The sequence below is a fragment of the Hyla sarda genome, chromosome 4 (genome assembly GCF_029499605.1).
Source record: "Hyla sarda isolate aHylSar1 chromosome 4, aHylSar1.hap1, whole genome shotgun sequence".
Taxonomy (NCBI): Eukaryota; Metazoa; Chordata; class Amphibia; order Anura; family Hylidae; genus Hyla; species Hyla sarda.
In genome coordinates, this window is record NC_079192.1 from 389,686,710 (window position 1) to 389,830,888 (window position 144,179).

Sequence of the window (144,179 nt, forward strand, 5' to 3'; positions counted from 1 at the left end):
AAAAAACAAAGCTGTGGCTGCGGAAGGGTGCGTGTAGGCAGCTACTTTATATGTCTATGTGGTGCGCTGGGCCTGCTTAAAAGCGGAACAGAAGGGGGCTGTTCCGGTACAGAGGGACATGACCCGAAAAGGGACTGTCCTGCTCAATCCGGGACAGTTGGCGGGCCCCCAGTGGTCAGTGAGTGACACACACAAAGAAAAGTCTGGGGCCAGCCGGGCCCCCTGTAGATCCGGGACCCTTACCCGAGTATGGGTTGTACCCCCCCTGACGGCAGCCCTGATTGAAGCCAATGGTTCTGTTAAACACCGGAGGAGGGGAAGGTTGACATGTACTCGGCTCTAATGGTGCAACTCAATGAAGCAGTCCTTTGTAAACTATACGTATCCTGAAAGAGAAAATGAAATTAGTGCACTCACCCTCCAAGCTCTTCTTAAGTGATGCTTTAGTAAAAAAGAGCTTGGGGGGGGGTGAGTGCGCTCATTTCATTTTCTCTTTTAACAAAACGTATAGTTCCGACCAGTACAAATGTTGCAGCCTTTTCTTTATCCTGATGTCCATACGGCACCATTCCAATTCTGCTTGTGAGGTGAGGAACTTCTTATTATTGGAGATAAAAACTTCCCGGACACTCATGCCCCCAGGACTACAAATGGCACTGGATAACCAGGGTTTGGTGATTAATATATCATACCGGTCTTAAAGGTTTTTTTTCTTGATGGCCTGTGCCGTTGGCAGACAACTCTATGTATTGCGTAGTAGCCATGTTGGGTTTCTGTAGCTCGGGTCCCATTCTCTTCAATGGAAACTGAACTGCAATAACCCAGCAACTATATAGTGTACAGGGTTGTCTCCTTCTGGCTTTTTTCACTGTAAGTGAGGCCATTGCAACTCTGACAAACAGCTGACTGGATGCTTGGTGTTGTCACTCAACTAATCAGATTAAATGTCTAACCTGAAAATTCTGGAAAACCCCACCATCAACTTCTTCAAGGAGGTGTAACCATGCTCAGACATACACACAAGTGTACCCCCCCCCCACCACCACCACCACCATTTCAATTTAAAGAGGTACTCCGGTGAAAAACTTTTTTTTCTTTTTTTAAAGGAACTGATGCCAGAAAGTTAAACAGATTTGTAAATTATTTCTGTAAAAATATCTTTACCTTTCCAGTACTTATAAGCAGCTGTATGCTACAGAGGAAATTATTTTCTTTTTGAATTTCTGTTTTATCTTGTCCACAGGGCTCTTTGCTGACATCTCTGTCCATGAAAGGAGCTGTCTAGAGCAGCATAGGTTGCTATGGGGATTTTCTGCTGGTCTGGTCAGTTCCTGATATGGGCATCAGGTGTCAGCAGAGAGCACTGTGGACAAAAAATAAATTCAAAAAGTAAAGAATTCCCTCTGTAGCATACAGCTGCTAATAAGTACTGGAAGGGTAAAGATTTTTTAATAGAAGTAATTTACAAATCTGTTTAACTTTCTGGCACCAGTTGATTTAAAAATAAATGTTTTCCACTGGAGTACTCCTTTAAGACATAATAATGATATCATGATATCACATTTGGGTAGAAGTTTCAGGAAAGGAAAATGATACAGCAAAAGTATGGAGCTGAGGGCAATATCAGAGGATCCAAGAAAGGTTCCAGGAATAATTCAATAAGAGCAAGGTCAGCGGACATTGCAAAGTTTAAAACCAGGACCAGGAAAATTCAGTACCAAGGAGTTAACTAATAAGTGTAAGGAAACAATGAACCTGATGTTTGGGTGAGGTTTGTTGGTATAGGATGGATATAAATAGCCATGCTAAAAAAGTCATTGGCCCTTTGTCTTTGTATCTGGACATTGGTCTCTTGGTATCTCCAGGAGCAGAGAGTAAGGTCGGGTTAGCACTACAGAATTTCTGACGGATTTCCACTCAGGAATTTAGGTCGGAAATTCTGCTGCTTGAAGGTAACATGTAGGTAAATGGGTTTTCTGTTGACCCTTTAAGACTGCAGAATTTTCTGGATGGAATTTTCCTTAAAAATAAAATATGATCTAAAAATTCCACCAGAAAATTGAACCTGCTCAATGTTCTGGCAGAATCCGTGCCACAGACATTGCCGTCTATTGGGACAGCAATGTCCTTGCATTCCTAGCGCCGACTGATTTAGTTGGTGCTGGCTGCACTCGGAATCCTCGGCCAGATTTTGGAAATTTTAAAGTATGGACCCGGCCTAAAGAGCAGTAGAACAGCACTGGATACCAGAAAGGTAGATAACATCAACATTGTCTTATGTTCTTAGTATTGATTTACTTGGTTGACCAGTATCACAGAGCTCTGTTCCCTTCTGTTCCACGCTTCCGGGTTCAGGGACATGACATCACAAGCCTGCTCAGCCAATCAGTGGCCACAGTAATGTCCCACCTTTTCCATTGATTGGCTGAGCAATCCTGTGATGTCACATCCCTGAACCCAAAAGCACTGCATAGCAGGGCCCATAGCTCCCTGATACCTGTGGCAGCAATGGAGTGAGGAAGGTAAGTGTGTGTTATTTTTTATGACCATCTCTCTGATCAAATATACAGTATTAAAAAGCAATGCTGCTTGGACGACTATTTAAAGCCATTTTTATGTGTATCCTCTCTGAATGGCCAGACCCATCTCAGCTCTAGTGTTGCTCGCGAATATTCGCAATTCGAATATTATTCGCGAATATCGCATATTCGCGAATTCGCGAATTTCGCGAATATAGCGCTATATATTCGTAATTATGAATATTCGTTTTTTTTTCTTCACAGTACACATCCCAGTGATCACCCCTCTCTGCTTCCAGCTTGTGTGGTGTAAAGAAGGCTGTAATACTACTGTGTGAGACTGGCGTGCGAAAATTCGCATATACGAAAATTAGCATATGCTAGTTTTTGCATATGCAAATTTCCGTGTATGCTAATTTTGTATATGCTAATATTCACATATGTGAATTTTCGCATACGCAAATTTTCGCATATGCGAAAATAAAACGAGAATATAATATAACGAATATGCGAATATTCGCGAATATAAGACGAATATTCGTCCATATATTCGCGAATATTATATCAACACTACTCAGCTCTAAAGTTTCCAGTACCAGCAAACACAAGACCAATATGTCATTGAAATCCAAACCTTTTGTGTCTTCATACAGACATTAAAATGAGAAAATCAATTTAAAAAAACTAAGGATCCATTTATTTACCTAGGGAGAGTCATATCTTTGGCCCGAGTCCCTTTTGTGGGTCTTCCTGAATGAACCCTCTGAGATGGTTAAATGACATAGCAATTAAACATGGAGCCAAAAAAAAAAAAACACAATTAACACCCACCCGAAATAAGTCCACAAAATGTTATTAATCGTCTCAGATTCCGACACAATGTTGTCAACAAACATATTACAGATCATTCTGTCTTTCAAGATGATAAATTAGCAAAATCCTGGATTAAATATTTATATTTTTAAAACTTCTCCACACTTGTCCAGTGCTCTCTCCGGTGCTCAGTTTGTTCTAAGTATTGTTCTTTATTATACACAATCATTGATTTAGCTGGGATTCATGTAATCATCTTGTTGGGGGATCCCGGGGGGGTGTCAGATCTTTAATCACGTTTGGTGAAGGTATTAGTTTCAAATGACATTCAGGTGCAGAAAATTGTCTTCTTGGAACAATGTTATGAGATCTCATTTCTGAGGGTACACAGCTTGTACTGAGGTTTCTAAATTACACTGTAGGAATGAAAGGTCTCATATCGTATTACTACTTAGGATGTACAGGAATGGATTGGAAAACAGATTGTTATTTATGAAATTCCACTCTGGCAGTCTATGGTTCAAACGTACAGTATAAACAATATGGGAACTTTCCTTAGTTCTGGGCCTTTTTACGCGAGACTGGTAAATAAGGAATACTGAGATCTATGCTATATCAGAATATGATTAAAAAATAAAAAGTCTTTATATCTGAAAGATTAATAGAAGTCTGACCCTCTATGGCAAAGATGACTCAAATTTAAACCCTTTACCCATCCTGAGGGACTTCTAATAGGATGAATCAGTAACTCATAGTGGAGGTTCCTACCTGGAATCTTAGTTCAGGAGCAAGATACAAACTTCAAATTTCAACTTGTGCTCAATGTGCTTGAAAAAAAAAAAAAAAAAAAAAAAAACAGAAAAAAATACATACTTACCTTCCTTGCTCCCACAGTTCTCTTGTAGTGCTTCCTTTTTTTTTCTTGTTGTGCCCACTCAGCCAATTAAAGTCTGCAGTGGAAAGTGGGGGACTAAGTGTTGGAAAGTGTAACCTGTTGTTTTAAATTATTTTATATGACCCCAGAATGTATCTATCTATCTATCGATCTATCTATCTATCTAATGTTATCCCCTATCCAAAAATGATGGATAGTTATCTGACTGGTGGGGGTTTAACTAATGGGACCCCCCAACTGATAGGCAGAACAGAGGTAATTTGTTCCCTCAAGATAATCGAGTGGATCCATACATGCTTTTCCACTGCTACCTTCACTGTCTGTGGAATATGTAAACATAGCTGAGTTCAGGACTTAGCACCCATAGAGAATTAATATTTGCTGCCCTTGAGCATGGACCCTGCCACTCCTTTTACTCAGGGGACAATTGTCCACCATCCTCAGGATCCTGGGATTAGGAGTATTTTTTTTTTATATTGGGATAACCCCTTGATCTGTCCACCTTATGACAAATATATTTCAACAAGCTGAAGATCAACCCTCCATTCTCTCTTGGAATTTCCAAGAGAAAATGGAGGGTTGATCTTCAGCTGGTTGAAAGTGAATTTTTCTGCATAGGAACCTTAGATTTTAATAGAGCCCTAGTTAGGAAACACTTCTCTCTGGCTTTTTAAAGACTTAAAGGGTTTATCCGGGGAAAAAACTTTTTTTTATATATCAACTGGCTTGAGAAAGTTAAACAGATTTGTAAATTACTTCTATTAAAACATCTTAATCCTTTCAGTTCTTATGAGCTGCTGAAGTTGAGTTGTTCTTTTCTGTCTAAGTGCTCTCTGATGACAACTGTCTCTGGAACTGTCCAGAATAGAAGCAAATCCCCATAGCAACCCTCTTCCACTCTGTGCAGTTCCTGAGACAAGCAGAGATGTCAGCAGAGAGCACTGTCGCCAGAAAGAAAAGAACAACTCAACTTCCACAGCTGATAATTATTGTAAGGATTAAGATTTTTTAATAAAGGTTATTTACAAATCTGATTAACTTTCTGGAGCCAGCTGATGTATGTATATATATATATATATATATATATATATATATATATATATATATATATATACATATATATATAAGTTTTTTTCATGGAATACCCCTTTAAATGTTCCAAATATAAAAGTTTTTAGCAGTCATGTTCATGTTTGCCCATGAGAGTCATAGAAACTTCTAAACATGCTTGGTTGACTTTTTCTGTCACTCTTATAGAAGTTAATAAATAGTACAACCCGAACCACTTCTCTGTTAATTATTTGCCTGTAAGTGATGGCAGCTCACCAGTCATGTGGGGACCCCAGTTCTGAAATGTTTTGAGTGGGACTATCCCTTATAATGTTTTCTCTTTTGCACCACCCACTGATTCTGAGACTAAAGGAGTCACAGCGCTACTTAAAGGGCCTGTTCAGAATCAGAAGGCTGCTTTCTGTCAAACACAGCACCACACCTGAATGCAGGTTGTGTGTGGTACTGCAGATCAGCCTATACACTATATTGAAACTCTTTTACCATACCAGACACGACTACAGACAAGAATTGCCTTGTTTTTTTTTTTTATTCACGTCTACTACTTTATGTCGTGTAGCATTACTCCTTTGTATGGAAATACTCCTTTAAATACACATCAGCAAGTTCCAAATCCCTTGCCATAGAGTTCATTACTCCATAATATTCTTCATACTTACAAAAAGTGGGGTCCTTTTTCATACTCGCACCTGGCCTACATAATCATCTCATTTGCCAAATGAATCCATGGGGGCGTGCGCTGCTGTTCTCCACCAGATGGTTACCATTGTATTAGCAACAACATTTTTCCAACATACTCATCAGATCCAGAAAAATTTGCATACATTTAGCATGTTAAGAACATATTTATACCGCAGAACATTCCATGATATACCGTGCTGTTTGTACGTCCAAGAGTTAAAACAAATAGATACGGAAAAGAAACGGCAGATGCGGGGATGCTACATTGTCTACGAGAGCCACACATTTCATAAATCTCCTCCACACTGATGAGATCAGAGACTGATGGGAAAATGTCACCATAATTAAAAAGGAAAATGTAAAAAGCCAGAGGAAAGCTATGAGCTCACTGTAATTGTTTTAAGTGTCATATACTTTGGCATTAATCCATAAAGCTTTTCTCTCCTCCTCTCATTTTCTTTTCTTTCTCTCTAAACAATAAACCCAGGCTACAGCTTTACAATCTCAATTGGCTCTGAACCAAACCAGACCTGTCCTCTACAGCTAAGCAGCTTCCTGAAGGGGTTCAGCAGGGTTTTATACAATCGTGAGTTTGCATGGATCGTGTCCATCTACACAATGTGAGAACCTCTTCTTTTTACCCTGGAACAATACTTACATACCTACTAGAAGCAAAGTGCTGTAATGTATTCACTCTTAAATGAAATATTTTCATATCAAGGTTTCAAAGCTGATGAAAGACTATTGATATTTTCAAACTGCCAAATGTCTAACTAGCTGCCAAATAAAAGACATCTGAGTTAATTGTTAGTACGAACACCTAATTGCATTTCATAGGTATCGCAAATTTACCTGACCTGGTTTCAGCCTTGTTTCTAGACTCTGTTCAGTGTAGATTGTTGTCCTGACTAGTCCAGTCAACTAGAAAGTGGGATGCCAGGCCAATAAGCTGCGGGGCTGGGGCTTACCCTCTCCAGCTGCAGGAGATTTATACTCTTTATGCCTTTGCCCTTCACAAGTGTTTTGTGCCTACATCTTGTGATTTGACTTCAGTATCCTGCCTTCTACCTGTTTCCTGACAATCCTCCCTGCCAAATGATTTTGTACTTTGCTATTCTTCTGGTTTGATCCTTGTTTGCTGTGACTTACTTTTTTATCCTGATTGTGTACTGTGCTACCCACTAGGTTTGGATTTTGGCTTGTTTCTAGGTTTGCTACTTTTGTACTTGTTCTGCCCATATGTTGCTAACCTGGTTTGTCTGAATTTCCTGATGCTCCTGTGCTTTTAGTCCAATGTAAGGACCATCGCCCAGTTGGGGGCTGCCTTTTTGGGTAGATCATTCAAGTAGGTATGAACAGTGGTTTGAGGGAACTTCGGGTCTGCACTGCTCTCTACCAGACTAGACAATAGGTTTAATACCTAATGTACTGTACCAAAAGAAAAAGACAAGGTCGACACTACCAACATTTAGAGTGTTAAAATTGCAAGAAATGTGGCCCAGCAGCAAGATACCTTCCAACTGAAGGAGGCCAGTTATCTTCAATATCTGTTGAATGAATATGATTGGTAAATGTTCTGGTATTGAGAATTAGAAGACAGTTCTGGTGACGACTTATCGCTCATAAACAAAAGGTGGAATTCCAACATTATTTGTCGAGGGAGAGTCAAAAGGCCCCCAAACAGATTAGAGAGTCCTGCCAAAATCAGATTCTGGTGATTTTTAAGTAAAGAATATGGCGAGCTTGCCACTTGTTCTAGTAATCAGTAGGGCTCTTAGTACCCAGACGTCTACATTTTAAATATTTTCATTTACTTTTTTTTTGCCTTTAATGTGTTTCCAAAGGATCATAAAATACACAAACACAAACCTTCCTTAGACCATTAAGCCCCCATGTATTATGCTAATATTTTCGTTAAATATACCATCTGGCAATATTCTGCAAGCTGTACAAAAATCAAAACACCCGCCAGAAAAGTCATAGAAAAATTAGTTAATTAGGGAAATCTTGATATGACATGCACAGCTTCCTTTATTTATCGCCGGTGGCTACATGCACACATCATTACATTAATAGTTAATTCCTCATGTTTATTATCCACTGGGTTTTTGATGATGAAAATCAGTGGTGTATTTATTCTACACCGGAAGGATAACTGCATGAAGTCATTATTTTTGCTTTCTTTGTGTTTTTTTCCTATTGAATTGTATGTGCAGTCTATAACAATTCCCCAAAATTCTGTTCTGAACATATCTAAGGACACTGTACATTCCCTAAAAGTGAGAAAAATATTAAGAAGGCAATTAATAAGGCCAATGATGTCCCCATTTTATATATCTATTTATAAGTATAAATATTTAAATGTTTAATACACCGTAGCTACAAAGCAAATTGTATAGATTGAGTTAATACTCAGCATAATACCCAACATAACACCCAGCTTTTTTCCCATATGGAAATATTGGTCTCATTAAATAGTAATAATGGAAATAATAAAATAGCATATCCTACAAAGACTAGAGACACCTGTTGATATAAAAGTTGAAGGACTTGGAAGATTATTATGCAGGAATCAATATAATTATACACAATGGGGGAGATAATAAAAGACTGTCTAACTCTTAGAGTCAAACTTAGACTAGACAGAATGTACCATGTTTTAAACACAACTCATACTGCTGATGCCTTTTTAGACTTGAAGAACAGAATAACCTCACAGTTCCAAATAAAGTTAAAATCTAACATCATGTTGGCCATTTTTTTAAAGGGGTACTCCGGTGCTTAAACATCTTATCCCCTATCCAAAGGATAGGGGATAAGATGCCTGATCGCGGGAGTCCCGCTGCTGGGGACCCCCGGATCATTCACGCGGCACCCCGTTTGTAATCAGTGCCCGAAGCGTGTTCACTCCGGGACTGATTACCGGCGACCGCAGGGCCGGCGGCGTGTGACGTCACGCCTCCGCCCCCGTGTGACGTCACGCTCCGCCCCTCAATGCAGGCCTACGGGAGGGGGCGTGATAGCTATCACGCCCCTTCCCGTAGGCTTGCATTGAGGGGCGGAGCGTGACGTCACACGGGGGCAGAGGCGTGACGTCACACGCTGCCCGCCCTGCGGTTGACCATAATCAGACCCGGAGCGAACACTCTCCGGGTCTGATTATAAATGGGGTGCCGCGTGCATGATCCCGGGGGTCCCCAGCTGCGGGACTCCCGCGATCAGGCATCTTATCCCCTATCCTTTGGATAGGGATAAAATGTTTAAGCACCGGAGTACCCCTTTAAGCCAATTTAACCAGTTTTGATTATTTCCCCCCATAGTGTTGTCTTAAAGGGGTTATCCAGGAAATAACTTTTTTTTTACATATCAACTGGCTCCAGAAAGTTAAACAGATTTGTAAATTACTTCTATTAAAAAATCTTAATACTTTCAGTACTTATGAGCTTCTGAATTTAAGGTTGTTCTTTTCTGTGAAAGTGCTCCCTGATGACACGTGTCTCGGGAACCGCCAAGTTTAGAAGAGGTTTGCTATGGGGATTTGCTTCTAAACTGGGCTGTTCCCAAGACACGTGTCATTAGAGATTACTTAGTCAGAAAAGAACAACCTTAACTTCAGAAACTCATAAGTACTGAAACGATTAAGATTTTTTAATAGAAGTAATTTACAAATCTGTTTAACTTTCTGGAGCCAGTTGATAAATAAAAATTTTTTTTTCTGGATAATCCCTTTAAAGGGATTTTTTTTATAATCAACTGTGCCAGAAAGTTAAACAGATTTGTAAGTTACTTCTATTAAAAACCTCTGTCTATGTTAGGAACTGTCCAGAGCAGGATAGGTTTTCTATGGGAATTTTCTCCTTCTCTGGACAGTTCCTAAAATGGACAGAGGTGTCAGCAGAGAGCACTGTGGTCAGGCAGAAAGGAAATTCTAAATGAAAAGAACTTCCTGTGGATCATACAGCAGTTGATAAGTACTGAAAGGGTTAATATTTTTTTTTTTATAGAAGTAATTTACAAATCTGTTTTACTTCCTGGCACCAGTTGATTTAAAAAAAATAATTAAAAATGTTTTCCAGTGGAGTACCGTTTTAAGTGGGAGAGATGGTGAACAAAATGATCAAGGTGTTCCACTCATTACCCCCCACCCCTCCCCACCCCTCATGTTTAGCATATAAAATACACACTAAAGTAAACACTAAACATCTCTATAGGAGTCCATGGTCAGAAGAAGGCCAAAAGAGAGTCATTTGGGCCCAACATTCTGTGGTTGAGCATTGTTGTTCTGGTTGTTTTCTAGTGTTCATTGTGAAGGTATGCAATTCTGATCCTGTGTGTTCTGACTCAAGCTGCTTCCTGAATTATAATTCTGCTTAACCCCTTCTATACTATACTGTCTTTTCTATTGCAAACCCAGATTGCTGACTAGAACTTGTGTGCCCTGCTTCAACCATCTACCTCTGCTTCATCCCTGGATACATTCTATCTCTCCGGTGTACAATAGGTGATTATGTTTACCTACCTGACCCCCTGGTGTCACACACTGGGAACTTCTGGTCCACTGGGTCGGCTGCTACCCATGCCATGACCAGACTTTAGGAGCAACCTGGTGAAGACCTACAAAGTACTAAGACTTATGGATGTGGGACAAAGCCAAACTGGTAAAGTAGCACAGGAAGTCCACTTATTGGGGGAGATTTATCAAAACCTGTGCAGAGGAAGAGTGGTGCAGTTGCCCATAGCAACCAATCAGATTGCTTCTTTCATTTTCCACAGGCCTCTAAAGAGGCCTGTGGAAAATGAAAGAAGCAATCTGATTGGTTGCTATGGGCAACTACGCCTCTCTTCCTCTGCACAGGTTTTGATAAATCTCCCCTATTGTCCGTAATTGGAATAGAACAAGTACAGTCTGAAGTGGGTCCCAAGTCCCAAATTATGAACATGGGACCAAAAGACTTCACCTACGTTAAATTGTGGAGTCTTCTGCAAAAATACCAGGATGGCAATAGGAGTATTGGGCTCCTTATAGCAATTCCATCAGCATGGCCCTGATAGAAAGCAAATGCAATTTGCAACAGTCATATCCTTTATAGGAAAAAGACAGAACTAAAGACTCGGTGGCTTTTTTTTTTTTTTTCATTTGCAACCCTTTCCACTGCTGCCTGTTATAGAATCATGCCAGCTGATGTATGAAGGGAAACTGCAAGGTAGCTTTTATTAGGGATATACAGGAAGGTAGCTAATGTCAGTGCCACGTACTAATTGACAAAGACAAATGCTTTGCTGGGATAAGAAAGAAATTGTGTTAACTAGAACCGGAAAGACTCATGGGTTCTTAAGTGCATTTAACTTTCCGAATCCATCCATTATAATAATCTTAGCATATCATTGTTCATGTCCCCTCTGCACAAATAACATTATTATATTATTTTATGAGAAGTTCCAAATGTGAAGAGACGAAGAAGAGAAAGTCTGTGCCCTGCCTAGCAGTATGCTTTCATATTCTATCCTCATTCCATAGTGACTTAACCCCTTAAGGACGCAGGACGTAAATGTACGTCCTGGTGAGGTGGTACTTAACGCACCAGGACGTACATTTACGTCCTAAGCATAACCGCGGGCATCGGAGCGATGCTCGTGTCATGCGCGGCTGATCCCGGCTGCTGATCGCAGCCAAGGACCCGCCGGCAAAGGCCGATGCCCGCGATCCCTCAGGTGCCGGGATCAATACAGATCCCGGCATCTGCGGCAGTTCGTGATTTAAATGAATGATCGGATCGCCCGCAGCGCTGCTGCGGGGATCCGATCATTCATAACGCCACACGGAGGTCCCCTCTCCTTCCTCCGTGCGGCTCCCGGCGTCTCCTGCTCTGGTCTGTGATCGAGCAGACCAGAGCAGAAGATCGCCGATAACACTGATCTGTTCTATGTCCTATACATAGAACAGATCAGTATTAGCAATCATGGTATTGCTATGAATAGTCCCCTATGGGGACTATTCAAGTGTAAAAAAAAATGTAAAAAAATGTAAAAGTAAAAAAAAAGTGAAAAATCCCCTCCCCCAATAAAAAAGTAAAACGTCAGTTTTTTCCTATTTTACCCCCAAAAAGCGTAAAAAACATTTTTTATAGACATATTTGTTATCGCCGCGTGTAATGTCCGAACTATTAAAATAAAATGTTAATGATCCCGTACGGTGAATGGCGTGAACGAAAAAAAATAAAAAAAAGTCCAAAATTCCTACTTTTTTAATACATTTTATTAAAAAAAAATTATAAAAAATGTATTAAAAGTTTTTTATATGCAAATGTGGTATAAAAAAAAAGTACAGATCATGGCGCAAAAAATGAGCCCCCATACCGCCACTTATATGGAAAAATAAAAAAGTTAGAGGTCATCAAAATAAAGGGATTATAAACGTACTAATTTGGTTAAAAAGTTTGTGATTTTTTTTAAGCGCAACAATAATATAAAAGTATATAATAATGGGTATCATTTTAATCGTATTGACCCTCAGAATAAAGAACACATGTCATTTTTACCATAAATTGTACGGCGTGAAAACGAAACCTACCAAAATTAGCAAAATTGCGTTTTTCGTTTTAATTTCCCCACAAAAATAGTGTTTTTTGGTTGCGCCATACATTTTATGATATAATGAGTGATGTCATTACAAAGGACAACTGGTCACGCAAAAAACAAGCCCTCATACTAGTCTGTGGATGAAAATATAAAAGAGTTATGATTTTTAGAAGGCGAGGAGGAAAAAATGAAAACGTAAAAATTAAATTGTCTGAGTCCTTAAGGCCAAAATGGGCTGAGTCCTTAAGGGGTTAAAGGGGTACTCCTGTGAGTGTAAAACTTTTTTTTTTTTCAAATCAACTGGCGCTAGAAAGTTAAACAGATTTGTAAATTACTTCTATTAAAAAAATCTTATTCCTTTCAGTATTTATTAGCTGCTGTATAGTACAAAGGAAGTTGAGTAGTTATTTTCGGTCTGACCACAGTGCTCTCTGCTGACACCACAGTCCATGTCAGGAACTGTCAGGGGCAGGAGAGGTTTGCTATGGGGATTTGCTCCTTCTCTGGACAGTTCCTGACACGGACAGAGGTGTCAGCAGAGAGCACTGTGGTCAGATAGAAAAGAACAACTCAACGCCTCTGTAGTATGCAGCAGCTGATAAGTACTGGAAAGATTAAGATAATTTAATAGAAGTGATTTACAAATCTGTTTAACTTTCTGGAGACAGATGATTTTGCCGGAGTATTAATTTAAATGGTTGCTTTTGTTTTAAACAACTTTTCATGCCTAATATTTTTGTGTGTCACTTAAAGGGGTATTCCAGGCCAAAACTTTTTTTTATATATCAACTGGAAAGTTAAACAGATTTGTAAATTACTTCTATTAAAAAATCTTAATCCTTCCAATAGTTATTAGCTTCTGAAGTTGAATTGTTGTTTTTGTCTAACTGTTCTCTGATGACTCACGTCCCGGGAGCTGTGCAGTTCCTATGGGGATATTCTCCCATCATGCACAGCTCCCGGGACGTGACATCATCATTGAGCAGTTAGACAGAAAACTTCAGAAGCTAATAACTATTGGAAGGATTAAGATTTTTTAATAGAAGTAATTTACAAATCTGTTTAATTTTCCGGAGCCAGTTGATATATAAAAAAAAATTTTGGCCTGGAATACCCCTTTAATTTACCAGAAAAACTGCTCAAAATTTTTGGCCACTAGGTGTCTCCTTCCCTGCAATCTGCTGTCCACTGCCTGTTGTTAGGTTCCAAAATGTCTATAACAGTCACAGTGAGATGGAATAAAGGAAGTGAGTGGGGTTTAGCCGCTGCTACGTGCAGGATTAAGGGAGAGACTATGTGCAATCTTTGCTGTTCTCCAGAGGGTCTGCAGTATCAACGCAAGGACCATTTGTGTTTGCAAAAAATTGTACCTGTCCTGCAAAAGGTCATAACAATATTAACTACAATGGTCCCCCGACATACAATGGCCCCGACATACGATCGTTTCAACATACAATGGACTCTCAGTGTGTGGAAGGCAGCAGCAGCTGCTGCCGGATAGCCGTTTATTATGCCCCGCTCAATGATACATGTCCCTGCCACTCCGGCCCGTCAGTTCCCCGCTCCTCTGCTGCCGCTGCCCTGCGCTGTTGCTCTCCATCGCTGTCGTCCAATAGGGGCTGCATGAGTGGCGACGTGATGACGGCGATGGAGAGCGATGGCGCAGGGCAGTGGCAACCTAGTGAGACGGCAGCAGAGGAGCGGCGAACTGGCGGGCTGGAGCGGTGAACTGACGGGCTGGAGCGGCAAACTTATGGGCCAGAGCGGCAGGCACATGTAAGTATTATTGAGCATCTGTCTGTGTACCTCCATGTATAGTGTCAGTGTTCCCATACTATGGTCCGCCTGGAACCAATTACCATCGTATGTTGAGGGACCACTGTATTATAGGCTTGTTTTTTTTCAAAGATCAACAGAATGACTCTCTACAAAATGGTCTACGTTCATTAGAATCATTCATCCCTTTTAAGCCAGTGGTCAGTATAAAGCATCTTTTTTTCCCCAGCCTTTAAAGGGGTACTCTGGCGGAAAACTTTTCTTTTTTTTTATAAATAGGTGCCAGAAAGTTAAATAGATTTGTAGATTACTTTTATTTAAAAATCTTAATCCTTCCAGTACTTATCAGCTGCTGTATACTACAGAGGAAGTTCTTTTCTTTTTGAATTTGTTTTCTGTCTGACCACAGTGCTCTCTGCTGACACCTCTGTCCATGTCGGGAGCAGGAACAAATCCCCATAGCAAATCTATCCTGCTTTGAACAGTTCCTGACACGGACAGAGGTGCCAGACAGAAAACAAATTCAAAAATAAAAGAACCTCTGTAGTATACAGCAGCTAATAAGTACTGGAAGGATTAAAAAGATTTTTAAATAGAAGTAATTTACAAATCTGTTTAACTTGCTGGCAACAGTTAATTAAAAAAAAAATTGTTTTCCACCAGAGTGCCCCTTTAACCGGATGCCGTCTAAGGACGAACCGGATCATCCTGAGACAGCAACCGTTGTATGTCTCGAGTCGAGAGCCCGCGCCATACCGGCCAGCCCCCAGCTGATTCCTGTAGCTGGGGGCTGGCGTTAATAGCCGACATGCGACGATTGCCACAGCCGGCTATGAACCCTTTAACGGTGTCCAAAGGGACATTTAAACCATCCATGATGGTCCAGTGGGGTGGATCACCCTCCCCCCGCAGCGCGATCGTGGGGGGCAATCCACTTCTGAGGTAGCCGTAGGGCTTACCTCATGTCCTATGTTGGCTGCTGCGCTGTGAATGATAAAGCCTGGCATGACCAGGCTTTATCAGTCGAGCGCAGAGCACACAGATCAATGTGGTTCTATGGAACCACATTGATCTATATGAGGAATCTAATGATTCCTAATAAAAGTCACCTAAGGGGACTAATAAAGTGTAAAAAAAAGTTGAATAAAAAGTTTTAAAAAACACCCATTAACCCCTTCCTTATTAAAAGTTTAAATCACGCCCCTTTCCCAAAATTCCATATAAAAAATATGTAACCATAATAAAAAATAAACATATGTGGTTACACCGTGTGTGTAAATGTCCAAACTATAAAAATATATTGTTAAACTACACGGTCAATGGCTTACACGCAAAAAGATTCCAAAGTCCAAAATAGCGTATTTTTGGTCACTTTTTATATCATGAAAAAATTACTAAAAAGTGATCAAAAAGTCCGAACAATGCAAAAATTATACCGCTAAAAACTTAAGATCACGGCACAAAAAAATGAGCCCTCATACCGCCCCGTACATGGAAAAATAAAAAAGTTATAATGGTCAGAAGATGACAATTTTAAACGTATACATTTTCCTGCATGTAGTTATGATTTTTTCCAGAAGTACGGCAAAATCAAACCTATATAAGTAGGATATCATTTTAATCGTATGGACCTACAGAATAAAGATAAGGTGTAATTTTTACCCAAAAATTTACTGCATAGAAATGGAAGCCCCCAAAAGTTACAAAATGGCGTTTTTTCTTCAATTTTGTCGCACAATAATTTTTTTTTTCATTTTGCAGTAGATTTTTGGGTAAAATGACTAATGTCATTACAAAGTAGAATTGTTGTCGCAAAAAATAAGCCATCATATTGAATTTTTAGGTGCAAAATTGAAAGAATTATGATTTTTTTAAAGGTAAGAAGGAAAAAAACGAAAGTGCAAAAATGGAAAAACCCCGGGTCCTTAACCCCTTAAGGACCCAGGACGTACTAGAACGTCCTGGCACCCTGGGCTTTAAGGACCCAGGACGTACTAGTACGTCCTGGTGTTTCTCCGGTCTCTGCCGCGCCCCGGGCAGAGATCGGAAGCGGATGCCTGCTGAAATGCTTCAGCAGGCATCCAGGGCAAATGCCGAGGGGGGAAATCGCCCTTGCGATTTGCGGCAATACCGGGCTGATCGGGTCTCTGGGACCCGACCGCCCGGTAATTTTGCATGATCCCGGCTGCCACAGACAGCCAGGACCATGCTAACGTATAGGAGCAAGGTGGAATGCCTGCCACCTCCTCCGATCCCCTGCGATTCTTCGGTTAGTTAACCAACCAATCGCAGGGGGGGGGGGGGGGGGCGGTTACTTCCTCCCGCCCTGCCTGGCCCCTTGAAGTCCGGAGAGGACGGGAGGAAGACCGGAGGACGCGGCGGGGGACGGGGGAGTGCTGGGGACCAGACCCGGTACTTACCTCGTCCCTGAAGACCCGGATCCCTGTGATGAAGACAGCGGCGGCGGCGACAGGTGAGTTGATCTTCAGCCGCGGTCGGGCCCTTTACAGCAATGCACGTCGCCGTAATGCGACATACATTGCTGCAATGGGACCCTGTAAACTACAACTCCCAGCATGCCCAGACAGCCCTTGGCGTCTGGGCATGCTGGGAGTTGCAGTTTTGCAACATCTGGAGGTCCACAGTTTTGGGACCACTGTGCCCTTCCAGATGTTGCAAAACTACACATCCTCAGCATGACCTTACTGTCCAGGCATTCTGGGAGTTGTAGTTCTGTAACATCTAGCCCTTCAGATGTTGCAGAACTACAACTCTCAGCATGCCTGGACAGTTTTGGCATACTGGGAGTTGTAGTTTTGGAACATCTGGAGGGCTGCAGCTTGGACACCACTACACAGTGGTCCCCAAACTGTTCTCCTCCAGCTGTTGCGTAACCACTACTCCCAATATGCCCTTCGGCTGCCTGGGCATGCTGGGAGTTGTGGTTTTGCAACAACTGGAGGCACACTGGTTGGGAAACATTGTCTGTTTCCTAACTTAGTGCTTCCCAACCCGTGTGCCTCCAGCTGTTGCAAAACTATAACTACCAGCATGCACTGATAGACCGTGCATGCTGGGAGTTGTAGTTTTGCAACAGCTGGAGGTTCCCCCCCCCCCCCCCTGTGAATGTACAGGGTACATTCACATGGGCAGGGGGCTTACAGTGAGTATCAGGCTGCAAGTTTGCGATGCAGCAAATTTTGCGCAGCAGCTCAAACTCGCAGCAGGAAACTCGCTGTAATCCCCCGCCCGTGTGATTGTACCCTAAAAACACTACACTAACACAAAATAAAATAAAATGTAAAAAACACTACATATACAAATACCCCTACACAGCCCCCCTCCCCAATAAAAATGAAAAACTTCTGGTATGCCACTGTTTCCAAAATGGAGCCTCCAGCTGTTGCAAAACAACAACTCCCAGTATTGCCGGACAGCCGTTGACTGTCCAAGCATGCTGGGAATTTTGCAACAGCTGGAGGCACCCTGTTTGGGAATCGCTGGCATAGAATACCCCTATGTCCACCCCTATGCAAATCCCTAATTCAGGCCTCAAATGCCATGGCGCTCTCACTTCGGAGCCCTGTCGTATTTCAAGGCAACAGTTTAGGGTCACATATGGGGTATCTCCGTACTCGGGAGAAATTGCCTAACAAATTTTGGGGGGCTTTTTCTCCTTTCACCCCTTATGAAAAGGGGAAGTTGGGGTCTACACCAGCATGTTGGTGTAAAAAAAAAAATTTTTACACTAACATGCTGGTGTTGCCCTATACTTTTCATTTTGACAAGAGGTAAGAGGGAAAAAAGCCCCCCAAAATGTGTAATGCAATTTCTCCCGACTACGGAGATACCCCATATGTGGGCGCAAAGTGCTCTGGGGGTGCACAACAAGGCCCAGAGGGGAGAGTGCACCATGTACATTTGAGGTGATTTGCACAGGGGTGGCTGATTGTTACAGCGGTTTTGACAAACACAAAAAAAACAAAACCCCACATGTGACCCCATTTCGGAAACTACACCCCTCACGGAATGTAATGAGGGGTGCAGTGAGAATTTACACCCCACTGGTGTCTGACAGATCTTTGGAACAATGGGCTGTGCAAATAAAAAATTTTGTACAGCCCACTGTTCCAAAGATCTGACAGACACCAGTGGGGGGTAAATGCTCACTGTACCCCTTGTTACGTTCCTCAAGGGGTCTAGTTTCCAAAATGGTATGCCATGTGGGGGTTATTTTGCTGTCCTGGCACCATAGGGGCTTCCTAAATGCGACATGCCCCCGAGCAAAATTTGCTCTCAAAAAGCCAAATATGACTCCTTCTCTTCTGAGCATTGTAGTTCGCCCGTAGTGCACTTCAGGTCAACTTTTGGGGTACCTCCATACTCAGAAGAGATGGGGTTACAAATTTTGGGGGTATTTTCTGCTATTAACCCTTGCAAAAATTTGAAATTTTGGGGGAAACACACATTTTAGTGAAAATTTTTTTTTTTTTTTTTTTACATATGAAAAGTCGTGAAACACCTGTGGGGTATTAAGGCTCACTTAATTCCTTGTTACGTTCCTCAAGGGGTCTAGTTTTCAAAATGGTATGGCATGTGTTTTTTTGTTTTTTTTTGCTGTTCTGGCACCATAGGGGCTTCCTAAATGCAACATGCCCCCCAAAAACCATTTCTTAAAAACGTACTCTCCAAAATCCCCTTGTCGCTCCTTCCCTTCTGAGCCCTCTACTGCGCCCGCCGAACACTTTACATAGACATATAAGGTATGTGCTTACTCGAGAGAAATTGGGCTACAAAAAAATTATACATTTTCTCCTTTTATCCCTTGTTAAAATTCTAAAATTGTGTCTACAAGAAAATGCGAGTGTAAAAAATGAAGATTGGGAATTTTCTCCTTCACTTTGCTGCTATTCCTGTGAAACACCTAAAGGGTTAAAACGCTGACTGAATGTCATTTTGAATACTTTGGGGGGTGCAGTTTTTATAATGGGGTCATTTGTGGGGTATTTCTAATATGAAGACCCTTCAAATCCACTTCAAACCTGAACTGGTCCCTGAAAAATAGTGAGTTTGAAAATTTTGTGAAGAATTGGAAAATTGCTGCTGAACTTTGAAGCCCTCTGGTGTCTTCCAAAAGTAAAAACTCATAAATTGTATGATGCAAACATAAAGTAGACATATTGTATATGTGAATAAAATAAAATAAATATTTGGAATATCCATTTTCCTTACAAGCAGAGAGCTTCAAAGTTAGAAAAATGCTAAATTTTCAAATTTTTCATCAAATTTTGGGATTTTTCACCAAGAAAGGATGCAAGTTACCACAAAATGTTATGACTACGTTAAAGTAGAATATGTCACGAAAAAACTGTCTCGGAATCAGAATGATAACTAAAAGCATTCCAGAGTTATTTATGTTTAAAGTGACAGTGGTCAGATGTTCAAAAAATGGCCGGGTCCTAAGGTGTAAAATGGTTGGGTCCTTAAGGGGTTAAAGGGGTACTTCTGTTGAAAACTTTTTTTTTCTTGTATCAACTGGCTCTTGAAAGTTAAACAGATTTGTAAATTACTTCTATTAAAAAATCTTAATCATTCCAGTAGTTATCAGCTGCTGTATACTACAGAGGAAATAGAATTGATCTTTTCTGTCTGACCACAGTGCTCTCTGCTGCCACCTCTGTCCATGTCAGGAACTGTCCAGAGCAGGAGCAAATCCTCATAGCAAACCTCTCCTGCTCTGGACAGTTCCTGACATGGACAGAGGTGTCAGCAGAGAGCACTGTGGTCAGACAGAAAAGAACAACTCAACTTCCTCTGGAGTTTTACAGCAGCTGAAGTGTTGGAAGGATTAAGATTTTTTAAATAAAAGTAATTTGCAAATCGGTTTCACTGTGGAGAGCCAGTTGATATGATTTTTTTTTTCCACTGGAGTACCCCTTTAATCTATGTTGATAGGATAGGATGAATGCATCGAATAGAAAATTACACATCCCTATGGACTGTCAGATATGAGTGTTTTCATGCACACTTACTATGGTTTGCCTGGTATGACATTTCATGTACTTGTATGTTGTCAGATCCTGGCACTTGGGGTGATAGTCATAAGATTGTTGGAAAAACAACATTCACCAGAGTGTAGATGATAAGCTCCAGCGAACACGCGAATGAGAGACGGCAATAATAAAATATATGAAATATATTCTCTCCTGTGCTTTCTTCGACGTCTCTTTTCTGCCATGTGTTTTGCTTGTTTTTTTTTGTGCTTTAGCAAACATAAACTTCATGTAGAGAACTAAAAATTTCTGTAATAGCAGCAGATTCGGTCCCGTACATTGCGTCCCCGCATTGCTTCGTCCACGTCAGATCTTACAAGTAAACAGACAGATTGCACACGCAGCAGCTTTGGCTTGACAATTATTTCTCTCCTGTTGTATTAAGGGTGAACTCCGCCATCCATTATTTATTATCAGTGCTCCATATTTATTAATTTATTGGATACTGCACGGGTGGCTAGTACTATCCAGCTGTTGTACCCAACTGTCTGTGTGATCTTACATTCAGCGCCATTCAGTTGCTTACAGCAGTTCTCCTTCAAGGACATGCAATGAATGCAGACAAAGCTGCAAAAGGAGAATAAAAAGGAAAAGTTACGGAAAACTACTAGAAAAGGGGGAACACAAAGGGGGAAATCTAACAAGGGCACAATTGTAAATAATTGATCGAAAAATATTCTTATTAATGGTCTAAATGGTTTGTGTTGACTTTGTTATACCTATTAGCTAGCAAATGTTGTTTTTGCGCTTTGTGTGCCACAGTCGAATATTTTTTTCCTCTTGGGGGGCGTAGTTTTTCATTAGCACCTGCAAATTTTTTAAGCATTGCCCAATAATATTCATGTAGATCAGTGGTCTCACACCGTGGCCCTCCAGACGGTGCAAAACTTCAACCCCCAGCATGCCCGGACAGCCGTTGGCTGTCCGGGCATGCTGGGAGTTTAAGTTATTTTTTTTCAAATTCAAGTTTTATTGAAATATTTTAAACAAGAAATAAAGTATAACAAACATTGTCTGGTAAGGAAATGCAACAATAAAGGCAACTGCATAAGACAACAAAGAAATCACTCGACTGAGGGGAAGTATATGCGCACATGTACTCCCAGGTTGGTAGGGTCAGACTTGGGTTGGGAACCAAATCGGTATGGGAGGTAGATTGAATGAGGTGTCTTCAATAAGTATTCAGCCGTCGTGTAATCTCATAACAAAGTAACTCAAAACAAAGCATCCTAAAGAGGCATAGTAGTAAAGAAGACAGGGTGGAAGAGGAGAAATAGAGGAGAGGATAGAAAGGGAGAGTGTAGTAGGGCCTAAGAGGGAAGACCAGCTTACCTCACACGCAGGTGAGACTCCAGGTTGCTATGACATCTAGAGAGAACCCTAGGTCAATGATAGAAATAGGTAAGTCAGTAGGGAGTTGAAGTTTTGCACCGACTGGAGGGCCACAGCTTGAGACCACTGATGTAGATGAATATTCACTCAAGCCAAAAGTAAAGGGGTGAATTTTTGGAGCAAAAGAAGCTTGCACTTCTTTTTCATTTGCTTGTGCAAAGACTGTATGTACAACAACCCAAAAACAACAGTAAAAAAAATGCAAATTTTACATTTGCCACGAAGTATATACACATGTTACAATGTCAAGGTTAAAAAATAATAAGAAAAAAAATTTCAAGTGTCATAGTGACGTCATCATGAATATGGATTACTGGGGTCAGGGCAATGAAATCCCAACCAGTCTCTAACGGCCTTTTTTTAATGGACCGAGCAAGCCCTGTGAATGAGAACTTATCTCGTTGATGGGGTGCTTGTTTTTGAGCCCTCGTGGCTCAAAAGAGTGCAGACCGGGCCACAGAGGGCAATGACAATGATTCGAATGGCTGCAAAAAAGATCAGCCGATAAACTAGCATTTTCTCATTTTTCAGCTGATCAATGGCCCTTTTAGGCAAATGTTCACTTAGCTGATACATCTCAAATATTTAAAAGTGGAGAGATTGCGAATCGTCATAAAGGTCCCTAAGCATCAATATACGCCTACCCTTCCGTGTCGACAGGTCTAAGTCCGTAACTATGCTCTCCAAAATGCCTAAAGGCATCAGGCGAGTGGGGCAGGGGATGTTGTCAGTTAAGGTTAGTTGGAGTTGGCGCCAGGCCCAATCTGACATCTCAACCACCGACAAGTAAGGGTTCTGTGGAGGGAGACACTCCTTAGGGACCAGCAGTCTATTTCTGAGAATGTGGTTCAGCTGAGAACCACCTCAATGTCAATCCAATACTTGTTAGGGGGGTTGATGCCAACAATAGGAGATCTGATCTAGTAGGCAGGCATGGTAGTAGTTTCTCTGATCTGATCTAGGAGGCAGGCATGGTAGTAGATCAGGTATCCCTAATCCTCCCGCCTTCCTGTGGCAGCGCAACACACCATGGGAAGTCCTGGGTCATTTATTTTGCAAAATTAGGCGTAAAAGTACTGATTGAACTCGTTGAAGGAAAGAAACAAGCACCTTCATAGGGAGCATGCTGAAGAGGTAGAGCAGTTTGGGAAGGAGTAACATTTTCAAAAGGGCGATACGGCCTAACCCTGAGGTAGAGAGTTTATAGAGGTGAAGAGAACCTGTCTGAATGGATTCCAATAGTGGCAGAAAGTTAAGGGCGTAGAGTTTAGAGGTTGGAAGTGTTAGGTGGATTCCTCAAGATGTCATTTTAGAGTCCTGCCAGTCCAGGGGGAAAGTAAACTTCAATTGGGCAATGGTATGTGGGGAAGGAGGGGTAGAATCTGTGACTTTGTTGTGCTTAATTTATAAAATGAGACATCAGAGAACCTATTCAACAGTGACCATTAGAATTAAGTCATCCGCAAATAACGCCAGAGTTTATGGTGTTGCCTATCCTAATCCCTTCGATATGTGGGTTAGAGTGGATAGCTTCAGCTAACAGTTCCATCGCCAATAAAAAAAAAAAATATTGGGAACAGAGGGCATCCCTGTCATTCGACAGGGCCAACTGTTAGGACAAAGTGCCATTAGAGAACTCTGTCACAACAGGGTTAGAGTATAAGGCTCTGATAGCAGAGTGGATTGGTCCTGAGAACCCAAACTTAGACAGCATGGAGAAGGCATAGTCCCAGTTCACCCTGTAAAATGCTTTTTCCGCAGCCAGAGTCAGGAATGCCGAAGGAGTTTTAGAGTACTCACAATACTGCATGATGAATATTACTCTAAAATATTCCAGTTTTTGAGCAAAAATTTGCAACTTTTGAGGACTTGCGCCACTGGTGCAGCTTAGTTAATGTCCCCCAATATTCTTCATGGGAGAACAGCTCATTCTGAACAGTAGGCAACCCATGCCAGACTGCTTGTCTTACCATAAAGCATCAATATTTCCGTATGTTTTCAGCAAAACAACATAAAATCAATATTGCAGTTGTAATAAACAGTAATAAGAAAATTATATCCTGTATAAGGGCTGGAAATCAGTTATGAATATCACACATCTAACATTTGTTACAACTACAATTTTCCGGAAGAAAATGCTTTCTGTACTTATGAGTAGGATCAGCACAAACTAATAAATCCCACAGAGACTTATTATGTGAACACACATTGAAAAGATCCTTCACGGCGTCACCTGATGAATTAGTATTATATCTAATGATATTCTACTATGGTGAAGTGACATTTACCATCTCAGATTAATTATTGTACCAACAAGATACAAAGCTGTGTACATTCCCATTGATGTTTTGATCTCCAATGTCTAAACATGTTTTCTTTATTACAGATTTGGATATCAGGAGACAGGTGGAGTAAAGTGGTTGTCTGCCTTATGTATAACGTAAACAAATACATTTGAACTAAGATACCAGGTAACTTACTAGAATACAATTTTTTTCTCTAATCATGAAGCCATAGCACCTTGTTAGCAGGCTTGGACTGGACCACAGGAGAGCTGGTGAATCCCCCAGTGGGCCCTTGAGCCAGAATGGCCCCCTCTTGTATCAGAGTGGCTGTGAGCTGGTCATTTCCCTCCATGGCAGCCTCCCCTCCTCCCAAACTCATATTGACACTGTGTGATATTAGGACCCAATACATCCATCAGCCTCCTCTACTAAAACTCATTGGTGCCTGGTCATTGCCCCTCCATATCTGCCCATTTAATGGACATAAGTAATATGAGGGCATGCTGAGGGTAGGAGGACTCACAGTAGCATTAAGGATGATTGATTTTAGCTGACAGCCATTCCAAGCACAACTCGAACCTTGGTGGACCAATGGAGTATCACAAGGTGAAGAACACTCAGAGGAGAACTCCAAAGTAAAGTTTGGAATTGGTCAAGTACTAGGCTGTTGAAGGGAACTTGACATTGATTGATGGTTTGTCTGGGCAGGAGGTGTTATCCACAGTGTTGCATTGAAAATAACAGAGCAATATACTTTCCTGGCCTGATCTCCTGCCATTGCCGGTTTCCTTAGTACCCAGTTTTCACCATAGGCCTTTTCTTTACGACTTCTGGTGATGTGCGGTGTGGTCAGAAAATGGCAATTCAGGGGCTCATCTCTATGCTGTCTATGCTGACCAGGCATTTCCTTTCTGCATGGCACATCACCGGAAGTAGTAAAGAAGAGAACTGCGGCTGAAAGAGCAACAGACTCCTTTATTACAATTGTTTTTATATTTTATTTTGAAGGCTAAATCACTTCAGAGACATCATAATCTAGAGACTAGACTGCCCAGGGGACTTGTCAACGTTTACTATGACTAGTTTATGAACTATGCTGCAACATTTCCACGTAGATCATAGAAAGTTGTTATAATGGAATCTGGAACATGGTGAATTCAAGTAGAAAAAACAGGCATGGTCGCATATCTACATTTTGTATTTTGATCTAATTGCTTCTCAGCATAAATTCAAAAACTAACAGGTTGTTAGTAAACATTTTGATCAAAAGGTACAAGCCCACTTGCCACGTCCATGCCACTTATTTAGAGTGGGTCCCTAACGTCCCTAGGGACTGGTTTGAGTGGCATTGGGGCCGCTCTGCCAGTGGGTCATTTCCCCTGTGGGCACTGGTGTTGCGGCGGTGGTGGTCGCCACCCAGTGCTATGCCATTTTATGATAGGGACATTAGGGACCCACTCTAAATTGGTGGCCTTGACATGGCAAGTGGGCTTGTACCTTTTGATCAAAATGTATACTAACAACCTGTTAGTTTTTTAATTTATGCTGAGAAGCAATTAGATCAAAATACAAAATGTAGATGTGTGACCATGTCTTTCTCTACTTGAATGAACCTGGAACATGGCTTGAGCAGAAACAAAAATTTAGAGAGTTTTGCTTTAAGGGTATGTTCACACTAGGTAATTAGCGTGGAATTCAGCGCGCTGAATTGCCTGTGGGAATTCCACAGTGTGAACTCCTAACATTAGTGTGATGGGTCTTCAGCAGACCCGTTTACACTGCGGAATTTCAGCAGCGGACAATTCTGTCGCTGAAATCGATCCACTCAAAGAAAAAACATGTTCATTCTTTGTGCAGAAGTCCGCGAGCATTGCCTAGCCATCAATGGTGACGGCACAGTACTGCGCGGTCCTACTGCTAAAGTATTTTGGCTGCGGCCGCCAGATGGAATCTCCACTTGCGGAATTCTGCGAACAGAGATCCCGTTCCAAATACATAGTGTGAACATACCTGCAACCATAAAGTTGGCTGTACAACCCTGTAGGATTCCAACCATCAAGCATTTGTGCTTCTTTGTAAAGAAACAAGGATTTCTGTTAACTGCAAACATTCTTTAGGGGCTCTCTATAAGCCTTACATTCTTATTTTCCCCCCGTAATTTGCATTTCGTGATACCTGAAGGAATAAGTCATTGGGGCACTTCGTGGTAGGTTCTCTCCTTTCTACCAGCCTTGATTTATTCATCTCTCCCTGTTCGGGTATAGGAGGAGACCTATCAATCAAGATCGGTGAGGCAGGCATAAGCCACAAGGGAGCGTCCCGATGACTTATGGTTTAGCCAGCATGAAAGTGATGACAGGTTTTCTTTAAATCAGGGGTCTCAAACTGTGGCTCTCTAGATGTTGCATAACTTCAACTAGGGTGAAAACACGTTGCATGGGCGGAATGCAGCGGCCAATCAGTGTACAGCATTCTGGCTGCATGTGGGCAAGATCCAGTATGTTTTCACCCTAAAGGTTACACTAAGTAGTGTTTAAAGGGGTTGTACAGTAAAAGGCAACTTTTACAGGATTGGGGATAAGTGTCCGATCGAGGAGGGTTCGATAGCAAGGATCCCCTGAAATCGCATGAACGGGACCCCCGACTCAGCTCTAGTCATTACTACAAGAGGGCCAACAAAACTAGAGTGCTGTATTTGGGCATCTCCAGTGCTTCCAAAGAAATGAATGGAGCACATGCTTCTCTCAGAGAGTCCAGGTACTGTTCAGAAGATTGCAGGGGGGGGTCCCCGTGATCAGACTTAAGGAAAATTAAGAATTACACGTTGACCATTGAAATGAATTAGTTGTCTACAGTATGTAATACACAAATATATTGGGTCTCTCAGTGTGAGAGGGGCTTTTTTGTAGACCTCACCATTTTGACTGATAACATGGATTCCCCTTACTATTTATACCTCTTTAACAATGAACTATCATGGTACACAAAATAAAAGACTCTATTATCACTTTGGCACCAAACGATGAAATGGATAATGTTTTAACCTTAAAGGGGTACTCCGACACTAGACATGTTATCCCCTTTCTAAAAGATAGGGGATAATATGTCTGATCGTGGGGGTCCAGCTGCTGGGGACTCCCCCTTCAATAGACATAAATGGAGGGGGTGTGGCGTGACATTACGAACACGGAAGCCCCAGGCTTTTGTGTTCATGAAGACCGCATCACCGGCCCAGAGATCGTGGAGGATCCCAATGGCCGGACCCCCGCGATCAGACATGTCTACATGTTTAGGGGAGGAGTACCCCTTTATTTTAATTTTCTGATGCCAAAAAAGGCAATATATACCAATGCCCTGCCATGTAACATGTATGACTGTACTCAATTATCGTATATTAAATGCCTTTAGCACCACCATCTGACCACATAGTGGTGGACCTATTTCTTTGCCAAACAATGCCCGGTCATGTAGACACCACTGGAGGCATCTTAATTCCGGATTTAGGAATGTGAACTCTTAATGGACATTTGCCAGTACATCTTGTAATTATTGTAATTTATTTTATTAATGTACAAAGGGGAATTATCTAGAATGTCAAAGCAATGCCTGCTGTGCTTTATTTAAAGATTGATATCATGGAAATCTACTGAATGCTTGAAGACACCAATGTATTTTATCTTAGAGATACCAGTTATGTACATTAACATAGCACAGTCGCAAGAAGCCTTACATATCTTTCAGTCTTAATTGCTGAAACTCAAGGCACAGAATTAAAAAGTCTTATCTTGTTTTGGGGACTGTATTCAATCTTCTAATCAGCTACAAAACAACATTTACATGGCTAATAAGAAATGTCCTATAGAAGCCTTTGGGAAATTACTAAAAGGGACAGAGACAAAACTAATAAATATGTACTAGTAGAACAAAGAAGACACGGCAACTCACCAATCCAATATAGCGGCTGGACTCCAGGCTGTTTTATTGTGGAAACTCACGTAGAGACATCACATTCATCAGACAATAGAACACTGACCAAGGTGCAGGGGGGAGGGTGGACAGGTGCAGGGAACAAGCTAGGCTACGTCCGTTTCACGTTATATGACGCTTCTTCCGGCCTCAGCATCATACAATCCTATGTGTAAATAAATACCTGCGTGAAGGAGGTGCAAGGGGGAGGGGCTACAGACACCAACCTATCATTACCTGATAGTTTGGTGTCTGTAGCCCCTCCCCCTTTCACCTCCGTCACGCAGGTATTTATTTACACATAGGATTGTATGATGCTGAGGCCGGAAGAAGCGTCATATGATGTGAAACGGACGTAGCCTAGCTTGTTCCCTGCACCTGTCCACCCTCCCCCCCTGCACCTTGGTCAGCTTTCTATTGTCTGATGAATGTGATGTCTCTACGTGAGTTTCCACAATAAAACAGCCTGGACTTCAGCCGCTATATTGGATTGGTGAGTTGCCATGATTTCTTTGTTCTACTAGTACATATTCTGGATTTGTTTCTTCACATGACACTGAGCACCGCCCGATACGGCGAATTCAGCCACTGACCATACTTTCTATGGAAGAGTTTTAGAGCAACTAGTATGCTAGTTTTCCCTAAAGGCCTGCAGTACGTGTTTTTTTCTGCTTCTTGTGACAAAACTAATAAAACTAATAAAACGGAACAACCTATATTTTTTGTAAATACTTTCCAACTATAACTATATTTCAATTGATCAAATGATACCAGGTACTAAATCAACCTATTCATCCTGCTATATGAAGGTAGCAGTGTAGGAGGTTCAAAGGTGTCAGAGCATCTAGGTCCTGTGTCTTATAAGAAGACAGGAGTACAATGGATGGCATCTGGTAGGTAGGGAATACAGTTAAAGAGCTTAAAGGACATCTGCAGTGATATAACACGTGTTATTTTGCGGGGGGTCCGACCGCTGTTTGATCTGGGCGGGGGGTCCTACCTCACTGAGGTCGACGGTACGTCTTCTCCCCATACAGCTCTATGTGAGAGGTGGGAAGGCACGAACTCTGCTTCCCACCTCTCCCATAGAACTACAAGGAGGAGGTGTGTCTGCCTCGGCGTCATGCTGTGGCCGACACACCTCCTGCATGGGAGAGCCCCGGAGAGTGAACTTCGCTCTATGCCTGAGGCTCATGACGTCATGGCCCGCCCCCCTATGATGCCACCACGCCCCCTCCCATAGACTTGCATTGAGGGGGCGTGGCATGACATCACAAGGGGGCATGAGTGTGACGTCACAAGCCTTTGGCGCTGCAGCATTCTAAAGGATTGCCAGGTGCTGCAGGGAGATTGCAGGGGGTTCCAGCAGCGGGACCCCCGCGATCAGACGTCTTATCCCATATACTTTGGCTAGGGGATAAGATGTTTAGGGGCAGAGTACCCATTTAAAGGGGTTGTAAGCAAAAAAAAAAAAAAAACAACAACCTGTGTATGGTGTCAAAAAAGTATAACAAGTAACTTACAAATATAATGTTATTGGCCATAGTGCACATATCTTCCATATAAGCTGAGCAGTCTGGCTTGTAGCCAAGACATCACGTCACTCTCAGAATGCAGAGCTCCCATTCCTGCTCCTTCTGCTCCTGACATGACCATTGATGTGAAGGCGGAGCTCATACTACTGCTCGTTAGACTTATGATTCATCAGAAGCCTTTGTCAGTCACAGTAGTTTCCTCCAAAACAAAAAATGATACATGTTGTGATTTTCTTCCTGTTAAAGGGGTTATTCGTGGTATACACCGGTTTTAGGTCTGGTCAGAAAACCGCATACGGGGCAAAACTGAGCCAACCGGAGTCAGCCTGTGACTCCGGTCGGCTCATTGAAATAAATGGGGTTCTGGACGGATGGGATATGGGAGTGCCTGGTTTTTCGCTCCTCCCAACCGGATCCAGCACCCGTACACCCTAACTGATCAATGCTATGCCTATGAAAAGCACTGAACAGTAATAGCAATAATTAGATTGTCCCCTATAGGGAATAAAAAAATTTACAAAAAAGAAAAAAAAAGGGTTTAATACATGTTAATAAGCCATTCCCCAAATAGAAATGAAATCACCCCCTTCTCCTATTATTTATTCAACCCCCCCCCCCCACTCCCACTGCCGTGTGTGGCAATGATACTTGGCAGTGTCCTCAAGGCCAGAAGAGACTATGTCCTTGTATTTTGTATTTGTGTTTGTAGTTGGTTTGTTTATAATTTAGCTAGTATGATTCATAACTTTTGTTAACAAGGAAGAATGATGTATATCTAAGGCCAATGACAACTATCTTCCATTCATGGGAACATACAGGAAACAACTTGTTTGTGGTTGTAGCATGAACAAGCAAAAAGTGGTGGGGTGGAAAGCTTTTGTTATAGGAACCTCTTTTACCGTGAGTGATGTTTTAATACTGATGTCCTATAGCTTAGAATAAAAGCTGATATGAGCTTTAAAATTTAGTTTTAAAGCCTATGGAGCCTGTCCAACCACCAGTCAGAACATAGAATTAAGGGAAAAAGGGGGGGAATTTATCAAGACCTATGTAGAGGAAAAGTGAAGCATTTGCCCATAGTAACCAATCAGATTTCTTCTTTAACTTTTAACATCTTCAAAACATCAGGAGTACCGGTACACCCTAGTTCCAATCCCGTTTTATGAAGCTGAGCGTGTTTCCTACTTGGTGGGTCCCAGTTGCTATGAGCAGCAAGGACCCAAAGCCGGCATTAACCCTTTAGACGCCACAATCAAAGTTGAGCCTAAAACAGAAAAAAACTGATAGGTTGCTTGGGACCCCCGCAGAAAAATTGCAGGGTCCCAATCAGCTGAGAGGACAGTGGGAGGGCCCTTACCTTCCTCTCCGCTGCCTGATCGGCGCTTCTATGCTCAAAGAAGCCATGGCAGTCTGGCAATGGAGCTCCAATAACATTGATCAATGTTGTACTGTTAAGCAGCATAGAGCAGAAAAAAATGGGCAGTCTTATATGCCCAGGCCTATTTTTGGTCCCAGTCCGGCCCTGTTTCCCAGCATGCCAAAGGCTGTCGGGGCATGCTGGGTGTTGTAGCTTTGCAACAACTGGGGATACATTGGTTTGGAAACAAACACTGCTCTAACCAAACTAAACATATTTTCCGCAATGGACAAAGATGTTTTAAAGTTTTGCATTTGGGTCCTATAATTTCGGTAAAATGACTTATTTCTTTCATTGTACGCTCCATTAGGGCGGCCTATGTGTTTATTAAGACTATACTTTTCAATGTATTATTTCTTCATTGTCCAAAAATGTTTGTGTTTCCATAGTTACAACTAACCCGTTATCTTCTTCCCCCCATGGCTATTACGATTAACATTAGTTATCAACTGTTCAACAGTATCCCTAACAACAAAGCTCTATTGTAACAGCAAAACTCTATTCCACGCATCCAAGTAACCACTCTGTGTATTTGGAACAAAAGCAAAATACTATTTAATTTCCAGTCTCTTGTTATATTGTAATTACCTGAGTCAGCTCCCATCAGTTACACTGTAATCAAATGTTCCTTCTTCTGCGAAAAATGCATTCCAATTGCATAAGCAACAGTATAATTGGGCATCTTTGTAATAAACAAGAAGGGTTGGATCATACTTTATCTTCTCGAAAGATGGAATTTGTAACTCTTGTTGATGTTTTTTTTTTCTCCTGACGAATCCAAGGAGGCTGTGTTATTTTCAATCAATAGGGCCCATTTGTAGGCAATTACGCAAGAAAACTGGTTAACTGGAAGTTACGGGAAAGTTTTTTTTCGAGAAAGTTTGGATTCTTTATTGCCGTGCTTGGAAACATACTACATTGGCACAGATTAATAAAAATGGTCTAGCTGAGACTGGACCAGGGCTTTCCAAACTTTTCATCTTGGTGACAGTATAGTTTGGTGACACACTCCACGCTGTACCGCCGATTGCACGTATTGCGTTGTGCGTCCAACGATGCACAATGTAATACCAGTTTTGAGTATCAGCATTACGAATATGGCAGTTACCCCCCTGTGCCAATTCATTCCTCCTCACCCTTGATCCCCTCCTGTGCCATTTAATTTCCCTCTTGATCACCCCTGTGCCATTTCATCACCCCCTTCACCCTCTGTGCCACTTTATTACCCCCTTCATAACCCCCTGTGCCATTTCCTTAACCCTCTGGATCACCCAGTGTCACTTAATTCTCCCCCTTAATCCCCATCTGTGCCACTTCATCCCCCCATGATCCCCTGTGCCATTTCCTTACCCCCACCCCCTTGAACACCCAGTGTCACTTTATTCTCCTCCTTAAGCCCTCCTTTCATTTATAAATGAATGGGATATATGTCTGGCGCCCACAGCACTTCTATATATCTTCCCCCCTGCTACGCTATATACGTCTTGCCCCCCCCCCCCCCGCAGCACATTTATATAGGAATTGTCCTCTGCACCACTTATATATAAATATGTATATATATATACATCCCCCCCGCAGTGCATATACATTTTGTCCCCCGCAGCACATATATAATATATATAGCAACAGGAGAATACAGCAGCACACTGCTAGCACAAAGATATAGATGAAACATGAGTATATAGATAAAACATGAGTATATAGATAGAACATGAAAAGCTATACAGCTGTAATGCAATAAATGAAGATATGAAACTATGAAATTATGAGGTACTTAGCTTGCAAATTTGGTGCCAAATAGCATGGACCGTCCCACCACGGTAAGGTGACCTCATTCTGGGATGGACCCTACACTGTGAATATGCCTCTGTGTGAACTTGGATGTTTCAGACCTTGCATGCCTGCTGTACTGTTCACACAGAGGCATATTCACAGTGTAGGGTCCGTCCCAGAATGAGGTCACCTTACCGTGGTGGGACGGTCCACGCTATTTGGCGCCAAATTTGCAAGCTAAGTACCTCATAATTTCATAGTTTCATATCTTCATTTATTGCATTATAGCTGTATAGCTTTTCATGTTCTATCTATATACTTATGTTTTATCTATATACTCATGTTTCATCTATATCTTTGTGCTATCAGTGTGCTGCTGTATTCTCCAAGTTGCTGTATATTTAGCCCAGCAGCCTGCACCTGCAAGCCAGGTTTTTACAATAGTTTGGATCAATAGTGCTGGCCAATTTATTCTTTGGTTTTATATATATATATATATATATATATTCCCCCTGCAGCGCTATTATAAGCCCCCGGCAGCGTTATGAATGAAAAGTTTTCTATTAGCAGCGCATCGGGCCGGTAAGCCGGCCGGCCCAATGAGCTGCAGAGAGAATACTTGTCTTTCATAGCGCCGCGGCGGCATATGTACATAGAAGCACTGTGGGGGCCAGATAACATAATAAGTCTGGCCCCCACATTGCTTCTATAATCATATGCCACCGCAGCGCTATGAATGACAAGTATTCCCGGCCAGGTGCGCTGCTGTTGAATACTTTTCATTCATAGCGCTGCAAAGGCACATGATTATATAAGCACTGTGGGGCCAGACATATGGATATATGTCTGACCCCCGCAGCGCATCTATATACAGATGCTACTGCAGCGCTATGAATGAAAAGTATTCTAACAGCAGCGCATCTGGCTGGGAATTTGCTGATGAAAGAATACTTGTCATTCATAGCGCTGTAGCGGCATCTGTATATTGGTGCGCTGCGGGGGTCAGACATATATCCATATGTCTGGCCCCACAGTGCTTATATAATCATATGCCTTCGCAGCACTATGAATGAAAAGTATTCTAACAGCAGCGCATCTGGCCAGGAAGCCGGCCATCGCGATGCGCTGCTGATAGAATACTTGTCATTCATAGCGCTGCAGGGAGTACTAGTAGTCCTGGCTGTGGGAGTCTGTAGGCAGAGGTGTTAAAACGGCCATACATGACGGATTTTATAACGCGTCTTAACGGATGAATATGCCCTTTATTTTAACGGAAGTTATTCAGCCAATAGCACCCATTATTTTATCCGTTCTTATACATCCGTTTTTAAACAGAAAACAGATGTTTAATAACGGATACATACTCATAGTGTGAAAGGAGCCTAAGAATGTGCTTAGGCTGTTCAAAAAGTTGGCCCATCTTTACACTATCTAGTCTAATTTTTCTATCAAAAATATGCTTCAAAATTTGGCACATTTTTGGCATACGGCTTCACAGCCAGGCCATGCTCTCTTTTTCAATAAAGCCATGTCTACAGTGAGTTAACACATGGCTCTTGACAAGTATCCAGGTGATATTAACAATAATAATGTATTGTTGATGTCATAGGAGATTGAGCAGACTGGTTCGAGATGACTGCAAGGCAACAGTAACCCAAATAACCACTGGTTATGCATATTATCATCTCTAAACAAACAACACCATGAACTTTGCGTATATGGTCTACAGCAGCAGAAGACCTAATCAGGTGCCATTTCTGTAAGCTAAGGACATATTTAGACCATCTAGTCTAAGTTTTTCTATCAAAAACATTAGAGATGAGTGAATCAAAGGTGACGAACCTGAATTTGTTACGAATTTCAGGAAAAATTTGATTCACAATGAATGCGAATATCGCCGTGATTCTTTTGCGCGAATTGCTTCATTAAACTCCATTTACTGCGGTCCGGGCTCCAGGTCATCTAAAATGGCAGATCCACATGTCAGTACATGAGGCAAGGGATGCTGGGAAGGCAAGGCGGGAAGGCAGGTAGGCGGGATGACCCTGAATCACATGCAGGAGGCAGTCTATGAGCAGCCAGTCACCCCTGTGATGTCACAGCCCTATATATTGGCAGCCATTTTGTGGCTCGTCATATCATTAATTTCACTGCAGAGGGATAGGACGGACATCTCTGTGTGTGTGTTACACAGAAAAGCTTGTTGCAGCAGCGTTTCACCTCTTAGACACCTCAGCCTTCTGTAGGACACAGAGCACAGCATTTTTGCACAGAAAGTAATTCTTACTACAGCGATTAACCCCTCAGTCACTGTGAACAGCATTGTATTACAGAGAGGGGCAGAGAGCTGATCGTTGCCTCAGCTGCAAAAACGTTTTCAGAGGAGGGAGAAATAATTTAATCTGTGTCTGGGTAAATCTGTGTCTTTGTTCCACAACAACTGGTCTGCTGGTTAGACTAGCCTGTAGACGGTATAATCCGTACCCAGCAGTCCATTCGTAATAGTATTTGAGAGAGAGTCTTTTTGCAATTTTGGGTTTAGTACACAGTGACTGTGTGCTCCAGCATTATTGTGTGTACTGCTAGTGTTGTGAGCAATTTTTTTTAGAGTACTTTAGCGCATTTTTATGCCCTCATAAGTGCATACCACATACCTACATCTAAGTAGTGTACTATTTTGTACATGTTAAACTCTCAATGGCCTAGATACTGTGAAAGGCCAGGGAAAAGTAATAACTGTCTGGTGTTTTACTAAAATATGTATTTTTAAGCGTACTGTATCACATTTTTCTGCCCTCATAATTGCATACCACATACGTACATCTAAGTAGTGTACTATGTTGTACCTGTTAATCTGTCAAGGGCCTACATACTGTGAAAGTCCAGGCAAAAATACGCAGTGGCTGGTGATACTTTTTTAAGTGTATTGTGGCACATTTTTCTGCCGTCATAAGTGCAAACCACATACCTACATCTAAGTAGTGTACTATTTTGAACCTGTTAAGCTGTCAAGGGCCTATATACTGTGAAAGGACAGCCAATAGTACACACCTGCTGCTGTACTAGACAAATACTGTTTTAAGCAAAGTGAAGTGTTTTGTACTCCCCTCATATACTCATATTGGAGTGGCAGAGGCATAAATTCATCAGGCGCAGGCTGAGGTCCCAGCAGAGTAGGGGCGTGTGGCAGCCGGAGTCGCATTGAGAGGTCTGAGCTCCCGGTGTCAGCTAGCAGTCGTGTCGCAATTGATTGGTTCACTCGGTCATCCACTTCATCCCACGTGACATCCGACACCCCCAGTCAACAGTCGGTGGGTTCCTAAGACTCAACCCTCAGTTACAATGAACAAAAAAGGGTATAGTGTGTAAAGCAAAATTGCTCACCGAAAGGAGTTGTACTACGACCAAGTACAACTATGGTGTAGACATTAAATAAACCCTCAATGGGCGAAGCTCGGCAGCCGCTCCTGGCACCACAAGTGAAGCACTCGACGGATCCCTCCAAGGAACAGCACAGGATAGAGCCGGCGCACACAACTCCAGGTAAAAACGGTTTATTTCCCGGAATGCAACGCGTTTCGCTGGATAACCAGCTTCATCAGGCATCCAATCCATTCAATCCCATCCTGATGAAGCTGGTTATCCAGCGAAACACGTTGCATGCCGGGAAATAAACAGTTTTTACCTGGAGTTGTGTGCGCCGGCTCTATCCTGTGCTGTTCCTTGGAGGGATCCGTCATGAGTTCTTCAACCCTCAGTTGGCATGGCCCTCATGCTGCCACCTCAAGGCTTTGTCATTGTGCTGCTCTATGGTCTGCTCATGCTAATGCTACCACCTCCACACTCTGTCATTGTGCAACCATATGGTCTCCTTATGCTGATTTTGCCACCTCCAAGCTCTCTAATTGTGCTGCTCTATGGTCTCCTCCTGCTGATGCTGCCACCTCCAAGCTCTCTCATTGTGCCACCATATGGTCTCCTCATGCTGAAGCTACCACCTCCAGTCACTGTCATTGTGCCGCCATGTGGTCTCCTCATGTTGATGCTGCCACCTCCAGGCTCTCTAATTTTGCTGCTCTATGGTCTCTTCATACTGATTCTGCCACCTCCAGATTCTCTCATTGTGCTGCCATGGATACTGCAAAACATAATTAAGGTGCTGGTCCCCAGTTTCAGAAACTCCTCTGCATTAGGGTCACTTTCAGGACTCCTGATGCTGCTGCTGCCACCTCCAGGCTGTCTCATTCTGCCACTATATGGTATCCTCATGCTTCAGCCAACTCCAGGCTGTGCCATTCTGCCACTATATGGTATCATCATGCTGCCTCAAACTCCAGGCTGTGCCATTCAGACACTATATGGTCTATTCATGCTTCAGCCATCTCCAGGCTGTGCCATTCTGCCACTATATGGTATCCTCATACTGCCTCAAACTACAGGCTGTGCCATTCAGACACTATATGGTCTCCTCATGCTGCTACAAACTCCAGGCAGTCATTCAGCCAATATATGGTCTCTCCTCATGCTTCAGCCACCTCCAGGCTGTGCCATTCAGACACTATATGGTGTACTGATGCTGCTGGGCCTGGGCTTAAATTTTTTTATGGTAGCACTAGCTACCCTAAATATTCAATTTAAATTTCAAAATTAATCTTTTAATCTTAGGGATTGTGAAGCCATTGTGTCTACTCATGCTGCTGCCAGCTCCAGACTGTGTAATTCAGCAACTATATGGTCTCCTCATGCTGTGAACACCTCCACGCTGTGTCATTCAGCCACTATATCAGGGATAGGCAACCCTTTTGTAATGCTTCAAAAAAAAAAATTGCAGTCACTTGGTGTGCCGGAAATATGGGTGTGGCTTTATTGTGGGAGTGGCTTACTGTGAGTGGGGTTTGTGGGGATGTGGGGATCAAACCAGTATCCAGTGAGCAGCAGTTGTGTGAATGAAAATAAATTATTGATGTCAGAGGAGAATGGGCAAACTGGGTTAAAATGACAGAATAGCAACAATAACACAAAATATTTGTCAAAACTAAGGTATGCAGAATACCATCTCTGAATGCACAACTTTGAAGTATATAGATGTCGAACTTCAAAGTATATGGACTACTGCAGTGGAAGACCACACCTCCTGTCAGCTAAGAATATATTTAGATAGTCTAGACTAAGTTTTTCAATCAAACATATTCTCCACAATTTGGTAAATTTTTGGCATACAGCGTCACAGCTTTGCCATGCTCACTTTTTCAATGAAGCGAAGTCCGCTTTCACTTGTAATTCTGGTCAGGGGTAACATATAAAACAAAATTGGTATGTGGCATAAACCGCTATGCATGCTAAATGTTTTAGGGTAATACTCTATCTGCATACAAAGGTTAGTGTGAGACCCGCACCTCTGTGATAATACTAGAGCGGCATCCATCCGGTGGCTCAGGTAGTCTGTACTTAGGAATTCAGCTCTTACATCTGTTTCCAATCAAGCCGTAATTTAGATCAATTCTGCGAGGACACTTTGCTATTATTCCACCAAATGTTATTGTTTTTTCAATGTGCACTCACACAGCAAATGCCTCTGAGTCGGCTGCACTCTCCATGTAGATCTCACAAGAAAATTCAGGCTTCTGCTAAAGGAGAGAAAACAAACACGATAACACATGCGAAAAGAAAATAGAGAAAGAAAAACAACTAAACAACTCATTTTCTTCAGCTGAATAAAGTTCATTAAGTAGAAAATTATAGCTGCATAAGCAACTCTGATTCTCATTGACTGGAATGACAGCTTGCAAGCATTTAAGAATAGTTGCATATAGTGCAAAAAATCAAGACGGTGATGTATTGTTCCATTTGTGTTGTATTGTGTCCAACAGCGTCACCGCTCTCTGCCGAGGACAATGGAGCATCATCAGATTAATAGAGAAGAAAGTTGTATGTGGAATAAATTTGTCAATCTCTATACAGATGTTGGGCAAAAAAAAATTGTGACCTAGATAATCTATTACAGATAGTCATCTATATGCTTAGTTCAGAAAATGTTGTATATTTATTTATTTATTATGATTACATTTATTTATTTATTGAAGGGATATAAGTTCAAAATTATGAATCGGGGGAACTTGCCTTGATACCAGAAACCTACATCCTGTATTTTAGAAATCTGTTGTTTGATTGACATTATTGTTGTTGTATTACATCATGGTCTAATATCTTAAAGGGGTATTTCCATAATTAAACCCTTTAAATGGGTACTGTCAAAATCAAAAACTTATTTTTATATGTTGGACATCTTGAAAATATATCTTCATATATCAATATACTTCATAAAAATAATTTATCTCCTTTTTATAGAAATCATGGTTTATGAAAACAGACCACTAGGGGTTCCCATACCATACAGAACATAACCCTGTCTGGCTGCAGCATCATCTTTGTCTCAGCTGAAGCAGGATTGTTAAAGGGGTACTCCACTGCCCAGCATTCGGAACGTTTAGTTCAGCTACGGGGGTCGACTGCCCAACCTCCCATAGACTTGCATTCAGGAGGCGGGGTGTGACGTCATGAGGAAGCATGGCTGAGCCCTGCAGCGTGCTCACAATGTTAAGAACTAAATGTTCAGAGTGCTGGCCAGTGGAATACCCCTTTAACACTGTTTAATGCTATGCTTTAGGCATAGCATTGATCAGTGTTATCAGTGCTCCACTTATACAGGTTGCTGAGGCTGTCTGTATTCCTATACATTCCTGCCTGCATTCCTGAGATCCTCTAGCTGTGATCCCAGCTAAACTGGACTCCACGATTACCTTACAGTGATTCCAATTGGATCCAGTAATTTTGACTTTTAGATCCTTTGAACGTGGGATCCAAAGGGTTACTGTTGGGTAGAGGCAGGATTGCCACTGCCCAGTTTGCTTTATAGGTTTTAACAATAAATTACGTAAATATACATAATTTTGCATTAATGTATTTCTGCCCATAAGGTTACTATAACTTATAGGAAAGGAAAGGGCTAACATTATTTCCTATCTATAACTAGGATAAGTAGGTGATTGCTGGGGATACGACTACTTGGACCCCTGTCAATTGCCAGTGAAAGAAGTGGACTGTGCATGTGCTGACAGCTCTTTATTCATTGTCTATAGAGCGGGACTCTTTTTAAAGTCTGCAAGTGCCCCATAGAGCTCTGACCATACATACCCAGTCCGCATCTTACATTTCAGAGCACATTTCTTCTCCATTCTGGTAATCAGAGGTCTGGAGGTCCCAAAGTTTACACCCCACCTTTCACCTAGTTCTCCCCATGCCTATGGATAGGGTATAACTTAAAATTGTGGAAATATCAGATGCTATTGATGTGCTCGACATAAAAAAAATAGAAATAACTCCATGGGGCTCAAGAATAGGGAAAATAAAAAAATAGGTGGAAATGTTTTTAAGAAAGTCCACATTATTGCCAATTACCAACTGCTGTACAGTCTTCCACCAGTGATACCATATGAATTTCCTGTAATTCTCTTAATAAAGTATATGCAAAACATACTGAACCACTAGAGTGTTGTTCCATTCCTTTTTCTGGATTGATGTTTTGATGGGTCATAGCCATCCCATTTGGAACATTACTTGAGTTGAGTTGGATAGAGAGGGATTGGGAACCAAATGGTCATTGGTGGAGGGTGGTGGCAGTAAGCTACTCTTGTGTGCCAGGGCTTTTTTTTAGTTCCAAGCTGTCCCTGACTGCAGGATCAGACTACACAAGGTGCGCTTGTTGTCTGTTACCATGGAGACACAAAGGCCAGTATAGGAGATGCAAACACAAAAAAAAAACCTACAGGCGATTTTTAACTAAGAACAATTGTAAAGGTGCATTATTTTACTTTTTTTAGATACATTTTGTCACATTGTTTTTACTAGGGCAAAAGAAACCCATAATAGATGCACTGACTGTCTGGATTCACTGATGCAGTCAAGCAAATTTTCAAAGTTTTACTCAACTGTGTCCTAAACTTCATCCTCTCCAGTAATACGTTCTTGTTTCCTCAACCTTATTCCTTCGTTTTTTAAGTTATAAGTAACCCGTGTCTCAATCTTTGGCAGCTGATCCAGCAAGGAATGATATATGTGGCCACTAACTCCATGTCTTTTCATGCATGTGGAATGACTGCTATTTTTAGGGACCGATGTATCAAGGCAATTTTGACTGATTCAGAATCCCAACACTCAGAGCAATAAGTGAAGGGCTATTTCACAGCACTGTCACGGGATGACAGTCATCTCCTCGCCTTTCTGCTATGTACACACATGAAGCAAGAAAACAGAAATCATATTTTATTCTCCTTTGACAGTATCCATGTCAAGACGATGATAGAAACTATTTATCAGGATTGGAGCATTTATTTTATTTATTTTTTTACAAGGCGTTTTATGTGAGAACTCAGCAATAAAAAAAAAAAAGTAGTGCTTTAAAGGAATTCCGGTGTAAAGAAGAAATTATTTAACTGTGAGGGAGTTCATGTTAATCTGGCATTTTTGCAATAACTTGTTTTATGTGAAAAATTGATGTATAAAGAAGACTGTGTCATTGCTGTTGCACCCAGTGTCCATAAAGAAATTTGGTTGCTAAGAAGATCATAATTATTCTAAATAGTACATAAAATTAAAGGCGTACTCAAGTTTTGAAAAATGTATCCCATATGCACACAACAGGGGATAAGTGTCTGATTGCGGTTGGGCGAGTGGGGAAGGATTAAACGGTCTTACTGCTGGGATCCCTCATGATCTATTGAACGGGACCTGGCTCTTACTGCTCAACTCACCAGTCTCGCTGTTTCTCACCTGAACGCTCTGGGACCTCGTCTCAGCCAGTTGTTGTCTCCGAAGGTGGGCCCAGAGTCCTCAGGGATGAAGTAGCCAGACCGGTGAGTTGAGCGGTAAAAGCCAGGCCCCTATTCGAGATATCAGGGAGTGGAGAGATGTCACAGTAGTCAGACCCTGTGCAATCAGACAGTTAGGATAGGCAGTGGCAGACTGTAATAGAGGAGTGACGATCCTGTGAAATGGAAGTGAGTAGGAGAACTCCGGCAACCATTTTAGCCTATCGGACCTCCATGATCACACTGCAGCGTCCGATGAGCACCCAAAATCTACTGTAATTTCACAGCTTTATATTCTGTGATTGGCATTGATCAAAGCGTCTAAAGCGTTAATGGCAGATACTGATGTTTGCTATTGATTGTGAGTCCTGGCTGCTGATGGCATCTGTAACTCATGTTCTATGAAGCAAGTGCTCTCTTCACAGACTCACTGTACAGTGCCATGAACAGGGCCGGCTCTGCCTATAGGCAAAATAGGCTGCTGCCTAGAGCGCCCTTTTGATGGGGGTGCCGCTCTGTCTACTGCAATAAAGTTAGACAGCATCTGAAGCACCTGCCCATACAAAGCACCTGTCCATCAAGAAAAACCAAGCTACGCTACCCCCATCCCATCCGTACTATAATAATCTGCATTTTTCAGCCTACTGGAGGAGCGCAGCGCCATCACTAAAGTCAGGTCCGTCCAACATCCTGACATCACGCACGCCACCATACATCGGGAGGAGCCAGGCCTGGCCATGTATATGTATGTTGCTGTGTGCCAATGCCTAGGTGACAGTGCAGTACATGTACGTCACATGTTTTCTTCGATGTGCTCTGCCACCCTGCTACAGACTGCCCACTCCTTGGATTTCTGCATCAGGTATAACAAGATGTGTCAGTGTGCTTTTCATTGTTGTATTGAAATTTCCACTGATAAAGTATAAAGTGTATTGCCTTATTGAATGTACAAAAGCTAAATCACAGATCAATTAATATAACAAGATAGATAAAAAGAAAGATGGATACATAGATAGATACTGTAGATAGATAGATAATCTGACTGTAAAGATTAATATTTGACCCCCCTCCCGTCCGCAGACTTACATTAAATGAAATTGAACCAATATATATCAGTGGAAGAAGATACATTGTTGCAGTTTAGAATCTTAGAGACTCCTTGATAAATGGACGCTACTGACAAATATGATGAATATGTTACACATAGAATGGAAGACATTTTTTAATGGAATGGAAAATAAAGTAATTGAGCAAAGTGAACAACTTGTTATCACTGAAAGAAATGTATATCCTGTCCATCATTACAGATTGCTTTAATTTTATGACACAGTGTAAGTAAACTTTTCAAGGTCTGATAGCAAAGCTCCAAAAGAAAATGTATCCAAAATCTACTAAAGATACTCAGAAGAATCCAAAATTAATATTGAGGACTGAACATAGAAGCACCAAAACTGCCAAAATCGTTCTCATTGATTGATGGTTGTGGGCAACAAGGGCACTTTCTCTCTGAGATGGGTTTGATGCACGAGGTCTACTAAAATGAACATGTAAGAATAGCTAACATGTTCTTTAAATGGATATCCTTTTTAGAAAGAGAATGCTGGGGCGGTCAAATAGAAAAAGGAAGCATACTCACCTTGTTGAGTCCCCCACAGATGTTGCGATCAGCCCTAGTCACTCTGTTTACTTCCCCAATGACATCCTCTCCCTGCTCTGCTGAGGACATGCCAAAAACATTGCAGCCAATCACTGAGGTCAATTTGTGAGACTGCAGTAAGTCTCCAGCAAGGAGAGCATGTCGTAAGGGAATTACACAGAAGGACTAGGGTGGATCATAGCGAGGTAAGGAATGTCAAATTGTTACATTGGGATGCCATTATAATGAGACTGTGGTGTAAAGGACTGCAATGGGATTGGCATCCCACGAGCGGATGGGAACTTGCATCAGCGGGCGGTCACTGAACATAGAGTAGGCCCCGCAAACCTCTGAAATGACACAGGGGGCGGATGAAATGGCACAAGGGGTAATGAAATTGCACAGAGGGGCAATGTCTAAAAGCTGTGACAAAATGATTGCGGAAGCGGGCGGGATTGGACACACATCTTGCGGGAGCAGGCAGGAGTGGTCAGAAATCCAGCAGGAGTGGAATTAAAAAAGCAGTCAACTGAACGCTCATTCAGCTAAAAGCAATCCTCCCTATAAACCTGCATGCTTGGCTCATACAGGTCATCTCACGTCCTCTGTTTAGTACTTTAAGCAGTGTTGAGGACTTGTTTAACCCCTGAAGGACTGAGCCCTTTTCACCTTAAGGACTGAGCCCTTTTTTGCAATTCTGACTGCTGTTACTTTATGCATTAATAACTCTGGAATGCTTTTAACATTTATTCTGATTCCAAGATAGTTTTTTGTGACATATTCTACATTAACATAGTGTTAAATTTTTGCCGTTACTTGCATCCTTTCTTGGTGAAAAATGTCAAAATTTCATGAAAATTTTGAAAGTTTTGCATTTTTCTAACTTTGAAGCTCTCTGCTTGTAAGGAAAAAGGAATCAGAGGGCTTCAAAGTTCAGAAGCAATTTTCCAATTTTTCACGAAAATATCAAAATCTGAATTTTTCAGGGACCAGTTCAATTTTGAAGTGAATTTGAGGGGCTTTCATGTTAGAAATACCCCATAAATGACCCAATTATAAAAACTGCACCCCTCAAAGTATTCAAAATGACATTGAGAAAGTTTGTTAACCCTTTAGGTGTTTCACAGGAGAAAATTCAAAATCTTCATTTTTTACACTCGCATGTTCCCCCCAAAATTTGTAACCCCATTTCTCTTGAGTAAGGAAATACCTCATATGTGCATGTAAAGTACTCCATGGGTGCACTAGAGGGCTCAGAAGGGAAGGAGCGACAATGGGATTTTGGAGAGTTAATTTTGCTGAAATGGTTTTTGGCAGGCATGTCGCATTTAGGAAGCCCCTATAGTGCCAGAACAGAAAAAAATAACACATGGCATACTATTTTGGAAGCTACACCCCTCAAAGAATGTAACAAGGGGTACAGTGAACCTTAACACCCCACAGGTGTTTGACGACTTTTCGTTAAAGTCAGATGTGTAAATGAAATAATTTTTTTATTTCACTAAAATGCAGTTTTTTCCCCAAAATTTCAAATTTTTACAAGGGGTAATAGGAGAAAATCCCCCCCAAAATTTGTAACCCCATTTCTTCTGAGTATGGAAATACCCTATGTGTGGACGTAAAGTGCACTGCGGGCGAACTACATTGCACAGAAGAGAAAGAGCCACATTTGGCTTTTGGAAAGCAAATTTTGCTGAAATGGTTTTTGGGGGTCTTGTCGCATTTAGGAAATAACATATAGTGCCAGAACAGAAAAAAAAAAAACACATGGTACAATATTTTGGAAACTACACCCTTCTGAGTATGGAAATACCCCATATGGGGACGTCAAGTGCTCTGCTGCCCCCACTACAATGCTCAGAATGGAAGGAGTGCCATTGGGCTTTTCGAGAGACAATTTGTTTGGAATGGAAGTCAGGGACCATGAGCATATACAAAGCCCTCCGTGGTGCCAGAACAGTGGACCCCCCACATGTGACCCCATTTTGGAAACTACACCCCTCACAGAATTTAATAAAGGGTGCAGTGAGCATTTACACCCCACTGGCATTTGACAGACCTTTGGAACAGTGGGCTGTGCTAATGAAAAATTTATTTTTCATTTTCACGGACCACTGTTCCAAAAATCTGTCAGACACATGTGTGGCGTAAATGCTCACTGCACCCTTTATTACATTCTGTGAGGGGTGTAGTTTCCAAAATGGGGTCACATGTGGGGGGGGGGTCCATTGTTCTGGCACTATCGGGCTTTGTAAACACACATGGCCTTCAATTCTGGACACATTTTCTATCCAAAATCCCAATGGCGCTCCTTCTCTTCTGAGCATTGTAGTTCGCCCGCAGAGCACTTTACGTCCACATATGGGATATGTCCTTACTCAGAAGAAATGGGGTTACAAATTTTGGGGGGCTTTTTTTTCCTATTTTCCCTTGAAAATGAAAAATTTTGGGTAACACCAGCATTTTAGTTAAAAACATTTTTTTTATTATCCCATCCAACTTTAACAAAAATTCGTCAATCACCTGTGAGGTTTTAAGACTCACTATAAACCTTGTTACGTTCCGTGAGGGGTGTAGTTTCCAAAATGGGGTCACACGTGGGTATTTATTGTTTTGCGTTTATGTCAGAACCTTTGTAAAATCAGCCACCCCTGTGCATATCACCAATATAGGCCTCAAATGTACATGGTGTACACTCCTGAGCCTTGTTGTGCGTCCGAAGAGCATTTTACGCTCACATATGGGGTATTTCCGTACTCAGGAGAAATTGCGTTACAAATTTTTTTCCTTTTACCTCTTATGAAAATAAAAAGTATGAGGCACACAATGTTGGAGGTTGGAGCCTGTAGGCTCCCTCCCACATATCTTTTGGGACTGCCCGCTTCTGATCACCTGCTGGTCCGCGTTTAAGGACCTTGTTAGACAGTTCCTTATAATCATTCTCCCCCTTGATCCTTCTACATATGTTCTAAACTTGTTCTCTAGAGATATGCCTAAAACTAAGACTAAACTTCTACTACATACTGCAGCCGAATGCATGATTGCCACTTGGTGGAGAGAGACTAAGCCCCCACCCTTTAATGCGCTTTTAGATAGAATCCGTGAGGTGCGTAGAATGGAATACATTACAGCTTCAATTGAAGATAGCCTGGTTAAGTTCTATAAAGTATGGCGAGACTGGGACATATATGATGACTGCTAATCATCCTGACCTGCGATGGAGGAGTGATATAGAGGACCGTGCTGACTTGACCCTTTACAACTGTCACTTTGTTTTCTATATTTGTTCATGTTTTCCTCTCTCCTCTCCCACTCTCTAACTATTTCCCCCTATCTTCTTTACACCTAAGTAGTCATGAAGGGAAGATAATTGTTAACGTGTGTACTTTCTCCATAATAGCTATGCTTGAAATATGGTTTATTGAAGCAATCTTGCAAACTGGACCATACTTCATAACGTCAGTTAAGAAATTGCTATATAACTTTAGCGTTAAATTGTAACTCTGTATACATGTTTTTGTATGGATCAGATTTGTGGACTTCTTGTTCATACGACTTTATCCTACCTATTGTTTCTTTTATTTCTTTTGTATTATTTCTTTATTTTTTCCTTGTTCTTATTCTTTATTTGTTATGGCTTTGTTTTTGAAAAATTTGAAAACAATAAATAAACAGTTATATATAAAAAGAAAAGTATCGGGCAACACCAGCATGTTAGTTTACATTTTTTACAACAGGCTGGTGTAGACCCCAACTTTTCCTTTTCATAAGGGGTAAAAGGAGAAAAAGCCCCCCAAAATGTGTAGCACACTTGCTCCCGAGTACGAAAATACCCCATATGTTGCCCTAAACTGTTTCCTTGAAATACGACAGGGCTCCGAAGTGAGAGAGCGCCATGCGCATTTGAGGACTAACTTAGGGATTGCATAGAGGTGGACATAGGGGTATTCTCCACCAGTGAATACCAAACAGGGTACCTCCAGCTGTTGCTAAACTCCCAGCATGCCTGGACAGTCAGTGGCTGTCTGGAAATGCTGGGAGTTGTTGTTTTGCAACAGCTGGAGGCTCTGTTTTGGAAACACTGCCGTACGATACGTTTTTCATTTTTATTGGGGGGGGGGCAGCGTAAGGGGGTATATATGTAGTGTTTACCCTCCCTTAATTATGTGTTAGTTTAGTGTAGTGTAGTGTTTTTAGGGTACATTCACACTGGCGGGGGTTTACTGTAAGTTTACCACTAGGAGTTTGAGCTGCAGTGGAAAATTTGCGGCAGCTCAGACTTGAAGCAGGAAACTCACTGTAAACCCATCCATGTGAATGTACCCTGTACATTCAAATGGGGAGCAAACTTCTGGCTGTTGCAAAACTACAACTCCCAGCATGCACTGACAGACTGTGCATGCTGGGAGTTGTACTTTTGCAACAGCTGAAGGCACACTGGTTGGAAAACCTTCAGTTAGGTTCTGTTACCTAACTCAGTATTTTCCAACTAGTGTGCCTCCAGCTATTGCAAAACTACAACTCCCAGCATGTACTGATCGCAGAAGGGCATGCTGGGAGATGTAGTTATACAACAACTGGAGGTACGCAACTACAACTCCCAGCATGCCGAGACAGCCATTTGTGGTACGTGCATGCTGGGAGTTGTAGTTTTGCAAGATTTAGAGAGCCACCATTTAGAAACCACCCCCCAGTGATCTCCAAACTGTAGTCCTCCAGCTGTTGCAAAACTACAAATCCCAGTATGCCCAAACAGCAAACAGCTGTCTGGGCATGCTGGGAGTTGTAGTTTTGCAAGATCTGGAGGGCTACAGTTTAGAGACCACTGTATAGTTGTCTCAAACTGTGGCCCTCCAAATGTTCGGATGTTGCTAGGCAACTCACCGGCTTCCGTAGTCTGCAGCCGGGAGCCAGCCGCACGTCATTGCCGCCCGCCAATCGTTGCCCGATGCCGCTGCCAATGGTAAGTGACCTCCAGCGCCAATCACAGGACAGTTCCCCCATTCTGCCTGAACTACAGTGGGTGGGCAGAACGGGGGAACCGAACTCTAACCCTCCTGCCCCCCGATCTGCTATTGGTTGGTCGCTTCTCACCCCTGCCACCTAACTCCTATCCCTTCGGGGGGATCGGGGGTGTTCCCTTTATTTTCTGGGTCACCGTGTCACCGGAGACCCGTATGACCCGGAATCACTGCAGATCACCGGTCTGAATTGACAGGACAGGAATTGATTGTCTCAGGACCCCCCTGGGCGATGTGCCGGGATGCCTGCTGAATTATTTCAGCTGACATCCCTGTCTGGTCCCCAGCCGACTAGAGGCGGGGACCGAAATTCCCATTGGTGTACCCATACGCCCTCAGTCCTTAAGGACTTTATAAGGGGTTAAAGGGATATTCCAGCTAAATTTTTTTTTTCATATCACCTGGCTCCAGAGAGTTAAACAGATTTGTAAATGACTTCTATTAAAAAATCTTAATCCCACCAGTACTTATCAGCTGCAGAAGTTGAGTTGTTCTTTTCTATCTGACAACAGTGCTCTCTGCTGACACTTCTGTTGGTCTCAGGAACTGTCCAGAGCAGAAGAGGTTTGCTATGGGGATTTTCTCCTAATCTGGACAATTCCTAAGACAGACAGAGGTGTCAGCAGAGAGCACTGTGGTCAGACAGAAAAGAACAACTCAACTTCAGCAGCTGATCAGCACTGGTAGGATTAAGATTTTTTTAATAGAAGTAATTTACAAATCTTTTTTACTCTTTGGAGCCAGTTGATTAAAAAAAAAAAAAAAAATATATATATATATATATATATATATATATATATATATATATATATATATAGTTTTTCACCGGAATACCCCTTTAAACAATCTAGGGGGCCAAAACAGTTATATAGAATATAGGGTATAGCGGTAACAGCAACAGGCTTCCATTAAATATGTTTATTAATAAAACATTTCAGATGTACAGTATATTTTTCATGGATCCATCCAAGTGGAAGACCGATGTATACCACACAAATGGGGGCCAAAGTGTCACTCTTTTGGCCTATTTTAGGTAATAGGGCCTATGGATAGATTAAACGTCTAGGCTGGGAACTTTCCCTGTGCATACAGTAAATGCACATTCTCAATGAAGTGTAAAAGAAGCCTAATGAAGGCCCTATGCACATTATGTTTTGGGCCTTTGCCGGCCTATGAAATTGGAAAAATGTCAAAAATGGATGCCGTTGTACAGCTCGAGAGTTGCCAAAAGGCTCATGGACTTCAACGGGTCACATGTAGTCCGCTTGGGACCACAATACTTTCAGTCCGTTTCCCAAATTTTATATGCTGTCTGTGTGGGACTCAAAACCACAGTTGACCACGTTTTTGAGTCTTACACAGACAGGTTATACTTTAGAAAAATGGACTGAACATAGTCACCATAAAATTATGTTTGGGCCAATGAAGTCGTCAAACACAACATGTCGGGCTGCACATCGGCATCCCTTTTTGACATACCGCTCAAAGGATGAAAAGAAAAGTCATGTGAATGTAGCCAAGCACCATCTCTTGGGCATTTTTCTGTGAGGAAAAAAAAACTATTCATTGTGCTTATCTTGTTGCGGCGCGCTTCTTCGGCAGATTGGATTGTCTACCTTTTACCAATATAGCTCGAACAGTATAAAACTCATCGCAATTACATTTTATTTTTTCATAAAACAAGAATTGACATTTTCTAAAAGCATTCATTTTCTTCAAAATATTCAGAGACAAAAATTATATATAAATCATCTTTTTGTGTCAAAAAATTCCCTTCGGCATTGAACATGGTCAGGAGTATTGAGGAATTGTTTTAAATGAGAATGAACTTGTACTTTGTGATGGGATTGTTCAGACTTATCAAATCCTTAATGTTCTGTGTAAACAGCCTACTTCAAAAAGCACTTATTTTTTCCCTGTCCTGAAAAATGTCATTTATTATTATTAATATGTTGCTCTTGTTTCGCATGGTCCTTGAAAGTTCTTCTCTGTGGAGCTCCCTATCAACCTAACTAATTTTTACATGCTGTAAATCTTGGCAAAACATTAACCTTTCTTATATATTTCATTTAAAAAATGTATCCTCTTTCTTTAGAGAATTCAAGGCTCATATAAAAGAAAAAGACCACTAGGGGTCCCATACCATCCAGAACATAATCCTGTCTGTCTGCAGCATAATCTTTGTCCTAGCTAAAGCACAGGCTGGAAAAAAGTAAAGGAAGTAAGCACCACATTTTGCTCACTCCTGTCCTATCAGATTATAGCATGAAAACAGAGAGGAGGGGATTACAGAGCAGCCTGCATTTTGGATAAAGAGACCCAGCACATCACAGCAGGAAGTGAATGCATGATGAGTGAGGGCAGGCTCAGTGCTTGCCTCGGACAAGCCCCTTCCTGAGAAGCAGATGTCAGAATGATTGAGCAGCAGAACAGAGAGATTTGTGATACAAATACAGAAGCTAGACATATAAAAAGACATGTGGCTGTGTATCATAAACTCTCATGCATTTGTTTTTGGTATCTTTATCTGTGTTACTGATCTCCCTGGTGAACCACTGTGGACTCGCACTGTCTCATTTCCGTCAAGGAATCGGGTGAGGGATTCCTGTGTCTTCCTCAAAAGTAAGGGAAACCAAAAAGTCTGCCTGTTTGCGCTTTTGAGTCCTACAAAAAACCTGCATATGCTCAGATATGTATTGAATATAGTCATTACTACATTATATAAAGCCTAAAAAAAACTATTGATCCAGCGTCGGTACGCTATAATACACATTGGCATACCATTCTGCTGGTTTGCTGACATATACCAAAAACATAGGCCTCTTCAGAGTTGATCATAGTTTTACTACAGCTCAGCTCCCATTCACTTCCATGGAGGCTGAGCTGTAGAAACCTAGTCCAGCCACAACATGATATACAGAGCTGTCCACTTCTGGCTCTTGTCTCTTTAAATGTAGATGCTGTAGCTCTGATTGGTTGGTTGTCAGACTCCCACCGATCTGATATTGATAGCCTCTCCTGAGGAGCAAGTTTCCAAAATTCAAAAGCACACCAAACAACAAAGTATATACTATTTACCTTGCTGCTCGCTTAACATTTGCTGAGACAGGCGCACTGTATACTGAGCTTATACAGCATAACCAATAAAAAATGGACAGACATGGGCATTTGCTAGGCCTGATGCTCTGTGCCAAGCCCAGAGAATGTTAACTGGATGGCGAGGCATCCATACATGTTTTACCATTCAGTTTATAGGAGCAGGGTCTCCTGTCATTTGACAGGAATCCCTGCTCCTGTGAATACTTTCCATAGCACCTTACACTAACGACAAAGAATAAGTCAGCCAGCACTTTAGTTAATACCAAACTATTATATGGACCTGGCCTGCAGGTGCACGCTACTAGGCTAAATATACAGCAACAGAAGAATGCAGCAGCACACTGCCAGCACAAGGATATAGGTGAAACATGAACATGCAGATAAAACATGGAGAGCTATACAGCTATGGTGTAATAGATGCAAATGTGAAACTATGAGATAGTGAGGCACTTAGCTCGCAAATTTGTCTCCGCCCGCGGTCAAATAACTTGGACCGTCCCACTGCGATAAGGTGGCCTCCTTGGGACGGACCCTACACTGTGAATATGCCTCTGTGTGAACAGTTCAGTAAGCATGGCAGGATCTGGAACATCCAAGACACCTTATATACACACCTGATAGAGGTGGGTGGGGTGCAAGGCCTACATGGAGGTAGCCACTCCCCTGTATGTGTAATACAGACAAAGAATAAGTCAGCCAGCACTTTAGTTGATACCAAACTATAATATGGACCTGGCCTGCAGGTGCACGCTACTAGGCTGAATATACAGCAACAGAAGAATGCAGCAGCACACTGCCAGCACAAGGATATAGGTGAAACATGAACATGCAGATAAAACATGGAGAGCTATACAGCTATGGTATAATAGATGCAAATGTGAAACTATGAGATAGTGAGGCACTTAGCTCGCAAATTTGTCTCCGCCAGCGGTCAAATAGCTTGGACCGTCCAACTGCGATAAGGTGGCCTCCTTGGGACGGACCCTACACTGTGAATATGCCTCTGTGTGAACAGTTCAGTAAGCATGGCAGGGTCTGGAACATCCAAGACACCTTATATACACACCTGATAGAGGTGGGTGGGGTGCAAGGCCAACATGGAGGTAGTCACTCCCCCGTATGTGCAATACAGACAAAGAATAAGTCATCCAGCACTTTAGTTGATACCAAACTATTATATGGACCTGGCCTGCATGTGCACGCTACTGGGCTAGATATACAGCAACAGAAGAATGCAGCAGCACACTGACAGCACAAGAATATAGGTGAATACTATGGCCTTACACTATTGGCTCTAGGTATTGTGTCAATAGATAAATTCAGACCTGGAGATGGATGTATTGGCAAAGAGCAGGGCTTTCAAGCAACAATTAAAATGGTATTTCAATTGCACAGAATTCTTATAACCCACTGTACGGTAATATTTCATATTATCTATTTGTTGTTAATAGTCCTTTAAAATCCAATAAATTGCATGACCTTATCTGCAGCTCAAAACAGATAAGATCTGAAATCTTCAATAAAAGTCTTGGTTGCAGAGGTCTTTGAAGGTAACTTGTAATCCCTGGCCCCATCTGGCTGTAGAAATTCGTGAAGCCGTAATACTAATAAAGCGGCCCCATACATACTAATCATCTTATTACAAGCAGCTGTTTTTGTGCCTCGCCATTAATCACCGCTGAGATTTTGCTACAGTTTCGCTCTCCAAAATATTTGCTCTGTTTAAATGTCCCTGTTTGACATACATACAACGTTCACCTTCATCCAAAAAAAAAAAAAAAAAAACTCCTGGTCCAGCAGGGACTAAATGGAATGTTTTTGGACTGTATTGTGTGTGTGTTTTGATCTACCTGTATGCACTATAGACTTATTTATATTGTTTGTTTGTACATAACAAGCTTTAATTGTATCTAAATGCTTTCCCAGCTGTGTGTGTTTCCCGAGAATCTCAGCAAGCGCTTTACTGCTAGACGCTCGGTTCAATATGGTCTTCTGGCAGTCTAGGCCTCAGTGGGATGTGACTGGCAGAAGGAGAAACAAAAGACATAGACAAAAAGATGTTATGAATTGAATTTACATCATAAGGACAGTGTAAGATTAAGCAGAGCAATGAAAGGTAGGATAGAACATGTATTTCTGGAGCATTTTCCGTGTCAGAATGCGAGTTTATGGCAGGGAAAATAGAGGAAACAAGCCAATACATTCATGCAGGTCAGTACAGGTACACTTACTTTTTGATAAAAAGCCATTTTATTACATTTTATTCATATAAAAAAAAGTGGAATTTGAAAAATCTCATGTTATCTCAACAGGGGTCTTTTTTTGGTACTACCAAGTGCATTTCAGTAAATAAACAAATCATGATATCAGTAACTGCTTATACTTTTTATGATGTCTACTAAAGGAGAACTCCTGGATGTAACAACTTATCCCCTGTCCTAAGGATATGGTATAAGTGTCAGATCATGAGGGGTCCAACCGCTGGGACCCTCCAGCAATCTCCCTCAAGGCGCCCTAGCTCCCTGCCTGAATGGGGCGTGTCAACCACTGCACGAAGCGGTGGCTGTCACGCTCCTTTTGGCTATCTCCGGCTCAGCCATGGAGCTGCATGGAGGAGCTTGTTGGCTGCATCTTTGTGCTAGGATTGAAATGGCTCCTTTCATGCAGAGATCCGGGGCACCGTGCGGGAGATTGCGGTGGGGGGGGGGTGGGTTGGTGTCCCAACAGTCGGACCCCCTTAGGATAGGGGATAAGTTGTTACATCCCAAAGTTCTCCATTATTATAATTTTTGCTACAATAGACAAATATCCTTCTTTTTATTTTTTATTTTATACATTTTTATTTTTCAAATTTAAATTTACAATAAATTTATAATCCATATTGTCACTATTAAGCAAACTGTATTACTGTTATATTTACCTGATGAAAAATTAATAAAAACATAATTTTGAAAAAAAAATATATAATCCATATATTACTAATAACACCAAGTGTTTATATAACTTTAATCTAACTCAGGATCTGCCCCAAATGAGTCTTCCTAACATTGCATCTATACCCAGGAACCATTTATCAAGGCACCAGACCGTGGAAGCGGTGATAATACATAGAATTTGCGGCAAGATTATCATTTGGAGCAAGGCAATTCTATCCACCATTGCTAGTGGCAGTTTGATTCATACCTCTATTTGTTTTTTAACTTATTTAACATAGTGATGAGCAGCAGGGGCCACATTCGAATTCGTGATATTTCGCGAATATATTGACGATTATTCGTCCTATGTTTACAAACAGAACAAACAATAATGGAAACAGTGGACAACCCTGTCAAATTCCTCTAGTGAGGGGGAACTCCCTTGATAATTCCCCATTAAGACTGATCTTTGAGGTATTGAGGTAAACTTTGTATCAATCTAATCCAATCTATAAATCCCTCCCCAAAACCCATTTTTTTCAGTACACACGACAAAAACCTCCACTCCACCCTGTTAAACACCTTCATGGCGTCAAGTGACAGGATGAAGTGGAGCGAGTCCTCCATTAGCTGCAGACTCGAGAAGGTGCGGAGCAGGTTGGTCTGTATTGAGTGCCCTGAGACAAAACCCGTCTGATCCTCACCAACCAAGTCTGGTTCTACATGGGCCAACCTCATCGCCATCACTTTGGCCATGATTTTCGTGTCACTGATAATTAGGGATATTGGCCTGTAGGACTCAGGTTTTAACAGGTCTTTACCCTTTTTAGGAATCAAAATTATTGTAGCCTCCAACATAGTCTGGGGGAGCTCCCTGGAAATCTGAGCTTGCTTTAGCACACCACAAAAAATAGGTAGCAAAGCATCCCCAAACTCTTGATATATTTGAAAGAGGAGCCCGTCTGGACCAGGTGCTGACGAAGCTCTACTATCCCTGACTGCCTGGCATAATTCCTCCACTGTAGTTTCCTTATCTAGGAGAGACCGTACATTTTGACTAATCTCTGGAAGGCCACAGGTTTGTAGATATTCCTCAATTTCACTTTCTTCTGGAACTCCCTCAGACCTATATAGAGATGAAAAATATTGATCTAACACTTCCTGAATTTGTTCTAAGTCAGTAACCACTTCTTTATCTTTTGTTTTAATTGCTACGATCTCACACTTTTCCTGTTGGGCTTTAATCAGATTGGCCACCAGCTTCCCAGGACACCCACCCTACACAATTTTTTTTATTTTTTTTAATATATTTTTTTGTTGAGATTTATTAGCCATCCACTTGGCTAGTTTCTTTTGTGCATTTTTTAGATTGTTATAATTATCCGAGTTCTGATGCTCAGAAAAAATTATTTCATTTTTTATTAAATTATTTTTTCAAACCTTGGATTGAACTAAACAGTACTATTTTATATGAGCCTATTTCCCTATTAATTTCCCAAAATTCCTATAATAATTTCTTTATTTCATCCTTATTGTTTAACAATAAGGATTTAACCTGAATATCCTCTGCTGACTCCTAGTTACTTTCCCTACATTGAGGACAAAAGTCAGGGGAGTATGGTCGGAGACCGATTTTAATCCGTATTTAATTGAGCTGACAAATTTTAAAAACAATCATTACACAATAGCAAATCTATTCGTGAGGCCGTATTGTGTGTATTTGAAAAACAAGAAAATATTTTTTTCCTTGGATTACTAACTCTCTAGGGGTCATTCCAACCCATCTCTCTCACTAATTTAGAAAGGGGGGAATTCCCCCTTCAAGCACCCACAATCGGTACCCCTTTCTTTATCTTATCAAATTCAGGATTCATTATACAGTTAAAGTCACACATATAGAAAGGTAAACCTTCTCAACCTCTTAGGAAGACTAGTACATTTTTAATAGGCCACAAGTTGAACGGGGGAGGAATATAAAATCCTGCTATAATTAATTCAAATGTATCAATAATCATGTGTAAAAACACATATTGGCCCTCATTTACTATTACATACTCGACATGTTATTTCGGGTTGTGGGTCCAGAGTCTGGCGCATTGTGCCCAAAATTCTGTCTGTGCCAGATTTTGCGCCATAATTTGCGCCAGAATTGAAAAACCCTGACTAACCCTCCATTTTGCTAAGAAAACCCAAAAAGGGGTGTGGTCATTGGGAAAAGGGGGGGGTGTTCGCCAAAAAGGGGCGTGTTCCTGACATTTTCACAAAAACCCAACATATTTACTAAGGTTTCCACAGAAAATGGGGTGGAATTCAGCCGAGGAAAACCCTACAGATCAGAGCATGTGTAAAGAAAAGCAAAGTGTAGGGAAAGTAGAAAATGTAGGGAAACCTAAATTGTAGGGAATTAAAACCCACAGAGAAACCTACACTCCACTCTTAGTAAATCAGGGCCATTGTCCCCTTTTATCTATTTTTTGCCGTTTCATGGTTACTGGTATATTTTTATGAATAAGAATTGACACCCCCGCAGAATACCTCGAAAAGGTAGAATGCAATTCCAAATGAAACCATTTTCTTACCATTCTGTGTTTGCTCTCCTCTGTTGTATGTGTCTCCAAAAGACACACTATAGCTGGTAAGTATTTCTGCACACAATAAAAGACCGCCATTCTTATACTCGCCTCCCCCATTCCTCTAACGTTCCATGTAAGAATTTTAACAGACATATCAACCTAAGGAGGAAAAAAAAAAAAACTCCCAATGGGCCCTTCGCACCCTCACATTCTGCATGGTCTGCATTCGCACACCGACCTCTCACTTTGCCATGCAAGAACTCCCCCCCTCCCCCGTACCCCCTCAACTTTATTCATTACATTACTTATAAGCCTTTTTGCTCAAGCCACTGTTGCACTTTGACATAATCTTTAAAAAACAAAACCTAATCCCTATAGATAACTCGTAATTTTGCCGGGAATAATAATGAAAAAGCAATTTTATCCACAAATGTTGTTTCACAGCTTTAAAAGAGGCTTGTTTAAGTCTAGTGACTTTTGCAAAGTCTGGATACAGAAAAACCTTTCTGCCTTGATATTCAATACAGCCTGCTTCCCTTGCTTTGCGGAGGATCACAGTTAAAGAAGGAAATTATTTTTGTCAACACAGATCTAGAAGCAGCACCCGGAGTTTTTTTTTGCTGGTACCCTGTGTCCTCGTTCAAGACCAAAGATGGAGGACAGCTGTCAAAGGACCCACTATTTCCTGAAATCCATTTTCACAGAATGTCCTTAGATCAGAGGAGCCCACATTTTCAGGTAACCTGACAATTTTTATATTATTCCTGCGGGATCTGTCCTCCATATCAGTTACTTTAACTTGCAACTCTTCTACCTCTCTCCTCAAATCTTGTTGTTCCTGCTTGAGATACCCCACATCCTTTTCCACCTTCGGCAATGATTTCTCTATCTCCTTGGTTCTTTCTCATATTTTATTAATTTCATCTCTGATAATCATCACCTCTGCTGCTGTCACGCCCCCTCCCATAGGCTTGCATTGAGATGGCGGAGCGTGATGTCACACGGTGGCGGGGCCATGATGTCACAATGCTCCGGCCCCGTGATTGCCAGTAATCAGAATCAGAGCGATCATGCTCCGGGGACTGATTGTAACGGGGTGCTGCGTGCAAGATCATGGGGGGTCCCCAGTGGTGGGACCCCACGATAAGGCATCCAAAGGATAGGGGTTAAGATGTCTTAGCGCCGGAGTACCCCTTTAAAGTTCTCATACCACGCCCTAGATTCAGAAAGGCTGGAGGGACCGCAACTGATATACTGCTTTAAATCGCCTGTGGCAACCTTTTTCAATAGGTCACTGTCACCACCACATTTGCCTGTATAAAAAAAATCACATCCTTTTATATTCTCATGGTCTCATAAGCCCCTCCGTGTTACTCTATAATACTCTGTCTTTCCTCTTGGGGTATAATACAACTCACTTTACACAGCTAGACCTCTTGTCTCTGGAGTGGCTCCTAAGTGAGTGAGCAAACAAGTGGCATTTGTATTCCTAAGACTGCAGTCTACAGTCCTAAAGTTGTACCCTCCTTGGGTGCTGCGACGTGGCCCTGTATAATAATGTAGTAGCGGGGTGTGATGATGGCTGATGTGGAATGTTAAATGTGAGTGTCGACGCAAGCTCCACTCTGTTCTCCTTCTTGAGAGGAAGGATCTTCAGCCGGGGGAGGCCCTGACATGGGCTGAAAATTTCCAGCATTTGAAGAGTGTCCAGCGTGTCCGAGAAGGTGCACCTTGGGTGATATTTTTGATATGTTAGAATTTTGTACTATTTTTGCATATGGAACTATGGATTTAAGATATTTATTCACTAAAACAAGTTAAGAAAAAGCTAATATTTATTTGTGTTGTTGAATTCTTTTTCTACATGGTTACGAAGTGAGTGAAAAAGCCCTCACAAGAAACGCATTACACAGACCCAGGTGTAAATAGGTGGCTTACTCTCTTTTTATACTATTGGCTCATGTTGTTACCCTAGGGGCAGATGGAATTAACCCCTTGTATTTGTGACTCCAGGGTGTGGTTTAGCCTATAACCCCCCAAAGGTATACCGCTGGATCCTGGGCTAGGCACGGGGGCAATAAAGACTCCGACGCCAGGTTACGGACAACGGTAGCTTTACTGAGGGTAGACAGATGGTAAAGTCTATACAGTTCAGCCAGGGCCCAAGGAGGTGACCAGTGATGCAGAGACCTTAAGGACTTGCTGGGACTTGTAGTAGGACTGGACAGTTGAATGCAGACCATGCTGACAGGGACTGACTTGACTTGACTCATAAAGCTGTGACTTTATCTTACTTGAATTGATGGTGGCTGAAGGACTGGACTTTGAGGTTTCCAACACTCTGGACACACACAGTAGGCACGACTGCACTGGACCCCAGCAGGAAGCAAGAGGTAAGAGAGAGAAGCTAGCTCCACCCAACGCTTATATGGGGGAGACTAGCAGGGAGCCCATAGGTCACTCTTGGGATCACCTGGTCAATGGTACTTCCTAGGGTAACAATCACAGGACATAACTCTTAAAGATATAACACATTTTATAATACAATACACTGCAGAACATATGTACGGGGGGGGGGGGGGGGTGGAACAGGCACAAGGGGTCCTAGTGTCACTGAAGGAGGCTGTTACGCCGAGCGCTCCGGGTCCCCGCTCCTCCCCAGAGCACTCACAGCGTTCTCCTATTCGCAGCGCCCCGGTCAGACCTGCCGACCAAGTGCGCTGCGATAATGTTCCAAGCCGGGATGCGATTCGCGATGTGGGACGCGCCTGCTCGCGATGCGCATCCCGACTCGCTTACCAGACCCGTTCCCCGTCTGTGCTGTCCCGGCACGCGCGGCCCCGCTCCTAAGGGCGCGCGCGCGCCGGGTCTTTGCGATTTAAAGGGCCGGTGCGCCACTGATTGGTGCATGAGGTTTTAATCAGTACCTTCACCTGTGCACTTCCCTACTTATACCTCACTTCCCCTGCACTCCCTTGCCGGATCTTGTTGCTATTGTGCCAGTGAAAGCGTTTCCTTGTGTGTTCCTAGCCTGTGTTCCAGACCTCCTGCCGTTGCCCCTGACTACGATCCTTGCTGCCTGCCCTGACCTTCTGCTACGTCCGACCTTGCTCTTGTCTACTCCCTTGTAACGCGCTTATCTCAGCAGTCAGAGAGGTTCAGCCGTGTTGGATTGGCCACGCCCCTCCGGACTCCGTGCTATCCAAACTTTTTTGGGGTTTGCCAATTATTACAGACAATTTATTCCGCACTTTTCCACTATTGTGGCTCCTATCGTGGCCCTAACCAAGAAATACGCCAACCCTAAGTTCTGGCCTCCTCAAGCGGAAGACGTATTCAATCATCTCAAGACTGCCTTTTCTTCTGCTCCCGTACTCTCCAGACCTGATCCATCTAAGCCCTTCTCGCTGGAGGTAGACGCCTCCTCGGTGGGAGCTGGAGCTGTACTCCTACAAAAAAATTCTTCCGGACATGCTGTTACTTGTGGTTTCTTTTCTAGGACCTTCTCTCCGGCGGAGAAAAACTACTCCATTGGTGATCGAGAATTACTGGCCATAAAATTGTCGCTTGAGGAATGGAGGCACCTGCTGGAGGGATCCAAATATCCAGTTATTATATACACTGATCACAAGAATCTCTCTTATCTTCAGTCTGCCCAACGGCTGAACCCTCACCAGGCTAGGTGGTCGTTGTTCTTTGCCCGTTTTAACTTTGAAATTCATTTTCGCCCTGCTGACAAGAACATTAGGGCTGATGCCCTCTCTCGTTCATCGGATGCCTCTGAAGTGGAAGCTTCCCCGCAACACATTATTCCTCCGGACTGTCTGATCTCCACTTCTCCAGCTTCCATCAGACAAACTCCTCCAGGGAAGACCTTCGTCTCTCCACGCCAGCGCCTCAGGATTTTCAAGTGGGGACACTCCTCACACCTCGCAGGCCATGCTGGCATCAAAAAATCCATCCAGCTCATCTCTCGATTTTATTGGTGGCCTACCCTGGAAGCTGATGTTGTTGATTTCGTGCGGGCTTGTACAGTCTGTGCCCGGGACAAGATCCCTTGCCAGAAGCCTGCTGGTCTCCTCCATCCTCTGCCTGTTCATGAACGACCATGGTCTCAGATTGGTATGGACTTTATTACTGACTTACCTTTATCCCATGGCAACACAGTTATTTGGGTGGTCGTTGATCGATTCTCCAAGATGGCACATTTTATCCCTCTTCCAGGTCTTCCTTCTGCGCCTCAGTTGGCGAAACAATTTTTTATACACATTTTTCGCCTTCACGGGCTGCCTACGCATATCGTCTCGGATAGAGGCGTTCAATTTGTGTCTAAATTCTGGAGGGCCCTCTGTAATCAACTCAAAATCAAATTAAACTTCTCGTCTTCTTATCATCCCCAATCCATTGGGCAAGTAGAAAGAATTAATCAGGTTCTGGGTGACTATTTGCGACATTTTGTTTCCTCCCGCCAGGATGACTGGGCAGATCTTCTACCATGGGCCAAATTCTCGTACAATTTCAGAGTCTCTGAATCTTCCGCTAAATCCCCATTCTTCGTGGTGTACGGCCGTCACCCTCTTCCCCCCCTTCCCACTCCCATGCCCTCTGGTTTGCCCGCTGTTGATGAGGTGACTCAGGACTTCTCCACCATATGGAAAGAGACTCAAAATTCTCTCTTACAGGCCTCATCCCGGATGAAAAAACGTGCCGATAGGAAAAGAAGAATTCCCCCCCTTTTTTCTCCCGGAGACAAAGTATGGCTTTCCGCCATGTACGTCCGCTTTATAAACTGGGACCACGTTATCTTGGTCCTTTCAAAGTCAAGTGCCAAATCAACCCTGTCTCTTACAAACTCCTTCTTCCTCCTTCTCTCCTTATTCCCAATGCTTTCCATGTCTCTCTCCTTAAACCACTCATCCTTAACCGCTTCTCTCCCAAAGTTGTTTCTCCCACTCCAGTTTCCGGGTCCTCTGACGTTTTTTCGGTGAAAGAAATTCTGGCACCCAAGACGATCAGAGGTAAAAAACATGTTTTTGGTTGATTGGGAGAATTGCGGCCCAGAGGAGAGGTCATGGGAACCTGAGGACAACATCCTGGATAAGAATGTTATCCTCAAATTTTCAGGTTCCAAAAAGAGGGGGTTCCAAAAAGAGCGGGTCCCCGCTCCTCCCCAGAGCGCTCACAGCGTTCTCCTATTCGCAGCGCCCCGGTCAGACCTGCCGACCGGGTGCGCTGCGATAATGTTCCCAGCCGGGATGCGATTCGCGATGCGGGACACGCCCGCTCGCGATGCGCATCCCGACTCGCTTACCAGACCCGTTCCCCATCTGTGCTGTCCCGGCGCGCGCGGCCCCGCTCCTTACGGCGCGCGAGCGTCGGGTCTTTGCGATTTAAAGGGCCGGTGCCCCACTGATTGGCGCATGAGGTTTTAATCAGTACCTTCACCTGTGCACTTCCCTATTTATACCTCACTTCCCCTGCACTCCCTTGCCGGATCTTGTTGCCATTGTGCCAGTGAAAGCGTTTCCTTGTGTGTTCCTAGCCTGTGTTCCAGACCTCCTGCCGTTGCCCCTGACTACGATCCTTGCTGCCTGCCCTGACCTTCTGCTACGTCCGACCTTGCTCTTGTCTACTCCCTTGTAACACGTATATCTCAGCAGTCAGAGAGGTTGAGCCATTGCCGGTGGATATGACCTAGTTGCTACCGTCGCTGCAAGACCATCCCGCTTTGCGGCGGGCTCTGGTGAATACCAGTAGCAACTTAGAACCGGTCCACCGACACGGTCCACGCCAATCCCTCTCTGGCACAGAGGATCCACTTCCAGCCAGCCGAATCGTGACAGAGGCTGCCTGACAGGGCAGCAAGGGTATGGGGTAACATCTCCTATACTGGACCACCACAATAATAACCCAAGTTACAGCATATTGCATCATAATGGGTCCATCCATAGACACTTCACATGTTAATGCCTCTCAAGTTCATGGAGGACCCCCAAATCAAGGGGAATCCCCCCCCCCAACCTCGTCCTCAATAAGACTAGTTTGCCTTTATCGTCCATTGAGTGTGGCCTTTAATTATTACTTTTTTATCTTGGGATAGATGTATGTTTCTCCCAGTCAGATTTTTATTCCTTTACTGTGTATTTACCAATCACTTCTATTGCCAGTATTAAGGTGCCGGCTAATGTTTCAGGGGCACTGTCTGTGTGGCCCTTTAATCAAGTGTGTTTATTAATGTATTTTTTTTTTTTACATTATGTATAAATAATACTTAGATCGGCCATGGTATTGCATAGATCAGTTCAGCCAGCACTCTGCTTGTACAGTCTAATTGTGGCAGGCTGTGTTAGCAGATCTACTAGATCTTCAGAAGGCCTCCAGCTACAAAAGTAACTGATCACATTGTAGAGGTGCCAATCCAACAATCGACGGGGGCAGCACCAGTCATTTAACCTTTTAAATTCTATGATCATTAATGATTGCAGCATGTAAGGACTTAAATGATCGTCATGAGCGTATTTGCTGATATTGTCATTGCTGGTGAGTGTCGGCTGTATAGCTCTTGTTGTACATGTACTTCAAGTTGTGATTAATCTTTGGGGACAACGGGCCGTGTCACGCTAATTATCGTGAAACGGCCTGTTGGCCTGGATTTCGTCTGGTACTACATCACAGCCAGAGGGGTTTCCTGATCCTTATGGGCCCAGTGCAAAACCTGTAACATGCCCCCACCTCTAGGTACCATCTATAATACCGGTTGCATTTTTTGTTAAAGAGGGTCCTTTGGGTCGCCTCAGGCATAATGGTCAGGCACAACTATGTAAATAACGCAATGATATCTACTTTTTCATGCAGATGGAGAAGAGTTGTTGTATAGTGAAAGTACAGCACTGTGTCAGGTTCTGCTGATCAGTGGGGCGCTGCATGGTTGGACCCACAGATTACACATTGATGACCTCTCCTATAAATAGTCCATTACTCATCCATATACTAATAAGAAAATTTCAGTATTTGTTAGTAAACCAATTTCTTTTTTATTTCCTGCCTTATTATCTTGCCTTATCCTTTGCGTCATTAACTCTGTCTTCCCATGCCGTAACTCAAAGGAAATTTCAATAATGTTTAAGATAAAAATAGAAGCCGGAGAGATGCGCCCAACATGATTGATTCCATTTAAGAGCGATCGTCATGTGGATTTCCTCACCATCGCGATGGATGTTACATGATCCCTGATAGCAGATTTAAGAAGTCATTACAGTCAATCACAATGATGGACCGACACGCCTTAGGAGATTTGCAGGGGATAAATTACACGTACCTCCGCAATTAAAGCGGTTAATAAACAACTCAAACTGCGCCTCATATGTATAGGGAGGGATGAGAGAGGATCTGGATTGCTTAGCTTTTTTTTCCACTTGAGGGACAGCATAAATAAGTATATCTAAAGCTAGGTCTCTGTGTTATCAGCTCGGCTGCAAAGAACAGAAAGACCTTGTTTTAAAAAATTTAAAATAATTCTCGCCTGTGGCTTCTTTTAAATCCATTCAGTATACTGCAGAGCGAGAAGCATGGATCCGCAATTGGAGTCAAAGGCTTTAATTAGCTACAGAGAAGGAAGAAGGGAATTGTGGCGTGCAGGAAGAACGAGGAGAAAACACAGTGATGTATAGGGCTCTGAGAGAGGAATAAACAAATAAATGAAGATTAAGGGGGTGCCGGAATGTAGCTTCTGATATGGGAGGGGGGGGGGGATTTTAATGTGAGGGTGGCCGCATAATGGAGCAGGAAAAGGGATTGAGGATGGAGCTTTGGGGAAAGATGGAAGCAATGCAAACATTATTTTATAAAAGGGTAAAGCAAATGTTATTGTTTTTGTGTTTTCTTACAATGCTGAGAGTACAGAGAACACTGTCAAATTAATATTGTATATCTAGTGCAGATTTTTGCCAAAAGCAGTTACCTTAAAGGAGTACTGCAGCCAAAATGAACTTATCCCCTATCCAAAGGATAGGATAAGTGGCTGATCATGGGGTCCAAACTCTGGGACCCTTGCAATCTCCGGGAACAGGACACTGTGATGCCTACCATTAGATGGCACACGCTTCATTCCTTTCTATGGGAGCGCTGATGATGCTCGAGAGCTGCACTCTTGTCTTTACGGCATTCTCATAAAAATCTATGACAATCCTGCACACGATCCTCACTCAGAGCTGGGTGCCGTTCCAGAGATCACGGGTGTCCCAGCAGTAGGAAGCCCCCCCCACCAGATCAGCTACTGTGGATAGGGGATAGGTTAATTTTGGCTGCAGTACTCCTTTAAGAAATACAAGGTGGAAAACAAAGTCCCCAGACCCTTTTTGCCAAAAATGAGATGAGAGTGAGGCTGAGTCAAGCAGTAGATGGTATAGGGAGGTTAAGGTCTTCAGCCAATGATCCCACCATGCAAAAAATAGATAAAAAATAAATAACTTTTGGATGCAGCGCAAATGTTTTTTACATAAGCCATATTAGAGGTTTCAGGCTGACACAGTATGGGCGCACTTACATTACAGAGTTTCCAAGTGGAGAAATTCCATTTGGAAATTCGGTGCCGCAGCCTCCCATTATGTTTTTTGGGATTCTGCTGCACATTTCACACTGCCGAATTTCCGTGGTGGAAAATTAAGCTGTGGAAATTCAAATTCCGGACTCAAAAGAAAAAACATGTTCATTTTTTTGGCAGAATCTGCTTGGATATGGATTGCAGTCAATGGTGGTGGCGCATGTCAGGGCCGTCCTAGGGTCAACTTATTCAGTTGGTGCCTCTGCGCACGGAACGTCCACATTTTATACACATTTAAAAACCCCTTAACGACGAAGGACGTAAATGTTCGTCCTGGTGAGGTGGTACTTAACGCACCAGGATGTACATTTACGTCATATGCATAACCGCGAGCTATGCTTGCGTATTGCGCAGCAGGTCCTGGCTGCTGATAGCAGCCAGGGACCCGCCCGTAATGGCGGACATCCGCAATCGCGTGGATGTCCGCCATTAACCCCTCAGATGCCGTGATCAATACAGATCACGGCATCTGCAGCATGGCGGTACTTTGAATGGATGATCGGATCGCCCGCAGCGCTGTTGCAGCAATCCGATCATCCAGCATGGCGGCCGGAGGTCCCCTCACCTTGCTCGGGCCGTCTCCCAGGGTCATCTGCTCTGGTCTGCGATCGAGCAGACCAGAGCAGAAGATGACCGATAATGCTGATCAGTGCTATGTCCTATACATAGCACTGAACAGTAATGATGTCGCGAACATAAAATTTTCGGTTTTGCGAACGGCAAACGTGAACTTCCGCAAATGTTGGCGAACCGGGCGAACCGCCATTGACTTCAATGGGCAGGCGGATTTTAAAACCCACAGGGACTCTTTCTGGCCACAATAGTGATTTAAAAGTTGTTTCAAGGGGACTAATACCTGGACTGTGGCCTGCTGGAGGGGGATCCATAGCAAAACTCCCATGGAAAATTACATAGATGATGCAGAGTCTGGTTTTAATCCATAAAGGGCATAAATCCCCTATTATTCCTAAATTATTTGGAATAACGTGCTTTAGCCCCCTTTAGGCAGCACATAGAGCCCCCCTTTAGGCATCACATAGTTAGATCCCCCCATATTAGACAGCCCATAGTTAGAGCCCCCCTTTAGGCAGCACATAGAGCCCTCTTTAGGCATCACATAGTTAGATCCCCCCATTAGGCAGCACATAGTGGGATTTGAATCCAAGGCCTCAGCACTGCAAGTCAGCAGTGCTAACCTCTGAGCCACCATGCTACCCTTACCATACATCTAATATGCACGGTTGATAAAACGGACAGAGATGTCAGCAGAGAGTACCAGAAAAATTAGGCATGTACACATCCCTCTCTGTATTTTATTTTTGAAAATGTAAGCTTAAAAATCACACGTAACAAGCGTTCCTTGGTGTAATGGTTAGTACTCTGGAAAATTCAAGTTTAAATTATCATAAAGTCCAGAAGATTCTATAATGCAGGACGGTGAAAAACACAAAGAAATCCTTTTTAAAATAAAAGGGTCCCTCAACAGGCACGACAGCATGGAAGACTCCATTTGCACAAGGTTGGATGCCGAGCTACTCATGTCCCGTTCCTCGTCCTCAGTGATGTCAGGGAAGGTATCATCTTCTTCCCCCCAGCCACGTACAACACCACGGGAACCAGATAGGTGACAAGGAGCACCCTGGGATGCCTGTTGTGGTTGGTCTTCCTCCTCCACTTCAAAACCACATTCCTCCTCTGACTCCTCTTCATCACAGTCCTCTTCCAGCATTGCCGCAGGTCCAGCAAGCGATGCTGATAAGGCTGTTTCTGGTGGTGATGGTGTCCACAACTCTTCCTCTTCATGCTCATCTACTGCCTGATCCAGCACTCTTCGCAGGGCACGCTCCAGGAGGAAAACAAACGGTATGATGTCACTGGTGGTGCCTTTGGTGCAACTGACCAGGTTTGTCACCTCCTCAAAAGGACGCATGAGCCTACAGGCATTGCGCATGAGCATCCAGTAACGTGGTGAAAGAAATTCCCAGCTCCACAGATGATGTCCTAGCACCCCGGTCATACAAATATTTGTGGATGGCTTTTTCTTGTTGGAGCGGGCGGTCGAACATTAGGAGTATTGAATTCCAAAGTGTTGGGCTGTCGCAAATCAAGCGCCTCACGGGCATGTTGTTTTGCCGCTGGATATCTGACAAGTGCGCCATGGCCGTGTAGGAACGCCTGAAATGGCCACACACCTTCAGGACATCCTGTAAGCCTGGGTACAATCCTGTAACCATTGTACAATCAGATTACACACATGTGCCATGCACGGCACATGTGTCAACTTGCCCAACCTCAATGCGGCCAACAAATTTGTTCCGTTGTCACAAACCACCTTGCTGATCTCCAGTTGGTGCGGAGTCAGCCACTGGTCCACCTGTGCGTTCAGGGCCGACAGGAGCTCTGGCGCGGTGTGACTCTCCGCTTTGAGGCAAGTCCACCCCAAGATGGCGTGACACTGCCGTATCCGGGATGTGGAATAGCACCTGGGGAGCTGGGGGGGTGCCGGTGATGTGGAGCAAGACGCAGCAGTGGAAGAGGACTCGGCCGAGGAGGTTTTGGAAGAGGATGGAGTAGGAGGAGTAGAGGAGGTGGCAGCAGGCCTGCCTGCAAGTCGTGGGGGTGTCACTAACTCCTCTGCAGAGCCACGCATTCCATGCTTAGCAGCCGTCACCAGGTTTACCCAATGTGCAGTTTAGGTGATATACCTGCCCTGACCATGCTTTGCAGACCAGGTATCAGTGGTCAGATGGACTCTTGCCCCTAAACTGTGTGCCAGACATGCCATCATTTCCTTTTTGCACAATGGAGTAAAGGATAGTCTTTTGTGCAAAAAAATTTCGGCCGGGTACCTTCCACTGCGATGTCCCAATGGCTACAAATTTTTTAAAGGACTCCACCAGCTTGTATGGTAAAAGCTGGCACGCTAGCAGTTCCGACAAGCCAGCTGTCAGACGCCGGGCTAGTGGGTGACTTTGAGACATTGGCTTCTTGTGCTCAAACATCTCCTTGACAGACACCTGACTGTGGGCAGATGAGCAGGAACTGCTCAAGGCGAGAGACGGAGAGGCGGATGGTTGAGAGGGGGCAAGGAGGGTTGACCTGGCTGAAGATGCTGGACCAGGAGGAGGATGGCGGCTTTGACTTTGTGTGCTGCTTGTACTGACGTGTTGATCTCATAGGAGTTTTTGATGTGACATCATGTGCCTTCGCAAAGCAGTTGTGCCTAGGTGGGTGTTGGACTTCCCATGACTCAGTTTCTTCTGGCACAGGTTGCAAATGGCCTCGCTGTTGTCAGAGGCAGACACACAAAAAAAAATGCCACACTGCTGAGCTCTGCGATGACGGCATTCTGGTGGTGGCAACAGCATGCGTTGATTGGCGTCCCGTCTGGCTGACCCCGGGTGCCGATGCATGCTGTCTGACTGTGCCACTAGCTCCTTGCGTTGACCTCCCCCTGCTTCCAACTCGTCTCCTCCTCCTCTCTGTCTCATCTGAACTTTCCCCCTCTTCTTCTCTTCTAGCGGGCACCCACGTGGCATCCACGGACACATCGTCATCATCAACACCTTCACCGCTATCTGACACCTCAAAAAAGGAAGCAGCAGCGGGTACAACATCATCATCACACTGTACGTCCATGTGTGTAATGCTGTCTGACTGAGATATATCCCTGTTAACTACATCCTCTGGCAATAATGGTTGCGCATCACTCATGTCTTCAAACTGATGTGTAAATAACTCCTCTGACGGATCAAGTAAAGCTGCTGTGGTGCTAGTGTTGGTGGTGGCGGCAGGCGGGCAAGTGGTAGCATGAGAGGTGCCCAAAGCTAAGCTAGAGGAGGAGAAGGATGGTGCGTCAAGATTCCGAGCGGAAGCTGTGGTAGATTGGGTGTCTTGTGATAACCAGTCAACTAAGTCCTAAGATCTTTGGGGGTTCAGGGTACGTGGCCTCTGAACACTGGCCATTCTAGGGCCAAAGGGAATCCCAGCACCACGACGACCCCTCCGGGGTAGCCTTCCTCTGCCTGACATTTTTTTGGTTAAATTTGCACAAGTGTCACACCAAATGTGATTTGCACTAGAGTGACACAATTTGCCCTGCAGGCAAAAAAAACTGGCAACTGTGGCGTGAACTGACAACTGGTTTTATTTAACAGCAAAAAAGTTTTTTTTTTAAATTAATTTGCACAACTGTCACACCAACTGTGATTTGCACTAGTGTGACAATGAGCAAAAAAGCTTGCCAGCGGAGTTCCCCTTTTAAGCATTGGCCCCCAACCAGGGTGCCTCCAGCTGTTGTAAAACATACGGACTGATATATTTCAGCCCTTTGAATACTGTAGTAGTTAGTTGCTTTAAATAAAAAAAGCTTGCCAGCGGAGTTCCCCTTTTATGCAGTGGTCCCAAACCAGGTGCCTCCAGCTGTTGCAAAACACACGGACTGATATATTTCAGCCCTTTGAATGCTGTAATAGTTCATTGCTTTAAAGAAAAAAGCTTGCCAGCGGAGTTCCCCTTTCAAGCAGTGGTCCCAAACCAGGGTGCCTCCAGCTGTTGCAAAACACACGGACTGATATCTTTCAGCCCTTTGAATACTGTAGTAGTTAGTTGCTTGAAGGAACGTAAGTTTGATTCTGGAGTACCCCTTTTAATCAGCAGTTCCCTCCCAACCAGGGTGCCTCCAGCTGTTGCAAGACACACGGACTGATATATTTCAGCCCTAAAAAGGGCTTTTTTGGGTGCTGTCCTTAAAGCAGATGTTACACTAGTGCTTTAGAAGTAAACTGGACCCTGAATACACCACCTAGCAGCAACCTAGCTATCGCTTTCCCTATACAGCAGGAGCAGCTTCTCTGACCCTCCACTTCCCAAGCCTGCAGCATGCTGAATGAGGGTAAAATGGCATCCGTGCAAGAGGGTCTGGAAGGGAGGGACTGCTGCTGATTGGCTGTAATGTTTCTGCTGACTCTGACTCACAGGGTCAAAGTTTACTGCAATGTTAAAGTATAGGGGGCGGATCGAACTTCACATATGTTCGCCCAGGGATGCGAACATGCAAAATTCGCCGGGAACTGTTCGCCGGCGAACAATTCGCGACAACTCTACTGAACAGTATTAGAAATCAACTAATTGATTGCTATGAATAGTTCCCTATGAGGACTATTAAAATGTAAAAATAAAAGTTAAAAAAGTTAAAAATAAAAGTAGAAAAAATTTGAAATACCCCCTCCCCCAATAAAAACGTAAATTGTCCCATTTTCCCTATTTCACCCCAAAAAAGTGCAAAAAAATATTTTATATACATATTTAGTATCACCGCATGTGTAAATATCCCAACTATTAAAATAAAATGTTAATGATACCGTAAGGTGAACGGCGTGAACGTAAAACAAAAAAAAGTTCAAAATAGCTTCTTTTTTTTATAACATTTTATTCCAATAAAAATGTATAAAAAAAAGTATTAAAAGTCTTATATAAGCAAATATGGTATCAATAAAATGTACAGATCACGGTGCAAAAAATTAGCCCTCATACCACCGCTTATATGGAAAAATGAAAAAGTTATAGGTCTTCAAAATAGGGGGATTTTAAACTTACTAATTTGGCTAAACAGTTTGCGATTTTTTTTAAGCACAACAGTAATAGAAAAGTATATTATCTATTGACCCAAAGAATAAAGAACGCATGTACCGTATTTATCGGGGTATACTACGCACCGGCCTATAACACGCATCCTCATTTTACCAAGGATATTTGGGTAAAAAAAGTTTTTTACCCAAATATCCATGGTAAAATGAGGGTGCGTGTGTGCGCGTGCATACCCCGATACACCCCCAGGAAAGGCAGGGGGAGAGAGGCCGTCGCTGCCGGCTTCTCTCCCCCTGCCTTTCCTGGGGTCTAGAGCCCTGCCGCTGCCCCTTCTCTCCCCCTGGCTGTCGGCGCCGCTTCTCTCCCCCTGGCTATCGGCGCCGGCACCGATAGTCAGGGGGACAGAATGGGCAGCGGCGCCGATAGCCAGGGGGAGAGAAGGGCCGGCAGCAGGGCTCTAGACCCCAGGAAAGGCAGGGGGAGAGAAGCCGGCAGCGACAGCCTCTCTCCCCCTGCCTTTCCTGGGGGTGTATCGGCGTATAAGCCACCAGACTTTCCTGACGAAGCTGGGGTGCCAGTGAAACGTTGGAAGGGCTGGCTAATATCTGGTTATTTTAATTAGCAGTAGTCACCGGCTCCTATTAGATAGAAGAGTGAGCTACTAATTAATGCTCACTCTGTCATCACACAATCAAGTGTTTACAAAAGACAAGCATTGGAGTTAAGGAGCCTGGTGGCTAACTGTGGTTTTAAAGTTAGTGGTGGTGTCATTACACCTATTTGTTGAATCACATATTTATGTTGGTCACAGAGTATATTTTAAATGGATCAATAAAAGGTATATTTTAATATTAGGGGATACTTAGTTTAAGGGTTCCCCCAGGGGGGGTTCCCCTAAAATTGTTGTGAGTATCGGCGTATAACACGCACATAGACTTTAGGCTAAAAATTTTAGCCTAAAAAGTGCGTGTTATACGCCGATAAATACGGTAATTTTTACCGTAAATTGTACGGCGTGAAAACGAAACCTTCCAAAATTTGCAAAATTGAGGTTTTCTTTTTATTTCCCCCACACAAATAGTATTTTTTTGGTTGCGCCATACATTTTGTGGTAAAGTGAGTGATGGCATTACAACGGACAACAAGCCCTCATACTAGTCTGTGGATGAAAATATAAAAGAGTTATGATTTTTTGAAGGCGAGGAGGAAAAAATGAAAGCACAAAAATAAAATTGTCTGCGTCCTAAAGGCCCAAATGGGCTTTGTCCTTCAGGGGTTAACTTACCATAGACCATGAAATGAGAAACAAGTATTGGTTAACTTAAGTTAACCTGATTTGTGGGAGGAGTCTGGTCTTTATATACCCACCAGATCCACTCAGGTGCTGTCGGCAGCATGCAAGACGTCATTGCACCGGATGCTGTGGTCTTGGCGGGAGGTTTGATTGCATACGTCGCAGAGAGGCACTGTTCACTAGCCTAACTATGATGCAGGGAGTACGGTAATGTGTCACTGTACCTTTCATGCTGCAGCACAGGAACGAGCTCTATCTCAGACAGCATATCATCCATTTATAGGTCATGTATAAGTTGTCATTATACATTGTACTGTTATACATCACTAGAGATGTCGCGAATTGTTCGCCGGCGAACAGTTCCCGGCGAACTTAGCATGTTCGCATTCGCATCGCCGGGCGAACATATGTGAAGTTAAATTCGCTCCCTATACTTTAACATTGCGGTAAACTTTGACCCTGTGAGTCAGAGTCAGCAGACACATTACAGCCAATCAGCAGCAGTCCCTCCCTTCCAGACCCTCCTATCTCCTGCACGGACGCCATTTTACCTTCACTCAGCATGCTGCAGGCTTAGAAAATGGAGGGACAGAGAAGCTGCTCCTGCTGTATAGGGAAAGCAATAGCTAGGTTGCTGCTAGGTGGTGTATTCAGGGTCCAGTTTACTCCTAAAGCACTAGTCTAACATCTGCTTTAAGGACAGCACCCAAAAAAGCCCCTTTTAGGGTTCAAATATCAGTCCGTGTGTCTTGCAACAGCTGGAGGCACCCTGGTTGGGAGGGAACCGCTGGTTAAAAGGGGTACTCCAGTGTAAAACTTAATTTCCTTCAAGCAACTAGCTACAGTATTAAAAGGGCTATAAGTTCAGTCCGTGTGTCTTGCAACTGCTGGAGGCACCCTGGTTGGGGACATCTGCTTAAAAGGGGAACTCCGCTGGCAACCTTTTTTGCTCATTGTCACACTAGTGCAAATCACATTTGGTGTGAAAGTTGTTCAAATAAAATAAAAAAATAAATTTTTGGGCTGTGAAATAAAACCAGTGCTGCCTAAAGGGGGGCTCTAACTATGTGCTGCCTAATATGGGGGAATCTATGTGCTGCCTAAAGGGGGGATCTAACTATGTGATGCCTAAAGGGGGGCTCTATGTGCTGCCTAAGGGGGGCTCTTACTATGTGCTGCCTAAAGGGGGGCTCTAACTATGTGCTGCCTAAAGGGAGGCTCTACCTATGTGCTGCCTAAAGGGGGGCTCTTACTATGTGCTGCCTAATATGGGGGAATCTATGTGCTGCCTAAAGGGGAGCTCTAACTATGTGCTGCCTAATATGGGGGAATCTATGTGTTGCCTAAAGGGGAGCTCTAACTATGGGCTGCCTAATATGGGGGAATCTATGTGATGCCTAAAGGGGGATCTAACTATGTGATGCCTAAAGGGGGGCTCTATGTGCTGCCTAAAGGGGGCTAAAGCACGTTATTCCAAACCATTTAGGAATGTTAGGTGATGTATGCCCTTTATGGATTAAAACCAGACTCTGCATCAACTATGTAATTTTCCATGGGAGTTTTGCCATGGATCCCACTCCGGCACACCACAGTCCAAGTGTTAGTCCCCTTGAAACAACTTTTAAATCACTATTGTGGCCAGAAAGAGTCCCTGTGGGTTTTAAAATTCGCCTCCCGATTGAAGACAATGGCGGTTCGCCCGGTTCACGAACATTTGCGGAAGTTCGCGTTCGCCATTCGCCAACCGAAAATTTTATGTTCGCGACATCACTATACATCACCAGTGCATTTATTTACTGTGTTTGTCACCGTTATATGTATACCAAGTATACATCCCTTAGTATATACCTTATCATAGATACTCCATATGTCTCTACTATACTGTTTTATGTTACCATTTATATACCTTGTATACTTTGTTATTACATACACATAGTTACATACGCGTTATGTCACCTGCTACGTCAGTGGATGTTTCATAGCTTTATTGTCACATTTGTCTTTTTTTTTAGCTGTGTCACGTTAGGCTTTCATTAATGTATGCAGGTCCAGTATTTCAAGCTGTCACAGAATTACTCTCATGGTTCTCAGGTCGAGTATATTAGGCTCCTATCATGGCATTGCTTTCACATTTGTTCATGTTGGAGGTCAGGTACGTAATAGGATGTCCTTGCTGAGGTTACCACATAATTCGTTTCACAATGTGCCACACTTATGTTTCCTTACAGCGTTCTGTGTTACATTACCATACACGCCTATGTTTTCCTGCATGTATCACGCATACGTTTTAATGTGATGTCCCACTACGGGATATGCTCCTACGTCCTCAGGGATCAACTGCAGTGTCCCTCCATAATGTGTATAAGTTATATATTTGGTGTAAAGGACCTTTGATATTGTCATATGATTGTTAGTCACATGATAAGGGTTGTCACATGTTTAAGTCATATGTCTTGTTACCCAGAGAGCACCAGGTGACCATATGACCCGAAGCTAGCCTATGGGCTCCTTGCTCAGCCCCCCTTTATAAGAGGGGGAGATACTACAATCTCTTTCTTAGATCCTGAGGTCAAGTCCAGTCCAGACGTCTCAGAGCCAGTGTCCAGCACATCTGGTGGCCTCAAGCCTAAATTACAGCCACAAGTCAGTAAGCAAAATCATCTTTATCTGCTGTCACTATCTTCAGTCAAGTCAAGTCAATTATAGTCAGCCCGACTGCACTAGAGTCTGTAAAGTCACTGCAAGTCCCAGCAAGCTGCAAGGTCCCTGGTGTTACTGGTCACCTCTCTGGGAACCTTGCTGCCCTGTAAAGACTGTAATACCTATTCAATTTCAGTAAAGCTACCATTAACCTTAACCTGGCCTTGGACTATTATTTACCCCTGCCTAACTTAGGACTAACGGGTTTACCTTCAGGTGGTTACGAACGCTAAGAGGTTAACACCATCTGCCCCTACACCTCACATCGCACCCCCATGGCTCTCCACATTAATTTTATCCAGGGTACCGACATCACTTAGCTTCCTGTGTTACGGCTACATTCTGCACAAATGCACCATGATTGCGTTTCCACTCAGTTGCAATAGCAGATAACGATTCCATACTTATGTCCCACACAGTATACCACGCTTACCTTCCACATAGTATTCCATGCTTATGTCCCACACAGTATACCACTCTTACCTTCCACATAGTGTTCCATGCTTATGTCCCACACAGTATACCCCGCTTACCTTCCACATAGTGTTCCATGCTTATGTCACACAGTATACCCCGCTGACTTTCCACATAGTGTTCCATGCTTATGTACCACACAGTATACCACGCTTACCTTCCACATAGTATTCCATGCTTATGTCCCACATAGTATACCACGCTTGCCTTCCACAAAGTGTTCCATGCCTATGTCACACAATATTCCACGCTTATCTTCCACATAGCATTCCATGCTTATGTCCCACACAGAATACCACACTTACCTTTCACATAGTGCTCCATGCTTATGTCCCACACAGTATACCACGCCTACTTTTCACATAGTGTACCATGCTTATGTTCCACACAGTATAATAACTTGTGTTCAACACAGTGTATTACTCAGGTTCCTACTCAGTGTACATGCATACGCTTCCCTAGCGGTGTAACATGCATACATCTTCCTTCACTGTGACGTTTTTCATGTTCAGCGCTGTCATGTTACTCTTATGTTTCTCATTGAACATGAATCATTTTACCCCCTAACGTTCCCACTACGTAAATATTCCTATAGCAGGCACATTACACATAAAATTACGTATACCTCTCTGGAGCTGTCACATTGCGCATACATTTCTATGACATTTGTGCTACAATAGTTCCGATGGCATGCGTTACCTGAGCTGATACCGTGATTCACGTTATTATATCGTATATGTATACAGTACCAGGCATTGATACCATAGCTGATGTACTGTGCTTGTTTTGGTATAGTTGATATACTGGGCTTTGTGTTAATATAGCCGATGCTGTGTTTACATTTCCATAGCTGTCATATGGTGCATTATTGTCCCTATTGTGGTCATACGGTGCTTATGTTACTATAGCTGATAATTTGCATTACATAACTAGTAACTATATGCTATGCGTTAGTGTTAATTAACTGATACACGGTACATTAATGTTACTTATTTTAGGGGCTTATGTTATTGTAGCGGATATACTGGGCATTTAACATTGTTTTAGCTGACATACGGGTCTATGTTACTTTTGCTGGTAATTTGTGTTTGTTACTGTTGCTTATACATACTGTGTATTATTGGTTGATTTAGCTGTTATGCTTCACTTTAATGTTATTCAAGGTTTACATTATTATAAGCTCATATAGAGGGCCTTGATGTTACCTGAGATGTTATACGGTGCTTAAGTTACTTCAAGTGATAAACCATGCTTCAATGTTAATGGTCCCCTACAGTGTGACATACATACGACTCCCTACAGTGTGACATACATATGACTCCCTACAGTGTGGTGTGACATACATACGGTTACCTACAGTGTGACATACATACAGTTCTTTACAGTGTGACATACATAAGATACATACGATTACCCACAGTGTGACATACATACTTTTCCCTACAGGGTTATATGCATACAATTCCTTACAGTGTATGTTTCATAGTTTTGTGGCAGCCCTTGGGGGGTGTATGGTAGGGATGTTAGGATGTTGGTATATGAGGGGTTAATATTAACCCAGTCACTCGTGACGCCAGGGTGAGGGCTGGTACGCTGAAGCTATGTTCCGGCCTATCACCACCCTTCCCAGAAGCGATAGGTGCAATGAAATGACTGAAGGTCCACAAGCAGATTTAACTTGAACTTCAATAACTTTACTGCAGTGCTTGCAATATCCAATACGTAATAACAGTCTCTTAATACAGTTCTTTGATTGCTTAGCGATTGGTAGAAGTTGCAGACCTTGCATAAGACCTATAGTCTCTGAATTTAGGGAATGATGTGCAGATCCATCCGGATTTAGGGGAAATATTGAGTCCGGTGATGCTGCAGAGTGCTTAGGGGATGACACACTTTAGCAAGGCTCAGGCCTAACTCACTGCGATTACTGTAATACAGGTCTTGCTTACTTGCTATTCCGAGAACAAGAGAGAGATAAGATGGCCGCCGCTCCCTTATATGGGAAGGGGGCGTGGTGATTTTGATTGGTCCGAACGTCTGCCACTCACTTTACATGGTGAGATGGGATTGCTTACGTCACAGGCTCTATGTATACTGTAGAACCAGAATGAGGCTACAGATACCAGAATGAGGACTGGAACGCATCCAGAGCGAGGCTTGGAACGCATCACATGACCCGAAGACCCCGCAATGCCGTAGAAACAGGTAATTAACCATTTACATACTGAAACAACACTATATACATTATTTTATAGATAATTTGGTAATCTATACACTATAATGGAGGCGAATAGGGGCGAACTGACCAATAAAGACTACTAAGTCCTAGGGACTCTGGCTATGGGGACCCAAGATAAATAAGTACCGTGTGAAATGCGGTACTGGGATACCACAGTTTATTGTCCTCTTCTTTTGTTTTCACCTCTGTCACATTATGCTTACGTTATGTACGCTAGTCAAGTATTTTAGGCTGTGGTCATAGTATTACACTTACGTTTTCATGTGCTTAGGTCGGGTATATTAGGCTGTTAAAGCGTCACGTTGTTCTTGTAGGCAGGTCAGGTATGGTAAACATCATTATAGTTGGCAACATTCCTAGGATACCCAAGCAGGTATTATTCTATGACCATTCTATTTTACCTCTTAGCTCTATACGTTCGGTGTGGTTGGAGGATGATTGCTGTTGTCCATCCGTAAAACCTCATCTTTATAGTTTTTTTTCGGGTCATTAGACACGCCTTGTTACAGCCAGTTTGACCTCACCATTCCAGGTACGCTTTAAGTTGTCACTTTACATGCCTTGCGTACGTCACGCGCTCCCGTGAGAGATAGACGGCCCGAAAATCCTCAAGCCTCATATCATTCTCATTCATTTGTACATTAAAACCGTTTTTGTTTGGGGCAGATTGTATCATCAATCCATGAGCCTCTTGTCGTCTATTGTTTTTGAACGTTACCTATGCCCCTGTTAGAGGCAGATTGCTTGACAATCCACGAGCCTCATGTTGTTTCTGTTTCTGTGTTACATATGATTCTGTCCGAGGTAAATTTCACTGTCAGTCCACGAGCCTCATGTTGTTTCTGTGTTACATATGATTCTGTCTGAGGCAGATCAGTCCAGGAGCCTCATGTTGTCATCTCTATCTTCCTCTTATGTTTGTTACTATGCATCTGATTGTGGTCTTAGTTGTACACGTCTTAGTGTTAAGTTCTTTGGTGTGGGTTCAGCTTGTTCGCGTGTACCTGTTGGGAAATTTGCCCTTATCGGTCTTTGTAACCTGATGGTCATGTGTATTTTCTTTTGCAATAAGCCTCAGAGCACAGCAATAATAATCTTCTTTACGCTGCAAGTATGAGGATACTGCCTTACTGGTACACGAAATCTCAGGTTAAGTATGTTACATCCTTTTATGTTTGTCTATGCGGGTCTTTCTGTTGTTGTCACTTTATGTATGGCATGGTTCAATAGGAATACTTATATGTGTAGCACGGGCACTGCAAATTTTCCTCTCCTGGCACTACCTATCTAAATAACTACTGACGTCTGTGTTTTGGCCACTTCTCAATCTAACCGACTCATTGTACCTTCTCTCTATCTAGCACTTCTCCAACATTTCCTATCTCGGTCACTTGGATTACCTTTATCCATTCGCACCCTGATAGCACCATTCTGGTAGGCGCTATGGGTTCAGTAGTGCCAAGTGGTACATCCAGAATTCAATCTTGGCTTCGGCTCCCTAACAGCTGAGACAGCTTCTGGGTAGGGGTCTCTCTTTGTCAGTTATCACTTATATGTTAAATAAGTTAGGGCACTGTTATCGCTCTGTTCCATTGACACGTTCCAACCTCTGGCTGTTACCGGAGCATTTTGTCTGTTATCATATGATGTGGGTTATGCTTAACCATTAATTCATGCATTACCTAGCTGATGTATTTTGCCTCCTTTCTTTAGGATACCCTTCATGGCCAGCCAGGCACACCCCAGGCGTAATTATTCATGCAAGTGGTACACTCTACTCACGGTACATGTAACCCGACCACAAGTATTGGTTAACTTAATTAAGTTAACCTGATTTGTGGGAGGAGTCTGTGTTTATATACCCACCAGATCCACACAGGTGCTGTCGGCAGCATGCAAGACGCCCCCACCCTCCTTTCCCTTTTTTTTCTACAGTCACTCGAGGTGTCCCCCTTTCTCTAGTATACCCTTCATGGCCGGCCAGGCACACCCCAGGCCTAATTATTCATGCAAGTGGTACACTCTACTCACGGTACATGTAACCCGACCACAATGAATTGTAATAGGTACTCCATGGAATAACAAGTAACCAGGGACTGTTCATTGGGGCATAGTTCACATTTTGGCAGTGTTTTTTGCCCTTTACCAAGACATATGCAGGGCATGTCAGAGGTCAAAGTGCATTCAAAAAAATCGCCACAGGGATACACGTAGCTCGCTCTTTAGTTCTTACAGATATTGGTATTATGGAATTATATAAAGGAGATAGCATAATTAAAAAAGCATAAATAAAAAAACATAAAATACATTTATACATGTATAGTACATAAGCATAGACCTCTTCTGCTTCCCCGTGCTCCACATCTGCTGCATGATTGTCCCCAAAGTATACTGTTCTGAGATAGGGTGGGGCAGGTACTTGCCCTGATCATTGCATATGGCAAACCATGCCTACACATTACTTGTAGGCAATAGCTGCATGATATTACCGATGTTGCAGCAATATCATGCATCTATTGGACATGGTGTGTGGACATGGTTAGTGGAGCTGTAGTGGAGTGCTGCAGACTGTTCCATGATGGGAGTAGTAGTACCTGTACTAATAGACATATCCCCCGGGTGTGACACCCGATGCGATCGTCCATAATATTGCAGAGATGAGGAGCGACTCTATACAGCACTCGCATCTCTGCACTATAATACGGCCAGTAATGTGAATAGAAGATCATTCATTCATATTTTCCACCCTGAGTGGTGATTGGCCGGATGGTTGCAGCCAATCACAACTCTCAGAGGTAAATATGAATGAGTGATGTTCTATTCATATCACTGGCCGGAGTATAGGGCAGAGATGCGGAGCGCAGGAGAAAGCCGCTCCGTATCTCTGCAATAGATAGGACGATCGCATCGGGTGTCAGGAGTGATACCCACTGTGATCTGTCCTTAATTGCAGGTACCACTACTCCCAACATGGAGCACACTCTGCTCCATGCTGGGAGCTGTAGTACCTGCATTAATGGGCAGATGGCAGCGAGTGTCACTCCTGACACCTGTTGCGATCTGTCTATTAATGCAGGTACTACAGCTCCCAGCATGGAGCAGAGTGTGTTCCATGTTTGGAGTAGAAGTACCTGCAGTTAAGGAAAGATCACAGCGGATGTCACTCCTGACACCCCCTGTGATCCTCCTGTATAATGTATAGATGCGGGCGGCTGCTCTTCCATGGTCCCCTGCACTGACGTATATATACACACCTATTCAAATTGCAAGTGCTGGAACCATCTGGCCAATCACAGCTCTCTGCGGGAAATATGAATAGGTTTATCTATACGGCAGTGCAGGGGACCATAGAAGAGCAGCCGTCTGCATCTATAAATTATACAGAAGGACCAGGGGCGATCTGTCAATCAGTACAGGTACTGCTACTCCCATCATGGAACAGTGTGTTCCATGCTGGGAGAAAAAAATTAAGAAAAAAGAAATAAAGAAAAAAAAGTTTAAAATAAACACACACACTACATTTTTATTATTGTCGGCTACATTTTTAATGCCCTGCCCGCACACATAAATTGATCCCTGTTTTAAAAATTTATAAAAATCTTGTTATAAAAAAAAAAAGATACATTTCATTAGATAGAATTTTTTCCATTACTACTGTATCTTTTTTGAAATTTTATTAAAAAAGGTATCTCCGTCACTTTTTTGGATCACTAAAGTCCAAAAAAGAATAAAAACCACCTGCAAAAACACCAAAGTTAAAACCCACATGTTGTTTTTTTTCTTGGCGCTTTTTACTCCCCTAGACTTCTATGGGAGAAAAACGCCACGATTTCAGGGGGAAAAAAATCAATTGGCTCAACATGTTGCGACTTTGCAAAACCGCCAAGGAATAAAAAGGAGTGAAAAAACTCAAAAGGAAAAGAAAAAAAAACACCAAAATGAAAAACGCCAAGTGGAAAAATAATTTTTGGCCGAAAAAAATACTTCATGCGGCAGATTTGGCGTTTTTCTCTTCAGTTTTCCCCCAAAAAAGTAGAAACTGAGCATATAGAGCAGGGACTATTTTTAAAGGTAGGAGTTCCTGCTCCTGTACAGTAAGGCTGGGTTCACATCACGTTTTCTCCCATATGGGAGCCCATACGGCAGGGGAGAGCTAAAACCTTGCGCTCCCGTATGCTTTCGTATGCGCTCCCGTATGTAATTCATTTCAATGAGCCGGCCAGAGTGAAACGTTCGGTCCGGTCAGCTCATTTTTGCGCTGTATGCGCTTTTTCCCCAGACCTAAAACTGTGGTTGACCACAGTTTTAGGTCCGGTTGTAAAAGCGTACACGGTGCAAAAATGAGCCAACCGGATAGAACGTTTCACTCTGGCCGGCTCATTGAAATTAATTGCATATGGGAGCGCATACGAAAGCATACGGGAGCGCAAGGTTTTAGCTCTCCCCTGCCATATGCGCTCCCATATGGAAGAAAACATGATGTAAACCAGCCCTAACTCAATGACTGAAATGCATAAAGCATCATTTATCTCTAGGCCAATCAGGGCACAGAGTGAGGATAAAATGTATCGAAAACCAATCACAGTAAGTTTGTCTTATAATGAAAAAAAATTATAAAAAAAAATATATAATTATTTTATTTATTTATTTATTTATTATTATTTTTTTTTTTTAAAGGAGATCTTCGGTGAAAAATAACTTATCGCCTATCCACAGGATAGGGGATAAGTAGCAGATCAAGGGGAGTACAACCACTGGGGGCCCCCGCGATCACTGGGATGGGACCCTACGCTCAGTAAGGAGCGTATGCTGCAGCCAAGCATGCGCTCCCTTCATTCCTATGGGAGCGCTGAAAAGACTCGAGTACAGCACTTGGGCATCATCGGCACTCCAATCGAAATAAATGGAGTATGTGCCGGCTTCCAGTAGGGGCAGTGGTCGGATAGAGGATAAGTCATTTTTCGTCTGAGTACTAAGACATACTCAGATTTATGCACAATTAATTCTCTTATCTCTAATCGTGGACGCACTTTAGCATATACCGTATGCCATGAGCTCTAATAAATAGAACAGAACAAACCTAGATACAAGTAGACTGCATTTGGTCTAATAAAGCCGATGGCAATGCCAAGGGCACACCTCGGTATTCAGCTGAATAGATTTTTGATGGATTTCTGATCTCTATGTCCCCCTTAGATTTCTCCTTAAGGGTGCATTCCCACAGGGCGTATACGCAGCGTATTTGACGCTGCGCAAAATTTATGGCAGCAGCGGGAAATACGCTGCATATCCCTTGCTCACTATACACACAGGGCTTTCCGGCGGCAGCCCTATGTGTGTAGTGAGTTTTGGAGGCGGAGCCATATGCCGGTGCATTGCCGTAGAATGAGATTTGCCATAGAATGAGATGGTCCGCGGAGGCGGACCATCTCATTCTATGGCAAATCTCATTCTACAGCAATGCACCGGCGTGTCTGTGACGCGCCACTCCGCCTCCAAAACTCACTACACACATAGGGCTGCCGCCGGAAAGCCCTGTGTGTATAGTGAGCAAGGGATACGCAGCGTATTTCCCGCTGCTGCCATAAATTTTGCGCAGCGTCAAATACGCTGCGTATACGCCCTGTGGGAACGCACCCTTAAGAGGAAAATGGAAGCAGTTTGACAATGGTGTGTTGTTGTTGTTCTTGTTGTTGTTGTTGTTGTTTTTCTAAGTTTTAGCTTATACAGTAGTTATACTGTTCAATAATAATGTCATAATAATAACAGCTTCAAATTATAAAGACAATTATAAAGAACAAGAGATATAAGCCCCCATTACTGGTTACAGATCCCATTGCTTATAACCCCAGTATCTAGTATTTATTGTTTAACCCAGTGTTGGCCAACCAGGGTACCTCCAGCTGTTGCAAAAATACATCTCCCATCATGCCCGGACAGCCAAAGGCTGTCCGGGCATGTTGGGAGATGTAGTTTTGCAACAGCTGGAGGCACCTTGGTTGGACAACACTGATTTATGATTTAAATAGCTATTGTAAGAAAGGTTCTGCCTGAGAAAACCTTTCTTCACACAGTCAAAAATGGGGGGTATGTCCACCTGGAAAATAAGGGCAGACTCTTTGCACATTTGTTAGTTTCGGCGGCACTAGGACCGCTCGGAAATGCGCCGTCTTCATAGACAGCAATGCGTTTCTGTGGATGCTGGAATTGAGATTTTTGCAGAAGAAACATCTGCTGTGGAAATTCTGCAGTGTGCAGAGTGCAGCAGAATCCCATTGAAATCAACTGGACTGTGCTGCAGCGGAATTTCCGAGTGGAATATTCCTGCGGAATTCCGTTCGAAAATTCTGCTGTATGAACATAGCCTAATAAAACACATGAAAGAAGAGCGATGTATGTCTCAAAAATCTTGTGCTGTGTCTTTAAAACACATACAGAGGCCACTATTGCTAAGAAATAACCATACCAGGCATGTACTGTATGTGAACACGGTGCAAAGATACTTTTTGAAAATATATCCTAGGAATGATTACTTAAAGTGTAACTGTAAAGTTAATTTCACCCTCGATCTTTAGCTGCATTGCATGCTGGGTGGAACACGCTGGGCATCGGATGGTTGCCTTGACAACTCTGCTGCCCAGTGTGGACTGCTGCTCTCTATACCTGGTCTGAAGATCGGGTGGGAGTTGGACTTTAGAGTTTCGATGTTGCTTATTGTGGTGTTACAGCACCGGTGGCTGTCCCGTGGTTTTGGACTTTCTCAGGCAGCCTGGTAGCACGAGGTGTTGGGCCCACTAGAGTCCTACTGTACTATTAATTATGTGTATATTGTTCTATGAGAATAATGTATTTTTCCTACATTAAAGGGGTACTCCGCTGCTCAGCGTTTGGAACAAAATGTTCCGAATGCTTAAAGCCGGCGCCGGGAGCTCGTGACGTCATAGCCCCGCCACTCATGAGGTCACGCCCCCTCAATGCAAGTCGATGGGAGGGGGCGTGACAGCCGTCACGCCCCCTCCCATAGACTTGCATTGAGGGGGGGGGTGTGACATCATGAGGGGCGGGGTTATGACATCAGGAGCTCCCTGTGCCGCCTCTAAGCATTCGGAAAATTTTGTCTGAGCAAAGGAGTACCCCTTTAATTTTGTTATGGTTCCATGTATGTATGTTTAACATGTCACTGTACCTTTAAAATGTGAGCAGTGAACCCCATGTGACCATGTGAGCCATTGAGACCCCAAAAGTTCCTCCCCCCCACCACATAGTGAGGGGAGGAGTTAGTCAGTCCACTGCTAGTACTTGTCCACTGCTAGTTCACCTAGTGTGTACTCCTAAGCTCTGGTTTGCCGTGTGTCGCGTCCTAAGTAGAGGCCTAATCAGCTTTAATCTTTCTACTGGTCCTCCTACAAGGTTCACTTGGAATACATGCCTCTGCAGAATAGTCTAAAGTGCCTTAGAAGGACCCTAGCAACCAGAATCTCAAGTTACAGTCTACACTACTGTTCGGTAAAAAGCACCATAAGTCTCAGAACGGCAACAAGACTATGCCGTAGGCTTAAAGGGGTACTCCGGATCTAAACATCCTATCCCCTATCCAAAGGATGTCTGATCTCGGGGGGGGGGGGGGACGGGGGATGATGGAACCCCCCATGATCTCCGGGCCGGCATTCTGTACATAGAAGCCTGGGGCGTCCGTGTTCCTGATGTCACGCCACCTCCATTCATGTCTATGGAAGGGTCATGACAACTAGTACATAGCCATCACGCCTCCTACCATAGACATGAATGGAGGGGGCGTGGCGGCTGTGGTCACCGAATGACTGGGGCGCCACACCAGAGATTGTGGGGGTCCCCAGCGGCCAGATGCCCGCGATTGGACATCCAAAGGATAGGGGATAGCTTATTTAGTGGCAAAGTACCAAGGGGTTGCCCCAACATTAACACTTGACTATCCTGGGGATATGTGTTAGTAAAGGGACCACCTGTAATAGGCTCTTCGACCCTACAGTATTTCTGCATTCTGAGTGGGCTTTTAGCAGGAGGCACCACCGGAATGATGATCCTCGCTGAATATCCTAAGTGTGAACAGACCTGTAAGTAAATGGAGACTTGAACTTACTAGTGAATCCTGCCTTTAACCCTTTATGCTGGACTGTGCTAGTTTTACGTCAGCTGTGCAGACTACTGTGCTTTACTTACATATCTATAGGCTTTTTGTATTTGAAATGACATCGTAATACTAAACAAACACCTGCCTATAGAAGCAGTAAAAGGATAAAACTATACCTTTTTATACTTAATCACCTTTTAGAACATCATAATACTTTGAAATTCACAGCAGACCACTTTAGGCTTTAAATTTTTATCAAGCTACAAAGCAAGCCCATTACCCAAGTGTATTAATAATTGAATGTACACCGGAGTCTCATACACTAAGTATTTTGCAACAATCAAGCAAGAACATCTCCAGAAGATCAGTGGAGCATATGACAAGCTCCATAGACCAGGCTCAGTCTATCCAAGGTAATAAGGGGCCGGGTCTAATTGAGGACATCTGGGGTATGGAGACTTATTTATCAGACTTTGCTCAATAGGGAAATAATATCCACAAGTGGATTCCAGCCTAGGGTTAAAGAAAATCGCTAAAATAGAATTTCTTGGTTAAATAAGGGAAAAAACATATCCTTAACCCCTTAAGGACCAAGCCAATTTTGACCTTAAAGGGGTACTCCGGTGAAAAACCTTATTTTTTTTATTTATTTTTTTAATCAACTGGCGCCAGAAAGTTAAACAGATTTGTAAATTACTTATATAAATAAATAAAAAAATCTTAATCCTTCCTGTACTTATTAGCTGCTGGATACTACAGTGGAAATTCTTTTCCGTTTGAAACACAGAGCTGTCTGCTGACATCATGGAGCACAGTGCTCTCTGCTGACATCTCTGTCCATTTTAGGAACTGTCCAAAGTAAAAGGAAATCCCCATAGCAAACATATGCTGTTCTGGACAGTTCATAAAATGGACAGAGATGTTAGCAGAGAGCACTGTGCTCATGATGTCAGCAGAGAGCTCTGTGTTTCAAAAAGAAAAGAATTTGCGCTGTAGTATTCAGTAATAGAAGTAATTTACAAATCTGTTTAACTTTCTGGCACCAGTTGATTTTAAAAAAAAGTTTTTCACCGGAGTACCCCTTTAAGGACCAGGCCAATTTTATTTTTGCATTTTTGTTTTTTCCTCCTCACCTTTTAAAAATCATAACTCTTTTATATTTCCATCCACAGACCCATATGAAGGCCCGTTTTTTTTGCGTGACTAATTTTACTTTGTAGTGACATCACTCATTTTACCATACAATGTATGGCGCAACCCAAAAAATATTATTTATGTGGGGATATTGAAAAGAAAACTGCTATTTAGCAATTTTTGGAAGGTTTTGTTTTCACGCTGTACACTTTACGGAAAACATGTAATTTTTTCCTTCTGCTGTGAGTCAATATGATTAAAATGATACCCATGTTATATGCTTTTATATAATTGTACCGCTTTAGTATGTTTGAAGTTACCCTATTTTGACCACCTATAACTTTCTCATTTTTTCGGATGAGGGCTCATTATTTTGTGCTGTGATTTGTAGTTTTTATTGGAAACACTTTTGATTTTAATTTCATTTTTAATAATTTTTACCAATTTTTTGTGACTTTTTTTATGTTTACATTTTTACTGGGGTGATTTCAAATTTTATTGGGGTAGGGGATTTTTTTTTAAAAAATTTAAACTTTTTTTTTTTTTTAACTATTTTTTTTAAACACTTTCCCCATAGGAGACTATTTACTGCAATCAGCTGATTGCTAATACTGTTCAGTGCTATGCACAGGGCATAGCACTGATCAGTATTATCGGCGATCTTCTGCCCTGGTCTGCTCAATCTCACACCAGAGCAGAAGACCTGTGTTTCCGTGTATGTTCCACAGGAAGTTGAGTGGTTCTTTTCAGTCTGACCACACTGCTCTCTGCTGACACCTCTGTCCATTTCAGGAACTGTTCAGAGCAGGAGAGGTTTGCTTTGGTGATTTGCTCCTACTCTAGACAGTTCCTGATACAGACAGAGGTGTCAGCAGAGAGCATTATGGTCACACGGGAACGAACTACACAACTTCCTCAGTAGTATACAGCAGCTGATAAGTACTGGAAAGATTAAGATTTTTATATAGAAGTAATTTACAAATTTGTTAAAATTTTTGGAACCATTTGATTTGAAAATAAAATTTTTTTTTTCCACAGGAGTACCCCTTTAAAAAGACAAATTATTTAATAGCATTGTGAAGGGAAACAATGTAATTTGAGTTCTGACCTCTACATTAAATAGCATTAACTTATGGGATCACTTGCCTAGCCTGGACCACTTCATTTACAGAGAGTATGTAGCAGTTTTTAACCATCAAAACTGCTGAGGGAGCTATAGAGAACTTGGGGAAGAATGATACCTGATGACCCAGACTTGCAACTTCCATGACCACTAAAATGTAGTCTCCCTATGGCAAGTGTCCAGGAGGCGGGATCTTCTTTTTTAGGTGCATGGAGTTCCCTGCAGTTTCCCTAGCTCCTCCTCTCAGGTCAAGAGGTTTTTAGAGCTACCAGTCATAGCTGGCAGGACAGGCCCAGGAAAGATCTCCAAAGTCGCAACACCTATGAAAAAGAGTCCTTCTTCTAGGCACTTATAGGCAGAGGAAAAATAACCCTGTATGATGGCACTGCTGTTCCAATTAAGAAGGGATGTCCAGACCAGAGGTATTTTCAAACAAGGAGAAATTTATTGATAAAAAATAAAACAGTATACAGTAGAAGATGACACGTTTCGGGGGAGCCACCCATTTCCTCAGATTAGTATATCACCTATACTGATCTGAGAAAGGGGATGGCTCCCTCGAAACGCATCATCTTCTACTGTATACTGTTTTTTTTTTACTTTTTATCAATAAATCTCTCCAGTTGTTTGAAAATACCTCTGGTCTGGACATCACTTCTTAAAAGGAAATCTGTCATCAGAATCACCCGCACTAAACCTGTTACACAGGCTTGTAGTTGTAGTAGCTCGCCCCCTCACCCCACTTCCCATAAGGTCAAAGTGGTAATACACTAGGCACTCCCCCCCCCCCCCCGCCGGTCTTCCTTTTTTTCTCCTTTTCTACAGGTTCTTCTAGGCACTTGCCTTGGTGGCAGCTAGGAGTTTAAACAAATGGGGAAATTCACTAAATGCTGCATTTTGGTATGCCATGTGTTAATTAAGCTCCACCCATTTTCAGTATGCTTGATTTACTAAGAGGCCCACATCGCTTAGTAAATCCTGTGGTGCCATGGTTGCCCTGGCACCTGGCAAAGAAATATAAGTTAACTAGGAGCTGGGATATATTTTTATGACTTTTAGGGTACATTCCCACACGGCGTATTTGCTGCGTATTTGCTGCTGCGTATTTTATTTTCTCTGTTGAAGTCAATGGGTAGGAAAATACGCAGCACCAAATACGCAGCAAATACGCAGCAAAATACGCCGCGTGGAAATGTACCCTTAATGTGACATTTGAGAGCACTCCAAGGCAGAGCCCGCTTCTAAACTCCATTGTCCTACTTTCACTCTCTCGTGGTGTGGGTGGCATACATGCTTCACACCATGCTCATGGAAAAATCGCCAATTATGCGCAACAATGTGACATTTGGCTATTCACTCCATATAAACCTTTTACATGGCAAAAAAAAAAAACAGGTAGCCTTTCATTCCATTCTCCAACCTCTGTATAAAGCCATCGACAGTCCTAATGGCTTTGATCTTCTGACAGGCTAGAAGTATTAGAATTTAACCTTTAAACTACCGATTCTCCACCAATGTACGTGTTGTGGTTGGTCATAATCATGAAAACCTTTTTTATTCTGCCATTATGTATAAAACTACACTCTGAAAGAGTGACCGTATGGGACATAGAGAAGAAATTCTATTTCTTTAATGGTCAGAGATCATGAAATTACCTTAGGCAGTTTGCAGTTTTATCAAAACCTCTATTTAAAAAAAAAAAAAAAAAAGGAACAACCAAGGCCCTCCCCTTTAAATGTGTCCCCGCCGCAGGGCCTCCGAGCGCACAATATCCAGCGTGTAAAGGAATAGCTGTAGAATATAATATAGAACATGGCAAGGGCATCACCTTACACAGAGCACTTATAAAATTCTGTATGACTTTATTGTGAATGGCTCCTCAGAGAGCGCCAGAGTGTTTAAGGTGAAGAAATAATGGAGAGGAGCAAAGGTCCCTTGAAGGCCTCTTTCTCCAGAATAAAAAAAATAAAAATCCACATAAGCTCTGAAATTTTCGGCTTTCCTTAGGTTGAAGCGGCTCATGTTTATATGGAAGATGTCTCATCGGATGTGTTAATTGCCTACAAATTAGCACATTCTCTTGACATCAGATGTTGAAATGTATGAATTAAATGACTAATTTTACTTCGCGTATGTATTTTCTGCTCGTTCTGGTTTATTGCTTTTTCTGAGATAGTTTAAAGCCGTAATACCGTTTCTTTTCTTTCTTCTTTTTTTTTGTTTGTTATTTATTTATTTATTTTTTGTTATGCCAGACGATAGTGTTGGTGTATTCTCTATGAGGCGACGTGGCCCCTTCATATCACTGCCAAGGACTAAATCAAATGTTTAATGCCTATAAATATTACAGCTATAAAAAGAGTTTCCACCCAACAGTTTCACAAGCATTCGGAGATTCAGGAAAACAAAGGCCAAATTGTACAAAAAAGAACAGATAATTGTATGGGCAGTGGTTGTATCTCTGTAGCATTTAGCTACGGATGGCTTTAAAGGGGTACTCCGGCACTAAGACATCTTATCCCCTATCCAAAGGATAGGGGATAAGATGCCTGATCACGGGGGTCCCACCGCTGGGGACCCCCATGATCTTCCATGCCGCACCCCATTAGAATCAGCCCCCGGAGCGTGCTCGCTCCGGGTCGGATTACTGGCGATCACGGGGATGGAGCATAGTGATGTTACGGCTCTGCCCACATGTGACATCACGCTCCGCCCCCTCAATGCAAGCCTATGGGAGGGCGTGACAGTTTATGTGGTGGAATTTCCCGATTCTCGGGTCCACAAAAAGAATAGCCTTGTCTATTATTTTTGTGGATTTCACTCGGAAATGCATTGCCATCTAAGAGACAGCACATTTTTGAGCGATGCTAGTGCCTGGCATATTATTCAACTGTGCGCAATGTAACACATTTTGCGCCATGTGAACATGGCCTTAGGGGTTAGAAATTCTGCAGTGTGTTTTTTGCTACCGCATCCCTAAGAAGACAATGGAAGGCTGCAGCACCGCAAAAAGGGCCTTAGAGTTTACCAGAAAGTTCAAGTGAAACCATAGACACCAAAATATGACATGTCACATGTTAAAGTAAGTACATGTGGCATAATATTAAAGCATATTTTGACTAGGAATGCACAAGAAAACCATGTGCTTCCCGTGGTTTTTAAATACTTGTCATAGCTCACATTGTGAACTGTACCACACATTTTAACGCTACAGAAAAAAAGGCCATTTATTCCATTTGAAAAAACTCTAGGTAGCCAGAACATGGATAAATCCTATTTATTGGCGCTAATCTGCATCCAAAACTGTGCTCAGAATCTGCACCATTGGGGAATGTTCACACTGAGGAATTCATGAGGAATCATTTTGTTCAACAAATTCAGCAAATCTACCAGGAGGAGGATCATAAAATGTTGTGGAGGACTTTTAGCCACTTTCAGATTTGGTCTGCGCAAAATTCTGCGTCAATTCCGCTTCAAACTCATTTTGTCGGAAAATATAAAATCTCATTGACTTTGAAGGGCTTTTACCCTCGGATTCCGTCAGAAGAATGAACATATTTAATCTTCTGGCTGAATACAATTAAGTGTCAAAATTTTATTCACGGTACTGTATAAACTCCAGTATAAGCCGACCCGGATATAAGTTGAGGCCCCTAATTTCACCCCAAAAACCCAGGAAAAAAAAAGTTATTGACTCGACTATAAGCCTAGGGTGGGAAATACATCATCCCCCCATGTCTTCATCCCCCCTGTCATCATCCAGAACCCTGTCATTAACACCCCCTGTCATCATCACCCTGTCATCATCACCCTCGTCATCATCCCCCCCTCCCTTCATCATCACCGCCTGTCAATCAGTGGTCTTCAACCTGAGGACCTCCAGATGTTGCATAACTACAACTCCCAGCATGCCCGGACAGCCATCGGCTGTCCGGGCATGCTGGGAGTTGTAGTTTTGAAGCCTCTGGAGGTCCGCAGGTTGAAGACCACTGCCGCCTTCATCATCATCCAGACCCCCCTTTAGTTTTCTACTCACCTCCCCTCGGTGGGAAGGAAGGGTGAGCTAGTCCGGGCCATCTATACTGCAGGGACCGTCCAGTCGGGAGGTTTAGTCGTTCCGGGCTGTCCATTTTCACCGGGAGGCCCTCTTCTCCACACCGGGCTGGCCCTGGACTAGTAACGTTGACTTGACGACCAAGCACAGGGACGGTCATGCTCAGGGACGTCTTCTGCGCACTTACGTCCCTGTGCGTCGTTGTCAAGGCAATGTCACTAGGCCGGGGCCGGCCCAGAGAAGAGGGCCTCCTGGTGAAAATGGACAGCCCGGAACGACTAACTCTCCCCACCGGATGGTCCCTGCAGCATAGATGGCCCGGACCAGCTCACCCTTCCTTCCCACCGAGGGGAGGTGATTAGAAAACTAAAGGGGGTCTGGATGATGACGAAGGCCGCAGTGGTCTTCAACCTGTGGACCTCCAGATGTTTCACAACTACAACTCCCAGCATGCCCGGACAGCCATGCTGGGAGTTGTAGTTGTAGTTCACTCGAGTATAAGCCGAGGGGGGCGTTTTCAGCACGAAAAATTATGCTGAAAAACTCGGCTTATACTCGAGTATATACGGTAAATAGATTTTACTTTTATTCAAGGCAGAATTGGACCTGAATACAGGCGCAAAATTACCCAAACAAATTCCTTGTCAACACCTCAGTGTGAACATACCCTTTGGTCATGTTCCCATGAGGGAATTTCCAAGTGGAATCTGGCCGAAAATTTGTAAATTCCATTGCAGAAAAGTCCCATTGTTTTCAATGAGATTCTGCAGAAGTTACAGTCTGCTGCGGAAATGAAGATTCCAGGCTTTACAGAATGAATTGACATGTCAGTTATTTTTGTGGAATCCGCTTGGAAATGCATCATCGTCTCTGTAGATGGTGCATTTCCGAGCGGTCCTAGCGCCGGCATGTTTTGCCAATGTTTTGCCAATAAGCAAAAATTTTGTGAAGTACGCATGAGAAAAGCCTTGGATTTCTGTATTCGCAGCACATGCAGCGGCATTTCTGATGGGAAAACTTTGTCGCGCATCCTACTCTTTGACATGACCAACTCTGCTAGATCTTTTATTTGCCCTAATAAGAACAAATACAATGACTATGACACATTGGCACAACACCAATTTTCCTTTTAGCTTGCGCTGACACAGGCGATCTTCACTTAATGAAAGCGTTGACCCTCCCTCGTACGCTTCGCTCTGCCAGGGAATTCTTCTTCCTAATCAATATAAATGCACGGCTCTTACTTCCTCATTAACTCCTTGATCTAGTCAAAGGCTCATTTGCTTATACACGCCATTGATGATTTGTGCTCCAAGGCCCAGGGCACAATCCATCTGTTGATCCTCGGCTTCCCGTTCTGCTTATATATGGGATTTTCTCTATGAGCATTATTTAATTCTCCAGACAGAAGGGAGGGGAAAAAAAACACAAAGCAAAGAGCAGTTCATGTTTGGCCTTTTCTGTCATCTATAAACATTACATTGCGTGACCCGTGGGCCTACCTGCAGATGTGATGTTGATATTTCTAATTTCCAAGGCCCGTGCTCCGGTTTCCTATCTGCTATGAGGTTGAATTCTCTGCTCCGCAATGCCTGTCTTTTCATGTGCAAGCTGGACCTGTATCGTGGACTACAAGAAATACATGAAAAGGCCTTGGAAGACGATTAGCCGGAATCTGTTTTCTCTTCCTGCTCCGTGACTGAAATAATTAATATTGATTCTGATTCTTCTGTTATGAAAAAGTCAGATTATAAATTATCTTAGAAAAATACAGGAGGGGTAAGATGGAAAACAACAGCGTGGAATACAGAGAAAGATTGTACGGGTGTCTTTACTCCTAGATTGTATCATAAACAGATGATCTAGAATAAGGGTTTCTTAAGATTTAAAGGGGTAATTCATTTTTTTAAAATAAAAAAAATTAAATTATTTGGTCCAAGTGCATTAAAATAACAATGCACTGTTCTTCTGGTGTTAATTCACCAATGGATGTCATGTGACTGCCACAGCCAAACAGCAGCCTTGGCAGTCATGCACAGTTCTTCTGACATCACCGCTCAGTGAAGGGAGCCATGATGGCCGGAGTATGAACCATGACCGTTGAGGTCGCTGATTGGCTGTGCCAATCACATGACATCCACCGTAACACTGGAGAGGAACTGGAGGCATTACAGGGGATCAGCATGGGAACAGAGGAGGAGGTACATACAGTAAGTTTTTTGTTTTAATGCATTTGGAGCTTTTATTTAAAATATAAGTGTCATTTCATTTCTTCAGTGTTGTCACATGAAAAGAAATAATAAAAATATTTACAAAGAAAAGTAGTGCACAGACTGTAAAACAGTGTTTAAAGGGGTATTCCATGAACTTTTTTTTATTTGACTATGCTACAGGGGCTGTAAAGTTAGTGTACAGGGTGGGCCATTTATATGTATACACCTTAACCCCTTAACGACGCAGGACGTATATTTACGTCCTGCGCGGCTCCCGCGATATGAAGCGGGATCGCGCCGCGATCCCGCATCATAACGCGTCGGTCCCGGCGCTAATCAACGGCCGGGACCCGCGGCTAATACCACACATCGCCGATCGCGGCGATGTGCGGTATTAACCCTTTAGAAGTGGAGGTCAAAGCTGACCGCCACTTCTAAAGTGAAACTGAAAGTATCCCGGCTGCTCAGTTGGGCTGTTCGGGACCGCCGCGCCACTGAAAAAAAAAGTAAAAAAAAAGTGTTAATAAAGGTCATTTAACCCCTTCCCTAATAAAAGTTTGAATCACCCCCCTTTTCCCATAAAAAAAAAATAAAACAGTGTTAAAAAAAAAAAATAAACATATGTGGTATCGCCGCGTGCGTAAATGTCCGAACTATAAAAATATATCATTAATTAAGCCGTACGGTCAATGGCGTACGCGCAAAAAAATTCCAAAGTCCAAAAAAGCGTATTTTGGTCACTTTTTATACCATTAAAAAATTAATAAAAAGTGATCAAAAAGTCTGATCAAAACAAAAATCATACCGATAAAAACTTCAGATCACGGCGCTATAAAATGAGTCCTCATACCGCCCTGTACGTGGAAAAATTAAAAAGTTATAGGGGTCAGAAGATGACATTTTTAAACGTATAAATTTTCCTGCATGTAGTTATGATTTTTTCCAGAAGTGCGACAAAATCAAACCTATATAAGTAGGGTATCATTTTAACCGTATGGACCTACAGAATAATAATAAGGTGTAATTTTTACCTAAATATGCACTGCGTAGAAACGGAAGCCCCCAAAAGTTACAAAATGGCGTTTTTTTTTTTATTTTGTCGCACAATGATTTTTTTTTCCGTTTCGCCGTGCATTTTTGGGTAAAATGACTAATGTCACTGCAAAGTAGAATTGGCAATGCAAAAAATAAGCCATAATATGGATTTTTAGGTGGAAAATTGAAAGGGTTATGATTTTTAAAAGGTAAGGAGGAAAAAACGAAAGTGCAAAAACGGAAAAACCCTGAGTCCTTAAGGGGTTAATAAAATGGGAATGATTGGTGATATTAACTTCCTGTTTGTGGCACATTAGTATATGTGAGGGGGGAAAATTTTCAAGATGGGTGGTGACCATGGCCGCCATGGGCACCACAAGTTTCTGACCACTCATAAAATGTGTTCAATGTGCTGCCCATTGTGCTGGATTGTCAATGCAACCCTCTTCTCCCACTCTTCACACACTGATAGCAACACCGCAGGAGAAATGCTAGCACAGGCTTCCAGTATCTGTAGTTTCAGGTGCTGCACATCTCGTATCTTCACAGCATAGACAATTGCCTTCAGATGACTCCATAGATAAAAGTCTAAGGGGGTCATATCGGGAGACCTTGGGGGCCATTCAACTGGCCCACGACGACCAATCGACTTTCCAGGAAACTGTTCATCTAGGAATGCTCGGACTTGACACCCATAATGTGGTGGTGCACCATCTTGCTAGAAAAACTCAGGGAACGTGCCAGCTTTAGTGCATAAAGAGGGAAACACATCATCATGTAGCAATTTTGCATATCCAGTGGCCTTGAGGTTTCCATTGATGAAGAATGGCCCCACTATCTTTGTACCCCATATACCACACCATACCATCAATTTTTGTGTTCCAACAGTCTTGGAGGGATCTATCCAATGTGGGTTAGTGTCAGACCAATAGCGGTGGTTTTGTTTGTTAACCTCACCATTCGCATAAAAGTTTGCCTCATCACTGAACAAAATCTTCTGCGTAAACTGAGGATCCTGTTCCAATTTTTTTGTTTTGCCCATTCTGCAGCACCTGAAACTACGGATACTGGAAGCCTGTGCTAGCATTTCATTGAAAAAACTAAAGTTGGATTCAAAGTTTCCCCCCCTCCCCCCTCACAAATACTAATGTGCCACAAACAGGAAGTTAATATCACCAACCATTCCCATTTTATTAAGGTGTATCCATATAAATGGCCCACCCTGTAGTTCATAATACAGTGTCTGTACCTGTGTGTGATGGTTTTCTCCCAATTGTTCTGTGATTTTCACCCCAATATTTATTTTTAACAGCATACAAAATGACTGTTGTCTCAGATTTTTCCCAGGTTGCAATGCGGCCAAGACCTGACTCACTAGTCAGCTGATGACAGGGAGCCTGTCTGCTTCAATGGGTGGAGGGATCGCTTGGTGGGAGAGAGATCAATCTTCAACTAATGCAACAGCTGTGGGCACCCTGATTGGAAACCACACTGATTTGAATGGATGCAGCTCATTTATGTTTCAATGGGTGGGTTGGCTGATGTGTGGGAGGGAGGAAGATGGAATTGTGGGATTTGTAGTCAACAAAAAAAGTCAAACAGATAATACCAGTTCACAAAAAGCTAGCCACAGTGTTATGGTAATCTCACAACATAGCCATTTAGCCCCAAGACAAGCTCAGATCCTTCCTAAGCATGTCCATTACTGTCTGCCAGGTACGTACTAAACTCACCTTATGGTGCATAATCCCTTTTAATGTTGTTTTCCTTCAAAATAGCTTAACACCCAGCAATAAATGTCTAGAAATTGGCCCCCAAAAAAGTGAATGCACCCCTGTCCTTAAACTGATTTGGTTCAGATGGTGTCAGCATGTGTGGTGGCAACCAGGTGATTAAGAAGACAAGTATGCCTTGCTACAGTCAAGCATGGTGGTGAGGGTGTCATGGTCTGGGCTTGCATGAGTGCTGCTGGCACTAGGGCATGAATCTCCTCTCTCCAGAAACTGGGCTGCAGGGCAGTATTCAAAAATAAGGACCCCAAGCAAACCTACAAGATGTTCTAACTTCCTCCTCCCTTTCCTGCATACCCACTTACCCTCACAAGAGAAGTGCTATGTCCAGTCCACTGGTGTAAGCTGGCAGGCCTGGCACACACACGTCACCAGCCGTGCTTTAGAAGGTGCTAGATATGAAGGATGGAGGTACAGCAGAGCTCCTCAGGGGATGCAGGGTACATTGGTGGAGGCTGTAAGGTTAAGTGGATCTGCATGGAAGGGAGGAGGGAGTTAGAACGTGAAGGAGCAAGAGCTGCGATGTGTGGCATTCTGTCTGGGTCCCCTGGCACCTTCTGTACTGTTGTTTCTGTACTGCAGCTGAATTATTCACGGGGGGCCCTGCACAAAAGAGGATCACTTGTACTATGGTATATGCCCACACTGCATGTGCTATAGATGCCCCAGTCACGGTAAGCCCATCCACACATCTGACGCTGCACTAATTATATCATCGCCCATCGGAAGCAGCACAGAGGACTCACATTTTCTCCTATGTAGACTTTGTGCCAGTATGCATGCTGGAATCCCACTAAACTTTTGATGCACAAGACTTTATCAGTTGGTTGGGGTTGGTGCCCATGGAGGTTCCATTAGGTTTTATTTAAAAAAAATTAAAATAAAAAAGTAAATATCTGAACAGATTTTGAGGTTTAAATTTTATTGAGAAATTTTAAAAAAGGTTCACAGACTTTCTTGCATCATTGTACATTATCTACTGCTGTATCTCCGAATTTCTGAGCAGTATCCGGCATAAAAATTTTACTCGGGAATTCTGTTGCAGCAGTCCCATTGTTTTCAATGGGGTTCTGCTGCACTGTGCGCAAGGCAGAATTTTTGCAGTGGAAACATCTTCTGTGAAATCCCAATTACTATCCTAACATCTCAATTCTTTCTATGCATTGCCATCTATGCATTTCCGAGTGGTCCTTGCGTCGGCATGTTCTGCCGGCACCCGCTGTTTGCTGAATGTCTGCTGGAAATTTTCCGGGCGGACATTTCCTCCAAATTTCCACCGCGTGAACAGAACAAAAGAGTGATAACACAGGATTTTCTCACAGATTCTCTGTATCTAATTTGACAGGAGTTCTATTTTTTTTATTCCTCAAATTGCATATATTATGGAAACATACGTTTTAGGGTTTAGTACTGACACAACATTGCAATTATTATAGTATTTGTTGGAAAGAAAAAAATATATATATCAAAACTGTAGAAATAAATTCATTGCACAGTAAACCTGTAAATCCCATAATCCATCCATTGTCTGGAACTCAGAGACAGATTAAGATAATTTTACTATTTTCTATGTAAAATAAATGCAACCTAAACAGTATAATAATGCCGAACTGTGTATTGGAGGCTGTACATTATTCACAGGCAGAGTATAGCCCTGCAGAATGAGCAGTGATTATTGAACGTGTGCCACATGTATGAGCCATTTGTACATCAATGAATGGCCATTAAAATGAACAATAATGACAACCAAGCCTACAAAACATTTCCATAACAATGTAATCCTAAATCTATTGTTTGCAGGTGTTCTGAGAACAAATATGAATCAAGACAAGCGAGCACTACTAGATCACATCATAAAGCGCTTAAAGGAGATCTCTGGCAAAAATAAACTTAGCCCCTATCCACAGGATTGTGGGGACCCCGGCGCTCAAGTGAAGTAAGCAAAGCTCTTGGGGAAAATCTCTACTTCAGTCAGTCAAGTTAAGCCTTTCTTTCAAGTCAGCGTGTGCTGCCACTAATCATAAAGCTGCACTCAACAGCCACTACAACTCCCAGAAAGGAGACAGGCTCCCCAGGTTCCACTCTAGCCATCCCACTTCAACCAAAGTCTGTATTGTTTGAGTTTTGCTACCTCCAGCAAATTAAAGTGACGGTTAACCATAACCTAACCTCAGTGTATTTATTATTCTGCGCCTGGCCCAGGAGATGCTGTCGTATAATTGGACTGTGTAGGTTAACGTGCCCTGGCATCACAAAGTGATACAGATAACCACACCGAGTCACGTGCAAGATTTATACAACCTGCACCTCAGTCAGTAGCACTGTGGCTGCCATAATACCAGGCATAGGCCATGACCAGAGGTGAGGTTGTTTTGAAATATTTTCCCTTTTTGATCAAATTGAAGTCCTTAGTAATCTGATTTATTGGCACATACATATTTTACAATTTAACGACATAAAAGTGTTGTTTATAAATGAATACTATTTATTATTTGCCCCAAAAACTCCAATTACTTAAAGGAGGGGAGGTGGGTCAATGAATAGAAAAACAGATCTAATATCTTTCATAAACTGCTCCCTGACTGTCTCCAGGTTGGGTGTGGTTCTGCAGGTCAATTCCATTAAAGTGAATGGAGCCAAGTTGTAATACCATACACAACCTGGGGGCAGATGTGTGGCTGTTTTTAAAGAAATTAGCTCTGTTTTTCTATTGCAGATAACCCCTTTAAAATTAATCAAAAGTGCTTTTGCTTTATAAACAAACCAATATAATAAACACAGAGGTTTGTTGTTGTTGTTGTTTTTTTTCTGCAATAGTTATTCAAAGAGTTGTTGAAGTAAAAAAATAAATTAAAAAAAATAAAGTATAAATGAAAAAGTAGGTGCAGGGAAAAATAAATCCAAGGTGGTTAATGAATAATTGCATTACTGAGTGGAATTGGTAGAAAAACGAAGTACAGTAGGAGGTAAAGTGACCAAAAATGATGGAAAAGTCATGTTTACATTAATAGAAGCTTTTTAGTGTTGCCAAATAACAGCAAATTATATGTTATTTCAATGCAACATAATGTTGCCGAGTAATCTTAGTGAAATTTAGGTAATTTTACATATTTCTCCTTTTGTATTTTTTGTGTTTACGCTTTATTATTGCCCAGAAAAAAATATTTAAAAAAGCAATGTTTTTTTTAGAGAAGTTCCTGAAAGATTTACCACTTTGTGGCATAAAACACCATAACAAGAGGGTTGGCCTAGTTAAAGGCTTTACCAGGAGTAGAAGGAAGAAAACTATTTTTTGGTTTTAAAAAGGGCTGTTGTCTGTGGTCTAAGTCTCATGTTACCATTTTCTACCCAATATGTTTGTGAAAAATACAGCAACTGCAGAGATTACCCAGCTATTTTGTCTTCTCCCAATGTATTGCTTGTGAAAAGCTCTATAAAACAGTCTTACAGATGATCGATTGGTGTGGATCAGCTGATCAGACCAAGGCTTGTTTGGAGTAGGAGTTTTTGAATCATTACCCTCTCTTTTAATATCCTTGAATTCTCCATTTTGGTGCAGATTATAGCCTGTGCATTGTGCATTGAAACCCAGTGGCCGACATTTATCATTGTCTTTAGACAGTTTTTCGTGTCTAGAAAAGGTGCAAAAAAGGCACAAGCAGGGTTTATTTGTGCCTTTTGGTTTACACATTTCTGCTGATTTTGAGTTGTAATCCACTGATTTTGGCAATACACATGATATGGACGGGTTTTATGAACTGCGCCTTTTTGTGAAAAGGTGCAAAGCCACTGAAAAGTCTCTAAAACTACACCAGCCCAGACTTAGCATAGCTTTTTGGTGTATGTGAAGAGAGAAATTTCAGAAAATGTGACCTGCACAAAATTTATCAAATGCCCTGTGACCATTTCATAAATTTGGTGCTCCTACACATTACAGCACACAAAAAAAAGGTGTAAAAAAATGCTTCACTTACACCAACAATGATAAATGCCGGCCAGTATGCTTGTATTTCTTGTACTAATCTAAGGTCCTAAAGCCTTCCTGTTTTTTGCGTTAGGGATAATTTTTGAAGATTAGTGTTTTTATTACTAATAATCCAGGGACAGATCTAAGGATGTATTTAGGGAAAACTAGTTAAATACTACATATACTCGAGTATTAGCTGACCCGAATATAAGCCGAGGCCCCTACTTTCACCCCCAAAACCTGGGAAAACTTATTGACTCGAGTGTAAGCCTAGGGGGGAAAATACATCATCCCCCTGTCATCATCCAGACCCCCCCTGTCATCATCATCCCCTGTCAACCCCCCCATCATCATCATCCCCTGTCAAACCCCTCCTGTCATCATCAACCCCCAGTCTTTATCCCCTGTCATCATCCAGCCCCCCCCCCCCTCAGTCATCATATAGGTCCCCCTCATTGTATACTTACCTCCCCAGTTCTCTCGGTCCTGTTGCTTAGTAGCTGCAGGGACCATCCGCATTACCCCCAACGGTATATTTTAGTAAAAATTGTGCTGAAAACCTCAGCTTATAATCGAGTATATAAGGTAAGTCTAGGCTTTTGGTTCAGCTCCTTAAAGATTAGAGTTATTTTTACATTGTGACAGCCTGGGGGGTGTAGGGTATGGGGAGAGTAGCTGTGCGGTAAACATATGGTGCTTGCTAACCCTTGCTATTTGTGACACCAGGGTGAGGGCTCCTCTATAAAGCTTTTCCTACCAGCGCCCTTCCCAGGAACAATAAGGAGGTAGATGATAATGGGATTGAGGTAGATAATAATAATGGATTGTCCACAACCGGTGAGCTTCTGTTAACAGCGTTAACTTTTACTGAAGATTTTCTGTACACTTCCTTAACATAACAGTCTCTTAGCATAACAACCGTTTCTTTCTGAGATTGACAATGGTTGGGACTTTAGCATTTAGAGTCTTTTAAGATATTGTGCTGTTCCACTGGATTTAGGGGAATTTTTTGCGGTCCAGTAGTCACGCTAGCATTAGCAGGAATTAGAGTAAAACTCACGATTTTTGGTTCTGCTGAGGCCGTAGGTTTTGAGGCCTAGCGTGTATTTGAAAGTTGCTTAGCACACCGTCCTGTTAGTCTGGCATCCACGAGAGCAGCAACCCAAGAGAGCAATAATTGGACGCAGCTCCCTTATATGGGCAGGGGCTGGACTAACGCTAATTAGTCCATACTGATGTCAATCACCATTACAGAGATATGTGGGTAACACGTGACCCAAGAACCTCCCAAGGTCCTGCAACATACCATAGAGGTTACTAGCATGGTCACATGACCGAAGGTCCTGCGATGCTGAACAAGGTAAGTACTATACATTTCTATAAAATATAGATATAATTATTAATATGTACATTTATTAACATTACAGTTAGACTTAAGGAGGGGCGACTAGGGACTGTCCCACTTGAGGAACCCTAACTGGACGGAGTTACTCTGACTTTGGGGACCTCTACAGTAGGTACTGGATGCAGTACGGTACCGGGACACCACAACATCTACCATAGAATACTATTTGGATTTTTTTATTACAACACCTACAGTAAGATACGCAATAATGGTGATGGTGATTGTAATTGTTATTGTTATTAATATTACTAAAATTAATATTATTATTATTTTTTATTTTTATTTTTTTTTACAAGAGAAATATACTGGAAATACATCATTACACTGAGACACTGTACATGGAGTTCATTACGTAATGTCAACCTGTTCTAGGCATTTACAATGTCAGCAGGTAACCGCAGTCCATGACACCATGTGATGGAGGCAATAGCAGCTCGATGAATTCTAACCTCCATTTTCCTATTTCAATTCTCCTATCTATATGACCATGATATTAACATGGGGCATTCTCGATGCCATTATATATGATTGTTTGACATACGTTGGACACAGATCATTAGTAAGACTAGCTTACAAACAATTTCTACCCAGCACATACACCTGGAGTAAGTCTATCTTGCATTCTTTAGATCAGTGGTCTCAAAGTGTGGCCCTCCAGATGTTGCAAAAATTCCACTCCCAGCATGCCCAGACAGCCAACGGCTGTCTGGGCATGCTGGGAGTGGAATTTTTGCAACATCTGCAGGGCCACACTTTGAGACCACTGCTTTCGATTGTGTATACAGTCTTCAAAATATTTACTTTATTGGATACATAGTCAAAGCACACTTCTGTTTAACCCTTATAATGTAGGACATCCTCCTGAGCTCTTGATTGTTTTAGGGTTCCCAAGACTTTAACAGATTGGCCCTAGAACTGGAGTATGAGCCCATAAATCATATTTGGTGTAGATATGAACATATTCTGACGCTCCTTTCCCATTCTATGTATTTCAAGAGGCTCGACAACAAAGTTCATAAAGTCCTGTGCTATTGTCTACCGCCTTAAAGGGGTACTCTGCCCCTAGACATTTTATTCACTGTCCAAAGGATAGGGGATAAGATGTCTGGTCTTTTGGCTGCTGAGGCTCCTTGCCATGTCCAGTCCGGCACCCCGGTGTTTTAAGCATTTATGTTCAGAACGCCAGCTGTGCTAATCATGCCCCCTTCATTAATGTCTATGGAGGTGAGCGTGACAGCTGCGGTCGCTTGTAATTCAGCACAGAGAGGAGTCTGCAGCGGAATACTTGGGTGCTAGGCCGGAGATAGTGAGGGGTCCCATCAGCTGGACCCCCATGATCAGACATATTATACCCAATCCTTTGGACCATACCTACCAGACCCCAATGACCGTTTCACTTACTAAAAGCTTCCTCAGGGGGTGTGAGCAGTTCTCACATACAGAGAGCCCCCCCCCCCCCCCGTATAGGACAGTATGGGAAAGGAGGGGGCACATGACAGGGGGGGTATGAATAGCAAGAAGGGGTTAAGGAAAGGTCAGTGGAGAGAGCGGAAAAATAAGGGGAGGAGCAAGTAGGGGTTATTAAAGGGAGGACAGGAACTGGAAGGGAAAGTCTCACGGTAGCCAGGAAAGTTGTCCCGCCCGCTCACCCTTTGTTAGGTATTGGGGGATGTGGGATGGTGGTGGTCGCAGCGGCTGGAATGGAAGGGGGGGACTTGAAGGCATAGCTGGTAAAACGGTGGCAGAGGCCCGGTTATACCGGCCCTGGGGGAGCTGGGAATGAACCCAGCTAGTCGTGGCAGTGGATATTCTCCGAAAGGTGGGGCCCTTGGGTCAGGGGGTGAGGCGACTAAGGGCACAGTAGGAGAAGAACAGGATTTGGTTGTTTTCAGGTCCCCCCCCCTTCTGCTGGGGGGTTGGGTTATCTCAGGGGTTATAAATGTTTTTGCACTTTACATGATTATTAGGGATTATGTTGTTACCTCTGTTTTTTCTATATGGATATATATTTATATATGATTATTTATATAATTTTGTTTTGTTAAAAGGTTAATAAAAGGGTCTGCTGAGGCCTTTTCTACCACATTATGGGTGTTGTGTGTTGCTTAGGGGAGGTGGGGTAGTAGGCCGCGGATCTATACGATCCCCTAGTCATGGGCCTAGTTTAGGGGTAACATCACAACCATTTTGCTTTAACCCCTTAAGGATGCAGGACATACTCAAACGGCCCCTTTTCCGAGTCCTTAAGGACTCAGGACGTTTGAGTACGTCCTGTCAAATCCCGGCACCCCGCCGCTAGCTGGAGGGGAGCCGGTGCCCGATGCCTGCTGAAATCGTTCAGCAGGCATCGCGGCATATCGCCCAGGGGGGTCATGATGACCCCCCATGTCGGCGATGGCCACAGATCGCTGGACAATTCAGCCCAGCGATCTGTGGCGGATTCCGGGTCAATTGGGTCTCCAGTGACCCGGTGACCCGGAATTACAGGCTGTTCGGGGCCGTCTTTGATGGCCCCGAACAGCCATAGCCATCAGGGATGAGGTGGCACTGGTGCCACCTCATGATCACCCTGATTCGTCGGCCGGTTTACCGGCCGACAAATCAGGGCACCTGCAGCGGGTGTCACTCCAGCAACCCGATCCGCCCCTCTTCCGGAGGACGTGATCGGGTGCGGGAAGAGGACCCCGGCAGCTGGGGACCCCGATCCCCGGCGTCAATGTTGGGAACGGGGCCCCAGGAGCGGCGGCGGAGAGGGACTGACCTGCAGCGGCGGCGTGGATCAGCAATTGGAGATGAGTGACAGCCTCCTGCTGTTGCTTAGCAACAGCTCTCAGCATGCAAAAAGGGCATGTTGGGAGCTGTAGTTATGCAACAGCAGGAGGCAGACCACCACAACTCCCAGCATTCCCTTATGGGCATGCTGGGACTTATAGTTTTGCAACAGCTGGAGGCACATTTTTTCTATGGAAAAGTGTACCTTCAGCTGTTATATAACTACAACTCCCAGCTTGCACAAACAGCTAAAGTGCATGCTGGGAGTTGTAGTGGTGCATCTGCTGGTTGCATAACTACAACTGCCAGCATGCCAGTTGGCTGTCGGTGACTGCTGAGAGTTGTAGTTTTGCAACAGCTGAAGGCACACTGGTTGTGAAACTCAGAGTTTTTTTTTACCTAAATCAGTGTTTCACGACCGGTGTGCCTTCAGCTGTTGCAAACTACAACTCCCAGCATGCACCGTACATGCTGGGAGTTGTAGTTTTGCAACAGCTGGAGGCACACTGGTTGTGAAACACTGAGTTAGGTCACAAACTCAGTGATACACAACCAGCGTGCCTACAGCTGTTGCAAAACTAAAACTCTCAGCATGTACAGTCTGTCAGCGCATGCTGGGAGTTGTAGTTTTGCAACAGCTGGATGTCCCCCCCCCCCCCCCCCCCCCCAATGTGAACGTACAGGGTACACTCACATGGGCGGAGGTTTACAGTAAGTATCCGGCTGCAAGTTTGAGCTGCGGCAAATTTTCTGCCGCAGCTCAAACTGCCAGCGAGAAACTACTGTGAACCCCTGCCCGTGCAACTGTACCCTAAAAACACTACACTACACTAACACAAAATAAAATAAAAAGTAAAAAACACTACATATACACATACCCCTACACAGCCCCCCTCCCCTCCCCAATAAAAATGAAAAACTTCTGGTACGCCACTGTTTCCAAAACGGAGCCTCCAGCTGTTGCCAAACAACTACTCCCAGTATTGCCAGATAGCCACTGACTGTCCAGGCATGCTGGGCGTTTTACAACAGCTGGAGACACCCTGTTTGGGAATCACTGGCGTAGAATACCCCTATGTCCACCCCTATGCAAGTCCCTAATTTAGGCCTCAAATGGGCATGGCGCTCTCACTTTGGAGCCCTGTCGTATTTCAAGGCAACAGTTTAGGGTCACATATGGGGTATCACCGTACTCGGGAGAAATTGTGTTACAAATTTTGGGGGGTATTTTCTGCTTTTACCCTTTTTAAAAATGTAAATTTTTTGGGAAAACAAGCATTTTGGGTGAAAATAAATTTTTTTTTTTACATATGCAAAAGTCGTGAAACACCTGTGGGGTATAAAGGTTCAATTAACCCCTTCTTATGTTCACCAAGGGGTCTAGTTTCTAAAATAGTATGCCATGTGGTTTTTTTTTTGCTGTTCTGGCACCATAGGGGCTTCCTAAATGCGGTATGCCCCCAGGGCAAAATTTGCTTTCAAAAAGCCAAATGTGACTTCTCTTCTGAGACCAGTAGTGCGTCAGCAGAGCACTTTTCATCCCCTTATGGGGTGTTTTATGAATCGGGAGAAATTGGGCTTCAAATTTTGGGGGGTATTTTCTGCTATTACCCTTTTTAAAAATGTAAAACTTTTGGGAAACCAAGCATTTTAGGAAACAAAATAAATTTTTTTTTACATATGCAAAAGTCGTGAATCACCTGTGGGGTATTAAGGTTCACTTTACCCCTTGTTATGTTCCCTGAGGGGTCTAGTTTGTAAAATGGTATGCCATGTGTTTTTTTTTTTTTTTTGCTATTCTGGCACCATAGGGGCTTCCTAAAGGTGACATGCCCCCCAAAAACCATTTGTCGCTCCTTCCCTTCTGAGCCCCCTACTGCGCCCGCCGAACACTTTACATAGACATATGAGGTATGTGCTTACTCGAGAAAAATTGGGTTTCAAATACAAGTAAAAAATGTCTCCTTTTTACCCCTTGCAAAAATTGGGTCTACAAGAACATGCGAGTGTAAAAAATGAAGATTGTGAATTTTCTCCTTCACTTTGCTGCTATCCCTGTGAAACACCTAAAGGGTTAAAACACTGACTGAATGTCATTTTGAATACTTTGGGGGGTGCAGTTTTTATAATGGGGTCATTTGTGGGGTATTTCTAATATGAAGACCCTTCAAATCCACTTCAAAACTGAACTGGTCACTGAAAAATAGTGAGTTTGGAAATTTTGTGAAAAATGTGAAAATTGCTGCTGAACTTTGAAGCCCTCTGGTGTCTTCCAAAAGTAAAAACTCATCAATTTTATGATGCAAACATAAAGTAGACATATTGTATATGTGAACCAAAAAAAAATGTATTTGGAATATCCATTTTCCTTACAAGCAGAGAGCTTCAAAGTTAGAAAAATGCAACATTTTCAATTGTTTCATCAAATTTTGGGATTTTTCACCAAGAAAGGATGCAAGTTACCACAAAAATTTACCACTATGTTAAAGTAGAATATGTCACGAAAAAACAATCTCGGAATCAGAATGATAAGTAAAAGCATTCCAGAGTTATTAATGTTTAAAATGACAGTGGTCAGAATTGCAAAAAATGGCCGAGTCCTTAAGGTGAAAAAGGGCTAAGTCCTTAAGGGGTTAAAGGTCTAAGGGCGTCAGATATCCTATATTACATCCAAATATATCAATCATACTTCACATGACACACAACTGTACTGTATACACTATGGGGGAGATTTATCACAACCTGTCCAGAGGAAAAGTTGCTGCGTTGCTCATAGTAACCAATCAGATCGCTTCTTTCATAAATGAAATAGGCAATCTTATTGGTTGCTATGGGCAACGCAGCATCTTTTCCTCTGGACAGATTTTAATAAATATCCCCAATTTCTCTAGTAATTTACCAAGATAAATTTTACATTGAAAAACTCCAGTACATTACCGTATTTTTCGTCATATAAGACGCACCTCATTTTATAGGATAAAAATCTAGAAAATAAAGATTCTGAACCAAATACAATGTAAAGTATAGGACAGTGTTCTTCAACCTGCGGACCTTCAGATGTTGCAAAACTACAACTCCCAGCATGGTGTGAGTTGTAGTTTTGCAACATCTGAAGGTCCGCAGGCTGAAGACCACTGGTATAGGAGGTAATATTCACGTGTCCCCGCCGCTCCAGGCCCGTCACCGCTGCCCTGGATGTCGCCCTCCATCGCTGTCGCCGCATCCCCGGGGTGTCCCCGTCACTTCGTAACGTCTCTGCTGCCCGATATCCTCGCTCTCCGTCGCCGCCATGACGTCGCTATGTACGCCGCTCCTATTGGATGACAGGACGCCGTGCGCGACGACGTGATGACGATGAAGGAGAGCGCCGGCCATGCAGGGGATCCCGGCATAGAGCAGACACTGAGGAGGCAGGTAAGGTCCCACCCGGTGTCCTGTAAGCTGTTTGGGACGCTGCGATTTCACCGCGGCGGTTCCGAACAGCCCAACTGAACAGCCGGGTTAGTGTTATTTTCGCTTCAGACGCAGCGGTCAGCTTTGATCGCCGCGTCTTAAGGGTTAATACAGGGCATTACTGCGATCGGTGATGTCCTGTATTAGCCGCGGGTCCCCGTCGCGATAGGTGTGTATTCGCCTTATAAGACGCACTAACTTTTCCCCCCAGTTTTGGGGAAGAAAAAGTGCGTCTTATACGGCAAAAAATACAGTACTTCCTTTGAAAATTGTTCAGCAGTGTAAAAATGCCAAAAAATGTAATCGCCGCCGTCCTGTCTCTCTCATTGACATTCGGCGCAGGAAGGAAAGTGTGAATTCTCAAGTAATACAAATAAGCTTGTGAAACAGAACACTACGAGAGCCTATGCTCAGTTATAGGCTAATATATGACCCTTCCAATACACTGCCCCACCAAAAATGGATTGAACTGAACAAAGGACCCTTGAGATTTGGCTTTTTACATGATCTATACTTCTCGCTATGTAGAGTCAAGTTGTGTAAAGGGGAACTTGTCAGCACATTAATAGATGGAAAGGATTGCTATAGATTGTTCTACACGTAGCCGCTTTTATACAATGCCATACATATGATGTTATATACATTTGGGCCATGGAAGACAAAATTATTTCAGGAATGACCCCTTTATGTACTAACCAAAAAAATTGATAATACTTTAATTCCTAGAATATTTGTCTTTTTTGATACAAACAAATTTAACCTCTTAATGAGGCAGCAAATTTTTTGTTTTGTGTTAATTTTTTTCCCCTAATTTCTTTTAAAATCCTCAGCTATTTAAATTTTCCATTGACAGGGTCATATAAGGGCTTGTTTTATGCCACATAACCTATGGTGAAACAAAAAATTATAATAAATTAAAAAAAATAAACTTAATTTTTCTTTTCTTTTTCCTTATTTCTATGCAGTTTAGAGTTAAAATTAAATATTATCCTACTTTTGCAGTACAATACAGTTACAACTATAACAAATATAAAGGTTTTGTTTTATTACTGTAAGAAAAATAAGTATGCTTAAAGGTTCCCTTTTCTATAACAGGGCTAGATGAGGGCTTATTTTTTCTGCAGTGATCTGAAGTTTTTTTTCGGTACCATTTTAGTTTAGATGGGACTTTTCCATCGCTTTTTATTCCGTTGATGTGACAAAACGTGCACTCACTGTGCGGGATCAATAATGTTCTAAACCAATATATTGGTTAACTGTATTTTGGTTAACTGTATTTTTTCGTTTTTTTTTTTACACTTTATTAGTCATCTTTGGGGACTTGTATGAGCCAACATTAGATGGCTCATTCAGATCAGGGTAAGGCATACTGTATATTCTGCATTATTCTATCTAATATGCACTCTATTGGTAGAGCCTGTCACAGATAGAAGATAAACAGCCACCAAGGTACCATAAGCCCTCCGGTTGCCAGGATAAATAATCACCCCTAGTGATTTTTTTCCCCATGTTTTTTCAGTACCCTTTTTTATGTTTTGCTATTTTTTTTATATGAATGAATACAGTTTCGAAATTTTAAAAGGTTACAGAGGCATCTATAGGGTGATTTAAACACTTCCCGGTGGCCCGGTGGGGTGGATTGCCCGCCCCTGCAGCGCAATTGAGGGGAGGCGGGTGGGTTGATTCACTGTGGAGGTAGTCGGAGGGCTTACCTCTGCATCTCTGGGGTCCATGGTTCTTCATTTGATTGAGCCTGGCTAAGCATTATCGCAAAGCACACAAATCAATGTAGTTCTATGGAACTCTATTGATCTGTATAAGGAATTTAATTATTCCTCCTAAAAGTCCCCTAAGGGGACTAATCAAGTGTAAAAAAAAAAAAAAAAATAATAATAATAATAATAATAATAAAAATAAATAAAGAAAAGTTTGAAAAAAACATCCACAATCCCCTTCCATAAAAGTTTAAATCACCCTCCTTTTCCCATTTTTCCATATAAAAAATATGAAACAATAATAAAAATAAACATATTTGGTATTGCCAAGTGTAATTGTCCCAACTATTAAATGATTTTGTCTCTGATCCTGCCGTGTGAGCGGCGTAAACGCAAACAAATTTTTAATTAAAATTGCTAATTTTGGTCACATCACATAATAAAATGTGACAAAAACTATATATAAAAAGGGGCGGGGCAATGCATTTTCGGTTTTGGTTTTCGGTCAAGCACAGCCTAAATTTTCAGTTTCGGCCCAAAATTTCTCTTTCGGTGCATCCCTATTTAAATGCTGTTAGAAGTAGCTCAGGCAAGATGGCTCCCCCCTTTAATAAGGTACTAAAAGTAAAATAAAGAAAAAAAAAGTAGCTGAAACTCCTACTCACTTGCTGACACAGTACTATACGATTTTTACTGTATATAGAATGCACCAAAAATTGTTAAAATACACTTACATTAGTATCACACAGAATAAGCACGTGTATACCCTAAAGAGACGATGCATTTGCGAAGAAAACCGCATGTGCCAAATACAATTAACCATTTCCTATCTTACAGTTACTCATCACAGAATTTCAAATGAAAACAAATAAAGGTAAACTACGTTAATAAGTTATATAAAGCCGATTTTATCGAATATACTTGAAAGAACCTATTTTATGGCGTTTTATGTTATTTCCTTTTTTTTTTTTTGTTCTAAGGAATAAACAATACAAATATCTGCAATTATAGAAACCTCCTGAAGCCTAATTTAGTTAAACAAGTTTATTAGGTCGTTCATCAAAGTCTTCTTGTGCCAAGAGACCTGACTTACTAATACAAGCAAAGACAAAATGGATTTGTTAGGCGAAATAAAAAATAAAATGTAAATAAATAAATGAACAAACAAATAAATAATAAATAGATAAATTAAATTAATAAATACAAAAATAAATAAACAAATACATGAACAATAAAAAAATAAATAAATAAATAGTTCACATTTTAAATCTTAAAATGAAACTTGTAATTTTAAGGGTTGTTTACCATGGTACAGATGTTGGCATTTTGTCTGGTGGAATATGACCTCAGAGGGGTTTCCCAACTAAAGTAAAGGATTGCATATTGTTATTTGCAGAATGAAGAGTTTATAGAGTAAAGAGAGTTAATTTTTTCCTTCTACAGTACATCCCCAGGCACCCATACAAGGAACTAAAATATAGCTTTGTTCCTGGAGCTGAGCAGGTAATATAGTAGGGAGACCTCCATCTGTTTCGTAATCTCGACCCATACCAGTCCTAATGTTATAGTTTCGTCCAGTGTTTCCAAACAGTGTATCTCATGCTGTTGAAAAACTATACCTCCCAGCATACACGGACAGCCATTGGCTGGAGAGACACTGTTTGGAAACACTGGTTTAGCCCATTCATATATCATAACACCACATGATTGGAATACCTCTTAAATTTACAGCAAAATTATTGGCAAAGGCCCTACTAATCCATATCATGGAGGCACATGAACTTTGTGCCTATAGCATTAAATTGTGAAAATTATGAATCTGTACGTACACTATGCATTGAAACGCTGGATACAAAAAACAATAGATTTTTTCTTTAATCCCCCCTCCCTCTCCCCACATATAATTTTTCTTTTGAAGTACATTTTATGTTAAAATAAAAGATTTCTTTAAAAAGTAAAGTAAAGTCATACAAAAAATAAGCCCTCATCCAGACCTGCCGTTGAAAAAAAGGTTATACCTCTTAAAAGGCCAGGAGGAAAAAACAAAAACACAAAAAGGAAAATTGACTGTGTGATCAAGAGTTTAAAAGAATGATGAGTGCATACTGTGGTCCAAATATGCATGCTCCCAATGACCTCAATGTCTCTTGAGTGCCGGTTGATCGAGTAGTTTAGCCTGTAAGCCACCATGATGTAACTTTGTGGCTAGCCCTCTAGAAACCTTATCGATGTGCAAGTATAATACTAAAGCTAATAAAGAAAACAGTTGGAGGCACCTGACCCAAAAGACCTAAAGCAATCAATGGAATATATGGAGAACGAAAGCAAAAAATCACAGTGGTTAAAAAAATAAATAACTGAGCAAAACGGTGGTGCAGAGGAATCCAAGAGGCAAATAATGCAGTAGCAAAAAGAAAAAGTCCAGCAACTCACCGCAACTGACACTCGAAGAACAGGCACTGTGTGTAACCGGGATCTTGCGGGAAGCTCAGAGGCTACAAACCGGTGAGTTTCGTGCAATCAGCACTTCTTCTGGCCCCCGGTGAGTTTCGTGCAATCAGCACTTCTTCCGGCCCCAGGGGCCGGAAGAAGTGCTGTTTGCACGAAACTCACCGGTTTGTAGCCTCTGAGCTTCCCGCAAGATCCTGTTTACACATGGCGGCTGTTCTACACTGAGTGTTGGTTGCGGTGAGTTGCTGGACTTTTTCGTTTTGCTACTGCAAGTATAATACTAACCAGCCCCCCCCCCCACCATGCATGGTGCATCAGTAAGTGGCTGTTTTTCAGTGTTTTGCACCCCCCATATAGCAGTATAGATTGTTTGCAAATTCTTTTTTTACCTGCCCATGGATCAATAAATACCAAGCTAGATTACATTTTCTGAATACCTGTGAAAGGTAAAGAGCATTGGAACCACTAAAACATTAACATTAGGATTGTAACCCAATCGGGCTGTGCGGGTGCAAAACACTGAAAAACAGCCACTTTCTGATCCACCATGCATGGTGGGGCCATGATACATTATACTTGCAGTTACATCATGGTGGCTTACAGGACAAACTACTCGATCAACCGGCACTCAAGAGACATTGAGGTCATTGGGAGCAGGCATATTTGAACTACAGTATGCCCTATCATTCTTTTAACCCCTTGAGGACACAGTCAATCTTCATTTTTGTGTTTTTGTTTTTTCCTCCCGGCCTTTTAAGAGGCATAACGTATATCCTCATCTAGGAGGCCACTGCCCTAGATAACTATATTATGAACAGATTATATTTAATTTCTGCATATACAAAGTAATGTCATTTACTCTTACTAATGGTCAGAACTAAAATAGTGCTACACAGGACGAATGACAGAATCCCATCTCTTACTGACATTATAAAAGGCCTAAATAATTGCCCATATGAGTCTAAAACAGCTTAGCTGCTTGAAATGTAAATATAACACCACTTTACTGTAATTCCTGCCATGGTTCCATACTGACTGTGCTATCCGGATCATAGACAATTGACACTAAGTGATTTATTTGCTCTCTGCAAGCAGTGCTATTACAGTATATAATGTTCTGTATTACCACGACAGGTTATAATATGCTTATTTTTTTTCTACATGTCCCTCACTTCTTTGTCTCCTTCCCCACTATACATGCAAATGTGATACCATACAAGAATCTGTACTTTATTCTTCTTGTTACACTTTATTTATTTATTTACAATGAACAGATGGACTAAAAGTGTTTCCATTTCGGACAAACTTTTAAACATAAATGTTCCCCAAAATGTTTTAATTACAGATATATTACATTCTGCAGATCCCCAGGGATCTATCATAATTTTAGGAAAGACCTTTTAAAGGAGAAGTATCATATTTAAAAAAAAAAAATGTATCTCCTCTCCGCAGGATAGGGGATAAGTTTAAGATCGTGGGAATCCAACCACTGGGGTCCCCCCCAATCTCCTGTATGGAGCCCTCGCTCTCCCCAGGAGTGGCAAGTCATGACCCCCGCCTGAAGCAGAGGCCACAAGGCCTCCTTCATATATCTCTATGGGAGAGCCGAAGATTGTCAAACAGCTCTCCCATAGAGATGTATGGAGGGGGGCCCTGCTTTGGGTGAAGATCCTGATTCGGTGCTCCTGGGGAGAGCGGGGCACCATACAGAAGATTGTGGGTGGCCCCAGCAGATAGGGGATACATTTTTAGTATGACATATCTCCTTTAAGCAAAGTGTTTAGTTTTCCTGCAGTGCCTCCACAGGGGAAATTAAGCATTACTGTACACTGTTCCCCTTTAAATCAACATGTTATTGGTGAAATACAGTCTTCCAGGGTAATTTTTTTATATATATATATTTTTTTGCAGCAACTCTGTTCAGTGAGCAATTTTCTCAGTGAATCTGCCATCTTTTGCATGGAGCAGAAATGATTAGAAACCAGTGCTTATGTCCTTGGCAATTTGTTGAAGACATAAGCTCTGTCCCATTGAGAAAATTTGATTTTCTTGACAGATTTTGCCAGAATCCAAATCTTTGTCTAAAGTTCCTTCACAGACCACCTGATGTGAGAACAGAGCACCACTCAACCCATTGAAATCAACTGTTGTGTGGTGCAAGCCAGAATCCTTGTGTAAATTCTGCATAGTTTTTTCGTTCCAGGGCCTCAGAGATGAGAATCCCGGGAATAAGACACAAACCATTGGATCACAACTATATAATAAATTGAATATTCAGTAGTTGTTGTCTAATGGAAGGTGGGAATGTTTTAAAAGAAAATCATATCAATTACATGTTGACTTGACTTGTTTGCAGTTGCCTAAAGGCTCTTGCACACTGAATAAGTTCTGCTTGGATCGTTCAGTGTGGAATGCCATGCTGATCTGTTGGAGCTTACTTTGAGCAGAATTTTACAGTGGAGATAAGCATTAGAAAGGAAAATCTCATTGACTAATGCGCTTTTCTAACTACGCCACTATCTACGTTTGACTCATTGCTTGTCCTGACACTGTCCTGGTTTGTGATTTTGTACTGCTCTACTCTCTTGGTTTCTGAATTTTTTCCTGATTAACTTGTTGTTTGCTATTTTGGTACCGCTTTGCCTGTGTGTTGCTGACCTGGTTTGTCAGACTATGTACCTGCACTTAGAACAGTGACCAGTTGGGGGCCGCAGTGTAGAGTTGATCATTCAAGTAGGTAGGGACAGTGGTTGGGAAGAGATTTAGGTTGCAACTACCATGAACGTGCCAAAATCTGGATTTGCATAACATTTGAACTTTCATAGTGTGATCTGAGCATTAATATTCCATTGAGATTATTCAGAGGCTGCTGTAAATAGAATACACTCAGAATGTTCTCTTGGAACACAGTTTACAACACAGAATTTTAATCTGGAATTCTGTCCGGAGATACCAAGGGCGGAGTTAGGACCATGCAAACTGCAGTGCTGTTCCTATGGACGGCAATGCATTTCTTAGCAGATCTGCCGAAAAAATTAACATTCTTTTGGAGGAAACGCTTAGCAGTGAATTACCGTCTATCTTTTGGCCCAGTTAGAAATGCATTGCCCTCTTTAGGGACAGTAATTCAGTCCGCACAGTACTAGCACCACCCTTGGGATCTCCAGCCGAAAATTCTGTGGTGTGAACCTGGCCTTTATAGTCTGTGTATATCAGCTACGCATCTAGAAGACCATTTTCTATTGTAATTCTTGGTGGTTGACTCTTGATGTTTTACTGCATATGGATTACGTTTGGATATGAACTGTGGAATGGCAGCGAACAATATACATTTAATATTTTCATTTTCTTGTAGCTGGTATCTGCAGAAAAAAATCAAAAGCACGTGTCTCTTATTTTAACCTTTCGGTGTCAATTTTCCTTCTTATTCTTCAAAGGTTGACATCTGTCCACTGCACCTTTCTTTGTCCTGGAAACTGGCCTTTTTTTCTTTACTTCTTTTGAGTTGACTACTTATGTATTACCTTTATGTCAATTTTTGTTTCTCTACTGGCTTGATCTCTCATGAAAAATAATGATGCGAAATTATTTCTTTTTCCAGTTGACCTTTCGTAATAACTACCATTGTGAATCGTAATTTGCAACTCTACTTTGGAATGATAGCGTAATTATTTCATCAGTATGATATCCTGTCCTTACTATGCTGTTAATAGATGTGACATATTTCATGGCAGAGGAGATATAGTCTTTTGTAACAAGCAGTTTTCTTCATAGGTTTGTAATATTCTGAACTCTATTTAATGCTAAATGTTATGCATACATAAAAAAGTTAGTATATTATTCATATTATTTCATGAACCCAGCAGTTTATACTTGAGAATCTGTCTTATTTTATTTTTATTGATAGGGTAATGCAATGCGTAATATTGCAATGACTAGAACAGAACCGTAAGGCAATGCCAGGCAGTCTAGAAGTGAGGTAAAACTGCAACATGTCCTCTGTTCAGCTGAACACAGTGGTTCTGTGGTTCCCTGCAAAGTAAGTGGTGGGGAACACTGTTGTAAAAAGTAGGTAAACTCTGTGAAAAGGCTACAATGCTAAAACAAAGTCAAGATTAGTGGGGGTCCCAATAGTCCAACTCTCCATCATGACATTCAATAACTTTGGGAACAGAAATAAATTGTTTAAGGGTAGGGTAACACAGAGCGCATTCGCAGCGTATTTCACGCTGCGGATGTGCCAACTGCAGTCAGAAGAGTGAGCTCCCTACTGTGGCTGGGCAGCTCTGTGGCGGATTTCTTGCTTTGCATCTGCTACAAACGGACACACAGAGCTACCCAGCCGCAGCATGGAGCTCGCTCTTGCAACTGCCGTCGATGCATCGGCAGCCTGAAATACTCTGTGGATATGCTCCATGTAAACCTGCCCTAAAAAAGAGTTAGCTTTGCTTATTCATTCACAACACCATTTCCAATGGAGGTAAGTCATATAGATGACACGTATAAATTGCCTGCACAATTGGATTTTACAACTAAGTTATGTTCACCCAGGGTTGGTAAGAGTTTTCACCTAAATAAACGGCCATTAGGATGCACGTGGGAAATGATTTACTAGGTTTGTGTGGCACCAGAGGTCTGCTGCGACTTGTTGTTCTACCTAAGGTATGTCACTGGTGGTTTGAGTGGTAAATTCTTCTTGGGCACACACAGCCTTGTCTATGAAGTGCTTGCAGAATGCTGTAGGTGAGCAAGTCCCTTGGGGCGTGCCCCTGTACTATGTGCTGGCAGATAGAAGTGCCCTTAATGGTGTAGGTGCAGGCAATCAGAGACCGGGAGACGAGGAGAAGGTTCAATGGGTTCTTTACATGAAGGAATGGCAGTATGTTACAGACCATAAAGTTCTTTTACACTTCCACAGATAGCTGGTGAAGTTACCCTTTTGGAAGAGGTGCTGCTTCAATGTGTCACTTTTATTTTTGATACTTGGGACTACGGTTCTATTATGTCTGGTGCTTTGAACTCCTGACCTAATATGAGTCCCTTTTAGGGCATTGTGCGACTTGGGCTAGCATTTCCTTAAGGATTGTAAATTTGGGTTTCTCTGACACAAGGCCTATTTTTCTAAGTAAACTGTACATGATCTTCCGAAGGGTTTACTAGGGTAAACTGTGTAGGGTCCCCGCACCACTTACTTGGCCCAGTTGTGATTCTTTGTCCTAGGTGCGTCCAGGTGAGCTATCCCTGATAGATTGATCAACCCCACTAAACTCAATATACAGGTGGTTATTGTGGGTGACCCTGAGTAAAACAATGTATTTCTTATCCCAATCTGTCCAGCCATTCCCAAGATATAGCACATTATATCATGCACTTTATACATCTTGCAATATGCAAATGATCTGCACCTGATGCACTTTTATTTTATTTTCTATGTTATCATGATGTGCATTATCCCTATACTGTGACCTCCATTATCCATGGAATGTGACGTAATTGGGTAGATTATCACTGTGCATTATCTTACTTGTGATACTGCTGTGTTTATATCTGAACATGACATCACTTCATTACATGCATTATCCCTGCACTATGACCTCACAATGTGTATTATCTCTGTGACATCACTATGAGAATCATCCCTGTGCTGTATCCTAACTGGGGAAATTATCTTACTTTTGTGACATCACTTTGTTTATAATCCCTGTACTGTGAGATCATTGTGTTTATAATACCTGTACTGTGACATCACTGTGTATTATCCCTGTACTGTGACATCACTGTGTTTTATAATCCCTGTACTGTGATATCATTGTGTTTATAATCCCTGTACTGTGACATCACTGTGTGTATTATCCTTGTACTGTGACATCGCTGTGTATTATCCCTATACTGTGACATCACTGTGTGTATTATCCCTGTACTGTGAAATCACTGTGTTTTATAATCCCTGTACTGTGACAGCATTGTGTTTATAATCCCTGTACTGTGACATCACTGTGTTTTATCATCCCTGTACTGTGAGATCATTGTGTTTATAATCCCTGTACTGTGACATCACTGTGTATTATCCCTGTACTCAATGACTACAAACCCCAGGGCCGAAGCCCAGGAGTCACTAACTCCCCTCTTAATAAGTCCCCTAAAATATAACTTTTATTAGTGTGATAAAATAATCCCACTCAATTGGTTAAAAATAAATGTCAGAGTGTTGCTTAAACAGTGAAAAATAACCAGTGGGGGACCCCCTGTCTGATAATGTAGCTGTTTTAGCGGCGCTGCAGCCTGCCGCAATGGCAACACTATGACGTGCGACTTAAAATATAAGGGGGTGGCTGTGCTTATATTTTAAGTCGCACGTCATAGTGTTGCCATTGCGGCAGGCTGCAGCGCCGCTAAAACAGCTACATTATCAGACAGGGGGTCCCCCACTGGTTATTTTTCACTGTTTAAGCAACACTCTGACATTTATTTTTAACCAATTGAGTGGGATTATTTTATCACACTAATAAAAGTTATATTTTAGGGGATTTATTAAGAGGGGAGTTAGTGACTCCTGGGCTTCGGCCCTGGGGTTTGTAGTCATTGTGTCTTAGGACCCCTCATTCCCCCGTTTGGGGTGTTTTTCTGAGTTTGATTATCCCTGTACTGTGACATAATTATGTTTATAATCCCTGTACTGTGACATCATTGTGTTTATAATCCCTGTACTGTTTCATCACTGTGTTTTATAATCCCTGTACTGTGACATCATTGTGTTTATAATCCCTGCACTGTGACATCACTGTGTTTTATAATCCCTGTACTGTGACATCACTGTGTGTATTATCCCTGTACTGTGACATCATTGTGTTTTATAATCCCTGTATTGTGACATCACTGTGTATTGTCCCTGTACTGTGACATCATTGTGCTTTATAATCCCTATACTGTGACATCATTGTGTTTATAATCCCTGTACTTAGACATCCTTGTGTTGATAATCCCTGTACTGTGACATCATTGTGTATTATCCCTGTACTGTGAAATCACTGTGTATATTATCCCTGTACTGTGACATCCTTGTGTTTATAATCCCTGTACTGTGACATCACTGTGTATTATCCCTGTACTGTGACATCATTGTGTTAATAATCCTTGTACTGTGACATCATTGTGTTTTATTATCCCTGTACTATGACATCACTCTGAGCATGATCCCTGTACTATGACATCACTATGAGCATTATCCCTGTACTATGACATCACTATGAGAATTATCCCTGCATTATGATATAAACTGCCCAATGCTCACTTCCCTGGGAGATAAATCACTCAGTCACAGAGTCTGGCAGTGGCTTTTGTCCCTATTTCTGGACCCATGCATGCCTGGCCAAGCTGATAGGGCATCCACATAAAGGGATCCAGAAATATACAGAAGATGTCAACAAAATAGACCCTCCCACTGGGCAAACACTTTTAAAGGGGTACTCCTGTGGAAAAAAAATTTTTTGCATTTTTTTTTTCACCTGAAAAAAATGCTTCAAAAACTACCCTGTCATTTTGCATTCCCGGTATGCAGTTTTTGTAACATTTTTTTCAAAAATAGTGGGTCATGTGACTCAAGGATTTCTATTGAAGAAACACTAGAAAAAAAGTGCCAGTGCTAAACCCACCTGGCATTTGTATTTTTTTTTCTCTCATTGATGTCTATGGGAGACGTTAACCTATTGCATGCACATAAAAAAACATTCTAGAATTGGTCCAGAGTGAATTACTAACCCATTACCCATTACTTTACTAGGAGAGCATAACTACGTAAACCTCAGATACAAATCTCTATGACAAATATATTTCCAATCTATTTTTTCTTGACAAATGTTTAAATATTACAAATGTTTCCAAAGTGTCTGAATGCACGCTTTGTCCCGTTCCCTGGTTTTTCTCTTTTATTTACCCACCTATCTCTCTTTCATGCCCTTATCTGTCCCTTTGTCCCATCGACTTATCTGTACACTTTAACGTTGTGTTTTTTTTTTTTGCTCATCAACTTATCTCGGAAATAATTTAAACAGCTCGAGGTTTTTCATTTGGAACTACGGCTCGAAAAATGTATCTGATGGTGTGCCAGCATTGTTCTACACCTTTCTATCATTATCTCCATCTCACTACCGCGCCGTTGTTCAGTCTATTTTCACCCTGTCGTCCCCCTTTCCCTTTATTTCTCTCTTCATATCTCTCTCCTGTTGCCTATGAGCAAACGGCAAAGTGTGAAATAATTAGGTTTTGAAAGGTCACGGAAATTGGCGGAGGGGCTGTTGTTTCTGTAAATGCTATTTTCTAGCTCACTGCCCTGTAACTCTCTATGACTGTTGTGCTTAAGTAAAACAAACAGTGCATTTTAATCACACACGCGGCAATGCTTTGGAGATGCTTAATTCACATTTTTCTTGTTTAATATAGAGGAAAGATATGGGTTCTATCTCGGCTCAGATATAGAAAAATAAAATCCCATATGGGAGTTTAATCATTTACTTTTCTTTTTCTAAATATGGAATGGTTAGCAATTTTGGACTTTGTAGATGTTGAGGCCTTTAATATGGTTTAAGTTAGGAAAATAAATTGTCATGAAATAAGGGGGAAAAAACATGAGCCCCCATTCTGGCAATCCAGGGCTTATTGCCAAGACGAGTGCCGCTTCAGTGTGACAAAACAGAAAGTCATTGGCTCCCAGTTGTCACTTTCCCTTCTAGCTGTCGGCAGCTTTAGCCCTACAGCCTACTAGGGATCAGCTGCAGCAGCAAACGTGGCATTCCAGTAATAAAGTCAAGTCATTACATTGCATACACTAGGTTGGCACAGCAGGAAGTGAAGCTAAAGCAAGTTAGTCTGTAGGGTACGTCTCACTATTTTTCTGGGATCTATCTATTGAAAGGGGGCACTACTCGAGGGCTATATAATATGAGGGGCACTACTGGTGGGAGATGGGAGAGGCACTATTGGTGGAGCTATACTATGAGGGGAGCTCTACTGGTGGGCTATCTAATGTGAGGGGCACTACTGGTGGAATTATACTATGAGGGGAGCTCTACTACAGGACTATTTAATGTAACCAGACACTACTGGATATGTAATGTGAGGGGGCAGTACTGGGGAGCTATCTTCAAAAGGGCATTATTGGGGACTATCTAATTTGAGAGGGCACTACTGGGGGATAGCTGATGTCTGGAGGCATCACTGGAAAGCTATGTACTGTGAGAGGCACTACTGGAGGCAATCCACTGTAAGGGACACTACTATTTGTAATTACTGTATTTATTGTGAGGGCACTACTATTAGAAATAAAGGATGATGGTGACTTTGCCATGACTTAGGACCTTGTATGGTCTGAAACACTTTGGTGTTTGTTTGATGTGTCCATGGGACCAGGAGATGCCAGGACTCTGGGGGTGGGGGTGGGGATTTTGCATTGTTAGGGAGTGCAAGAGAGAAGAAGGTACCAAGGGCTCTGTAGATGGGCTGTGGTGTCCAAAGATGTCTGGATTTCTGTAAGCTGGCTTGGGACATGGGAAAACAAAATGTTTAGTAACAGGGTCCTTTCAGGTTAGAGAGTCACAGAAGTTGTTAGGGGTGCCATGGAGAGCAGGCAAAAGAAGATGGGAAGGAAGAAATTGGTGGAATGCACATTTGCTATGCCATGGAAAAGAAAGGCAAGACTGGACACCGGCAAAGTAAAATACCCCAAACACATTGGATTATACATCAATTGACTCCCTTCCGTGAACTACTACTTCATGTGTCCGATTGTGTTGAGACTAGAATAAGGGCTGCAGTGATGCAATGGACTATGAGTGCTGAATCACTTAAAAACTCTCGATTGTACTGCAAGCTCAGTCCTCTGGGACAATGATTGACATTCCATGACAGTCTTGCCAGTCCGATGCTTCCATTGTAGGTGGGCAACAACACATGTACCATTGTACAAACATTCGGGTCTGTAACAAATCTGAAGGCACTCCTCAAGTACAGGATAAAGTAATGCATTGGATTCACAATGTTCTTCAATTTCATTTCTGTCAATACATTTTTTATGTAAACTACAGAAACAAAGTTGAAAAGGTGAACACACACTATAGGAAATGTATAGGATGAAGTCTAAGCTTAAGAAATGGTAAACATACTGTTAGGAAACAAGGAGAGGTATAAGCAGCAGGGTGTATCATGTCATGTCCTTAGAAGAACGGTAGAAGGTGAAATATTTATGCATTTATATATTATTTATATATTTTTATTTTATTCTACCATCCAAACGCTGCTGTGTGGATGTTGGATTTTAGTGTTTTTGACTACAATTGCACATTTATTTAATCCCATCACTCTGCATAAAGGTTTTATTGTCAAGATAGAGAACAGCTTACATCCATCAGCCATAACATTAAAACCACTGAAAGGTGCAGTGAGTTACATTGATGGTCTCGTAACAATGGCACCTGTCAGGATATATTCAGCAGCAAGGAAACAGTAAGATCCTGAAGTTGATGTGTTAGAAGAAGGAAAAAATGGGCAAGTGTAAGGATGCAAGAGATTTTCACAAATGCCAAATTGGAATGGCTAAGCGACTACGTTTTCCACCGGAGTACCCCTTTAACCCCTTAACCCTTTGGGGACGGAGGGTTTTTCAGTTTTTGCACTTTAGTTTTTTCCTCCTTACCTTTTAAAAATCATAACCCTTTCAATTTTGCGCCTAAAAATCCATATGATGGCTTATTTTTTGCGCCAATAATTCTGCTTTGTAATGACATCAGTCATTTTACCCAAAGATCTTCGGCAAAACTAAAAAAAAAAAAAATCATTGTGCGACAAAATTGAAGAAAAACGGCATTTTGTAAATTTTGGGGGGTTTGGGGGCTTCCGTTTCTACGCAGTAAATTTTTCAGTAAAAATGACACCTTCTCTTTAATCTGTAAATCCATACGATTAAAATGATACCCTACTTATATAGGTTTGATTTTGTCGTACTTCTGGAAAAAATCATAACTACATGCAGGAAAATTTATATGTTTAAAAATGTCATCTTCTGACTCCTATAACTTTTTATTTTTCTGCGTATGGGGCGGCATGAGGGCTAATTTTTTACGCCCTGATCTGAAGTTTTTAGCGGTACCATTTTTTTATTGATCAGACTTTTTATTCATATTTTCATGATATTAAAAAGTGACCAAAAATACGCTATTTTGGACTTTTTTTTTTTTAAATGGGAAAAGGGGGGTGATTCAAACTTTTATTAGGGAAGGGGTTAAATGATCATTATTCACTTTTTTTCCACTTTTTTTGCAATGTTATAGCTCCCATAGGGTGCTATAACACTGCGCACACTGATCTTTTTCATTGATCAATGGTTTCTCATAGGAAACCATTGATCAATGATTCTGCCACTTGACTGCTCATGCCTGGATCTCAGGCACTGAGCAGTAATTTGCCAATCGTACAGCGAGGAGGATGTAGTGGACCCTCCTGCTGTCAAACAGCTGTTCGGGATGCCACGATTTCGCTGTGGCGATCCTGAACAGACCCCTGAGCTAACCGGCATTTGTTTACTTTCACTTTAGACACGGCGTTTAAAGTTGAAATAATGGGTTAATAGCGCAAGGCACCACAATCATTGCTGCTCGCTTTTAGCCACAGGTCCTGACGTGGCCCCGCGTTATAGAAAGGCAGTGGGTGAAGGGCATACATGTAAGCCCTCATCCCCAACAGGTTAAGGATGCAGGGCGTACAGGTACGCCCTCGTTCCCGAGTCCTTAAGGACATCCTGTGTCACGCTAATGGTGTTTAAACCGTTCTCACAAGCGGAGAACGGGTTAAACCCCATGGGTCCAGGTTGCTACGGGCAGCCAGGACCCACAGCTAATGCCGGGCACCGACGATCAGGCCAATGCCCGGCATTAACCCTTTAGACGGTGCAATCAAAGTTGATTGCGGTGTCTAGACTGAAAGTAAAACTATCCCGGCAGCTCAGCGGAGCTCATCGGGACTATCGCAGCACAATCGCGATGTCCCATTCAGCTTATTGGACGACGGGAGGGTCCTCCCCTGCCACCTTGTTTTCCGATCGGTGAACTACTGCTCCATGCCTATGCAGCAGGCTAGAGCAGCAGAGCGCCGGTAACACTGATCAATGCTATGCATATGGTATAGCATTGAACAGTGTATGCAATCAGAAAATTGCATGGTATAGCCTCCTAAGGGGGCTAAAAAAAAAAAAAAGTGGTAAAAAAAATGAGAGAATAAATGGGAATAAGCACCCCCCCCCCCCCCCCAATAGAAGTTTAAATCACCCCCCTTTTCCAATTTTTTTAATAAAATAACGTAATAAAATAAAATAATCATATGTGGTACCGCCGCGTGTAAATGTCTGAACTATTAAAATATAAGGTTAGCTAAGCCGTATGGTCGATGGCGTACATGTAAAAAAAATACCAAAGTACAAAATAGTGAATTTTTGGTCACTTCATATACCAAAAAAAATAATTAAAAATAATTAAAAATAATAATAAAAAGTGATCAAAAAGTCCCATCAAAACAAATTGGTAATGGTACCAATAAAAAATGAGCCCTCATGTAGCTCTGTATGTGGAAAAATAAAAAAGTTATAGGGGTCAGAAGATGACAATTTTAAACATACTAATGTAGTTTATAATTTTTTTTAAGCAGTAAAATAAATAAAACCTTCATAAATTGGGTATCCCTGTAACTGTATGGACCTACAAAATAAAGATAATGTGTCATTTTTTTTTTTTAAAGTGCACTGCGTAGAAACGGAAGCCCTAAAAAGTAGCAAAATTGTGTTATTTTTTTCATTTCACCCCACAAATATTTTTTGGGGTTTCGCCGCAGAATGTTATAAAATAGGTAAAGTCATAACAAAGTACAAATGGCGACACAAAAAACAAGCCCTTATATGGGTCTATAGATGCAACATTGAATGTTTTATGATTTTTAGGAGATAAGGAGGAAAAAACGAAAGTGCAAAAAAAAAAAGATTTTGAGTCCTTAAGGTGAAAATGGGCTAAGTCCTTAAGGGGTTAAGTGTGGTACCCCAGGGGACCCTGTATGAAGGAGGGTTCATGATGGGAGTAGTAGTTCCAGTTATGTCACATGGCACTGAGTATCCCATTGTCAAGTTAAGCAAGCTGTTCCCCTAACACAGTAATCCTGTACTATCAGAGTATGTTCAGTAGTCACAATCCCCTTTTACTTTGATAGCTATTAGGGATGAGTGAATCGAATCTGACGAATCCGAATTCGCTACGAATTTCAGGAAAAATTTGCTTCGCAACGAATCCAAATACCACCGCAATTCGATTGCATGAATTGCTTCATTAAACTCCATTTACTGCGGTTCAGGCTCCAGGGCATCTAAAATGACGCATCAACATGTGAGGACATGGGGCAAGGAACTCTGGGAAGGCGGGAACAAGGGTAGGCGGGATGACAGTGAATCGCATGCAGAATGCAGCCTATCAGCAGCCAGCCACCCCTGTGATGTCACAGTCCTATATAATCGGCAGCCATCTTGCGGCCAGGCATTCCGGCGTTTCATTGCAGAGAGAGATAGAGCGTTGTGTGTGTTGCACAGAAAAACTGCTTGACAGCAGCGATTCACCACAAGCCCAAATCACTGCATAAAAGCACTGACAGGGAAGGGAGAGAGAAAGTACACTTTTGGGTGTAATACACAGCGAATCTACTGCTGCAGTGGGGTGTACAGCAACTCTAAAGCTTATAGGGGCCAGTTAGTCTGAGCACTAAAAGCCATTGTCACCTGCTATTAGAGTTCCTAATAATACTGTTCTGGGCTCTACTACACAGCGATTCTGTACTGCTGCAGTTGGGTGTAAAACAACTGTAAAGATAACTGGTGATGAGCGGCATATGCCATATTCGAATTTGCGATATTTCGCGAATACATGGACTAATATTTATCCTATATTTGCAAAATTCGCATATTTGATATATTTGTGGCTATTTTCGCATGCAAAATCTATCTATCTATCTATCTCCTAATATTCTTTAATGACAATATTCGCGAATATGAGGATATTCACAAATATTCACGAATATTCGCATATTCTCATATTTTCGAAAATTCGCTCTCCAGTCTAATACAGTAAATAGTATAGGAGCCTTCTTTAGACCACAAGCTGGAAGCAGGGAGGGATTAGATCACTGTGATGTGTTCTGTGGGGAAAAAAAATTAAGAATATTCGTAATTGCGAATATATAGTGCTATATTCGCCATATTCGTGAAGATACAAATATACGAAATTTGCAATAAATATTTGAATTGTGAATATTCATGCTCAACACTAAAGCTATCAGAGGCCAGTTAGGCTGAGCATGAAAAGCCATCACCTGGTTACAGTGCCTAATACAGGTTGCATAGCGGAGCTTACTGTCCTCTGATAAGTGTAACCTGTGCGTACATAGGTGGTGTACTTTTTTTTTTTTCCTGTAAAACTAATTTGGGCTTAGTTACTGTGAAAGGTGAGCCAAAGCTACACCCTTGTTTTTGTAGCCTAATACAGTTTTAAGCGGAGCATATTGTCCACCACTCATAAGTGTAAACTGTATGTACACCTACGTGGTGCACAATTATTTTCCTGAAAAACTAATTCTGGCCTAGTTACTGTGACAAAGCTACCCATTTTTTTCTGTAGCCTTATACAGTTTGTAGGGGAGCGCATAGTCCTCCTCTCATAAGTTTAAACTGTACGTACACCTCCTTTATATACTTTCCTGTAAAACAAATTTGGGCCTAGTTACTGTGATTGATTGGTTCACTCCACTTCATCCCAAGTGACATCCGACACCCCCAGTCAACAGTCGGTGGGTTCCTCAGACTCACCCTCAGTTGGCATGGCCCTTATGCTGCTGCTGCCACCTCCAGGCTCTGTCATTGTGCTGCCATATGGTCTCCTCATGCTGATGCTGCCACCTCCAGGCTCTGTCATTGTGCCACCATATGGTCTCCTCATGCTGTTGGCAAATTAAACGAAACTTTTAAAATTTTAATCTATATAAAATCCAATGAACCATAACTAATTAAATGAAACATTTGCAGTTCCACACAGGGGGGAGGGGGGGGGGGGGGGTGCTGAGAGGCAGGGTCTGGAACATGTGGTAGCTCGCCTCACCTCCGCAGATTGCATTAAAAAATCTCTTTTAATCTCTTCAATTGTGATGCCATATGGTCTCCCGACCCTGCTGCCTCATCCTGACGCTCTGCGGCAGTGATTCTAATAGCAATGCCTGCAATCTGCAAATCTGCATGTCATACTGAATAACAGTACTTCACTAACACAGCACACTCCCTATGCGTGTTACGACAAGTCAAAGTGTTCTACACCCCTATTGAGGCTCTCTGTAGCTCAGAAATAGCAGTTTTTAATAGCGATTCACCGCGAATAAATTCGGACCAAGCCAAATTTTTTAGGAAAATTCGGCAAATGGGCTGAATCAAATTTTAAAAAAATGTGCTAATTGTTATCCTAGCACTTTGTAGTTGTACTTGAATGAGAAGCTTTAGTATTGTCTTAGATTGAGCGTCCTAAATACTTGAGCAGACTGTAGGAATCTTTATGGGTAAGCCATGGTACACTTGCTTTCCTCCACTAACTTTTGTGGAGGTTGCTGTGATGTTTCCTGCTGTCACGTCCAGGAGAAGTCTTTTGATAGTTTGGTATGGCACTGGATAAAAACCGGAGGCAGTATACCACCCAATGGAAATGTGCAATAAAATGCTGCCTGCTTGCGATTACAAGCGGGGTCGCAGCACCGTATCGCAGCGCTTAGGACAGGTAGGCTGGTCCACAGCGGATGGTGAGGCCGGGTTACCTGGGCAGACAAGGGGGTTGTATAGGCAGTGATATTTACCCCCCCCCCATTACCTAATCACAGTGCATGCAGAAGAAGGGTGGCAGTGAGCCCAGCCAGGCTTCAGCTGATGTCACACCTGCTGGGCCACTCCATCCTTCCTCTCAGAGGCAGCACAACTGAGTAACTAACAAGGAATTTATAAAGGTAGGAAAAGGGGTTTTACAAAAAATAAGAAGTAGGATTAGAGTCAGGAAGAGTCAGGGTCAGATGGGGGGGGATTAGGGACAGATGAGTTCATGATGGGTACTCTTTAAATAATTTCTGTTACATGATCTTTTACCCCAAATATTTAAAGGGGCTCTCCACCATAAGGTGATTTTAGTACTTACCTGCCAGACAGCAACGGACATGCTTAGGAAGGATCCGTGCTTGCTTTCAGGCTAATTGGCTGTGTTGTCAGCCCACCATAATTCGGCTTTCTTTTTGTGAAATGGCTATTTCCTATTGAAGTTCCCTCCCTCCAGCTACAAGTCCCAGGATCCCTTGTTTGTAAGTGTGAAGTCATTTTTTTCCCTCCCACACATCAACCACCCGACCCATTGCTGCACTCCTGGGACAAATCTCCCTCCCACCCAGCGGTCGATCCACCCATTGAAGCAGACAGGCTCCCTTTCAACACCTGACTAGTGATGTAATGTCTTGGGCCACACTGCAACCTAGGAAAACCTAAGATGACACTCATTTTGTATGCTGTTATAAATGAACATCAGGGAAAAGATAACATAAGAATTGTGAGATCATTTATCAAACACAGGTACAGACAGTATATTATGAACTACACTTAATTTACAGCCTCTGTAACATAGTTTGGTAAAAAAAAAATCCTTGCGTCCTGTTACTTAAGGACTAAGGGTGTACCTGTATGCCCTGGTGCCACTACCTCAGTTTAAAGTGCTCTCACAATTTTTATTTTTAACAGACTGCTAAAAGATGCTAGAACCTACGGTTAATGCCGGACATCGCAGATCTGGCCGATGACCGGCATTAACTCTTTAGATGCCGCAACAAAAAATGATTGCAGCTTCTAAATCCAGGATCTATCAGGGCCGGTTAGCTTAGGGAGCTGATCAGGACCTCCGCTGCAAAATTGCGGGTCCTGTTAAGCTTAGTGGGCAGCTAAAGGGCCTTTACCTGCCTCCTCGCTGTCTGATCGGTGCTCTGATGCTGCAGCCAGGCTCTGCAGGCTAGAGCAGTAGAGCGCCAATAACACTGATCAATGCTGAGCCAAAGCCTAGCATTGAACAGTGTATGCAATTGAAATCCATCTATGGGGACTTTAAAAAAAAAAGTGTTTAAAAAAAACTGTTAAAACAAAAATGGTACCGATAAAAACTATAGACCACAGCACAAAAAATTAGCCCTCATACAGCCCCATAGAAAGTAAAAAAAAGTTATAAGGGTCCGAATAGAGAACAATTTTAAAGGGGTCATCCAGGAATCAAAAAACAGACCTAATTTCTTTTAAAGACTGCCCCCTATCTGTCTCCAGGTTGGGTGTGGTATTACAACGTGGCTCCATTCATTTCAATGAAACTGAGCTGCAGAACTACACCCAACCTGGAAACAGACAGGGAGTGGTCTTTGAAAAAAAATGTTTTTCGATTCCTGGATAACCCCTTTTAAGCATACTAATTTTAGTGCATGTAGTCATTTTTTTTTAAAGTAGTAAAATAAAACAAAACCTACATAGATTGGGTATCCTTGTAAATGGATGGACCTACAGAATAAATATAAGGTGTCCTTTTTACCGAAGAGTGCACTGCCTAGAAACGGAAGTCCCCAAATTTACAAAAGGGTGGTTTTTTTTTTTCAATTTCACCCCACAAATATTTTTTTTTCTTTTGAAAAGAAAAAAAAGCCCTTATATGGGTCTGTAGGTGCAAAATTGAAAGAGTCATGATTTTTAGAAGGGGAAGAGGAAAAAGGAAAGTGCAAAAATAAAAACTGGCCTGGTCTTTTATAGAGTACCTTTCATGATCTTGTTAAATTTTATGATCCTCCCAGTTCACTGCTCCTATCATGATAAACCACCCCCTGCCTTTATTCTTATAATTTGTTAGTTTTCTACCTTGATATTGTTCTGTATTTTGTGCTCAGTCTCAGTCAGCTCCACAGACTGGGAAGGGGCGTTCCCTTGCAGGCGTGACATCATCTGAAGCCATACAGGGGAGAACTTCCTCCCTCGCTCTGCTACACACAGCCTAGCCCAGTTCAGTGTTTGAGATGAGCTATGATTGTCTAAGGCTGCACACACACACACACACACACACACCCTCAGCACTACAGGCTGCACTTCCTGTATTTGGACTTCTGCCAGGCCAGCAGGAGTCCAAAGTCTGTGCAAGAGATTGGAGGAAATGTGCTCTGGACAAGTAGGGAGACACCTAGTGGCAGCGTTTTTAAACAAAAATAAGACATAGAAAATCTCTTTTTTTTTTAAAACAAAGTACATTAGAAATATGTTTTTGTTTCCCATAAGGAGTGCAATAGCAACAATTTGTTTTAATGAGAGTGCCCCTTTAAGGTCAACATGGACTTGGTCCTTCAGGGGTTAAGTAATGATGCCCTGATAAGACATTTGATATTTTATATTCTTTTGCTAACAGCGGGGGAAGCTTAGAGGAGCCAAGCGCAAGATTGATTTGCAATATGTGAAGATGTATACATTATAAAGATCAACATGCGGTTTAATGCCGTGTTATAAGATTTCTAGGACGACATCATTCATCAGAAATCCGTTTAGCTCCGACTGTAACCATCATAATACTCAGGTAATGTAAATGAACATTTTGATTACCATTGAAACCCATCTGAAAGATTTTGAAGACTATTTAAAAGACCTGTTTTTCCATTCGAAAAATTGCGGTAACAGGTGCTTCATGAAAGCATCAATTCCCAAAAGGGAGGGGGGGAAAAAAGACATTAAAGTGTGTTTCTCCTTTTCTACAGAAGTATCCATAGAAATATCTTTTTAGCTTTCATTTCAGAGTGCCCTTTGTCCATATTGCAATTTCTGTCATTTGTCTGCATCTTATCCCCCCCCCCCCTTCCCTTCGTGAATCCATTTATTTTCCCATTATAAATTCAGCCTGTGTCACTTCAGCTGCTTCCTTTAAATATGGATATGCTGAGGTTCTTGCCTGGAAAGTTCATCTTTCTAGATCCTCAGAGAATAAAACCATAGGAAAACCCAAGTTTCAGGTAATAGTGAAAAGTTCTAAAAAATAAGTTTTGGGTAAAATACAGAATACTTTTCACATGCAGAGCGATCTAATGGGTAAGGGAGTGGTCAAAATCTGAATACAAGTGATTAAAAGGGGTATTCCAGGATTTGTTTTTATTGACTGCGCTACAGGGGCTGTAAAGTTAGGGTAGTTCATAAGATAGTGTCTGTACCTGTCTCTGATGTTTGGTCTCACATTCTTATGGGATCTTTGCTCTGGATGTTCATTTTTAAATGGGCACTGTCATTAAACATGAGTTTTATTATTTGATTCCTTATGCCAAATAAATAATTTTTGTAATGGGCTTCCATTAAAAAAAAAGTTTTGTTAGTTTTTCTGCTGTATACTTCTGGCCACCAGGGGTCTCCCTTCTTGGCCAGAACACATTCCGTCTGGTCAAAATTTCAGATTTTGGTCTCCTGCTTGTAATGGGTGGAGACCAAACTCAGGAAGTGTTTGTCTGCACTGAGCTTGATTGACAGCTACACAGAGCCTCACTGACAGCTGCACAGACCGAAAGCTGCATGGACTGAAAGCTGCAAAGAGGCTCACTGAAAGATACACAGACTGAAAGCTGCTGCACAGAGCCTGAGGTCTTCTATTCATCACAACACCGCAACGATGTGAGGGCGGAAGTGGTCCCCCAGCAGGCTTCAGTGATGTCATGCCTGCTGGGAAACACCCACTTTCTCCTGCTGGAAGATTGCACAATGTGAACAAGAATAAATAACCCCTTTAAACAAATGTTTTCCAACCAGGGCTCCTCCAGCTGTTGCAAAGCTACAACTCCCAGCATGCCCGGACAGATAAAGACTGTCCAGGCATGCTGGCAGTTGTAGTTTTGGAACAGCTGGAGGTGCCCTGGTTGGAAAACACTGGATTCAACACCCAGGTTCGAGGCACCCTGGTTGGAAAACAATGGTTTAAACACATTACGGTTTTAGCCAATGATTGGCTACCATGTAATCAAGTTGCATCAGGGGCCACAATCATAGTAAATATATAATATTTTGTCATTTTAAACCATTTGGTGCAACTTGACCCTTATTGCTACAGGTCAGGGCATTCCTGTTATTTACCTGGCCATTCAGGATTGGGTAACTCTGACTGCGGGGACAAGGGGTTAGAGGAAAAGGAATGGGTTTAGGGGCCGTACAGCAGGAGGTTAGGCAGGTTTTCCTCATTTCTTGGGTATTGGCACCTGGTTATGCAGGTGCTACACTCCAGGTTATAAAGCCCCCAACCCGCTGTGATGTGCTACCCTTAGGCCCTGTCAGGTTGAGACCCTCAGTGACCTGGGGGCTCCCCTGCAGGGTCTCCCCCTGTTGTTTCCAGAAAGTTGTGTATATTGCTTTAATGTATAGATATGATCCTAATGTATAGATAGAGCAGAGGACCGGTGAGAGGATGTCTCAAGGACCTGTAAGTCTGTCACATGTTATGTTATGCAGTCACATGATTTGTTGTCACATGTTCTCCCAGAGAGAACCAGCTTAACCTATGACCCACAGCGTGACCTATGGGCTTTAGTCCAGCCCCCCACTATATGAAGTGGCAGCCATTACAATTCACTCTCTTCTCTTCCATCACTTTACTGACACCAGCAAACACCAGAGATCTCAGTGCTAGTAACCAGCATCTAGAAGGCCGCAAAGGTATAGTCATTCCAGTAAGTCAAAAGTCTATGTCTGCTGTCACTACAAATAGTCAAGTCTTGCATATAGTCAAGCCTCAAGATAATTGTCTCAAGTCTATTACAAGTACAATTGGTCCCAGCAAGCTGCGAGTTCCTTCTGGGTTCCTGGCCACCTCTCTGGAAATCTTCCTTAGCTGTGATGATAATTCCAACAGTCTTAACTCAGTAAAGCCTCCGTTAAACCATAGCTGGTTGTGGATTCTCCTTTCCTTAACTAGCCATTGGAACAGAGGAGATACCGTTTGTGTGGTTCTGGTACCAAAAACCACTCTGGCGTCACGTACACTAGGGGTTAATAACATCTTGCCCCAGGGGTTAATACCATCTGGTCCCACCACCTACTCCCCCGTGGTCCCGCTTTACACCGGTGCTCCACCACAGCACATTTTCCAGCCAGTGTTACTCACCAGAGTTGGAATGAAGCTCAAACTTCTTCTTTTGTGTTGTCCTTATCTTGGGATTGTTCTGTGTTTCTTTGTATTGTATCCTTGCTTTGTTGTCCCCTTAAAAAAAAAAGAAAAAAATAAGCTCTCTATCTATACAATAAAGGAAAGGTAATAGCTTGATATGAGCCTATTATTTGCTTAGTTTTGCTATTTGATCTTTGCTGATGGTTTATGGTGTGTGGTTTTCTTGTTTTTAGGGCGAACCGTGCAAACTTTTAAGTCGTAGCTGGTGGTGGAGATTATTACCTGGAGTATACGAAAGGCAGAAGGCTGACTTGCCCATTGGTAATGCAAACGGCTGGCATAATGCTTCAGCCATTAAGTTATGATTATTATTAAAAATTCATTGCTAAGTAGTTGTTTTGGTACTAAGTTTATTACTGGTTTACATTTATAGGGTCCCAAACCGTAATAATTCTGCTGTTTCGTACTGTAAAGTGGGTAGGTAAGTGAGTTGGTGAGAAGGGGTAGGTCAGTAGGAGAGGAGTAGGTAGCCCCCCCCCCCCATTAGGTAGATAGGTTGCACCAGTAGGTTGTTTTTTTACCAATAAATAGGTGCACCCCTGTATGTAGCTTTCCACCTGCATGTAGGACCCTCCTTTAAGCACTTTCCCCCCCGTAGGTAGGACCCTCATGTAGGTGGCTTGCCCCCTGTAGGTAGGACCCTCCTGTAGGTAGCATGGCCCATGTTTGTAGGGCCCTCCTGTAGGTAGCTTGGCCCCTGTAAGTAGCTTGCCCCCTGTACATAGGACCCTCCTGTATGTAGTTTGCCCCCTGTAAGAAGGACCCTCTTGTAGATAGCTTGGTCTCTGTAAGTAGCTTGCCCCTTGTAAGTAAAACCCTCATTTAGGTAGCTTGCCCCCTGTAAGTAGGACCCTCCTGTATGTAGTTTGCCCACTGTATGTAGAAATGTCCTGTAGGTACCTTGCCCCTTGTAAGTAGGGCCCTCCTGTATGTAGTTTGCCCCTGTATGAAGGATCCTCCTGTAGGTAGATTATCCCTTGTAAGTAGGGCCCTCCTGTATGTAGTTTGCCCCTTGTATGTAGGACCCTCCCGTAGGTAGCTTGACCCCTGTTGGTAGGACACTCCAGTAAGTAGCATGCCCCATGTATGTAGGACCCTCTTGTAGGTAGTGGCCACTGTAAGTAGCGTGCACCTTGTAAGTAGGACCTTCCTGTGGGTAGTTCTCCACCTCTAAGTAGCTAGCCCTCTGTATGTAAGACCCTTATGTAAGTAGCTGGGCCTCTGTTAGTAGAAACCTCCTATAGGTAGTTTGCCTCTGTATGTAGGACTCTCCTTTAGGTAGCTTGGCCCCTTAAGGTAGCTTGCCCCCTGTAAGTAGTTTAACCTTGTAGGTAGGTAGGACGGTGGACCTTCTTGTAGAAAGTTTGTCCCAGGTAGGTAGATCGGACCCCCTTGTAGGAATATTTTCCCAGGTAGGTAAGTAGGACCCCCTTGTAAGAAGTTTGTTGTAGATAGTAAGGTTGCTAAGCAGGCAGGCAAGTAGTAAGCTTTCTTGGCAGGTGGAAAGGTTGCTAGGAAAGTAGTAAGGTTGCTAGGCAGGTAGGAAGGAAGGAAGGCAGGTGACTCCCACTTGGCCTGTAAAATCACCCTGCCCCGACCAACAACTCCCATCGCCATGATTATTACTAGTCTCTTTCCTAGCACGGCAGCAAGAGCTCCTCTACAGCATCTTGGGTGGGGCTGCCGCTATTAACGTGACACTTCCCGCCTTGTGGCATCCTGTCCTGAACTTTCAGGTGTTCTGGGGATGAAAGGGGATTTTTTGTTACTTTTTTTTGCTTCCATACATCAGCACGATGTATGGAAGCAAAAAAAGTAACAAAAAAATTTAAAAAATGTAACCGCCCATCATCTTTACTCCAGGGATCTCTGCCATTGCCGAACGGACCCCAATTATTTTGTGATATGGAGTGATAATTGGTATGTCCCAGTCCAGCCCTGATCGGAGAGGGGGCTATACAGATGGCACAGGGTTTGTTGTAGACAATGATGAATACAAGACGGTGAATCATCTGATTAATTCATGAGTATTTCAATAACTAGGAATCCATCAGAAAAACATCAGTATTTGTCATTATGCTACATGGAATAAGTTTTATGTCATCTCTATATACGTATGATCTATGCTAATCGTCATTCCACTGCGGCAAGCAAGAACCAGAACTGAGTCATCCAGTACATATATCTCACCGGGTCTCCTCAGTCTGGCTGCATACTGATTTATTCAAGGATCAGCAGTTCATAAAAAAGAAGACATTACACTTAGGTATGTGCTTCAGACTGAAAAAGATTCATTTTAACAATGTAATATTATGTTGTCGCAGAGAAGATCGTACGGTGGTTGCATTGACAAGTTATACCCAAGGAAGATTGATTTTAAAACTCCACAAAATATTTAAACTATAAAAAGGCAATTAATAAAAATAGTCACAAACAGGAAAATTATTATTTTGGGTCCCTGTTTGAATAAGTATAACATTAAAGGGGTACTCTGCCCCTAGACATCTTATCCCCTATCCAAAGGAAATGGATAAGATGTCTGATCGTGGGGATCCCGCCGCTGGGACCCCCGCAATCTCTCCTGCAGCACCCACTTGTCATTAGCTGCATGGAGCGAAGATCGCTTACGATACAGGGGCCGGAGTGTCGTCACACCCCGCCCTCTTAATGCAAGTCTATGGGAGCTGGAGTGGTACCCCCTCCCATAGGCTTGCATTGAGGAGGTGGAGCATGACGTCACGAGGGGGCGAAGTCGTGACCTCACAATACTCCGGCCCATGTATCGTGAGTAATTAGGCACGGAGCGATCTTCACTCCGTGCAGCTGATGACAAGTGATATATTTTAGATAAATGAATGTTGAATAACTTTCCAATAGCATGTTAATGAAAAATATGCTTCTTTCTATTGTATTTTTCCCGATCAGTCCTGTCAGCAAGCATTTCTGACTCATGCTGGAGTCCTAAACACTCAGAGCTGCCAGCCTGCTTTGTTCACAGCCAAACAGGCTGTGAACAAAGCTGGCTGGCAGCTCTGAGTGTTCTCCTTTGTGAACAAAGCAGACTGGCAGCTCGTAGTGTTTAGGACTCCAGCATGAGTCTGAAATGCTTGCTTCCAGGACTGGTAGGGAGACCCCTAGTGGTCATTTCTTCAAAGTGGAAAATTAAGTAGAAAGAAGCATATTTTTTAATAACATGCAATTGTGAAGTTATTCTGCATACATTAATCTATAATATATAAAAAGTTTTTTTTGGATGAGAGTAACCCTTTAAATAAATGTGATGCAAAGCAGCTATGGGTGTATTGCTCAAAAAAAGAGAGAGGTTGTAGCATTTGGGAATTTATGCATAGAAAAAAAGGTGTATTTGAAAAATAAAACCAGAAAATCTTCCCGAAGAGCATGTAAATACGATCTTGTGGCTATTCTTAATCAACTAGAACAATAAGGAACGCGAAGCTTGCGGACCATTTGTGCAGCGATAGAATATTCACAGGCGACTTTGAACAGATAAAACTGATCCACGATGTGATAATCCTAATGAAAAAAAAAATCACAAAGAGGAACAGGATATATAATTCTCATTTTAGCCTAAAATAAAAAAAATAAAAATCACAAGAGCCTAGACCTTCAGTACTGAGCATGTATATGATACAATGCTCCCGGTCGTGTTATCAGATATAAAAATGTAATTTATCCGGAGCAGCGAGCTGTATTTGTTTTGCTAATTAATGCCGTATCCTGAGAAGACACGGAGCGCTAAGACTGACAAGAAATATGCAAAGAGAGATAAAAAAAAATGAGAGAGAACGCAAGAAGCGCGTATAGATTAATGGCTGCTGCATGAGAAATTTAAAGGGGTTTAATAATAATAGATATAGAGCTATGACTCACTTTTTTATGAAATATAGAATATTTATATACAAATTGAATGTCTTCGTCTCAGTCATATACAGTGGTCCCTCAACATACAATGGTAATCCGTTCCAAATGGACCATCGTTTGTTGAAACCATCGTATGTTGAGGGATCCGTACAATGTAAAGTATAGGACAATGGTCTACAACCTGCGGACCTCCAGATGTTGCAAAACTACAACACCCAGCATGCCCGGACAGCCGTTGGCTGTCCGGGCATGCTGGGTGGTGTAGTTTTGCAACATCTGGAGGTCCGCAGGTTGTAGACCACTGTTAGAGGAAGTTGTACTCACCTGTCCCCGCCGCTCCGGACCATCACCACTCGTCACCGCTGCCCTGGATGTCGCCTTCCATCGCTGTCGCCGCGTCCCCGGGGTGTCTCCGCCCCTCCAGCAAGGCCTCTGCTTCCCCGGCATCCTCGCTCTCCGTCGCCGCCATCACGTTGATACCCGTGCCTCTCCTGTTGGATGACGGGACGGCGTGCGCAGCGACGTGATGACGACGATGGAGAGCGCCGACAATGCAGGGGATCCCGAAGAGGACGCGCCGGAGCCCCGAGGACAGGTAAGTGATCATCACCGGAGCTCACGGGGCACCGTAAACGGCTATCCGGTGGCAGCTGAAGCAGTCTGCGCTGCCGGATAGCCATTCATGCGATGGCCCCGACATAAAAAAAGCATCGTTTGTTGATGCTGCCTTCAACATGCGATGGCCTCTTAGAGGCCATCGTATGTTGAAATGATCGTATGTCAGGGCCATCGTAGGTCGAGGGGGGGGGTCACTGTATATAAAAGTAAAATAAATAAAATAACAAACTATAATAGTCCATTTAGTCTGATTTACACGTCCATTGGCTGAGTATGACAAGTCGTAAAGGGGATGTCTGGTTTAGAAAACCTATGCCATTTTAAAGAAATAGTGCATCAGAAAATTGTTACAAAAATCTGTTAATTAAAGGGGTTATCCAGAAATAGAAAAACAGAACTAATTTATTTCAAAACCCACTCCCCGTCTGTCTCCAGGTTGGGTGTGGTTCTGAAGCTCAGTTCCATTGAAGTGAATGGAGCCAAGTTATATTACCACACCCAACCTGGAGCAGTTATTGAAAGAAATTAGCTCTGTTTTTCTATTCCTGGATAACCCATTTATAAATCAGTGTCAGTTATCTTTTTTTTTTTTTTTTTGTGCCTAGCAGCAAGCACATGGATTTCCGTAAAGAGTAAGGGCCCATTCATACGGCAGAATATTCTGTCGCTAGGACCACTCGGCTATGCACATTCTGCATTGAAGGGAATGTATATCCGTGTGGATTCAGCCAGAAGAATGAACCTCTTCATTCTTTCAGCAGAGTGCAAAACTGAGGAATAGGAAAACTGAGCTAAAACAGCCCCACCCCTGTCCTCAGTTTGTGTATGGTATTACAACTTTGCTCTATTCACTTCAATGGAACTGAGCTGCAATACCACAGACAACCTAAAGGACAGAGATGGCGCTGTGCTTTATCTCTCCTGATCTCCCTATACACATGACCTTTTGTCATGGCCAAACATTCACGTGCTCTCAATAGAGAGGAAAGGTAAGCTGCTGCCAGACTGTTCTGGTAGCGGCTCATCTCTGTGAGAACAAAAAGATGGAGCAGTTAAAATGTATGCCTTCTCAACTTAAAGGGGTACTCCGCCCCTGCCAGAGCCAGGTGTGTGGATGTGACGGAGGGAGAGGTGGATGTGACAGAGGGGGGAGGCGGGGGGTGGATGTGACGGAATGGCGGAATGGGGGGTGGATGTATATGTGTGATGTGTGTGTATGTATGATGTGTTTATATGGATGTGTGTATGTATGTAATGTATGATGTGGGGGGCAGTGGCGGGTGTACGTATGATATGTGTATGCAAGATGTGTGTGTGTGTATATGTGTTTGTATATATGTATGTGTGATGTGGATATGTATGTAATGTATGTAGGGGACAGCGGCGGGTGTATGCATGATGTGTGTGTATGTATGATGTGTGTGAATATGTGATGTGTGTATATATGTAATGTATGATGTGGGGGCAGCAGCCAGTGTATGTATGGTGTGTGTATGCATGATGTGTGTGTACGCATGATGTGTGTGTATGCATTTTGTGTGTATATGTATTATGTGTGTATGTGTATATGTATGATGTGTGTGTATGTATGTAATGTATGATGTGGGGGGGCAACAGCGGGTGTCTGTATGATATGTATATGCAAGATGTGTGTGTGTATGTATGATGTGTGTATATGTATTTATATATGTATGATGTGTGTATGTATGTAATGTATGATGTGGGGGGGCAGCGGCTGGTGTATGTATGATATGTGTATGCATGATGTGTATGTATGATGTGTGTATATGTATTTGTATATGTATGATGCATTTATGTAATGTATGATGTGGGGGCAGCGGAGGTTGTATGTATGATGTGTATACATGATGTGTGTATGTATGATGTCTGTATGTATGAAGTGTGTTTGTGTGTTGGATGTGGGTATGTATGATGTGTATATGTGTGTAATGCATGTATGATGTGTATATGTACGATAGATGTATGTAAGCTAAATGTATGTATGATTGTATGATGCATGCATGTATGTATTATGCGTGTATAAGTATGATGTATGTATGTATAATAGATGTGTGCATGTATGATAGATGTGTGTAAGCTAGACAGATGTATGTATGATGTGTGTAAGTATGTGTGATGTTTGTACGTATGTGTGATGTTTATATGATAGATGTGCATATGTATGATAGATGTGTGTTAGCTAGATGTATGTATGATGTTTGTATATATGATCTGCTACGACTACTACCTACCTAAAGTGGGCTGCTACTACCTAAAGGGAGCTACTACTACTAATTAAGGGAGCTTCTACTACGACTGCTACCTATGGGGGCTGCTGCTACTACTACCTTAATGGGGTCTGCTACTATTTTATATATTGGAGGCCTAGTAGTACTATATGGGGGGGGGGGGGGGGGCTGCAACCATATACTGGGGACTTAAACTTAATAAAGGGGGGTTACTATCTACAATGGGACCTACCTACAGGAGACTACTTATAGGAGGCTGCTACTTCCTACAGGAAGTAAATACCGACAGGTATCTACATGGGGACCTACCTACAGACATTAACCTACTATGGGTACTTTGGTAATGGGGGAAACCATGTTAAAGGATCTACTTAGTGGGGGTACCTACCTACTCTTTCCCCAATCTGCGTATCTCCTTAACCCCTTAAGGACGCAGGACGTAAATGTACGTCCTGGTGAGGTGGTACTTAACGCACCAGGACGTACATTTACGTCCTAAGCATAACCGCGGGCATCGGAGCGATGCCTGTGTCATGCGCGGCTGATCCCGGCTGCTGATCGCAGCCAGGGACCCGCCGGCAATGGCCGACGCCCGCGATCTCGCGGGCGTCCGCCATTAACCCCTCAGGTGCCGGGATCAATACAGATCCCGGCATCTGCGGGAGTTCGCGATTAAAATGAACGATCGGATCGCCCGCAGCGCTGCTGCGGGGATCCGATCATTCATAACGCCGCACGGAGGTCCCCTCACCTTCCTCCATGCGGCTCCCGGCGTCTCCTGCTCTGGTCTGTGATCGAGCAGACCAGAGCAGGAGATGACCGATAATACTGATCTGTTCTATGTCCTATACATAGAACAGATCAGTATTAGCAATCATGGTATTGCTATGAATAGTCCCCTATGGGGACTATTCAAGTGTAAAAAAAAAATGTAAAAAAATGTAAAAGTAAAAGTAAAAAAAAAAGTGAAAAATCCCCTCCCCCAATAAAAAAGTAAAACGTCCGTTTTTTCCTATTTTACCCCCAAAAAGCGTAAAAAACATTTTTTATAGACATATTTGGTATCGCCGCGTGCGTAAATGTCCGAACTATTAAAATAAAATGTTAATGATCCCGTACGGTGAACGGCGTGAACGAAAAAAAATGTTAAAAGTCCAAAATTCCTACTTTTTTAATACATTTTATTTAAAAAAAAATTATAAAAAATGTATTAAAAGTTTTTTATATGCAAATGTGGTATCAAAAAAAAGTACAGATCATGGTGCAAAAAATGAGCCCCCATACCGCCGCTTATACGGAAAAATAAAAAAGTTATAGGTCATCAAAATAAAGGGATTATAAACGTACTAATTTGGTTAAAAAGTTTGTGATTTTTTTTAAGCGCAACAATAATATAAAAGTATATAATAATGGGTATCATTTTAATCGTATTGACCCTCAGAATAAAGAACACACGTCATTTTTACCATAAATTGTACGGCGTGAAAACGAAACCTTCCAAAATTAGCAAAATTGCGTTTTTCGTTTTAATTTCCCCACAAAAATAGTGTTTTTTGGTTGCGCCATACATTTTATGATATAATGAGTGATGTCATTACAAAGGACAACTGGTCGCGCAAAAAACAAGCCCTCATACTAGTCTGTGGATGAAAATATAAAAGAGTTATGATTTTTAGAAGGCGAGGAGGAAAAAATGAAAACGTAAAAATTAAATTGTCTGAGTCCTTAAGGCCAAAATGGGCTGAGTCCTTAAGGGGTTAATCTACTGTGTGAGACACCAAGGGATTGTTATTACTGTATGGAGCACTATAGGTGCTTAAAGCGTACGGATCCTAAAATGTTTGTCTGGCAGGTTCTGTGCAGATGAATTGTGGATGGAAGAATTGACATGACGGTCTGGGCCGGATGGAGAAGAAAATGAAAAGCGATCGACTCCAATTAGAGAAGACGTCACCTGATGTAACTGTATGTAATCCCTTTTATATGGTCTGTAGAGACTGTGTAGAGCTGGCGTCACTACTACATGGTCATATAGTGGTTTTATTCAGTATCAATATGGTAATATTATCCTATCATTATATGGTGGTAATGGTAGTGGTCATAGTGTGGCGGTTATATTTGTCCCTTGTATAGTGGTGTAATTGGTGATATTGGTCTGTTTATAGTGCTTTTATTGGTGACTCTGGTCTGTGTACAGGGGTTATATTTAGTATGAGTGTAGTGGTATTATCTCGTCACTATATGGTGGTAATGATAGTCGTCATGGTGAGGTGCAATTATGTGTCCCTTGTATAGTGGTGATAATGGTGATAACCCGCCTACCTACCTACTCCCTCCCCCATCTACCTACCCTCCACATATCTAACCAACAAACCCCCCTAACTACCTAACCACTACCCCACCCACCTTCCTACTTAATTACTGATTCCATAAAGAGGTTCTCCGGGTTAGAAAAATGTATCCCCTATCCAAAGAATGAGGGATAAGTGTTGTAAAGGGGGGCGCAATTTTCTGGGCTTGCCTTGGCGCAAAAGGAGCTAGCTACAGCTCTGGCCCCTGCGATCTCCCTGCTGCACCCGGCGTTCGTTTAGAGCATCAGGTGCAGCGCCGAAGGCTCGTGACGTCATGGTCACGCAAGTCCCTCCCATAGACTTGCATTGAGGGGGTGTGGCCATTACATCACGAGCGAGGCGTGGCCGTGACATCACGAGCCTCTGCCTTACATCGCCAGTCATCCGGCACGGAGCGAAGTTCGCTCCATGCATCGGATGTCTTGGGTGCCACAACCGAGATCAGATATATTATCCCCTATGCTTGTGATAGGGGATAAGATGCCTAGGGGCAGAGTACCCCTTTAAACATGATCTATCAGAGAAAAAGTCAGGAGGCCTGTCCTCTGGAGTTTGGCGGGTCCAGAACAGTTTTGTCTAAAGTGTACTGGAACTATTAGACCACATTCGCATTGAGTATATTGGTGTATATTGGTGCCTTTTTTGGCATATCATGCATCAAATCTAGCACAGCGAAACGCTGCAATGCTGCCCCTATTGTTTTCAATGAGAATGCATGTTGTAGATTACATTGAACTGTGGCGCATATTTTTCTTAAGAGCATGATTTAAATACTTTAGTATAATTCA

General features: G+C 42.4%; 1 long non-coding RNA gene across 1 annotated transcript; it reads right to left on the reverse strand.

The window, feature by feature from the left end:
• Nucleotides 1-37,643: 37,643 nt before the first annotated feature.
• Nucleotides 37,644-111,886, reverse strand: LOC130367106 (uncharacterized). Its single transcript, XR_008892081.1, has 3 exons — nt 111,841-111,886; nt 93,688-93,814; nt 37,644-38,382 (listed from the first exon to the last, which is right to left on the reverse strand). It is a non-coding gene; the product is annotated as an uncharacterized LOC130367106 (long non-coding RNA).
• Nucleotides 111,887-144,179: the final 32,293 nt, after the last annotated feature.